Source organism: Crocodylus siamensis, chromosome 6, assembly GCF_052110815.1.
Source record: "Crocodylus siamensis isolate JL-2025a chromosome 6, ASM5211081v1, whole genome shotgun sequence".
Taxonomy (NCBI): Eukaryota; Metazoa; Chordata; order Crocodylia; family Crocodylidae; genus Crocodylus; species Crocodylus siamensis.
In genome coordinates this window covers 61315797-61459975 of record NC_143400.1, presented here as the reverse complement: position 1 = coordinate 61459975, position 144179 = coordinate 61315797, and the positions used below count along the sequence as shown (strand labels likewise).

The window sequence follows — 144179 nt, the reverse complement described above, 5'->3', positions numbered from 1 at the left end:
GCAGATGAGCTCACACATGCATTTTTCCTGGGACAAATAGCAGCAGCACATAATTTCAAACCTGGGCTTGCCCCAGCAACCTTACCAGAGGTCCTGGGGTGCTCCCAGGGCTCCAACAGTAGCAACCCCAGAGTGTGGTTCTAGCTGACCAGACTTCAGTTTCAAGCAGTGAAGCTGCCACCGTGTCTGCTGTCCCACTTTTTTCTAGTACAGGCTTTTTTTGACACTGGAATTTTCCAATGTGAGAAAAATGCCCTGTGCTGCAAATTAGCAGTGCAGGGAATGCCTGCATGTGTGACATGTGTGGTGTGCAATGCCACAGATAGGTCTGCATGTAGCAAGTGCATGCTTATCTGGATGTGCCCTTAGTGCACATCTACATGTGCCTATTAATGAACTTGAATAAACTTCAGAGCTGATCGCTATGGAGTGTATTCAAGCTGGGTGTGCATCTGTATGTGCACTCTGGATATGTGCACACTGAGGCAGAGCAGCCTCGGCTGCCAGGGAGCACCGAGGGTCAGTCTGCTGGCCTGGGGCTGCTCCCTGTGGTTCAACATTCTGTGGAGGGGCTGGCTGGAGCAAAAGGGTACTTCAGTGAAGGGCTAGCTGACAGGCAGCCTCAGCACTGAAGCACCCTCATGCCCCAGCCAGCTGGTGCAGTGTCTACATGTGCAGCGTCTGCAGTTTTTTACTCCACAGCAAGATAGTACTTGTATTTACAAGTACTTATATTTCATAGACATTATGGCTGGAAGGGACCTCATAAGATCATCAGGTCCAGCCCCCTACCCAAGTCAGATCTGGGCCTTAAAATGGCTGCCCTAATCAGGCACCTGCCCCACCCTGGCCTAGTCCTTAAAGTGGCAGGTACTACGAATGCCCTGCCACAACCTGTAGAAGAGGTGTTATTGAATCACTTGATTTTTTTATTTGGATATGTGCCTGTTCAAAGAAGTTATGAGTCTCTCTGCTTTTGTAAACTGGCTCCATATGTTTTCAAAATAATTCTTTCCATCAGTAATTATGTCAAGAGAATCATTTGGAAGCACTTATCTCTATAGGTGTACACTATTTTCTTTTCCCACAAGACTTCTCTTTGAGTTAAAGACCACAGTGTAGACTACAAAAAATAAAAACCTGCCTGCACCCCTATCTTTATTAAATGCTAAAATGATAGAAGTTAATTATATTGCTGATATCTGGAACATTTCACTTCCTACAGTATCACATCCCAAGAGCAGCCAGAGGTTCTTATTTTACAAAGTTTGGTATCTCCTCTTTCTCACATGGATCTACAGCTTGGTGGGTTAAGGGTTGAGTCTTTTCCACAGGAATGTCCACAAAGGAAAGCCATCTTTGTTGTTTCAGACACTGAAGGAGGTTTAGAGGTAGTTAGAAAACAAGTTCCTGGAAAACTGGATATACTAAGCAATAGATAGCTGAAAGAGCCTGAATGGTGGCCAGGAGCATTAGCAGAGACACTGAACTGAATACATATAAGGCTGTTATTAGAGGGTTCTCTCATTGTCCTGGTGGCTCTCCGAGTGAGGAGGGAGGGAATGTGGAACTGCAGGAGAAAACAGGGAGAACTAGATTAATTTTTCTTTCCAACCCTGGAAAGAAACAGCCTTATGCAACTCAGCAAAAGAGAACCTTAACAATTTCCCATCCCCTCCTACCCTTGTATTTTTCCCCACTGAGATCTGGCCTTAATTTCTAGGATATTTTTAACTAGATTTTGCTTAAATTGATAAATATGTTTGTTCTTTTCACTGGGAACCTGAAATGAAATACCACATTAAAACACAACATACTGGTTGAATTTTACTGTTCACAAAAATACCCTTTTGTTTTGATATTGACATTCATCTATGCTTATGATTTCTCTGATTCATGAAATCCTTTACATAGGAATACATTTATGTAGAAATCACAGACATATTTAAAAACAGAATATAAGGCAGGTTGGAACCTTATAGACTAACTCAAATAAGGTTAAAATCTGAGACTAAGTGAGTCTGAAAGGACCTTTGTACACACCACAAAATTGGTCTTTAAAGTGGCTTAAATGCCTTTTTGCACCGCTTTAATGGAGTTACCATTTACACTCTTGGCAGTGTATTATACTTTAATGGTGTTGCTGTTTACACTCTTGGCAGCATATTGCACTTTAAATGACTTTGGTACATAGTAAGATAAAACACCTCCAAGGTATTTTAATTTGCTACCCAACAAAGTGCAACAGCCATGGAGGGAAGCACTGAGCCCTGTGCAGCTCAGGGGCTGTGTGACCTGGTGGCAGCCCATGCAGGCAGGCTCCACTAGAAAAAAAAGGCAGTGAGCCTTGATCTTTTTCTTTTTCCCCGCTCTGCAGTCTGCCAACCTGCCTGAGCTGTTCAGGGGTCCGGTGCTTCCCTCTGCGGCTGCAGGGGAGCCAGTGCTTCCCTCTGTGGCTGCATTGCCCCCCCAGGACCACCTGGGCCAGGTGCCAGTGAGCGGGTACTGCCTGGGGGGCACCATTGCCACCACAAAGGGAAGCAATTCCCCCCCCACACACATAGCTCAGGGACTGCTTGGCCTGCCAGCAGCTCCCCTCCTTCATCCCCTCACTGCTGGAAAGGCAGGTAAGGATTGGGCCCCCACCCTTGCGTACACACCATGGGGATTTAGTTCAGTTTAATTCTCCCTAAACTGAAGCTGTGTTTTTAAAAACCCACCATTTCAATTTAGGGAGAACTAAACTGACTTAAACCCCCATGGTGTGTACAAGCACCCTAACGTGCCACCCTGCTCTGCTAGACGAAAACAGCTAACTATATCTCTCTACTGCTTGATAAAAACAGTTTACCTTCTTATAAAGTACCAAGGTAAATCAAAATAAAGACTTTTTTCCACCTGAAGTTAGTATAAGCTTTAAAGCATGATTTCATTCAGAGCAAATGCAGGAGAAATTATGGATTCTTTGGGCACCTACAATGCCCATGGTTTACACCATGAATTTTAGATGTATGGTTCAGGTCTTGGATGTCAATCAAATGCTTCTGACTGAGAATACTTATAAAAAAGATATTTCTTGAATCCTTCTACTACACATGAATTATTTTATTTTTCATTATGATTTAGCTGTTTGAACTAATTATTAATTTGGAATTTAATAGTATAACGTTCTGTTTTGACTTAATATATAGATAAAAAAAAAATAAAGAAAATCATAGATTCATACCCAGAGCTGGGGTAGCTGCTAACAGCCACAGATCCTGGGCTGCAAGGCAGGGGCTTTGGGTGAGAGGCAAGGGCAGCAGAGCTGGGGGGCAGGGGCTTTTGGTGGGGGGCAAGGGGCACAAGCAGGGCATCCTGCCCTCATTTTGTTTTTCTGGCATGCTGGCACTCCGGCACCTTCCAAGGTAGGCATTATGGTGTTTTTTGGCACTCTGGCCAAATATGTTCCCTACCCCTGGTATAGAGGCACTTGAGCCCTCCAAATGGTGCCTCTGGTGCACCCCCATTCTGATGCCCAAATCATGAGACCATCCTGTTTTTCAACTGACTCTAACACATTTTGAGACATGTCTAGATTGCTACTTTGATATTTATGGATGCATAGTTTTACTATTTTTCTAAAGAAAAGAAAATAGCAAAAAAATTGCAGTCTTGATACGTGGATGATTGTGCTGTTAGATATTTTTTAAAATACTAAATTTATCAATGAAAAAATTTACTCTTGTCCTCCTAGGCCACAATGGCATCTTGTTAAATAGCCTTACTGCACATTACGATAATGTGCACTAAATTTCAGTGCACCTAAATGCACATGTAGACATGCCTATAGTGGTATTTTATGGGAGAAGAATCAATACTGATATTTTAAATGCTCAGCCATGAAATAACAATGAAGTCTTGAAAAGACTGAAAACAATCTATGAGCATTTAATATATGATAACAAGGCAGAATAAAGATGAAGATTAAACTGATAGGAAAGAATATTTAAAGCATTAATTAGATACACTAGTACTTAATACCACCCAGAGCGGTTTTAAAAAAGATTTTACTCTGGAGTTTCACAATACATTGCAGAATTGCATTGATCTAATGAAAACAGAACATGATAAATGTGAAACATCAATGTAATTCACCTCAAAATAATAACAAAACTATAATTTGTGAAATTAGCTTACATACTGTTGGCCAGATTCTGCAAATATACTATTAACCAGATTCTGTTTTACTCCCATACTGAAGTAAATGTAGTACTCTTATGAGTAAAATCAATCATGTACATAAATAATTACAGGTTTGGCTTTATAAAGACATAAGTAATTTCACTAATGTAGGTTCTGTACTTATGATTCCCATAGCATAATATACCTCAGTGAGTAGATTTTCAGTATCTCTGGCTCTCTCAAAGTGGAAGGCATCCTTTGTTCTGGAGGGTGGGTATTTCTGTTCATTCAGTACATTGTGTGGTTTGGGATACCCATGAATTCCATACTTGAGGATGGACATTTACTGTTACCTCACTGATAAGGTAAGGGTGCAGACAGAAGAGCAGCTTCCCACTGTAACTCATAACACTTTGCAAGAAGCATTCTGATTTACAATGATGCCCCCAAACCAAACAAAAGTCCACTGCTGGGTCCAGGGGAGAGGGGGTTGGGAAATCCAGCTGATGGCTGCCAGCCTGCATCCAATTTCCCCTAGCAATGGCCCCTCCCCAGTCCTAGCGTGGATGCTATTTTCAGAATGGGAGTGGGGAAAGGGAGCACAGGGAGCTCATTCTAGGGCTTCCCCAGCCAGTGATGGAGAGTTGAGTGGGTGGATTGGAGCTCTCCCACCCCGGTGCGGGGAGCTCCAATCCACCCATCCCACCGTCCAGTGCTGACTGAAAAACCCCTGGACCAAACTCTCTCTGCTCCCTTCCCCTGCTCCCATTCTGAAAATAGCTCCAAGGCTGTGAGGCAGGCAAACACAAGTTATTGAAGATGCTATGTTTTGAAACGTTTTCATCTGAACCCTCATAAATTGAGGGTTCAGATTTTCACTGGATTGGGCCCTTTTAAAGTGCTCTGCAGCCATGCACTTCTGTTTGGTCATGGCTGTAAAATGCTTTCATGGGCCAGATCAGGTGAAAATTGTCAATTCTGGCTGTGGCATAAGAGCCCATGACTGTTTTTCCTCAATCCTAAACCAATTTGTATAATTGTTGTAGTGCAAGCTTCCTTTGGCTGACTCACCAGTGACTTCAGAATTACCTACAGGGAGTATTGTCTAGGCTCTTCTGTGTCTCCATGTCTCCACAGAGAGAGGCTTGGATCCACAAAGGTATTTAGGAACTGAACTCTCACTGAAATCAAATAGGAGTTTGGCAGCTAAACATCTTGGGGGACTGGGCCCAGATTCTTAATTTTCTATATCATGGGCTTAATTTTGTAATTCTTATGTTGGGAAGCACTTGAGCAGGTGAATACTCAGTAGACTATGCACATGAACAAGTAGATTTGCACCTTAGAGACTAATTAAATTAGAGATGCAGAACCTTTCATAAACAATGGCTTATTTCATCCAATGCTGTGAAGAGACTGAAGGAAGCAGAGCTTCTAAATAGAAAGCAGTGATTAAAATACAAAGGGTAGGGAAGGGGGAGGGAAAAAAGCAGGCACTGCTGGCGAGACAAGGTGGAAAAGGAAAGGTAGGACAGAGAAAAACAAAACAGTTTTAAAACCCCTATGTCGCTTAATGGGTTAACTGCTTTCCTTTTCTCCTTTTACTTTTCCTACCTACCTTGCCTCTCCCAGCAGTGTTCCCTCTGTCTCCTATTTTTTCCTCCTCTTCTCCCTTTTCCTTTTCTCCCCCTCCTCCCTTTGTGTTCTAATCATTACTTTTTATATAGCAGCTCTGCTTCCTTCAGTCCCTTCACAGCATCTGATGAAGGAAGCCACAGCTTACAGAAGTTTATGCTTCTCTGATTTAGTTAGTTTATAAGGTGAAAATCTACCCTGCCTTCTGCCTGGCTTTAAGCTGACATGGTGTTAAGCTCTTCTGAAGATCCTAACATCTAAATAAGAACTGGGTTCAAAAGAAATATAATAATCAAAATTATTTTGTGTAGGATTCCTCCCCTGGTCCCAGGATCTGTAGCCAAAAAAATTACATGACTTTAAATGAATAAATATGCATGAGGCACTTGATCAATGCCATCAATTCTTTCATTTTAAATATTTACAGGAAAATTGCAAGCCAATATGCCATTTGACATGATGTAAAGAGATGGAAAAAGTAGTTGAACAACAAGTACCTATAAAGTAGTTAAAATGTCCAACAACTGGAAAGTAGTGGTCAGGAAAAAAATTTTGGAAGCTGAGACCTCTGACATTTCACAGTTGTTCTATAATAGATGGGGGACAAGTTAATACCAAAGCCTCATTAAACCTTTGATTTCCTCTGATGATTTGAGCTGGCCAATGCAGGCCCATCTTGGTATAAATCAATCCTGTATAAACTATTTTATCTAGGGTAAACATAAGAGGGGGTTCTTCAAAGCTAATGCAGCAGTAAATGCACCATTAATTATTCTTCTCTGTTGTATTCTCTAGTGTTCTTGAGATATGATTTGAAGGATAGAGCATGAATGGTTGCGTGCCCCTGACAGCGGAAGCGCCGTGGCAGGAGCCTGGTGGAGGTGAATGGGGAGCTCCCACAGACGCTACTGAAACTGTCATTGGGGGAGGGTTGGCAAGTGCCCACCAAGGGTCAGCAACCACCCACAGGCACTGCCAGCAGTGGTGGCCAGGTGTGATTGTGGACTGCCCGCAGATGCTGCCAGCAGTGCCAGTGGCAGGGTGGCAAGCCCGCCTTTTTGCAGGGGGTGTACCGCCATGCACAGGGGGTGCACATGCACCCCCTATGTGTCACCCTGGGACAGAGGACATCTTGTTGAAAGCAAAATTCAATGTCAGCATTATTTCTGATTTCTCGTCCATATCCTAATAACACTATAACACTATGAAACCTCCCTAAGATATGCCTTGAACAAATAGAATAGATACATTAGATCTCAAACTAGTTTCCACGGGTGCATCCACACATGCAAGCACATGCACTTGCAGCAGCTCAAACAGAAGAGAGAGGAGAGATTAGAGAAACTGGACCTTTTCAGCCTCCGCAAGAGAAGGTTGAGAGGCGACCTGGTGGCTGCCTATAAGTTCGTCAGGGGGGCACAGAAGGGAATTGGTGAGTATTTATTCACCAAGGCGCCCCCGGGGGTTACAAGAAATAATGGCCACAAGCTAGAGGAGAGCAGATTTAGATTGGATATTAGGAGGAACTTCTTCACAGTTCGAGTGGCCAAGGTCTGGAACGGGCTCCCAAGGGAGGTGGTGCTCTCCCCTACCCTGGGGGTATTCAAGAGAAGGTTGGATGTGTATCTAGCTGGGGTAATGTAGGCCCAGAACTCTTTCCTGCTTATGCAGGGGGTCGGACTCGATGATCTATTGAGGTCCCTTCCGACCCTAGCATCTATGAATCTATGAATCTATGAATCTAGAAGCGGTGCAAATTTGAGCCAAGGCTTTTTGCTTCAGCCTACATGCTTGGACATGCACTTTGGTGTGGGGCAAATTGTGCCACTTGGGGCAAAATAACCCTGCCTGGATCCTCCTGGATCTGCAGCCAGGGGGAGCTAGAGCCTGGGGCCAGCACCTGTGCTGTCCCCAGCAGTATAAAAAGCTGCCCAGTCCTGGCCTCAGCAGTATAGAAAGCCGCCCTGGCAAGTAGTTCAGGGCTACCAGCTCTCAGGAACTTCTGGGGCTGAGCCAATTGGTACCTGGGGACAATACCCCTTGTGCCAGCTGGACTGCTGAAGCAGCCCTAAGAGTTCCCTGCACCCACTGCAGCAGTGTAGCAGTGGGGGCTGCTGCCTGGCTGTGACCTGCTGCCCACCTGCCAGACCCAGATGGGGACTGCAGAGCCAGTAGAGGTATCTGCCCCTCTGGACCCGCTGCCAGTGGGCTTTGGTTGCAGGGTTGGCCTCTGTGCAGCACTACTGCCATGTGTTCCCCCTGCCTGGCTATCTGGGCAGCTATCATCCAGAAGATGTTCTGGGTGTAGTGGCCTGCTTTGAACTATCAAAGCATGTCCTCCTGGCCCCATTTGGCCAGGAGGTCAGCCACAGACAGCTGGGTCCAAGGTGCCAGCTCTGAGCAGGCAGGGACCTGCTACTGGCCTCCCTAGCAGGAATTTTAGTGTTTCCTATTGGAAAACTGAAAAATCCCTGATAAAAAAAAATCCCAAAGTCACTCTGTAAAATACCCCCAAATCCATGTTCCTCCACAAGGAAAACAGAAGACCACTATAAAGCGAGAGAAAGAGTGAGACAGAGACAGGGATCTGTTGGACAATGTTTTATTGATATATGTTACAGTGATAAAGCAAGTCTCTTATCATACTAATAAACTGAACTCTAAATACATCTTTCATGAATTCATGAAGACATATTTTGCTGCCCTCCCACAGGGCGATGGCCCCCAGACAAGGGGTTCAGCCCCCCAACAGGGGATTTGGCCCCCCAAGTGCGGGTTGTCCCCCACAAAAAGGGTTTGGCTTCCCCAACAGGGGTTTCGCCCCCACACAAGGGGTTCAGCCCCCCAACAGGGGATCCAGCCCCACACAAGAGGTTCAGCCCCCCAACAGGGGTTTTGACCCCCAGACAAGGGATACAGCCCCCCAATGGGGGCCAAATGGCCCCTTCAGGGGCTACCACCCTCCACAAGGCCCACATGCCCCACCCCAGCCCCCCAATTGCTGCTGCACCTGCCCCATCCCCCACCAGCTGCTTCAGCCCCCGCAAATGCCTGCCCCTGGCTGGCCGCATGTTTCAGCACTAGGGTGAGGGGCCAACCATAGAAACACTCTGACAGCCAGAGTGTCTCCGTGGAGGACCAAGCCTGTTGTGCTTTTTTAAACTTCGAGTTTTTTAGACCCCTGGATATCCACGGGACTAATTTTCTCCCTGTGCTGCAAACTTGCAGTGTGGGGAATATTTTTTTGTTCCCACATATGCCTGTTACCGCACCTCAAAGGGGTTTGAGGAGGGGCAAGATGCATGTGTGTGCTTGTCTGGATGTGCCCCACAGGTGCATCCAGAAGAGCGTGGTCGTGCAGTACGTGGTGCTCCAAACATGTTTTGGCACTGTGCTGGCCCCAGAGCACAATTGGCATGGGCGTTCCTTAGGGATAAGAAGACACTATTGTCCCTGGGGAATAAAACATTCATGCACATCTGGATGTGCCCCACAATATTATAAGAATGCCTAACCTCCTCTTATAGGACACAGATCATAGAATCAAAGAAAATTAAGGTTTGAACGGACCTTAGGAGGTTATCTAGTCAAAGCAGGACCATCCCCAACTAGATCATTCTAGCTAAGGAATTGTCCAATCAGGTCTTAAAACTTCTCAGGATGGAAACTCCACAACTTCTCTGAGTATCTGTTCCAGTGCTTTATGACCTTCTTAGTGAGAATCATTCTTCCTAATATCTAACCTAAACTTCTCTTGCTGTAGATTGAGGCCATTGCTCCTTGTTCTATCACCTGCCACCACTAAGAATAGTCTAGCTCCATCCCTTCAGGTAGTTGAAAGCTGCTATTAAATCTCCTCTCAGTCTTGTCTTCTCTGGACTAAATGAGCCCAGTTCCCTCAGCCTCTCCTTGTAAGTCATGTTCCCCAGTCCCCTAACCATTTTGTTGCCCTCTACTGAATTCCCTTCAATTTGTCTATATCCTTTCTGTAATGGGGGGCCCAAAACTGGACACAGTATTGTAAATATATAACTACAATAAATAAAAGCCAAGCAGAAGGAAATTGAAGCACATTTTCTCAGACAGGACAATAAGGAACAGAAAAGAACTCACTTTAGAGGAAGGTAAAAAACAATATGCATAACACCAGCTTTTGAAATTTCCTGTGAAATAAGAATTCTAAGAATTGTTAATGTCTGAAGATATTAATTTAGAAATTTCAAAGTTTCAGTTAAAATATATGTTTATTTCTCAAATTGTTATATTTTACATTTTTGTATTTTATCATTTGACTTTGCCTCTTGATGTGTTAGTGTTAGTAGCAATAGTGCATAGTGGGCACATCTACACATGCATTTGCTGCAACACCAGTTTACATATAAGTAAACAGTCCTGGGCACATATCTATGTGTGCAGGGAAGTGAAAGCAGATTTGCTGTCAAGGACTGGCCTCAAGCTAGTGGCAAAGCTGACCTGGGAACAAATTTGCTCCTAGGTCATGTGTACATGTCTGTTACTGCACAATAACTACTCACAAGTAGCTGGTACCAAATTTACTTGCAATTAAGTTTATTTATTGTACATTAAGCATGCACACATGTAGACATGCATGCTTACAGTGCAATAAACTAGACTACTGTACAGTTAAGCATCTTGTGTAGATGTGCACAGTATGATCTGCTGCAACATCCTTATCAACTGATATAGATTGTAAGGCCAGAAGGGACATCTGAAGATCATTGGGTCCAGCCCCCTGCACCAAGCAGGAAAGATAACTGGGAGTCAGGTAACCCCAGCAAAGTGACTGTCTAGTCTCCTCTGGAAGATTTCCAGGGTAGTTGGTTGCACCATCTCTGGAGGGAGTTTATTCCATAGTCTGGGCACTCTGACTGTGAAGATTTTTTTCTTAATTTTGAACCTGAATCAATCTTCCAGGAGCTTGTGGCCATTACTCCTGGTTTTCCCCTTGGGTGCTCTGGTGAACAGTTGCTCACCAAGCCCTTCATGTACTTCCCTAGTGTAGTGGTAAGCTGCTACCAGCTCCCCTCTCAGCCTTCTTTTCCTCAGGCTGCAGAGTCCCAGATCCCTCAGACTTTCCTCATATGACTTCCTTTTTAAGACTCTGATCATACGGTGACTCTCCTTTGGACTCTCTCAAGCTTGTCCATATAATTGTTAAAGTGTGGTGTCCAGAACTACTCCAGCTGCAGTCTCACTACTGCTGAGTACAGCAGAAGAATTACCTCCTTGGTTCTGCTGGAAATGCATTAATTGATGTATACCAAAGTATTATTTGCCCTGCTGGCTACAGCATTGCACGGCTGGCTCATATTCATACTGTGGTCTGTTATTATCCCCAGGTCCCTTTCATTTGTGGTGCTAGTCAGTTTGGTGCTGCCAAGCCTGTAGGTGTGTTAGGGATTGCTCTTTCCGAGGTCATGCACTTTACATTTCTCAACGTTGAAATTCATCAGAGTCTGATCTGCCAAACTTGCTAGCCTGTCTAGGTCCACCTGTATCTGTAGCCTATCTTCAAGCGTGACCACGCTTCCTCATAGCTTGGTATCATCCATGAACTTGGCCAGTGAGCTCTTTACCCCTACATCCAAATCATTAATAAAGATGTTGAAAAGTCCTGGATTGAGAGCACTGACCCCTGCAGGACACTGCTGCCCACTTTTCGCCAGGATGACACAGGTCCATTTATTACAACTCTCTGGGTTCTAGCCTGCAGCCAGTTTCTCACCCACCTGACTGTCCTGGACTTAAGCCCACAATCCTTCAGTTTTCTTGTGAGGACATTGTGAGATACTAGATCTATATATATAGCTTGCTCTCATGCTTGCAAGTAGTAAAATTGACCTGGTTGGCCTAGTGGAGTCATGGTGGGATGAAACTTTTGAGTGGGCAGTAGACATAGAGGGCTATAGGTTGTTTAGAAGAAATAGGAAGAGGAAAAAATGTGTGGGGGGGTTGCACTCTATGTTAGGGAACAGTATACCAGTTCTACCTTCCAAATGGGACCAGAGGAAGGCTTAACTGAGACCCTGTGGGTCAAACTTCAAGAAGGGTGGGGGGAGAGGGATCTGGTGGTAGGGGTTTACTACAGGCCACCACATCAGGAGGAAGAGCTGGATCGGAATTCTCCAGGCAGCTGGGGGAGGCCGTGCATGCAAAGGATGTTGTGGTCACGGGGGATATGAATTACCCTGACATCAGCTGGGAGGAGCAGCCGTCCGGGTCTAGCCACTCACGAAGGTTCCTGACGTGCATCCAGGACCTACACCTCATGCAGGAGGTACTCATTCCCACTAGGGTAAACACCATACTGGATCTTGTGTTAGCCTCTGGGGACAACCTGGTGGGGGAGGTGCTAGTACAAGGGAGGCTAGGGGACAGTGATCATGAAATGAACCAGTTTGCTATTCAGAGAAAGGTGGGGAGGATAACTAGCACAGTGCAAATGCTTGACTTTAGGAAAGCCAACTTCGATGTGCTCAGGGCAGTAGTCAGGGAGGCACTCAGAGCCCAGGGGGTAGCTGGTATGGGGGTCCAGGAAAGGTGGTCTTTCCTCAAGGAGGCTATCCTTGGGGTGCAGCAGAACGCAATTCCCCTGCACAGGAAGGCAGGAAAAGGGTCCAAGAAACCTTTATGGCTGACTGTGGATATCCAGTCTGGCCTGAGGGCAAAGAAAAAAGTGTACTGATGGTGGAAGCAGGGGGCAGGGACAAAGGAGGAGTACACCACCCTGACGCGAGCTTGTAGGGATTTGGTGAGGACAGCGAAAGCAGCACTGGAGCTTAGATTAGCTTCTGGGATTAAGGATAACAAAAAGTCCTTTTTTAAGTATATAGGTAGCAAGAAGAAGTCTTAGGGTAACATTGGACCCCTACAAGGCAGGGCAGGGCAGGGCAGGGCAGTTGGTAACAGATGCATGAGAGAAGGTAGAAGCCTTCAAACAAGTTCTTTGCCTCCGTGTTCCTGTCCTCTGACAATGGGATGCTCTTGGATGATAGCGTAGAGAGACTCAGGAAAGATGTAAGTACTTCGACTGTTCGGACCTAGTTAAGGACTACCTGGAGGTCTTAGATGTGTCCAAGTTAGTGGGCCCAGATGACTTTCAACCACGGGTGCTGAGGGAATTGGCTGCTGTCATTGCGGAGCCATTGGCATGGCTGTTCGAGGACACCTGGTGCTTGGGCCAAGACCCTGAGGACTGGAAAAGGGCCAATGTGGTCCCTATTTTCAAGAATGGGAGGAAGGAAGAGCCTGGCAACTACAGGTCAGTCAGTCTCACTTCTATCCTGGGGAAGGTCTTTGAAAAAATTATCAAGGGCCACATTTGTGAGAGCCCTGCAGGGGAAGTAATGTTGAGGCGTAACCAGCATGGGTTCGTGCAAGGCCGATCCTGCCTGACTAACCTGGTCTCTTTCTATGACCAGGTAACAAACAGCTTAGATGTGAAGGAAGAAGTCGATGTCATCTCTTGGACTTCCAGAAGGCCTTCAACACAGTGTCCCACTCAATTCTGGTGGGCAAGCTGAGGGACTGTGGCATTAACGAATGCACAGTCACATGGGTGGCAAACTGGCTTCAGGGGTGAACCCAGAGGGTGGTGGTGGATGGGTCAATGTTGACCTGGGAGGTTGTGGGCAGCAGAGTCCCCCAGGGCTCAGTCCTAGGGCCAGTGCTGTTCAACATCTTCATTAGCGACCTGGATGAGGGTGTGGAGAGCACCCTGTTCAAGTTCGCTGATGACATCAAGCTGTGGGGTAAGGTGAATACACCGGCAGGCAGGGACCGTATCCAGGCAGACCTGAATAAGTTAGAGAAGTGGGCAGATCTGAACAGGATGCGGTTCAACCAGGACAAGTGCAGAGTGCTGCATCTGGGGAGAGGGAACCAGGATTATGGTTATAGGTTAGAGCTGACCCTCTTGACAGCACAGAGGCAGAGAGGGATCTTGGAGTCAGGACTGACTCCAGGACGAATATGAGTCACCAATGTGACGAAGCAATAGGCAGAGCCAACCGCACCCTGTCATACATCAACAGGGGCATCACTAACAGGTCCAGAGAGTTCTTGCTCCCCCTCTGTGCAGCGCTGGTCAAGCCGCATCTGGAGTACTGTGTCCAGTTCTGGGCACCGCACTTCAAGAGGGACGTGAAGAACCTGAAGAGGATCCAGAGGAGGCCACTTATATGGTTGAGGGCCTCCATGGCCAGCCCTATGAGGAGAGGCTGAGGGACCTGAATCTCTTCAGTCTCTGCAAGAGGAGACTGAGGGGGGATCTTGTGGCTGCCTACAACCTTATCAGGGGACAGCAGCAGGGACTCGGGGAAAGTCTGTTCACCAGGGTCCCCCTTGGAGTCACCAGGAACAATGGCCACAAGGTGAGGAAGGATAGGTTTAGGTTAGATATTAGGAAGAACTACTTCACTGTAAGGGTGGCCAGAGCCTGGAATAGGCTTCCCAGGGAGGTGGTGCTCTCACCTTCCCTGGAAATCTTCAAGAGGAGACTGGATAGGCACCTGGCTGGGGTCTTATGATCCCTTCCCACCCCCAGTGCTCATTCCTGCCCATGGCAGGGGTTCAGACTAGATGCACTGTCCAGGTCCCTTCCGACTCATTGATTCTATGATTCTATGATAACATATCATGTTATATACAACTACTTTTGGCATGGCATGTAATTTTCTGACAAAGTAATTGCAATATTATTTTATGTTTTACAAATCATTAAAGTCATCCATTATTTACTGAAACATCTAGAAAATAGAAGAGAAAAAGGTAATTTCATTACAATAGATAGTAGATGGTTTAAATAATTTTAAAAATAAAAATTAGAGCATTTCAACTACTATCTTATGTCATGTCAATATTAGTTTGTATATAATATAGCAAGCCATGTTAGTAAGAGTAGTGCAGACTACACTATATTCTGACATATCTGAACTTGTGACAAGAAAAAATGTAGAATAATAATTAAAACAAAATGGATTTCAAAATATCAAAATATTGTAAAATATCAATTAAAAAATCAATTTTTCTCAAGATTAAATGTTCCAAACTGGAAAAAGTTTTGTGGGAGATTTTATCAAAATGTACACAATGCAGTATCTTAGAAATGATATTTCCATAGGGATATATTTTTCAACTGTTTCCTTTTTTTTCTTCCCAAATCAGGTTTGTAAATAGAACCAAACTGCCTTTGGAATTGCCACAATAAACAAACAAGCAAACTTACTTTCCAGGCACTAGCTTCACCTGTTCCTAAAACAGCCTTTACTGAAGGTCAAGATCATTTCCCATTTCATTAATTATGTCCAACATACAGTATACATTAATTGTGGGAATGTACCAGTTATCCTTCAACATGATGCATATAGGGGAACCAATATGTTGCTTGAGGGGAGTGCTTCCATAGTAGTAACCAACTGTCAATTAACATTCCCTGACCTCCATATGAAAAAAGAGAGGGATGGTATCAGGGAGAACTATGGCTGTCTTTCCTCAGCTGACACCTCTATGTGATATAGGGGCTCAGAGGAGTTGTGATTTCCCTTCTATGTGCCAGCTTTAATTAATCTGAACCTGCATTTATAATATATCCTGCTCTGGATTACTGCAGTGCACTTGACACGAGCTACAGTGTCAAAACCATCAGAAATTGAATCTAATGCAGGCTGCAGCTTCCCATTTATATTGGAACTGCCTTGTATAAAGAGCACACTACTGCTCTACCATGACAAGTTCTTGGTGAAGTTCAAAGGGATGTTTCTGACTATTAATGCTCTAAGTTATTTTAAGAGACTTCCCCTCTCCTCATGTGCTGGCATGACTTATGGGGCCACCTGAAATGCTTGAGCTGATGGCCTCATCCTTGTACAGACATAAAATGATCTAAAAAAAGCAGGGGATCATTGCCATTGGAACTCACTTCCCCCATTGTTCCAGCAGCAGCAAAATGTTATGCTCTAAGCGAATCTTATCCTCCCCAGTTAAGAGTCATGACTGTGCTTTTCCATGCTTCGTATACTCTCCACTGTATTATTGTTGCCAGGTGAAAGTGCACAGAGAAGCAGCACCGCAGATTGGAGGTACTAAATTTAACATGCATTAGAAAAAGCATATTAATGCATGTGTAGACACACCCAGAGAAAACAAGGGCTTGATCCTTAAAGAACTAATCTACATTCTTGATTGTAGACATGAAATAATCTCTTGGCTAAGTACTGAAAATCAGAAAGTCTGAGACTGAATCGATTCAGTCTTCACAGGTTAGTCTAAACTATGTAGATTGAACTTATAAGCAAGTAAACAGACATTCAATTTTGATTTTGGAAATGCAGCCACATGTCTATAGTAGCCCAAGCCAGAAGCCGAGGTCTACAAGGGCATGGCTCCCTGCTTGACTGGAGCAGACAGCTTGGGTCAAGGCTAGCCTGCTCACCCTGGGGGTCATTGTCCAGGGCCTTAAGCATTAAATGAGCCTTCATCTCTGAAGATTTTTACATTTCAGTCTTTACATATAAACACACATCAGTTTAATCCAACAAATATGATGTGTTTTCAAAGGTTACAGGAGATATTGCTATTTTTAATATTTGTACATTTGCTGGGTGTACAGTTAGCCAAACATCACTGCAGTTTTGATCAAGAGAAACCGTTCCTGTGTCCTTGATTTACTGAGGTGAGGTTGGCCAATGACCCAAGCCTGCCATTAGTTCTGTCACCCCATCAGCTTTGACATCTTAGCTTTCTTATCTGATCTGTCCCCACCAGCCTCGAACTCCCATCAATTCTATCCCTGCAACATCACTTCTGTTCCTTTCAATGGTATTTACTAACCTCCTTAAGCCCCATGAAGATGTATCCCTTTTATGTTCACCATCTCTTTCTAAGCTAGGTATTGTAGGAGAAGGGAGGGAAGCTGCTGGGCCCATTCTGTTCCCTCTTCCTTCCAAACCTCCTGATACTTTGTTAAAGGACAGTGAAGAAAACTATCCTGGTTTTTGATCAAGCAGTGTTGTTTGCCTGCTTGTTTCACCAGAAGATAGACAATGGGCAAAGCAGCCTTTTCCCCATGCTTAATTAAAACTCCCAAGAGGACTGGAGCCCTTTGTGTCTTTGTGAGAGTCCAGCCTCAGCTGAAATCCCATCATCCACAAGGAATCTGCAAGAGTTGGCAACTAAGTATGAATTCCATGTTACTGATTCTGGATCCAGTCCTAGAAGTGTTTGAAAAGCTTGTCTTACCCTTATTTTTTTTTTCTTCATAAGCTGGCTCCCACTGTCTCTCATGAAGCTATATAACAAAGTCAGAGTGTTCACAGCCAGTTCATGGTTTCTGCTGCTTCTCTGTGCACTTTCATCTGGCAACAATAATACAGTGGAGAGTATATGAAGCATGGAAAAGCACAGTCATGACTCTTAACTGGGGAGGATAAGATTGGCTTAGAATTAACAGGCCTAGATCTAAACCTTCATCCAAGCAAAATTTTCAGGACACTTAAAAAAGAGAAAAAGAAAAAGAGACAAAAAAACATTTTTATATTATTTTATCTCTGAAGTTTTTGGTTCAGACTAGGACTGAAAAGAAAAATACATGATCTATGGGAGTAAAAGCAAATTCATCAGTGTCTTAAGACAAGAAATATCCTCATGAAATCTGGAGACAACTATTGAGTCAAATTTAGGGAGACGGAAATCTGAGCACCATTTCCAGCTGCAACATAGTCTTACTGAGGGCTGGGATACTCACATTTAATCAGCAAACAAAACATTATATATAGATATAATATATGAACACTATATACACCCCTACTTACATGACTCCCATTTTTTTTCTACACAGCTTCATACTGTATAGGGAAAGAGCTAGTCTGGTGGTGCCTCTACATGAGATGCTTTATTGTGCATTTGAGCAAATTACTGCATAGTAAGCATCACTGTCTATACATGCAAACCCTTACTGTACAGTAATTTGCTCTACTTGGCAGTTAATTTGCTTTGTGCATTTGCAGGTAGCAAATTAACTGCTGAGTAATTAATGTGCAGTAAGGCATGTGTAAATGGCTGACCAGGAACAAATTTGCTTCTGGTCAGCTAGGCAGCAGGAGGCAGGTGATTGCTCCCTACCCCTGGGAGCTGCCTGCTGCTGGGGTGGCCTCCACCACTGGAGCCTGGGTGAAGACAGTGTCCCCCGACCCCAGCAGCAGAGAACTCCCTACCCTAGCTCCACAACTGTAATCCCAGGGTAAGGGCTGGGAGATTGCTCCCTGTCCCTGCTCCATGATCATGATTGTGAAGCTGGGGCAGAGAGCAATCTCCCAGCCTCTACTTTGCAATTATAATCATGGAGCTGGGGCAGGGAATCTCACTGTATGGGTAGAGTTCCCGGCCCAGCCTGCATCTGACTGGGAGAAGCCCCTGACTGGGACTGTTCCCAGCCAGCCCCAGGCTGCACAGGGAAGTCTGCATATGCAGACTGGAGCTGGCTGGAGACTTCCCCATGCAGCCTGGAGCTGGTCAGGAACTGTCCCAGTCAGGGGCAGGTCCCAGCCCCACAGATTTTTTCCAGCCCCATGGCCTGATTGCATGATCAAAGCATAGGGCTTGGAAAGAGCTGCGGGGGATGGGCAGGACCCAGCCCCCTGCCCCAACCCCGATCCACTAGTAGGGCAGCTAGCAGCGAGCATCTGGCTGGGCTGGGAATCACACTGGTGGATCTGAGCAGAGGGCTGGGACCTGCTCCTCCCCTGAAGCTCTTTCCAAGCCCTCTTCCCCTAATAGAGGGGCTGAAGCAGGCTTTGTCATTGGAGCCCGCCCCTGCAGCAGGCAGCTCCTGGGGGCAGGGAGCAATCTCCCAGTCCCCACCAGAAGACAGCTGTCTCCTGGCCTCGTGCTACCTGCCAATCCCTGGGATCCCCCTGCCTGCTGCAGGGGACCAGTGCATTGCCAGAGGGGGTAGGAGCAGACTCCTGCCAGAAGCAGCAAATCTTCTTCCGAATTCCTGCATGTGTAGACATGTGCCCAGCATGGGTTTACTCCCAAGTAAATTACTTCAGTGTAAACCCATCCAGCAGCATTTGTATGTGCAGAGTCACCCTGGGAAGAGGAAAATTAAATGTAAAGCTAAAAAGGAAAAATTGAACAAGAAAGAAGACAGAGAAGAAAAAAAGGAGGAATGGAAAGAATAATTGAAAAATATTTTCCTAAAGCACATTGAAAAAGAAAGTTACAAATGAGAACATGGAAAAGTAGAGACAGAGAAAAAATATTCCACAAATGGAACAAAGAGGAAAATTCAGTTGAAATGTCAAAGAGGAAATTTGAGTTGGAGGTGGTAACCAAAGACCACCCTAGAAAAAATTATCTTTTCCATTTTAAAATTAAATGCCAGATGTTTACTATTGTGCAGTAGCATTGCATCATGTGCATCATGGTTAGTGCTTGCCAATACTAGTGTGTAGTAGTAGCTCATTGATACAGTGCAATGGCGTCTCATTCAGCATTTCCTTTAAATGATTCTTTTCAGTTGTCTTTAGCATTTGTAAATGTTATGTGGATTCATTGTATGCCATTGCTTACCTTGCTCAGCTCTTGCCATAGCTTTCAGTAATGTTAGCCCATCATTTCTTTAATGTGTTTCAAATGTTTGTCTTTTGGGGCCCAGATATTTCTTACTAAGACAGGCTACAGTATACTTTAATTGCTGTGCAACCATTTTGCTATCAGGCTATGATCACTCAGAGTGAATGCAACAGAGATAGCAGTTATTCTAACTAGTGTTTTTAAAATACAAAAGGAATGTAGCCCAGAAAGGCAGTACCAAAGAACATCTTGTAGAACTTAACAAACCTAAAGTTCTGTGTAGAGAACCACTACTTTTATGGTCTAGTTTCCTTATAATTTAAACCTCATTTGGTGGAAACAAAGCAATAACAAAACAATATAAAAAACACTTCAGCGAAATAGGAAAAGGAAAAATATTATGAATAAAATAATGTGCAGGTGACTAAAATTAATGTAGCTTTCTGCATCTAGGTGTAAATATAGCTCTTTCCATTTCTTCCTTACTGGTGCTGAGGGCCTCAGATCAGATTTGGAGGACAATAACATGAAGGCTGAGGCAAGACATGAGAATTTCTATTCTTTTATGGAAATAGTCATTTAAAACTAAATAGCAGATAGATTTTTCTCTCTGTAGGAAGAAAAAACTGATAGTGGGCACATATACACAAGATGCTTACTACACAGTCGCTTATTACTACTGCTCAGTAGCTCTGTTGCTGGTGAGGGAGAGGGATGGAGGCCAGGAGATTGCTCCCTGCCCCGGGGAGCTGCCTGCTGGTGGGGCAGGCTCCAATGGTGGATCCTGAGCACGTACAATGTCCCTGAGCCCTGGCATCAGGGAGCTCCTGGCCCTGGCTCCCCGATTGGGGCAGAGGGCATGGAAAGAACTGCAGGGGAGGGGCAGGTCCCAGCCCTCTGCCTTGATCTGCTCGAGGGGCAGCAAGCAGTGAGCCCCCAATTGGGCCCCTCTCCACAGCTCTTTCCAAGCCCCATGCCTTGATCACCTGGGGCTCTGCCCACTAGGTGACACCACCCCACACCAACCCACCCCTGGAGGGTACCCACACAAACCACCACATCATAAATAGCTTGCACAGGGCAGAGTTTGTTTTATTGTTAGTGGGTGAGGTGGGTTGTTGAGGGGATCTATTGTTGGGAGGGGAGGGTCTGTTTTTTGGGGATGGAGGGGGGTGGGGAATGGGGGCTTCACTTGTTGGGGGGTTCTGTTTGATGTGAGGGGAATAAAAACTGTTGTTCTTCTGAGATGTGTCTGCAGTGAGCATGGTGCTGGGGGGTTGACAGGGGGTCTGGGGTGTCCATGGGTGGCTGTCCAAGTGGGCTACAGTGGGGAATGCAGGAGGAGCTGGTTGATCAGTGCTTCTTGCATCTGGTGCCTTGTCCCCTGGGGGCAGGTGTGCAGCTGGCCCAAGGCCTTGGCCAGGGCCTTGACTGGTGGGTAGGGCATCGCTTTCACTTCTATTGGAGCTGGTGCTCCTGTTGCCAGCTAGCGCTCCTTCTGCCTGCTGTACCTCCTCCACACAAGCCTCATGAAACAGCTGCCCCTAGGATTCACAGATGTTATGCAGCACACAATGTTATGCAGCACACAGTGAAATGCCTGCATACTGGAAGCTGGTGGGCATGGCCAGCTTGAGCAGGGTGAAGGCCAGCCAAGTGTCTGCAGGGATGGGCAGTTGCATGGTGGTGTCCTGCCACTCCAGGTGCAGCTGGAGCTGCTCTAGGAGGTCCTGGAAGGTAGTTCAGGTCATTCAGAACATCTTCAGCTACTGCTTGTTATCCCAGGTCTTCTGGACAATGTGCAGCCACCAGTGCTGGCTGGCCCAGTGGGCCCAGAGGCGGTGAGGCTGGAGGTCCAGGAGGGTAAGAGCATCTCTGGTGGGATCCAGTCAGCTAAATGGGATCCAGATGGCAGGTGCGCAGCAGCAGCAGCCCGGGGATGGCATGGTGCAGCTGGGGAGATTGTTGCTATGTGTGGGGGAGCCAGAAGGGCCCAGATGGCTGTAGGCCAGCTGGCAGTCAGTGCAGCAGGCCCACAGGTGACCGGCAGAAGCCCAGGGCACTGCTTGCCAGTGCCAGGGGCAGGGGCTGGAGCAGCCATGGGGTGGGGAGGCAAAGGCAGTTAGGAGAGATCTGCTGTGTGCTGCCCTTGCACTGTGCATGCTGTCCCTAGACAGGAAGGTGGCTGGCCTGGGAGCAGACCATAGGTCTGGCTTTCAAAGATGGCTGCTGGCAACTGCAGCCAGAGTTTTGAGCTCCCTCTGGTGGTGGCTGAGGTCCATTGCAGGGCTCTAGGCAGTGGCAGCAGTTTGCTGCTATGAGCAGCAAAGCAGCTGCCACATCCCTGCATGTGTAAACGCCTGCTTGGGAGTGTTTACTCATTAGTAGTTTACTTGCAAGTAAACTGATCAAGGATGAAATGCATGTATAAATGTGCCCATTAAATATCATTGCAGAGATGGCAGGGTAGTGGGCGAGGTGGATATCAACTGTAATGTACTCTAATTCCATGTCGAACAGGCAGGAAAAGGGAGAGCAGGCAGCTATGATTGTATCCTGGGAGGGAAAAGAGCCTTTAACCTGGAAGTTAGCATATAGCATTTGGAATAGAAAATTTTGCCTTCAGCTCTTCTTCACTCTGGGCCTGATCCAGGTCCTGTACAAGATAAGTGAAAGAAAGCCAATGGATTATGCATGAACATTGAAATGACAAACATGGATGCTAATGTTCTCCTTCATGCTGCTGTACACATCTTGAAACTTAATTTTTAAAATATTTTCTGTTTAAATTGACCACTACTTTACCTGTTGTCTCTTTTTTGCCAATCCCTGATCAGAGAGGAGAAATGGACTTAGAACCTCTAATTTTGCGTACTTGAAAGTAAACATTTTGTTCTGCCAAACCAAATTATCTTGGCATTCTCAACTGGTTTTGGTGTTGGCATGGGATGGTGAGATTTTCCCCCTCACAGAATTTTGCAAGGAAAAGAAGATCCTGTCTACTTCTTACCCCAACCACAAAAAAATCAGAAGTCCCACCAAAATCCTGAATCCAAAATACAACAAAAAACCCATATTGTGTTTATCTGCTTCCAGAATTCATGATATCTTTTAGTAACCAAGAGAACTATAACTTCCCACCCAAACAAAAACAATAATATAGTCGATTCTCTCAATCGCAAGACTCCAAGATCTGGTACTTTAAGAAAAATACAAAATACAGTATTTTGGCAACACAGGAAAGCCAGGATAGCTTATACAGTCTCTGGAACATGCAGGACCCTCTGTCTCTATCTTCATGGTAAATATTATATCAGGATACAGTCTTTCACTTTTGCTCTATATAATACCTACCAAACAATGCAGCTTTAACTTTTACATAATGAAACAAAAACTAAAAAGCTAGATATTTTAAACTATTGCTTTTATTATAATTACACTGGAGCACAAATAAATAAGCACTAAATTATTGTAAAGTATTGTCAATGCACTAAATAAAGCAGGATTGATATCCAAACAACATCTTATTACTTCAGAAGTATCAAAGTACATATAATTACAGCTTACCTAAAAAAATCAAGTACAAAAATGAACAGAAAATTAATATGTATTTATACTGTGTATATAGAAATGGCTAGTAATATATGATTACAGTTATGCTCTAGCTACGCCTTACTCCTACACAACTTCAGGCACATACCTGACATTTCTAATGAAACATGAATAAAAAGCAAGATGACATTCAGTTTTAAGATATTGGTAAACATTACATTGGAATGGACACAGAATGATTTCTTCTCATTTAAAAACCCTGTCATTTAAAAACATAGTGCCATTGTCCACTAGAAAAAAAACATACTATTTTATACATTTGCTTTAAATTTGTGAAAAAGAGCAATAAAATAAACATACATTTGCTAATATACGTAAACACATTTTTAGTGCAAGAATAACAAGACCTGTGACTTTACTGTGCTTTCTGGAAATCACAGTGCACTTTACACAAATTGCTACACTATAATGTTTAACTTTTAGGAGTTTAAAGCAAAGTAAGTGCATACCAAACAATTTCAAGACTATATACAGCCTTCACATGTGTGTGTGTATATGTGACCTGTATGTACATACAGATTGCATATTTATATAAACTACAATTTTAAGGACCATGTGTTGTCATTCACCCTGTGATACATAGAAACTGTTGAGATAACAGGTGATATAGAAAATGTTTAGACAGCATTATGATGGCACAGTCTCTGCAGTGGCAAAGTACCTTTTACTCAAATGATGGTGCAACCAACTGGTCAGAGTACAGGACCGGGGCCTACTCCTAACTCCAGTTTTGAGTGACTTCTTAAGAAGTCACTCAAGCTCTCTGCTTCAGTTTCATCCTCTATACAACAGAATCTGTCCTTCCTCACACAGGTGTGAGGTTTCATTTATGTTTCTAAAGTGCTTTGAAGATAAGTGCTAAGTCATATTTTAATTTTAAATGTTGTGGCAGCAATAATAATTATAAGCCATTGTTTCCATAGGATACAATAGTGGTTTGGAAGCACATGGGCTATTTTTGGGACAATGTGCCTGGTGCTGAACTATAGAAGCAAACTAGTAAGTGGTTTTTATGATAGTTTAAATGTCAAACAAATCTGTTCACAACTAGAATGTTTCAATTCCCTGATATTATTCCTATCATGTATCATACAAAAAGGATACAGTACTCAATGGTTCAAGCAGTTTTCTATAAATCAGTTTGTACCCTGCCTCAAATTTGAAATTGCCATGTCTCTTATTGAGGTTTTTCATGATCTTCCCAGTCAAGAAATTCACGTGTACATTAAAAAACTGTTCTTGGGGAAAGTTTACAATGTGAATACTTAGGTTAGGTTTTCAAATGAACTAATTGCTTCAGAAAGTGGCCAACATATAAAAAGAGTGTCATAACTGACAGAACAGTGTTCTGTCACTAGCAAGATTCGGGGCAGTTTCTGAAAGGACCAAGTTATTTCATACAGGAATTTTTTTCTTTTGTCATATAATTACCTGTAATAAGGAAGATAATGCATTTCACTAGTATAAACTCTTTCTGAATTATGAACCTGTTATCTTAATATATTTTTTATTAGTACGTCATGTCATTTCCAGCACATTCTGGAATTTGGCAAGATCTCTTGAGATTTCCTTCTAGCATTTTTTTCTTTAAAAAAAATAAAAATAAACAGAATATATAGTTGGTGCATTTAGGACTCAAGATTCCCTTAAAGATTCCACCACAACTTGTGGGCTTTATTTCTTCTGCCATTGGGGTTGTGAAGGTTTCTTTAAGTTTCTGTTTAAATTGTGCACACATTTCAGTCACTGTACACCCAGCACAAACATACATTTTACATATATGCCTATAGATGTATGCACACATATATGCATGTGTATTTGTGTGTGTGTGAGTGTGTGTATAGATATATATCTATCTATATCTATAGATAGATAGATCTATATATATATATGTACATATACATATACACACATATAGTAATGCTAATATACATACACCCATATAAACACACACATTTTATCTTATACAGAAATCCTCAATTTGGACATCAAAATATACATTAGTTAATTATTCATAAAATATTTAAAAACTTTATTATTATTATTTCAGAGGTTGGAAAGAAACTACTACTGATAAAGCATTACTCAAACTCTAACAATATAGATTACAAAAAAAACCTAGTAAAGTTTGTTATTTTTGGTTTTTTGATCAGCAGCTAAGCCTGTGGCACTGCTGTCAATATGATTTCAAAGAAAAGCCAATATGACAATAAGTTTCAAACAATACATCTTTTCTTTTCAGAGAATATATTTAAATGATTGTTAAAGAGGAATTTTCATGCTGCCAAATTTCAGAAGCATAGATAAAATTTAAATATACAAAATATATGTCATAGTATTTTTCTCACTTCATGATGATACAGATTTTCCTTATTCTAAACAGTCCCTTTTGAAAGATATTTGAATACATAGGTCTCACCCTTATAAGCAGTATAAGCCATCTCTTTCTCCTGTTAAAACCAAGAGGTCATAAATCTTTGGTCATGATGTAATATCCTGCTGGGTGGGTGTGATGCCACACAGGACACTGAGCCAATTTTATGATCATCTAGGAGTTGGAAATAGTTTACTTTCAATAGGGGCCTGATTCAAAGCCATGCAAAAATCTTTCCATGGGATTCGAGTCAGGCCTTTATTAAGAATAAACAGACTAAATTAAGGTTGTATTGAAAATGAAGAATTATGAAACCAGTTTTGTCTTTTTTTTTTTTTGTCTAGACCAAAGACAAGTGTGGACAGGACTAATAGCTGAAATGCCACTTTTTAACCTGCTAACCAATTGTGTATTTCTTTATCATGACTTGTATAATGCTTAATCACAGTGAACCATGGTCTCCTCTAGTCACCTAAATAAAAGAAAGAAGAATGTTGGTTGTAGACATTTCTGCAGTAATTTTTTTTCCTTGGTTAGCCAAATAGAACCTAATAATTATAACTGAATATTTTAATTGCCAATTAACATAAAAATGAGGGCAATTTATAAGAGTAAACTTACCAAAATCTGATACAGAACAACTCTTTTTAATGTGATTCAGACATCCACATTAAGCACTTTTATTCGTATTGTTTATGGTTTTACCACTGCCTGCCAAAGCCTTCATCCTCACTCCAAAAAAAAAAAGTGACATGTTTCTAGTGAATATGAGTCTAGTTAATGTCTACAGCCCTAGCACCAGGTTGATTTGTACATTGTACTGTTAAGCAAAAATGTATAACCACATGCTTTTGTACAGAGGCCAAATCTAGGCAAGTAAGATAATTAAAATGGGAGGAAAAAGAACACATAGAATATCACATAGAAAATAGTTAATAAAACAGTGTAACAGTAATTATATTATATAGTAAAATTTTTCATAAATTTTTCATTTATATATATTTAAACAGTGTATTCGTTTGGGTGTATTCAATATACTGGCAAATATTTACATTTCAATATCTTCTGGATTCAAAAAAATCCTTGATAAATATGCATGCCTTAATCCAGTCAGAAACCAAGATTTCTTTTTTATTGACAGGTGAGCACCATACTAGTGTGCTTTTTCATAGGTGGTTCATAACCTGCAGGTAAGTCATTGTCTTATGAAAAAAGCAGACTATTTGTTCAGGTTGCAACACTGTGGAGATGGTATGCTCTATGACCCTGTCATATTGCAGTGTCCCAGAAAACTGTTTGTTGTTTGGAATAAGGAGGGGGGCTGTATTTCTTGGTCCCAGTGTTCTTCTTCCAACTTGGCAAAATAGGCATGCTGTCCTGTTTGCAAAGTCCTTTCTCTGACTTCTGTCGAGCCTTTATTTCTTTGCACAGGCAACGCTTTTTCTCAATCATATCCAGCATTGTATGGTCTCCTTGCAACCACTGCATACATGTCACCTATCAAACAAAAATGCATACACATAATTGGTTAATAACAGGTTATTTTGGCTGTTTCTGAGAGTTGGCTCCTTGTAATTATCATGATAATAGTGGAACAGCATTGGTGTTTTAATGAATACAGTATCTTTTGCCACTAGAAGGGATATACACAAAATCTAATTTTAGATACTATGCAAAGACAAAAAAAGAATAAATAGAATCTTTTTTTTAAGCTTGCAAATGTAATTCAGGCAAACCACTTCTATTTATTTCTGGTTAGATTTTAACTGATACAGTAGATCTTAAAAAGGTGCATAGATCAATTGTGAAGGTAAAAACTCTATCTGCTCAAAACTGTTCTGCTTGCCAAATCCAATATGTCACATTAAAACTATGGCTTCACAAGTTCCAAACATAAAGCTAAATGAGCTTTTTCTTTTTAATTTTTTGTATGATTTAATGAACCCAGTCCCAGTTACATGATTTAACCTATCCTGTTCTAAAACACTATTTCATTAATTCAACAGCATGGTCCACATTCATGCAGTATGTTGCAAACAATGGCCCTGATCCAGCAAAGCTGTTAATCATGCACTTAGTTTTAAGCATGTGTGAGTTCCACTGAAATCAAGAAAAGCGGTTTTATTTGAGTTCAGTGGGATACCAACTTGATTAATGCTTAGCATGTTGTTAAGTGCTTTGGTGGATTGGGACCTAAACTGCTAATTTTCAAATGTGCCAAAAAATGATCAATGGATTTTGAACATGTGCTGTACATCTGCTTATGTGCGCAAATCAGGTAACTATATCTAGCAAAGCTGATTTGCATGTACAAAGTGTGTGCGCGCGTGTGTGTGTCCAGATGTTTATTATGCCTATTCCTTCAGCTGTAGTTAATCTTGCATAAGTGTGGGGGGTTTTAATGTGTAAATATGTTGGCACAGCATTAACAGATCTTTTAACCTTAAAATGAAAGTATAGTGATACAGTATACAGTAATACAGAGGGTGTACTTTTAATTTCATGAATAAAATTATTGTTTTTATTAACTTTATGCAAGTGAACAGAAAATATTGCAATCTATAGACATTCTTAATGTCTTTAGAACTGGAGCTAGCAGTTTAAAGAAATATGAGAAGGCTTAATCCCTACTGAAATCAATGAAGCTTTCCATTGACTTCAGTAGGCTTTGGAAGGTCTGCTGTCAATTAGAAAAATACTCAGGATAAATATAGAGAGCATGAAAAATAACTTTCACGTACTGCCCCTCCCCTGAATTCCCATACCAGGGGAAACAGAGAAAAAGCAGTAACAAACCAGAAATAATAATCATATACAAAGTGCTTTCAAACATACCGAGCAAATTGAACAAGGCAAAGAATCGTATCTTTTTTATCTTCATGTCTCTTCCCACTAGGGTATTTTTAAGTATTGCTGTAACAGTGGCTACAACATTTCTGAAAAAAATATGTTCTTGGATAATGACACAAATGTTCTTCACACTCTCTAATGTATAGGAGAGCACTTTGTGCAGCACTGACTTTGGAAGAGATGATGATAATGATATATTAGACATGAAATCTGTTATTTAACATCCTTATAAAGCTAGAATTAAGCACCTACCATATGTACAACTGACTAAAATGACAAGTCTACTATGAGCGTACTTTGCCTTCTAACTTTCATTTGAATACTTGGCTCTAACTTGCATCATTTGCTGCTTGTTGCTTTCATGAGGCAATTAAGTCATTAAAGAGTCTATTTCTGTCCATCTCCTTGATCCTGATCCCAAACTCATCAAATTCAATGGAGGGACATCCACTGACTTTACTGGACTTGGATCAAAGCTCTTATAAGGAAGAGGTTTATCTGCCATTATAGCCAATGACAATATTTTATTACCTATGGAGCAGTGTCTTCCTTTTGCTGGATCCCTCTTTGTGGCAGGGTAGGCATGCAGTCTGCATACAATTCATTGAAAAGAACATCCAAAATATGTGGCCACATACCAGTTTTAGGGCAGTTCAGCTACAGATTTCATTGATGGGCATGGGGAAATCATCTTTCTTTTTATCCACCCAGTTAGGGAAGAGTTCAAGCTCTAATAAAAAATCTGTACATTATGCTGTATTCATTAGTCATCAAGCACTGTGAACTGCCATCATCAGCATATATTGTAATTGTCAAGAATGTATTACTGTATTCACATGCTCTCCCTATTGTGCTGTATTAGACTTTGCCAGGGTCAATATCGTATAATACATACACTATTTCTCATGCTTCAAAGGGACTGAAGCTGAATCTTTACACTGTAGGTAGTAAAACACTCTCAAAGCTGGAAGAAATGTTGCAGAATCTGTCTGCATATTAGCAGCTACACAACAGGTCTGTAATTCCTTGCAGCACTGGAGCTAAAATAATTCAAGCATAGAAAGCTCAAGATTCTTTCTGAATTTACCCCTGTATACCTTAGAGTTGGGTGAATAATTTATAACGAGGAACTTTTTTGTTTACATTTTCCCATGAACTAATTGTGATTTCCTTCACTTTACTGATCATCTGCTGAGTAATTCTTGAAACATAGCTTCTTCACAAGAAGTTTTTAAAGAGTATTTAAAATTAGAGATTTGCTTGGATATGTTGTTCACCCAGTACACTCCTCTTCTCTAATTAGATGCATGGAATCATGTATACAGTGTAAAGGCTCAGTATTACTAATGTAATATTTACTTGCTAGATTATGTAAAGGAAACATACCAGATGAAGAAACAGAACTGTAACATTTTAGAAATTAGAAAAAACCATTAATGGATTTTATTTGCTCTACTTACCTAGCTCTAATACACCTTTTGGGGCAAACTATTAAGTGCACTGAACAAGGAAACACATCTTCAAGTTACAAGTGAAAGAGAAGGTGCATCTTCACTATTGCAGAGAGGATGATCAGTTGAAGATTGCATCATAATGTTGCCAATACGCCCACTTAAAGAACAAGCTAACTGAATCTTCAGTTTGTTCCAGACAAATTTTATACAAAAAAATCCTGATCTAGCAAAATATTTCAACAGCTGTTTAACTATCTGTGTAGCCCCACTGAACTTAACAGGGCTACTAAACTGTTTAAAACGTATGTCTGCAACGTCACTGATTTAGGCCTAAACCTATCTGTCATTGTCAAATGGCAGTGATCATAGCTGGTTCTGCTCCTGCTTCTCTTCTGACATTCTCCCCCTTTTCAGTTTCAGCCTCCCTCCCTCCCTCCCCTCCATTCTATCAGGTAGCAACTTGCTAACACCATTCCTGAATCACTGATAGTCAAAATGAGGATTTTGTTTGGTGTTATATATATAAAAATTAAAGTTCATGAAGGCACATAACTGATTGATTGGTAGTGAGAACAGCTACATGACATACTCAAGCCAAAAATATTCAACATTACTTCAGAAACAAGACAGACAACACACCATTCCCAAAGCAGGCTCTAGAATGAGACTGGCAGCACACAAAGCACCAGTCCTGGCATGGAGAATGGCCACCAACTGGCTCACAATGTGAAACATAACAAGGAGCAAAGATGATTCTAGCCAAAGCCATGGGGGTAAATTCCTACCCCTGTGAAAAAGAAAGCCAGAGCCAGGATCCCCGTTATGTTCATGAACATCAGAATGGTCCATCTGAAAGATAAATAAGTGTGTGCAAACAAACACACAAATAGTCATGTAGCACTAAATGTATCTATTTAAGATGAATGACTAAATTGATTCTAGAGGGATTTGAAACTTTGCTTCCAAGTGGTTCTATTATATTTGATTTAGAGCTGGGTCTATGATGTGGTTGAGTTCATTAACACCCTAACCAGAGAGATTCAGCTCCTTTGATGTTTAGCATATTGCATTTGCTTTTCTAGGATAAATGATAAATGAATGTGGGAGCCAAGAAAGAAAAGCTGGGGTGTTTTGCAATAAGTTTTAAATCATGACTTGACAAACCCAAAGATCCTGCCTGAACATAAAGTATATAGAAAAGGAAAGCAAAGCAAAACACAGGACCTTTTACCAAAATTCAGAGCCTTCCTTAACCAAAATATGCATGCATCCACAGTGTCTCAAAGGAAACAAATTGCACAATTTGCTTTATGCAAACATAATATTTTTATTACTGCTATAAAAATAAGCTTATTTTATTTATATAGATACATGCACATATGTGTGTATATATGCACATTTTATTTTGAAACATTGCTTTAATTAAAGTAAATGACAGAAATCTGAAACAGCTGGGTGAGAAAGAAGAAGAAGAGGAGATATTTGGTGCTTTAGTTTTGCTTGATTTAGGGCACACTTCAAAATGAGAATTCTAATGTTGTACACATAATCATTTTGACATGAGTGGCTCCATTCACAGTAATTTGCATGTGCACAAGATTTGCATACATACCACGCATATAAATACTTCTTGAGTATGTAAATGATTTGATTCATGGAAGGAACGGTGCAGAAATTATTGTCTGAGCAAAAATGCCAGAGCAAAATTTGAAATGCAGAAGAGTTCTCGTTGAAAAGTGGCCTTACATGTCACTGTTGACATCAATGGGAATTTTGTGACTGCTGTACACAAGGACAAGTCTGGATCCTTATTATAATTGCAGCTGTTCTAAATACCCAGAAATGGCCAACAAGTGAAACAACTGAAACGAAATACATTTGGCATGCTGTTCAAAACTCTGAAAAGTAAAACTGATAGATAAACATTCAAATAGGTATCTTGTGTGAAAAACTTGAGAGAGAAACCGTTCTCTGCCTATAGACGTATGAAGGAAGAGGATATTTAAAGCCATATATGGATGATTACTAGTGAACTCTCCCTCTCTCTGAGAACAAGGAACAAGAAACTTAACAATAACTCTCCCCACCAAAATAGTCCACGATTTGATAAAAATTTTTATTTAAATCTTACATGCAAATGGTAGGCAAATGGGTAGAGATGAATGAACTGAATGGAACTACTTGTCTTTTAAATAGGTATCTGTTCTATCTATAGATAGATGGATATAAATTATAATTAATTAATTTTGCTTTCAAAAATTGGTAGTAACATGGTCTAACAGATAGCCACAATTCTGCCTCTAGTTCTACCATTGCTTTGCAGTGGACAAGTCAGTTAACTAGGTTGTGCTTCTTTGTAAAAATAGAGGATAACTTTTGAAAAATGCTCTTAGTTGTCTGGATAAAAAACTTTTTTTTATCAGCTTAAAACTGGGTTCTTGGACACCCTGACTACATCTACATGAGACACTGACTATGCAATCATTACTGCACGGTCATTTAGTACTTGTATATATACACTTACTGAGCCAGTGTGGAGACTGTGGTCTGATGTATTTGTGTTCAGTGAGAGAGACTGGAACAATTCAAAGAGGAAAGTGTGAAAAAAGACTAATTTTGAGGCCTTGCATTCACTAGGAAAGATTCAGGTTCAAGCCCTTTAGTTTCCTGGGGGCCTGCAATGGGCTTCTGCTGCCACCAGGGCTAGGCTCCCCCTGTGTGCTAGCCCAGGGACTGGCAGAGAGCACTCGGCCAAGAGACACCTGTCTCTTGGCCAGGACTGGGACATTGGTCCCTGTTCCCAAGGGGCTGCCTGCTGTCAGGGGCAGGGACAATGTCTCTTCCTGAGATTTCTCTGCAGTCATGGAGCTGGGTAGGAAACAAACTTACCAGCCCCACCAGCAGGGAGGTCCAAGCACCAGCTCCATGATTGTGGGGCTGGTGCTGGGAGATAAGGATCTCCCAGAGCTGGCCCCGCAGTCGCAGAGCTGGTACTGGGAGATAAAGATCTCCCAGCGCCCTGCTCCCCAATCATGAGGACAGAGCAGGAGCTGGGAGATAAGGCTCTGCCTAGGCTCTGGTGACAGAGCCCACCCTGGCAGCAGACAGCTCCTAGGGTCAGGAAGCAATCTCGCACACCCTGCTGGCTGGCTGACTGGGATCAGATTAACTCTTGGTCAAGTGCCTACACGAGTGCTACTGTGCAGTAACTAATTACAAGTAAATTTCCTACTTGCATTTACAGGTAGCAAATTTTCTCATGATTAGCAAAGTTTACTGCACAGTGTGTGCACATGTAGATGTGCATGCTTACCACTCAGTAAACTATCCTACTGCACACTAAAGCATCTTGTGTGGATGCACCCACAGAGCAAGACTTTTAAACTGGATCCTTCTTCTTCCTCTCCCCAGGTGAGTGCCCTCATCCCTGGATTATCAGCTACTCTGGGGTTGGCCTCCCTGACTGGTTTTTCATGGAACTATTTTAATAGCTGTAGAAACTCCAATTTTGATAGAAACAAAAGTCTTATTTTCCAGATAGCCCAAACCACCAATTTGTGGAAGAACTTGGGAAAATAAGTAAATTATAATGCTTCAATTTTCCTATAGAAAAAAACAACGCTGTGACTGTTTATGTCACAGGAGTGCTGAGGCAACATTTATTAATGTTTAACCATATTTGAACCGAGAAAAGCCACTCTCTTGCTTCCAAATTTTAAACTCACATCATTATTTTAAATTAATGTATAAAACTAAGGAGTCTTTATTAATAGAAAACAAATTATTATTCAGTGAAGCAGCTTGTTTTCTAGAAACATTTTCCTGTTTTTTCTTCCTTAATCAACTCTCTTCATGATATAAATGAAAAAATTCTCTCATAGATATGGGATGCAAAAGAGATGATAATTCAGCAGTCTTCTATGTCACAGCTGCAGCAAACTCTCATGAAGTCTGGAAACCAGACTCTTCAAAATGTAAAGGTTCAATTCTTGCACTGTTTTACAATAACAGCAAAACTCCCATGGACTTCCATGAAGCCAGGATTTCCTCTTTTGTCATTATAAATCTGAATGCATCTGTTAAGTGCACTAATTTAAAGCCCTTTGAAGTCAGTAGGAGTCCTTCCTTTGACTTTATCTGGCTTTGGATCATGTCCTTTAAGAACTATTGGATCCCTCTTAATATAGAAAATACTTCCAGGAAAGCCAAACATATCACTGAAACAATAACTGATTTTTAGGGATCTCCAGAATCTTTTTATGAAAGAGGACTTGGTTGTCATTTTTATTAGGTGTGTGTGAGTTAGTCCAAATCCAGGCAGGTGTTTTCATCAATGAGACTGAATAGGCGGAGAGGAAGCAGGCCAGTGAGAAATGTGGCTGCATAAAAACAACAGTTTTAAATGCATTTTTATTACAAAAAAGGGTCAGCTAGTTTTAATGCCAAAACCCAAATGATCATGCCATATCCACCTCCCAAGCTGGAGACAGGACACAGAGCCATAGCACATGACTCTGTAGTTGTTATACTGGCTTACAGACTGGAACAGCAACCACACCCTCTTCGTATCTCCATTTCCTTCCCAGGAATTCCTGTCAACTGGGTCCATGAAATAACTACAGTGCTTTCATTCAAAATTTGGAACCCTTGAACAGGAACACCCTCCCCAAAAACAGAATGCCAAATGTTTTCCTTAAAAGAGCTGCCAACAAAAGGATGAAGAAGTTCTGAGGAGCATTTTGGAATATTTTGACATTCTATCAGTATCTAAGAGACAATTTTTGCTTGGAGAACTACACCAGAACATTGTAATACTTCCATCTATGGAAACAGCTCAATTAGGATTGGGTCCTTCATACTTTCAGTTTACCTTACTGGTCTCAAAATTTAAATTATTCTAGAAAATATATATAACAGAGCTGTTGACTCAAACATTGATTACATGAGATTTTTATTCTTGTCAGTCTAACCTCTAAAGCTGGTCACTGTGCAGAACTGGGTAATAGTAGAATTTAATTTTCACAATCTAACCAATGTCTTAGTTGGCTGATTAATTGAAGTTGTGGTCAGATCCTTCTCCAACTCTATACAATGTCAGAGATCATCCACAACATTGCATGGGCCCAACAGAGAAAAAAACTTGACTGGGGACAATAGTCTGTGAGCTATTATGACCATGTGCCAGGCACAGACAGGATGAATGGGTGGAAACAAATATCAGTAGAAGAAGATGACACACAAAAAGGCTAAATGTCTTCCTAAGCTTCAAAAAACCTTTCTTGCAAGGAACAGACTTTGCCAAGTAGCTACATAGTACAAATCTCCCTTCCCTCAGCAAGGTTGTTGAGAAGCTAGCAAAGAGCTGCCGCTAAACTGATTCTGCCCCACGTAAACTTCAGGGCAAGTCCTAGAACAGAAATAGCACTGGTTAGGTTTAAGAATAAGATCTTGCTCTCCCTGGATAAAGGATGGTCTCAGATTTCTCTGCACCCTGTCAGAATTCTTCTCTGCAACCTGAGAAAGATGGCAGGGGACTAGGGAACACTGTAAAATAGGCTGCACTCACACATTAGTGGTGGGGAAATGCACCTCTGCTGTTAGATCCCTTCTTCCTTTGTGGAGCATCTTTCTATTCCGTACCCTACAGCTGTTAGGACAAATGGCAAGATTTACTGGACCAATATGTCAGTGTGTGGTGCTAAGCAAATATATTTCCATTACCATCTGGTACCATCACAACACAATTTATTAGGCATGAAACCATCAGCCAAGAAAAAGTGAAGAATATACTGAGAGCATATTTCCCCTTGATACTACATTTCCCTTCAGACATAAGGTCTCAGTCCTTATTTTAAAGGTTTTAAACAGTCTGCTCTAGATACCTAAAGGATCACTTTAGTAGCCTACTTTCCAACCACTGTCAACATAGCTACTTCTCAGATTAAAACTCTTTAACTCAAAAGTGAAAGAGCTTTCTTTGAGATGGGCAAACGCTCTGGAATTCACACATGCTGGAACTAGGAATGACAATAGATATCCCCACTTTCCATTACAAAGGCAAAACTCACTGTTTACTCTTGCTCTCTTGCAAAATTACATGCAACTTGAAAAAGAATGCTTTACATTCAAAAGCTTAGCTAACTATCCCAACTATAGAGTTGGTCCGATAAAGGATGTCACCCCCCCCAAAAAAAAACAAAAAACAAAACCTAGACTTTCACATAATTCCTGAGCCATCATGGCTACAATGTCTACCATAAAATTACATGTCACATACACCATTTTTTATGGCAGGAATGACATAAAAATACATTCATGAAACTATTCTGTGGAAGATGGAAAGTAGAGGGACCTCAGACAACAGATATTCTTCAGTTATTCTTAGCATTACAAGTGCTCAGTTACCTCAGTAAAGAGCATGGTTCACACAGAATACAACTGTAAAGTAAAACATGGAAAGTGTTAATCTATAAAATACTACTTCAGCAGACAGAAATGTGTGACAGTAAGTTTTCGAAGTGGGGTAGTTCATATTAGCTCATGAGAATAACCTCCAAGATACAGAAAGAATCACCATGGCACAACAGATGTACTTAAAAACCCTGAATTGCCTAACAACTGACTACTGCTTATGGGTGTAGCTCTATGGATACCAAAGGAGTTACTCACACCTATATCAGCTGAGGATCTGGCCCCTACATTTCAATGTGATAGGTATCTAAGATGGACAAATTAGAGAGAAAGAGACCGAGTGAGACAAGTAAGGGCAGATGTGGCATTTGTTAATATTAAAATGTATTTTGAAAGCAAAACAAACAAAAAAAGAATGTGATGATTCTTTTCCAGTCATTGAGAAAATTGTTTTTGCAGATAATTTTTATGGATAAAAAACACAGAATAAAATATTTTTATATCCCTCTTAGTAGCATTAAGCACTTAATGCTAGATACAGTCCTCACCATCTATAAGCTATATCTATTAGAAAAAAGGAACCCACATCATTAATTGGTAAATGACACAAAGTCTTATATTTTAATATGCCTTTAGGGTCTTTCAAGAATCTGGACACCCAACACATATCACACCACAAAAATTGCATTAATACATTGTACAAGCACTTTGTTAGTGGTTAGTAAATATACAGAGAGAAGACTGAAAAAAGATATGGAAACACCTTCAGATTTCATACCTATCAGACTATATTTGAAATCAGGGTCTTTGCAAAACCAAAAATATGAGAGAAAAAAAAAGCAGTAAAAATGTAGATGGGACCAAACACAAAATTAACAATATTGGAGCTGTGATACTGTTTCTCAATTAAACTATCTAACTTTGTCCATACATGTACAATAACAGTATGATATAACATTCTCCATTGATAACTTTCCCTTATATAAAAAATAACTACATAAATACCTTATAGGTTCTCTGTAAGTCCTATTTTGATGAATTAATTATGTGTACAGGCATGTAATAGTCCTTGCACAGAGGTGAGCTGATTGAAATACACTACGTTTCCAGAGCTGTGATAAAAACAGGATACAACTTGGACAAAAAGTATTCATGAAAATTAGTAGTTGTTGAAATATCTGAATTTCAAAAGTTTCCAATCAGGTCTACAACTGTTTTCAAAAACGGGAGGATAATGTTGACCCATTTTCATACCGTGTCAACTCTCCCATGATTGAAGTTGAGCATTCTTTCTAACTACTCTTCTGGCTATGCTACAAAACACAGTATAATAGATCATGTCCCACTCCATTGTTTTCCTCGGTATAGATACCTTTTCTGGTGAACTGTCTGCCTGTTTTTAATAGGGTTGGGTTATTAAAGTGGCACTTGAAGCTTTAGTTAACAGGAATGCTCATGTTTCTGCATGTGTTTCCATATTTTTTCCCATTATCGTACATTCAACTTACTTTGCTGTAATTGTACAGGCTATTGGGTTGAGGAGGAGGTTGTCCTCTGCTGATCCTTGTGCTTTTCTTTCCACTTCTATTGGATAGGCAGGGGGGCTGATTCATCATTTACGGGACGTATGGGGAAAACCAAATAATGCTTATATGATCATGAATGTTATGTACAAATGCCCTTTTCTTTATGATTACCATACACTATCACAGAAATGACAGTAAAAAATTTGGTGTAAGGATATAGAAAGTGACCTTACAATGATTCAAAGTAAAAAAAATAACATTTTTTGAAATGATTAGAAATGGCTCCTGTACCTGAAAACAAACCAACATATATATGCTCTATGAACAGTTCTCCCAATGATTTCAATAGGTCAAACATGCTAGTCATTTCCATCAGGCTAATAAGTGAAAAAGAAAGGTTTTTGAAAGCCACTTACCATCCTCTATGGGAAAGGAATACCAAAATCAGTACTGGTCCCTCTCATTTGCCTGTTCTGACACAGAAATATCCACAGGCTCCTTCCCAATGACACTCATGGTGGCACTTTTTCTGAAGCAACTATTTTCCAGAAGTGTGGTGGACTTATGTATTTGCACTTAGGAAGGCAGAGAATCACATTACTCACATGCCACTGGTGCATGACATATGGCTTGTACTGCGATATAGCTAAGTTGCTAAGTAACAGTAGTGGCTTCACCTTCTATTTCCTCCCATTCCTGGTGATCCTACCACCATACATTTACAAGGGGAACTCATCTGTTGCAGTATATCAATAGGAATCATCTTTCAAAAAGATGCAGGGTGAAATCTGTATACAGTTAAAGGCAAGAGGACTTTGAGCATTGACATCACTACAGCTAGGGTTTTACTTAAATAATAATGCCAAGATCATTTTTAACATCTATGCTATGTTATATAGATTCTGGTTCATAAAACTTCTAAAATCATTGCACTGTGCCTGGGTTCTATTACTTCTAGGAATTGTAAAGCCAAAAGAGTGAAGGTTACATTCTACTCCTATTAAGCAGGATTAATCTGCAGTAGTTCTCTTGACTTTGAGTTTCTTTGGATTTAGATCAGCATCAATTACAGTATAATTTGGGCAGGAGTACATAGTTATCGAAATAGCTATGAATTTGCTTATCAGTTATTTCATTGTTATGTTTAAAAGCAAACTACTTATTAATAAAAAGTAATCCAGTATTAAGAATACATTCAGGAATGCACTGAGTACGTAACGTAAATAGGAAAGATTCATGAACAGCTGATATCACAATAACTGTAGACACTGTACAGACTAACTGATCAGCTCTAGAACGTGTCCTGAGTGAGCCCCTGAGTATAACAAAGCTCATAGTAGCATTGTCTTACATTCATATACTTACATAGTATTCACAAGCATAAAAGATGCATTAAGCACAACCAGAAGATAAGCTGTAGGATCCAATATTCCCTTTCAAATACATTGGTCCCAATGTTTCTTTTAAATTAACACATTGAGTAACCTCTCAACTTCTCCTTGTGTTTGGCAGTTCAAATATAGAGGGAAGTGGGGGCACAATAGCTGAAAAGAGATATTCCTTGTTAAACACAATCAAACAAAGCTAAGAGATTGTATTAAACCTATTTCTAGAGATTTTTAGTGTAGTATATTGCTGATCAACATATGAATAATAGTGCACTGGAAGTGTAAAAAGAGCATTTACTATCCTTGCCTTAATGTTTTCTCCTTTGGAGTCTCTGTTTCCTAGGGAGTATAAGACAATGTTTTTTGGTTTTGTTTATACAACACTATTTCTCATGTTGCTGACATGTATCTGATTTAAAAATTGACTAGTTAACCTTTGTGGCTTCTGCTGGGGAAAAAGAAGTGTAAGTCATGTAGGTGCCAGAACAGTGGCTATTTGTTTACTAAGAACCTATATTTTAATTTACAGAGGAATTTTACAAGAAAATATACTTCACAGCTCATGTTGATCCTAACATGACTCCTGACACATATTGCCTTGCACAACTAGTTATACGTTCTGCTTTTCTGGGGTCTTGTCGGGGACTGAGGTAATGTGGGCACTAGCGTGCTAAGCCCAGAGGTCACAAGTTTGAGGCCGCAGCAGACGAATTCATGGCACAATCCTGTCAGATTCCAGTGAATCTGTGAATTCTGCTAAATACCTTGTCACAACAAGGACAAGAGAAAGGAAAAGGAAAGGCCTGATCACACCATAGCAGGGCACTGGGATGTGCCTGCTCCTTTATGGGACCAAGCAGCCTGAGAGACTGCTTGCAGGTGGCAGAGGAGAGCTAATAGGAGCCTCACCTGAATGGAAGAAGGCTCAGGCTGGAGTTATATAAGCCCAGAGCCTGCAGTGGTCAGATAACCTCTCCCCAGCCACCATGCAGGGAAGAACTCTTGGTTGTAAGGCAGCCATGCTCCTGCAGGAATCTGGTTTATATTGAATGACTCTGCAGACCAGTGGTTTGGGCTGGGACTGTAAGGGGTGGGTTTCAAGGTCTCATGAGTGCCTGTGAGGCACGTGATTGCATTGAGCCCCATGAAGGGCAGGCTCAAGGCCTGAGCTATTGGCAAGCCTAGTGAGGGGACAGTGCAAGGCTGCAAAACAGATGGGGGACAGGGGCCTGCTGCCTGGGAGGGGCACAGTGAGATAGGGGTCATGGTCCTGGCACCAGAGGAGCACAACCATAGTGGGTCAAGGGCTTGACAAACAGAGGCCAGTGACCTCAAAAAAGATAGGAGACTGAAAGAAGATAGGAACCACGGGCCTGGCACCAGAGGAGCACAGCCATAGTGGGTCAGGAACCTGGCAGACAGAGGCTAGGGGCCTGGAGACTGAACGTGGTAGATGGAAGCTAGTGCCATGGGTCTAGGCTAAAAAAACAGTCTAGCAAGAGTAAAGGGGCAGAGGCCAAGGAGGCTGAAGCCCCAACAGGAGAAAACTACATTATGATAACATCGGTGAGGCTTGGGGGATGTTGTAGGGGAGGAAAAGGAGCCACACAATTTGCCCTAAGGCTACAGATGTCTTACAGAGGCCTAGTCAAGTTAAGAAGTAACTATCTGCATTGAAGCTCGCTCTGAGGCCTGTTGGCAGCCTCCCTTAATCACTCTTGAATAGTAAGATCAAATCATTGGAATGTAGTAACCTATTAAAGTTAGTACATGTTAGGAGGTAGCCCTCGACTGAAACAAAACAAATTTGCAACATAGGCACTTACAAAGTGCTAAACTTCTTGAGCATTCATCTACTTGCATTTTCATAGCAAGCTGAACACATGACACCACCCTTATGTCTTCCTCGGAAGTATAAGGTTCTGGTCACTGCTAGAAGCAAGAACTAGATGGACCTGTTCTGGTCTGTTATAGTAAATCATATGCTCCTAAACTTCTAAAGATGGGCTTTTAATGTAAAACACACTACTACCATAAAAAGCAAACAAAATCCCTGTAACAACATTTGATGTAAATCCTGTGTTGTTTTTGGATGAACATGCTTTTTGTAATACAAGAAGGAGCCTCTTTATGCATTATATCAACATACATGACAGGTCTTACCAGATATAGAAAGCCTTATGTCTTACATACTCAGCATTTAAGAACAAGAGAAGACAAGAAATCCTTGGAACTCCAGGAATTCCTGCAGATTAATTGCCATATTCAATTATTCCTTACCCTAAATTAAATTAATAAATGATTAGTAAACCATTTAGTATAGTTGATTTCAGTCTTCCATTTCCGTAATTCATTGTTGTGAATTACCAAATGTCACAAATACTACACACTGAACTGATATGGCCCATAAAGCAGTACTTCCCTAGTCTCTGGAGTCAATCTAACTAGTTCCCCTAAGACCATTTCAAAAGCCCTCAGTAAAAAAGGAATGATAAATTAACATTTCTGCATTTCCTTTTATATTAACAGTTAGACTAATCTTCTTGACCTGGTCTCATTAACATATTTATAAGCATGCATTTTCCCTTTCAAAGCTAAGTTTTCATATCAATAATTGGCTTGAAAATTTCTACTTGACCCACCAACATAGTCTGTATAAATGGCATATTTGTAAGACTCAGTAGAGTAGCAACTATTAAGGTAATTGTGTAACATTATCTCAAATCCATCTCATTCATGTGGCAGAGAAACACTGAGGGCATTCATGAAAATCAAAGCTTAAATTAGGCCTTTTCTATAGAATCAAGAAACAAGCATGGAACTCAACCCACGTACCCTGATACATCTTCATGGTCACTGTAAAGGCAAAGGAAATTAAATACTGTGTTAGGATAACCACAGGCAGTGGATGACGGCAACCTAGTCTGACTATGTTAAATTTAAATGATATGGACAGTCTCTGCCAAAGCTAAAAAGCTTTTCATGACCATGAAGCACTTAGAAACAAAACCACCACAAATTTTCAGCTGTTAGCAGAACAGAAGCACAGTATAAAGCAGGCACACATTTTTTTTTCCAAATTTGATTAATCTGTTCTATAGTAGTGAAGGAAAGCAAGCACCTGATCCTTCAGTCTTTGCTTATATGAGCAAGCCTCACCCATGCACATTTTCTGTTTCAAATTAATAGATTGAATGTATCAGTAAGAATTACTGAAAGCAGATTCCTTACCTTCTAAGGATTCACTCTCTCTGTATTTAGGGAAGAGTCTAACATAGCAATGAATCATTACGCAAGAAGGCAGCATGACACATATTCTAGCTGATTGCTGCCAGTCACACAGAGGCAGTCAATGTGGGGCACAAATCCAATCCTGCTGCATTGAAGTTAGCCAATGGAAACTGTGGTATTGCTTCCAGTTGGGAAAAGATCAAATCAGTGGCAGAAGTACTAAGGGCATGGTATTTCAGTCGTTCAGGTCATATTACAATATGAATGAAGAAAAGGGGCAAATCTGGTAGCACATGAAAGTTACAGAACTCTGACACAGAGGGAACAGTTTTTTCCAGAAAACCTCCCAATGTTTTAAATGTGGTGGTAGTGCGAGTGCGGGGTTACTTTTTGGTAGAGGTAAATCCAGTCCTACTCATAAAAACACTTGTTGTATTCCTTTTCATGTCCATGGCAAAACTTCCATTCATTTCTTTGTAACAAAATTCATTTCAATTCTTCTCCCTCAAGTACCAGATTTATGATGCTGGCCTGGCATACTCAAGCATGCTGCTGATAAAGACTGATTAATAGGGATTAATTCATACTTATAATGCTGCTTCTTTAGCACTTGTTTTTATTAAAATGATGCACAATAACCATTTATGATTTATTCTGTAGATGTGGATTTAGCTAACCTTTATTAATGTTTCAGCTCAGAAAAGGCCAGTGCCACAGATTTACAGTAAAAGATTACATTTTCTCTTCAAATCTTTATGGTATATAAAGTTCCCTCAGCAAATGGACCCAAATGGTATGTGGCTCAGACATAACAGTAACATTTGCTCTCCCAGGAGAAACTCTCTGGGGAGCTATTTAACCCTCATTGTTCCTAGTTTATTTTTCTTCTGGATCAGCCATTTTTTGCTCCAGGAGAAAAAGCCTGAACATCTATACATTCATGATTTCTCCAAGAACAGTGACTCTCCCAAGAGAAAATGAATGTCAGTATAAGGCCAATGAAGCTTCTTCCTTGTCAAAAAATGAATCTTTTAAAGATTGGAGATAAAAATGATAGAATTAGAACATTAAGGTCTTTGAGAAAGTGCCTTCACTTGTAAAGGCCTGCTCATGAGAAGTTATAAAGAATTTGCTCAGTAAGATAACAACCTTAATAGGATAACATATTCACATAAATATGGACATCAGCCCTTCATTTCTAATTCATATTTAGAAGAATCACCAGTAGTATAGTGTACCCTGATAAAATGCCACAGATTCTGCATTAATTAATTGGGAAGATGGCTACATATTGAATTAAAACTATCACCACAGGCACTCGGATTTACCTTGGAAGATCCCCATACAAGCACTGATAAAACATAACCCGGCTTAGTCCATGAATGCACCTTAGTTTCAAGATGCGTGCATTTAAGTTTCAAAATAATGGGCCACAGAATTCAGACATGTGTGTTCCATTAAAAACATATGGTGAAATACCATGTGCTACTAATGAAAATTTGAACCACATATTGATACTTTGAGGGTATATTTTACTAGAAGTGAATAAATATCTATGGAGTCAGGAGGTGAAATGTCTCTCAGATCATCTATCTTCAGAAGTTTTTTGTAGAAACTAAGACGTAATGACATCAAATAAAATATAGCCTATTAATTACAAAACTTAGACACAGGCATTGTTTTTAATGGTCTTTTCAATTTGGGTCTATTGTGCATTATGAAGTTATGATTATTGCCCTGTTCACCAATACTTTTCTCTCTCAGAAGGCAAAAAAGGATATAGGCATCTTAGGCATGATCCAAAACCCATTCAAATCAACTCCCATCAACCTGAAAGTGATTAAAAGCACTCCCCCACCCATAAAAACCAAACACAATTCATAGGATGTGTCCTTTCCATATTATTATATATTTTGCTAAGAAAAGTATTTATGGACTTTCTCCTGGGAGCCTATGGGTAAACAGAAGTTTTGTCGCTGACTTGAGTGGGATTAGGATTTAACCCTATGACTTTAAAAAATGAAAATATTCTATTATGTGATTTTATTTGAGTGAAAGCATCTTACTATAGAGCCCGTGCTACTTTCAATCAAGCAAGATTAAAAAACCTTAGTGTTTCCTGTGTAAAGATTTGCCTTCTAATAGCTTCCTAAGTAGTTAATATCACTATGCTGCAATAAGTTATTAGGCACTATGATCATTCCTGCTAAGCAAAATTTCTAAAGATAAATAATAAAACTAACATACATCAATATGGTAAAGTGATAAACATGGTAAAACAGTAGAGGTTCCCAAAGACCCCAAACCAGTAAACAAACTCATCCTCAACTTAAAGCATGCCAGTGGCACCATCTACTTTTATAGAGCTACTTACAACATTCAAGTTTAGCCTCCATGTGGCTGAATCAAGGCTAGATTGCTGAACCTACATACAGGGTGCATCTACACATTCATTAATGTGCCATCATTACTGCGCATTAAGTTTAGTACTTGGGTAACCAAATACTAAATCAATGCGTAGTAACTTGCACTGCTGTGCAGTAGTGCCAGCACACAGGTTTTAAGTGATGCTTACTGTGCAGTAGCCTAATACTACTGCACAGTAGCTTATTAGCACAGTTTTCCCCCAGCAGTGTTATTAATACTACTTCACAGTGTTATTAGGTTACTGCACAATTAGTGTCTCGTGTAGACACACCCACAGATTCCTAGTTCAAACTTTATATTTTAAGGGTACATTTATAAAGAGATAAATACATTGATAACTTTTGCAATAAATGTTTAATCATTTGTTATGGAGTAGCATTCAACAGATTGCTTGAAACTATGGCTTATGTTATAACACACTATTACACTCTAATGTCTCTAACACTATTTGAACATCTGCCTAATGCTCAGGAACCTATAGAAGTTTTTTAAAATGTGTTCTTTATATAAAAGTCTGGCATTTTCACCTGTTCCTTTAGCTCAGCTGTATGAAATGGTTTTCTTTCAATAAAGAATAGAAAATATTACTAAAGATAACACCTCTTGTCACTTAATAAAACCCCAGGCTGATCAAGGGGCTGAATCTAACAAACACCTGACAGACTTGATACACAAGCCACTCTTTGATACCAGTGCAACTCCCCCCTTGATTAAAAGTTAGTGCTTCTAGGATCAACGCTCAACTGTCTGAGCGGAAACTCTTGACCAATAAGATGAAACAACAAAATGCAGAATGGGTCAAACATATTTCAATCATGGGAAACCACAGAAAACATGAAACAGTCATCAATGCAACCTTAAGTTCCATAAACTAAAGAAAATAAGAGTAAGAAAAGTAAGTTTGGAGTATAAAAATAGTCATTTCTGAAGTTTTCATTTAAAATACATGACATTTTTATTTTCATAATTCAACAAGACAAAATGAGGGTAAAAGTAGGTTATCAAAAGTGGGTGCTGGCATTCATACTTCCTTGCAATTGGTGTACACATAATGTATATGAATAGCCACACATTTCTAGTGAAAGACTATGAACAAACACACATACATATACATAGATGTATAAACATACTATACATACATACATGGGTGAATATACATATTTATGTGCATACAGTATACAGACAATATACTATACAGATACAGTAAGTGCAATATACTGTATTAGGCTATACAAACATTGGGGGATTCTGATGAAATAATGATAACCATGAGAACAAAGCCTGGGTGATTTGTGACGTAATTCAGATGGTAGAAAAATCTTGCTGTTCTGTGTCATGTTTTATGCATCAGGCAAACACAATTTGAACAGAAATCATGGTACAATACTTCTGATTCATATACAAAGAAGCAAGACAACTAAGTGCATGGGGACAGTGGAAATGGGTATGAGCAGACAAGTAAGTTTGTTCTAATCTAGAGTACAGGATCTTCATGTTCTTTATATAGGGTGCCTATATATAAACTCATGCTTTCATGAATTCATGCCATTTTTGTTATGTCTATTTTTTTTATGAATACTACAAAATTCTTGCCCTGAGTTGAACATAAATACATACAGAAAGGAAAAAAGGAAGTTACATGCTTTTGTTTTTTCTTTTTTCTTTTAAACCAAGGCACAAATGTCTTCAATAGTAATTGCAGCACCATCCAGAACTAACTCTGCAATGATTATTGTTCTGGTGTTGCTACTTTTGTTAATGTGATTAAAACTAATTGTTTGCACTCAAAAGTCTCAGAACAAGTTTTGAAGTTAATTTACAGGTTTTAAAAGAGAACAAGTACATTATATTAGGAATGCTTAAAAAGATATTCCCTGAAGGAGTAAGTAGTGTTACAAGATAAAATTAAATTATAGCCGACTTCTTGATGTTTAGGCTTTAAATATTATTTTAATATCTCTCATTAGCATAAATTACATTCCATGTTTCATTTCATTATATTGTAAGTTACTTCCATTTTTAATACAGCCATGTACAAAGCTCTAAGAACAGTTAAAAATTAGATGAAGCACTTCCAGTTAATTTTTAGTTTCTCTTTATAGGCAGAATAGGAAAGTGATCTCATAAATACAATGCTTCACAAGCCTCAAGAGATTTAACTTAACAAAATTAGCCCAATAAAACAATAAGAATTTCAAGGCTGGTTACCATTAATAATCCTATTTCTGTCAATTTTGTCTGGCAATCTAAATAAGTCTTCACCTGGTGATGTTTTATTCTCACAAATTAGTTTTGATGGACATTACCTTAAATCAGTAAAAAAAAGAAAATATACTAAATAATAAGAGACACAGTTCTGAAAGACATGAAACAACTCACAGATCCATGTAACACCAAGGACGTGTAGTGGATCTGAAAAGATAAGGTTGATATTATGCTGAAAAACACTTGGTGCATTAAACCACCTGTGTTTTTTTCCCTAATCCTGGGGATGCTGGGCACTGGGCAATTTACTCAGGTTGCTCCAACCTGTGTAGATTTCCACTGGTCTCAACAGTGGAAACTTTTACAGAAGCCCCAAAGGGATATCTTGACCATGCCCCCTTCTCCTCCTATATGCTGTGCTTCTACTTGTCCATAACAGGTGACAGTGAGGTCATATGGACAGTTCTCACTAGTCAAAGGATCGTTTGTGACTTCTTTGGCTGTATCCACCGTTAGGAGATTGATTTCCACATCTGGAGCAACACCAGTGTGCCAGAGAGCAGAGACCTTGACCAGTTAAGGTGCTCAGGGAGCAGGCCAACCTTACATGGGCTTCTTTGTCCTACAGGAATTTCCCCATGCAAAACATTCTCAATAGGCTACAACTTATCCCTGTGCAAAATCTCCTATTAGTCTTATGCTAAACTATCTGAAGTACTTATAAGGTCTTGACTGATAATATCTGAGGACCTCACAAGTGTAATTGTTTTTATTCCCCCTGTAGCCTGGTTTGGGGTACCATGTAAACCAGTACAGCCTGTTCCATGGTTAGGTTGTTGGTGACTAAACTGGCACCCCCACCTAGGCTAGCCTGGGTGAGGAGGATAGGTGGACACCCAGCAGGACTTAAAACAAGACCTGTCAAAGGGTGGATGAGCTTCCTGTGAGCTAACAGCCATCCATACCTGGAGAGGAGATGTGTGCCACCACGTCACTTTGCCTGAAGAATCACCAATCATGCACAGCATCTAAGGTGCCCCAATGGTTGCAGCAGCCTTAGGAGTGATTGCATTGTGCTGCACTGTGACATTTTGTATTGAACAGGTCTGATTTTTGCAATTAACTGATATTAAAAAAAAAGCTTCTGGTATTCCATACCACTGTACACAAGGGCACTTTTATATATAGAATTCACCAGAAACAACAAAAATAGTAGGAGTAACTCTGCATCATCTTCCTGTTACACTTCGCTAATGTCACACACCACCAAGAGGCATCCCTGCTCACCATTCCCTGGAACACCAGATTCCAAATCATAGAAACATAGAAAATTAGGGGTGGAAGGGACCTCTGGAGGTCATGTAGTCCAACCCCCTACTCAAAGCAGGACTAGGCCCAACTAGATTATTCCAGCCAAAGCTTTGTCTAGTTGGGTTTTGAACACCTCCAAGGATGGAGATTCCACAACTTCTCCACAATGCTATCTTAATGAGTGGATCCATGAGTTTTTCAGAAATTCAGGTAGAGGTGTTGTGCTCACACCAAAAGTGGAATTGCGAGCCTGGAAGCATGGTTGTCACCGGCAAATATTGGGACCACTGTCTTAGACTCTAGTATATATTGTTTTATCTTCTACTCAGCTGTTTCTTGAGGACAAAAAGGCTATCACATATGTGCCTACAACAGGAAAGGCTGGTTTGCTTTTCACATATTTTTGATGCCATCCTCATTCTTTTTCAGGACACCATGCTATTTGCCACAATCCCTTGACATGCATTAGGATTTGCCTGCTTTCCAGAGAGAAATGCACTTAACTGAGAGATATTTCAGTTTGTTTTTTGTTTTACTGTCATTGTTTCAGAGTAGCTATGCATGCTGGTGTGCCCAGGTTCAGAGGAGTGGTATTTCTCAGATAACCTGAAAGTAAACTAAGACACCCACATATCATTCCCTCGCTGCCAAATTCAGGCTATTTTAACCTTGTTCTTCCAATGTGTTGCAAAACATTTCCTGGTTCTTAGCAAAAGAAAGAACTGCATGACAACTGCATTGGAAAAAAACTGCCCAGATCCTCATATTTTTGTGATAAGATAATGAAATTCAAGATGGGCAATGGCAACAACCACATTAGTTTAATCATTGTAAACATTGTCCTTTCCCTTTGGATTATTCCCAGGCTTTGTTACCTGACTAGGTCAGGATGGTCACAAAAGGGACGCTTTTAATGAAAAATCATCACATAAAATGTTCCTCATTCTTTAAAAAATATGATTTGGGTTTTTAAAAAAACAACTCTATTTCTATGGAACAACCAGTATACAAGTCCTTGCTTTCAAAACTCCAAGGAAAAACACAAGTGACCAGCTGAAAAGTACCCTATCCATATTTCTTCATCTTAATTCCCTGGATATATTTAACCACTAGACATTAGTCAGGTTGACCCATTAAGGGTTGGCAGTGCTATCTCATATAGTCACTGAAGGAAGTTGGGATAAAAAACTGAGGAACACAAAGTTTCATCTTTCTGTTCCCTCAGAGCTAGGTACAGGCTTTCAAAAGTTCACACAAATAATAAATTGAGCAAGGGGAAATCACGCATTTAATGTGCACACACTCTCTTTCTGCATGGAAGCGTGAAGTCACATTTGAAACATGTCCATTTTGGCTACATTCAGTAGTCTCTTTCTCAGCTATGCCCACAAAATCCATAGGTAATTATCTGGAATAGGCCTAACGTTCCACTCCGTTATCCCAGATCTATGTCATTGACTGAGAATCAGACTCATAAACTATAAAATTTGTAGTCATTGTTTTGAAGTCTACTGGCACAACAGGATGCACCCAGTTTTCCCACTGGCTAAATTCTGCTTTCAGTGGATGCATCTACATGAGATACTTTAACTGAGAAGTCGTGTAGTTTACTGCACAGTAAGTGTCTACATCTACACATGCACACGCTTACTGCACAGTAAAGTTTGCTAACCACCAGTAAACTTGATCCCTGAAAATGCCAGTCACAAATTTACTTGTGATTACTAACTTCACGATAGTGCTTGTGTAGATGTCTGACCAGGAGCAATTCTGCTCCCAGTCAGCCAGCCACAAGGGGATAGGATATTGCTCCCTGCCCCTGGGAGCTGCCTGCTCCTGGGGGGCTGCACCACCAGAGCCCAGGCAGGGACTATGTCCACCCTGTCCCAGCAGCAGGGAGCTCCAAGTCCCCTACTCTGAGATTGAGATCAGGGACTGGGGGGCTAAGAGATCCTTATCTCCCAGCACCAGCTCTGTGACAGGTCTGCAACAGCTCTCCGGCCTGTTTCCCATCCAGCTCCACACTCATGGAGCTGAGTGGGGAACAGGGTCTCAAGCCTCCACCCTGCAATCACAGGCTGGGAACTGTCCTGTTCAGGGACAGGTCCCAGCCCCATGCCCAGATCAGGTGATCAAGGCATGGGGATTGGAAAGAGCTGCAGGGGTGCGGTAGGTCCCAGCCCCCTGCTCCAATCTTCCAGTGGGGCAGCTAGCAGAAAGACCTGCCTGTCCCTGGCGGCTCTTGACTCTGACAGTTTGACTGCCTGATATGCTGCTGGTGCCACTTACTAAGGTATTACTTGTTGTCACTTAAAGTGGTGGACTGAACTGAGGCTGTAGGGGAGGAGGAAACCTCACTGGGCACACCGCTGTGTCATATAGAGGCCCCAGCACCAGTGAGGGTGCACCTTAATACACACACAGAGTCACACATGTCAGATTTTTGCTTGTCAGCAGCTTGAGGTGCAATTTTCCAGAAACCCCTGTACCTATCTCCTTGAAACCTAGAAGTCTTCATAGCCTCAGCAGGGGCTACCATGCCTGCAGTTTTCACCCTGCTGTGCCTTAGCACACACACGTGACATGAGTTTTGCTTCTCAGCAGCTTGAGGTGCAGTTTCCCAGAAACCCCTGCACCTATCTTCTTGAAGCTTGACAAGCTTCATGCTCTTAGAAGGAGCTACCATGCCTGCAGTTTTCACCCTGCTGTGCTTTCACACTTACAAGTGACAAGTTTTGCTTTCAAGACTCTGAGGTACAGTTTCCCAGAAACCCCTATACCTATTTCATTGAAACTCAGCAGGCTTCAGGCCCTCAGAAGGGCATATTATCCACGCTGTTTTCATCCAAATCTGCCAAAAAATGACAAAGTTATAGGCAGTTTTGTCCTTCCCCATTATCACCTATGAGTGAAATGTCGAAACAGTGAAACAGTTTCAACTAAACAAAACGGAACAGTGCTTTTGAAATGAAATGAAAATGAAAATGAAATATGTGCCAGGAAAACGGAAGTCAAAATGAAATGGTGCTGTTTTGCACAAGCCTATCAGGCATGCCTGGGAACTGTAGGATGCTGGTATGTAAAGGGATTCCACCCATTTCAGTGTAAAAAAAATACCTCTATATTTACAGTTCTTAAAAAGTAATTTGTTTTATTTTGGACTAATTCTCTCTGATTATGTAAGGACAGATTTCAAGCTGAAACTGACCATAATGCAATGTGGTGCCTTTCCTAAGGCAGTAAAATTCTTGTCATTGTGCTCTTCCAAAATGTTGACAGCATATTTAGCTGGACTGCTGACAGTAGACTTTTTCCTTAGTGTGTGCACAATGTTTGTCCTTGGGGAAAAAAGAAATAAGATTTTTAAAAATAGTACAACTCCTCCCTCGTGTGGCTATAGGAAAGAAGAGCAAGTCAGACTCAGCTTCACTGCCCATACCTAAAAGAGAGCAAATCAAACACCATCAATTCCAAAATCTTGTGGAATTCACCACAGGTTTTCATTACCTCCTTCTAGACTGGTGATGCTTGTGAGCCATGAGGAAGGGCCCAAGCCACAGCCCCACCCTGCGCACAGCAGTATTTGATGTGTAGACCTATGTCTAAATGTGTTGTGATCAGGATTGGTCTACACCAGGTTAACTGTAAAGTCAAATCCAAACACTCCAGACTTTAAGGAGGGATTTTAAAATTTGAACCCAAAGCAAAATTCACATTCTGTGACCCTTTCTGACACTGACTTTAGGGCATATCCAGGCTCCTTGTCCCATACAAAGGCATATTCATCCCTCTCCTGCACAGTCCTTCCAACACTTCGTCTTTCCCCTATATAGTTTTCCCTCTTCTAGATCAGTGATTCTCTTCTGGCCCCTCCTTGTCACAGAACTCCAGAAGTTCTACAAAGCAATCCAGGAGGTCCCAATCCCCGCTTACCATGAGCCAAGGAAAACAGCAGCAACAAGATTCTGCAAGAGCAGTCTACACTCCTTTATCTGAGAACACGCCAGAAGAAAACAAGTTTGAGGTGCTTCCTTAGCCCAACAGAAAAAGGATGCGAGACAGGCAAGAGCAGCAGTAAGTGCCTCAGGGGCAGAGGTAGTAAGGAGCTGCAAACATTCAGAGATGTAGTTAACCAAGCGAGTCTGAAGTCAACTAGAATGCAGCGGGGGGACAGAGAAGAAAACAAATTTTGAGCCCGTTTTTGCTCGCAGCCTATGCTACTGGCCTGTGACTTTACCCAGAGGTGCTGAACTGCGTACTCGTTTTTGCTGGCTGGATGAGTGGTGTTGGGTCAGTTTGTGGCCCTTATCCAGGTGCAATCTGGCATGCTGTCCCAGCTGCGCATGCCAGATCAGGCCACGGCATGACCCCTCCCCCAACACTACTTCAACCTAGCATTCAGGGTCATGTCATCTGGTCAACTGGGCTCCCCATGGGTCTGGACATTTGCAGGGCACCTGCAATTACTGATGGCATCACACCCCCAGGGGGAGACACATAGGCTAGATGACCTGGCTTCATGGGCCAAATCTGGTCTACCAGCCAGAGCTTGAACACCACTGACTTAAGTAACCTGTTTCTGATTTCTCTTCTCTCCTGACAGCTCAGATAGCCTTGAGGTTTCTAAGATCTTCAGGGTTTCCCCCTTTACAGCCATTGTTTAGAAACAAATGCCCTACTGTCCAAGGGAATAAGAATAGTTCTTCTCTCTTGGAACATTTTCCTAGTCATTTTACATACCTTGAAACAAAAAGAATGGGAAAATATGAAGTTTGGTTTTATGATAATTCCTCTGAAATACTCTCCCCTCCCTTAGTGGTATCAGAGCCACACAGCTGTTTAAAATCTGAAACTGGGTTTTAGCTCCATCTGGTGGCAATTGAGATGTTTTAGGGACTGTAACCTCTATCAGCTTAAAAACTTAGAGAATCTATTCTGAATTATGTCATCACTAGTCCAGACCATTCCAAAACCACTGGTACCAAATAAAACCAGTTTTCACTGGTCAAATCTTGTATGTAAAAATCAGATACTACACCTATTTGCCATGACACACTTAGGCCTGGCTGCTTTAAAGATGTGCTGGCCCCCAAGATTCTCACTGACACAATTTGATTCCAGAATAATTCCACTAACGTGTGTGGTATTGTTTCTAAACTATTACACTGTAGGAGAGGAGAGGAGAGGAGAGAGAATCAGAAGGGCTCCTAAGGGCAACTGCAGTACAAACATATAACAAGATATCCCTGCTCCCTCCCTTCTCCAAATATTATGGTAAAATGGCCTGTTGCATTTACTTAGCTAATTTAGTTGAGCTGAAAGTGAGATCATCATCAGTAGTCTGCCAGAGGAAGAAAGAAGGGATCAGGAACTGCACCAGGCAAGCTATTATAACATACTAGTTAATCTACCCACTGAGTGTTTCAAATGACTCCTGAGGTTAGAGACAAGAATTCTCATGGATGATATTTTCTATTGGATCAACTGCATGGTTGAGATAGACATAGACAAGCTTTCAGGTATCACAGTACATTCCTTCTTGGAGAAAAGCAGACACAACAGAGCTAAGCAAGTGATGGAACAAAAGCTTATGTAAAACTCCATATGTAAATAAAAACAGGATATAAGAGAAATTATCAGAAGGCCAACAGGCAGGAGAGATACAGTAAAAACATGATAAAGGAGGAACAAGATTGTTCAGGGGAGTTGTTATCAGGCAGTAGCAACAACTGAGAAAACCACAGTCGCTAGACTCAAACACTAGTCAGCAGCAGTTTTGACACTAGGTTAAGCCAACATTTGCTGGAAATATTGGAAAGAGGTTCATCAAACCTCACCTATGTTCAGGTTCCTTTGGGACTTCATTTGTCTAGGACTACAAGGATCTGTCTATTTACGGGGCCCTGCCACTAGAACTTACCCCACCACTCACGTCTGCTCTGCAGGAATGCGGGACATGCCAATGAACTCATTTAAATTCCAAGAGAGTGTTGGAGGAGTGTGTGTGTGTGTTGGGGGGGAAGAGTTTATACCAAACAGAAGCTATATTACATTTTTTCAGGATTTGGTATGAACAGAGAATAAGTGGGACATTTTTTCCTGATGGCACCCTCTAGCATGACCAAGGGAAGTATAGATGCACTCCTGTAGCACTTTAAGAGCTATATCACATGTGCTAGAAACCCACCTTCATTCTGAAGTACAGACATGTTATTACGGTACCTGAACTTCTTGCAGTCTTTAGTCTATTAATCCCTGGAAGGTTTGGAAGTGCTGGTATTCTCCATTTTACAGATGGGGAGCTAAGGCACAAGAAAGCCAAGTGATCTGTCCAAAGTTGCATGCAAAAAATTTGTAGTAAATTAGGGACATGAAGACATTCTTCCCCAAATGCTAAGCTAGTGCACACCCTTCCTTTCTCTACTCATTGTATTCCTTTCTGTGGGATGGCTGGCTGGATAGGGAGTGGGTCAGGAAGGCTCTGTTCCCATCAAATCACCAGCTAGTATGTAGAAACCAGCACGGGATGTAGACCAGCAGCAAACTACCCTCATGACCTAGAGAAGTCTTCTAGGGGAGAATGAAGAAGAACAATTTTTTCCCTAAACCATGGCAGAGAGGGCTTCTTGTGAAGCCAAAGGCTATTCCTCAGTACACATTCCAAAGAATTCCTGACTAGCAGTCTCTCATGACTGCACGATCAGCCTTACTAGTCTTTACAACTGCATGGAAAAAAGATCTCTCTGCTAAACCAAAGAAGCTCAATTTCAGCTAATTCAACCATCTAGAGAGATATTGAAGAATCTCTGAACACTGGTCACTAGTTGTTTGGTGTACTACATTTTTGTAATGAAAAGTGAAATCAAACTGCAAAAGAAGATGTCATAAACATGGCCTTGACACAGAGCAAAGAAACAGAGTCCAGACAGAACTGACTAGATGGACAGGCTCAGAAACTTGGAGTAGAGGTACATGGAGCTACATTCTCCCATCCCACGAATAATTGAGATTTCAAAAGTTATCTTCCTGACGTGGAAGGTGATTTTCAAGATTGTTCTGCAAGACAGAGAGCCATGTCAGAAAAGCAAGTAGCTCAACGACTGAGGAATTCAATAGGGAAACCAAAGGAACTGAATATTTATTTATGGGACAACTCTCCCTGCCCATATTGTATAAGTGGCCTACACACCAAGCTATAGAAACAATCTTTATTTTATTCTAGGTCAAGTAACTAAGGATGGCCAAATCTGGCCCTTTTATTGTAACACATTCAAGCCTGGTGGAAGCCTGATAACATCAACAACATGCTGGTGCCAGTTTCTTTCTGGCATCTTTTTATTAACCAGCTCCAGCTTATAGTAATAATACTGAGGGATCAAACTGGCTTTTGTTATGAAGTAGATAGTAATTTTACCAGCACACAGAGATGTTTTTTCTGTTACCATTTCCCTAGTATTTAAGCACGATGACTGAATACTTCAGTTCAGAGCTCACCGTCTACCTGTAACTACTGTAATTTTTTTTAACATAATGGAAGTTGAATAGGGCTGCTGTGATCAGATATGGAACCTTGTGGTTCTTGATTTATTTGTGCACATTTTTCAGTGGCAGACTTCATTAAATGTAGCAGTCAGGAAACCAGCCCTGCTAATAAGATTGACAACTGCAGGTTATTTACTAGCTCCCTTGGAACTTTTGTACAGCTTTGCTGTGGGAAAATACAAGGTTTGAAATGAGATTAATGAAAAAAAAAGCACAGCTGCATTGTTTATGTTCTTGGGGGAATTTGTGCATATTGTGATTCTGAAGCATGTTCCCAGATAAAGTGGAATGATGTCAATTCATTGGGGAAATATTTGTCTGGCGATTTTAACAAGAATTAAAGCAATAATAAATAATTTGCCCTTTCTGGAAAAGCATGTTGCAAACATTCATTATAATAAGAGCAGAATACTCTGATGAAGTACATAAATATTGTGGAACCTTTTATGTTGCATGATGATACTACAGTGTGAAGATACTGTAAGCTTGACTTGTGATCCTCAGGTAGGACATTCTGGGATTATTCACATGCTTAAATAGTTTGCAGCACTGGAATCAAAGCACTCAGAACCTTGCAGGATTGGACACCAAGTCATTTCTATTAGGCTTCTTATATTTCTTACATTATAAAGCTTCTATCTCGGCTTAATCCACTGCATATTTTTTGATTATGCATACACAAATGTGCTGAAAAAAGGATATGAAATGTCATATTTTTCAGTACATTTTCCTAGAATTACAGAAAAAGAATAGGATTAATGAGGCCATATGATAAATTTTAAGTATGTCATTTAAAGGTGATAACAGTAATTTTTTGTAGCTGTCAAGATATGTACAGGTCTTATTATTCCTTATTTAAAACTGGATTAAAAAAACAAACAGGTTTTATTTGTAATTAGGGAGAAATGAAATATTATTTGCTCCCATGTTAAGACCACACATGTCAATTTTGGTGCACCATTATTTTTTTTTTTAATTCTAAAAGTTCAGGATCAGTTCTATTTAGACGAGGACGAAAAGCTTGGGTGCTCAGTCAAAGCTCATATAATTTACCTACAATTTTTGGGAGCCAAATTCTGCCCCATCGTGTATTTTGTCTTTGATTAGAATCTGGAAAATGCCTTCTTCACAACAATCTGTAACTCTACTTTTTGATCCCAGCTAGCACTGGGAACAGAAAAATCACATGGAAATAAATTAATTTCGTCAAAAATGATAACTAAATATTTTCAAAAAGTTTCCTAAAGGGTTATGAACAAAAATTCATATCTGGTTCATACATTGTCTACAAATAGATTGACCCTCTTTAATGTACAGTTACCTCTGTATTACACCTTTTTAAAAATGGTGTTTATAATAATATTATTTTTGCTGGAGCTGGGTGAATGTGGAACAAAATATAGTCTGAAATGCAATGCGCACTGTTTGGGGCATGGATCTCCTGTTTATGCGCATTGAACAAAGTGATCTTTGTGTCTCAGTGGCAGCTTTCAGCTGTTACTTCAATATAAATATTTCATAAATGTGAGTTATAGCTAACCATACTTATAATAGGAGTACCCTTTCTTAACAAGCTTAGATCAGTAACTGATTTAAGTGGGATCTTTGCTTGTATTGTTCAGGGAAGAATGTGATCTCATACAGCCTGTGCAGAATTCAGAGATGCATACGATCTATCTGGTATATACTCCTGTAAAGTGTAACCGCCTTTATTATAAAGAAGAAAGAGATAGCAAACTGACACTAGATGGAGCCATCAGCTTACCAATTATTTTAAATGCTCCTAAATGTCTTTATTAGGTATTAATATTTTCTCTCTGGGTGCATCTCATTATTTAAGTTGTTAATTCTGCCTCTTTGTTTAGTAGTGTTTCCAAGAGAAGCATAAAAGGGGAGATGATAAGAAGACCACATAATTAGCCCTTAAAGGCATGAGTAGGGATACCTGTACTCATGAGCATGAGATCTGGCTTGGAGAACCCTGGGGCAGCCTCCCTTTTCAGAAGGTATAATTCCAACAAAGTGTGGCAGGTAAATTGAAGGGGGGGATGGCCCTCAAAAAATCAGAGGTGACAAGGGCTAAGGGTGTGTTGCTCACAAAAGACCAAGGTGTTAAGCTATAGAACAATAAAGCGTATTTATTCAGACAACAGTACATTGCCTACAGTTCTGCTGTTCCCTCCTAAAATCCCCTTGCAAATACAAGAACTTCTCCATAACACTCTTTAAGGTATCCACACAAAGGGGGCTCCAGGGACTTTGTGGCAACCCCTGGGGAAGATCCTGTTATATAACCAGGTTCAACTTAGCTGGATTTTTTTGCATTATTCATTCTTGACCCAAAGTTCTTGTCCTCTAAGGCTTAACTTTCCTTGCCAATCAGTCCTACTGTCTGCTCTCTTCTGCTTACTTACTCCTGAATATCCCCTTTGAAGTGATTATTTATTAAGGTGTGCAAAGCTTCAGTCCCTGATTCGCTTTGGCGGAGATTTGATCCGATTTGGAATCCGAATCAAATCAGAGGACCCCCTAATCTCTCCAAATCGAATTGGAACCCTCCAAACTGATTCAGAAAGATTCGACAATTTGGACGTAGACACAGCTTTAAATATTTTTTCTACATACCTCCACGTAGCAGGCAGCTCATGAATGCTACAATACTGAGACACGTGGAGCATCCCACAGGAGTGCAGGGGGCTCCCCAGCATGCTCCACAGCATCCCCTGAAGTGGGCCAGAAGCACTTCTGGTCCACTTCTGGGTCTGCCAGGAAGCGCATGGGGGGGCCTGTGGCTAGGAGACTGGTGCCTCCTGGGTCTGGGGGGGGGGGGGGCACCCAGGGTCTCCCCATGGCCGATCACAAAGCTGAAGGGGTGGGGGGGGCTTCCAGCATGCTCCCCAGCAGACCTGGAAATGGACCAGAAGTACTTCCAGTCTACTTCTGGGTTTGCCACTGAGCACGCAGAGGCCCGCCCCCGCCCCCCACACACACTCCTGTGGGATGTTCCATCTGCCCCAGCATCGCAGCGTTCACAAGCCACACTGGTATTTCAAGGTACGTAGAAAAATCTTTTAAAGCTGTGTCTATGTCTGAATCACTGATTCTCCGAATCAGCATCAAATCTTCAGATTCAGATTTGGCCAAATCGAATCGAGGACAGTGATCTGAATCAACTAATTGAATCACTGTCCCTGATTCGGGCTGAATCTGAATCGAATAGGGCCCACTTTGCACACCCCTATTATTTATCTAGTTAAGATGTGAGCCCTTTCATCTGAGTCTTTTCCCCCTTGTTTGTGGAACAAATTCAAAATAGTTTTTGCAGGAAACAAAATCCTTGCAGGCCTCTTCCACTTTCAAATCCCTGAGCTCTTCAATCCAACAGATTTCATATCTAGTTGCCTTATTTTCTGAAAACTTACCTTTTTGAAATGAAGAATCTTAGTTGCAGATTTTATCTCGCTCCCCACTCAAACTGAATTAACCCATGATTGCTTGATCCAAAGATTACTTTCTATATCCAGCTCTTTTATAATGTCCTCAGCACTCATGAAGGTCAAATTAAATACCACTGATTATTGGTTAAGCCCTTCTTAATTCTGACCCCTCATAATTACATAATTTAGTAGTAGTTTAGAGTCCATGAGTTCATCTCTGCTTGCAGAAATATTTTCTATTTTATTTATAGAGTGATTGAAATAATGCTTAGCACTTAAACAGCACTTTCAAGCTCCAAAATGCTTTAGAAACATTAACTAGTAAATCCTTACATTTTTCCTGCAAAGGCATTATCAGCACTAATATACTGATGAGGAGAGACAAAGAGGTTAAATTCCAATAGTCACACAAATAGTCAATATATGAGCTGAACTAGATTTAAGAGTCCCAAGGTCACAGTCCTGATGACATAGTATTAGGTAAGGCTGCCAGTTTATATGGAGGCAGTTATAAGCCTGGGCATTTGTAAACTGTAACTTCTACAGCTACCTTGCCAATACAATTACTCCTCCCCAACTCCTGCCATTTTTATTGTACTCAGAGGTCTCTAAGTAATTGGATCTATGGCTGATCATTCTTCTATGTTGGATTAATATTTAGCAGTTTTGAGTTTATTTCCTGTGTGGTCAGGGCATTCCTTTACAGCGTGGTTATACCCCCTTCTAAAATTGCGAGCTTGATAACAATCCTGCCTTCTCAGCACCCCAATGTGTAAGTTAGTGATATATTAGTTAACACCAGTTAGTATTTGCTTACATCCCCCTACTGCAGTAGAACTGAACAAAGTTTCTAACATAACAGAGTTATCAATAGGGCGCAGGGCACTGCAAAGAGAAAGTGCATCAGGCCTTATACAAATTCCTGTATACTGCTAAGTACAGACAATCAAAAAGTCTGAGGCTGAATTGATTCAGTCTTTGCAGGTTAGTCTAAAACTGCAAAGACTGAATAAGCAAATGAACAAGACATTCACTTTTGATTCAGGAAATGCAGCCACATGCCTGCAGTGGCTGAAGCCAGAAACTGGGGGGTACTAGAGCATGGCTCTCTGGCACAGCCAGCATAGGCTGTGTGTTCACCTTCTCTTCCGGCTGCCCTCAAGGTCTCTGGGCTTTGCAGTTCACAATCATATCAGCAAGACTCTGCAGGGTTGCTCATCACTTCCTCTTCCTGCTTTCAGGTGCTTCTGGGATTTGTCATAACCAGCGCTAAGTAATCCAGCAGGGCAGGGCAGCTCTGTACTCAGGGGAAGATAAGTTTAACCCCCGTTTCTGGCCCCAGACTCCAGACAGGTTTTGCTGGGGGTGGGGGAGGAGGGGAGTAACTGTGAGGCAGCCCTCACTGCTCTATCTAGGGAGCAGAAAGGTGGGGCTAGCCCTGCTCTTTAAGAACACATAACATCTGTGCAGGCTGTAAAGTTCATTTTCCCACTAACAAATAGAAGTATAATATACAATAAACGGCTCTTAGGAACTCTAAGCCTGATTCCATCAACTTGAAGTAAGATGGAGTAGCCATTGTATTTGGGATTAGGATCAGATTAACGTGTCAAAATGGTAAGTTATTTCTGTAAATTGCCAGTTGCAGAGTAAGATTTAAACGATGGAAAGCTAATACCGTGTTTTCTTTTTTTTTCCTGAAACCCAGATATACATTATATATTACGCTATTAACAGGCCCATCTTCTATCAGTTATTTGAAATGTTCTCTCATCATCTGTATTCCTTTCTTCTACCTAGAGTAAATGGGATTCTTTTCTCCACAATTCTAATGAACCCTGTCTGCTGCAGTTTCGAGAAAGCTCATTATCTCTGCTATCATATCAAGTTCTGCTTTCAGGGTTTAATGCAAACCAAGATACAAAAAAACATTCATAACATTCAAGGTGCATCTGCCAGAAGTAACTGGCAATGTGTTTTGCCAGCTATGAGCTATTTAATCATAAATCACGTATCACAGGTACACTGGGTCACTCAAAAAAACTCAGAAGTGCAGTTATCCTAGAAGAAGAAATTATTCACAGGCCTTTTTAAATGGCCTGACATTTTAAGTCATCATTAAGGGTTTAATTTTATCATCTAAAATATCTTTAATTAATATTCAAGATTATTTTAGGCATCATAACTAGCAGGACACAAAAGTAATGGATTAGCACTTACTTCAATTTAACGAGTTAAAGTAGTTCAGCCTATTTGGATGTAGTTATCTATTATGTTCATAACAAAGAGTTAATTCCCAGGTTGAGTAAACTGACAATGCTTCATGTGCTATGCCAGTTTACAGTAGCAGGGGTTTTGGCTCAGAATTCCTTGCAAACTCACCAAGCTAAAAATGATTAAATCTTGAATTAGTAGAGTTCCCAAAGGAGTCTTGCCCCTCAGATCTCATTGAAATGTAATGGGATTTAGAGGCCTAATTCCCTTAGTGCTATTTGAGAATTACAGCCTAAATAGACATGCAGAAAATGCATATAAACAAGTAAAATAAAATCAGAAAACACTGGAATGCTTCACGTTTCAAGGAAGGCATCAATTAATCTTTTAAACAGGGTAATTTCCCCAGTTACTAATTTTTGCAGTTAGCTGAGCTAAACTAGTAAGATGAAACTCATCTTTGCATCAAAATGAATGGAGCCTAAATATTATATGTAAAACACAGTTAAATGTCATTTTATTTGTCTTTTCGTTCCTTCAGGTGATAACATAGGTATAACTTGCCAAGCATAAGCATTTCATTATTTCATTATTAAGGGTCAGCCTGGCATTGTTGTTATTGTTAAGAAAAGTAGTTCTGATTTAAATATGAAAGTTTTTTCCCCCTCTATTTTGTTTTGTTTGTTTTTAGTTTGTTTTACCAATTTGCAATGAACGTAACTACAGTGACTATTTAATAGCCCTATTAGAACTCTATGACCTATAGTTGAAGAGAATTTAGCTGCCATATATAAACAAAATAATCTGATATGTGGGCGATCTTAAGGACAATGATAATTCACAGTGTAATACATTCATGCACTGAGCTCAAAAAACAAATATGACTGACACAAATAGTACAGTATAACAGGGCAGAAGTCAAAAGGTGTATACAAGTCATTGACAAACATTGGTGCAAGTGCTTTAGACAAGACATTTAAAAGAAATATACACTAAAACATAGATTAAATTTATCAAAGTTTGATAAATTTTAAAGACAGTAAAAAAGTTCACAAAACATGAAAAAATAAAAAACTGGGTCAATACATATAATACAGGTTTGCTACATTTATATTACAGAATGAAGGAAGTAAGAGACATAAAAAAAAAAGATTTAAGAATTAATAGCAAAGAAAATTCTACCAGCCTTGGAAGATAGAATTCCATTGCCAATGGCGCGCGCGCACACACACACACACACACGCACACACACACACGCGCACACACAGACTTACATACAACATGCTCACGCAAGAAGAAAGACAAACAACAAAAACATCATTTACTGTAACAAATGACAGACACGAAGGTGAGAGATATTTGGCATGTCGGAGCACATGAAGTCATTCGCGATTGGGTAACGATGGTACCTGGCTTGGCTGAAGGTCACTGGCTTGCCTGAGAGGAGTAACTGATGGAGGAGGCACACCTGACGTGGATGCAGATCGACCTAATCTGCAGCTTGCTTTAGGCTCTACAGAAGGCAGGGAAAGAAAACAAACAAAATATTCCAATGAACAAGGTGACATAGCTTACTGCTGGTCAAGCAAATAACAGGAGTAGATTTAACAACCATCCCATTTCAGTTCGTACTCTCCTAGGGATGGATTTCCAGTCCAGATTGCTAGACAAATTCTTAGACAGTTGGCTAAGTCATAAATAAAAGTTGTCTTCCAGGCACTAGCAGCCGCTGTAGTTAAAGAATGGAGTAAGGCCGACTAAATTCCACATGCTAAAGGCTATAAAGGATTTCCCAGAATAAAAGTAATGATTTGGAATGATCAGTACCATAGGAAGGAAATTTGGTGCCCGGGTCAAGCCCAAAGCAGCAGCCTGCCAACGGCCCGCACATAGATCCGGGAGGCACACGCATCCCCATGCTTACCCAAGAGTGCTCACAGTGGTGGGAGCAACCCCCCCTCCAAAATGAGCCACTTATGACTCAGTCCTGAGCTTTGCCCTGGCTGGGCAGCACCTCTTGGTGCCACTTCACTTTGATGCCTGGGGTGCTTGCCCCGCTCCCCCCTCCCCGCTCTCCCCCTTGCTATGTTACTGCACACAGAAATCTGGAAGTAACTGATAATCAAGGTCAGTAAGGTCAGAACATGGAGGATAAGGAAGCTGGAACTTTAATCATACTGCATGGATTTTAGACCTGCCTGTTTCTGATGGTACGAAATGTGTCTCCATATGCCAGGCTAAAAACATTTACTACTTTGACCACATACACTTGCATCATAGATCTACTTTTGGCTAGGCCATATCTGCCACTCCAACTCCTCATGTAGCCACTCCATATCCTCTGAAATTTTCAGGAGAACTGGCAGGCTGTACTGTGCTCTAGCAGTAGGACCAGAACAACTCCTTTCAAATTCAAAGCTTTTATATATACACACACACACACACACACACATACACACACATGCACACACACACATACACACACACACACACACAGAGCACTACTTTAATTCTTGCATAGTCTAAAAAGATGAGGGTCCTTATGCCAGTGATTACATCAGTGAGAATTTTGAGATGCACAAATAAGCACTAGCCAAATATGAAGCTGGTTAATTTTCAGCTATCTGAACATCAAATATATTTGTGCTGTTTGGTGTTTGGCTAAGTCAGTCATCAAGTCACTTGTCCCTAGTAAGGGTATAACATGGGCCAACAGGCATGTATAAAGTGGAGTGATACAATAATCTGTCATTTTGAGCATAATCTGTTGTTTTGCCTTTTTGGATCAAGGCAGTATTCTATACATTGTATTAAATCTCTTTGGAAATGGTTTTTATTCTACTTCTGATTTTTTAATTTTTTTATTTCTTCATTCTGTGTCCATGTAAAGCACTGCTGAAATTTTTTTGTGATTTCAAGGAGACCAACACTGGGCCTAATAATGGGGGGTTTTTTCCGCTGTTAACCAGAAACACTAATCTGTCTCCATGATAAGCAAAAACAGATTTTCAACCAGTATTATCTCAGTTAACATTACTGATGACAAAAACTCCAAGATATTGTCTGCCATTGCTTCCAAGTTGTTTTCATTGCTTTGAGGAAACAGAAAACTGTCATCATTTCCAATTTGGATATACACGCAGCACTGGGAGAGTATCGTCTCCTTGCCAAAATGAGTCCTTTCATCTGGCATCAAAGAAATTAAAATGCATCCCACTCAGATGAGGTATTAGTTTCTTTTCTTTTCTTTTTTAAATCTCTCATGCAATATATTTTACAGTGTTAGAATGGTTGTAAATTTCACAGCAGTCCTTAGTAAAGGAAGTTTCAAAAGGAAGCTCTATCTATCTCTGGATGCATATCCAGAAGAGCAGACTGCACAGTGAATGAGATTCTGACATTGATATTGGTGGAAATACTTTTACTCCCACTGAATGGAAACAATTTAAGAGTAATTTCTGCTGTGAACTGAGTAACATCTTCATAGTGTGCATTAGAGTGGATTTTTTTTCCTCGTAAATGGTCTGTCAAACACGGGCTGCGCAGCTGACTACCCCGTATCCTGTATATCCAACATTACATTGTTTCTTTGCAGAGCACTATCTTTTTGCTATACTCAAGCTAACAGGACTTGGAACATAATAGCACTGTATTTAAATAACAAATACTAACAAATCATTTTAAAGGCATCTCTATACTGATTTCCCAGCATGCCTGGGAAACAACACCCTGTAGCATGATGCATATACCCACTCCTGCTTGCACATGCCAAAGCTGGAGGTGTGACAGTAAAACCATTTTGGGGGCATCTTTGTGCCTGCTTGTGAAATATCTGGAAGGTTTGAGAACATCTGTGGGGAAGTCTCCAGAGTGGCTTCAATGCTGCATTTGTAGTTTCAGAACAAGTGAGCAGCATGCTCAAGACAGAGCCATACCAACATAGCCAGGGGCAGTAATGCCCGCAAGGCAGCTCTGAATTCTGCTGCACTGTGCAATCACTATCATGATTGCACAGCTGCACCAGCAGCCTTTTTTATGTTCTCCACTAACCTGGAAGTTGGTACCTGAGGTGACTGCCCAAGTCACCCTGTCCTAGTTACACCACTGGGTCAAGAGTACCCCTTCCCAGGCACGCCAAGGCGTCAGTGTAGATGCACACCTAACTTGATGGGGTTGAACTTCTATCATCACATGCATTACTCTTTTATCTTTGGTAACTTCAGCTTTTGGTTTGAATTGTTCAAATGCAGGTATCTGGACCTGTCTGCAGGGTCTCTTTACTGTACTGATTCTGGGCCTTCCTGGCTTCTCTCCAAAGAGAGGGTCCCAGAGTATAGCCAACAAAGCAAAAGCTTTCAGTGAAAGCATGTGGTGAATCTGAGGTAGAGCCAAGCCAGTGCTGAGAACTAAACAGAACATTACTGAGTGCTCTGTTCATCCCTAACACACTATGTAGAGCAGGAGCCAGATGAACTCATAGCCCTAGGACCACAGGCCCTAACATGCCTCAATAAAGTGGTAAGCACTAGGGGAACTCTCAGGATCGAAATGAACCTGCCTCAAAGGTTGTCCTCTGCTATAAATACAAAACTCTAGTCTGAATGCAGAAGCAGGAGTCTTTTGATATTGCTGCTAGCCACTCCATTGCTGACAAGAGCTACTACTGTTACATAGGGAACTCACAAGCATGTAAAGCTAAGTGCTTTGTTAGACTGGGGCCAATGCAGGCAATGCACTTGACTAGCAAGGAGCAATGCCCATTACAATCAATGAGCATCATGAGACTTGAACACAAAGGTCCATTTAGACATACGGGTTCGTTTTAGAAATGGAGAGGGGCTGTTCTGTAGAATTTATGTATAACAAACAAATATTGATGGGCAGTTGCTGTGTTTGCTAATTCAACTTTGTGGCAATATTTTTTCCACAGATGCATAATCCTCCACATTGTGCTGTAAAAGGTAAAAATCAACATTTTCAGGAAGCATTAATGAGAAATGAGGCCCTGAACCCAATACAGAACCACTGTGTATGAGGATACCACTGGATCTCCACATAGACAAAGGCCAGGGACAGAAATTACACAAGCCGGTATAAGTGATCAAAAACTGGTTAAGATTTATAACACGACAGAATTTCAATGCATGTTAACTGCTTTCAAAATGGCTGAAACTGGTTTAAGATGGATGTGATAACTGTCTTTACTTGGCCAAAGGGACTGCTCTTTGTGGTACCATGTTGTAAAATCGTACTGGAAGAAATGTTGATTCACCATAAAAATATAGAGTATAGATATAGGAATGTGGTTGCCTGAAATCAGGCGTATAAATATACGCCTACCTACCAAAGTGACCTGATTTGTAAAGGAATTGGATACCTGCACAATCACCGTATAACCCACTGTCTTCAGGTATGAATGGAAGGTTTGTTTGCTTGTTTTATGTTTCTTTCTTTTTTTACTAACAAAGCAGATACCTGTATCCTGCTTCAAGAATTTTCTGAATTCTTTTGCTTTATTTTATAGAAGTGTGATGGGTTTCCCACAGTCTTCAGCTACACAACTGTTCTAAAGAAATTTAATTTCTGGATCTTACCAGAAGAATTTTTATATTCATCCAAGGGAGCCTTCATTTGGCCTATCCTAATCTTAATTCAAAAAAATATTCTGGCTGTCACTTGCATTGGAGAAGCTTCTTATCCTGTCACAGTCTCTCCTTTGCACATGAAAATAGAAATATTGCTAATGTGCTAGGGCTGCCAAGAAGAACATCTTGAATTAAATAAGAAAACATGACAGGTTGTATAGTAATCATATGCAAAATAGTGAAACATTCAAATTTTGAGGACTGAAACACTCTTATCATCATCATATTGGCTTAACCATATTAGTATACTTAAAGCATGAGTAACTGGCTATATATGAGCAAAAAATCAAATACCACGGGAACAAATCATAAAATATTTTTCTGTTACACACAAATATTTTCAGGATTGTCTATGCAGCTGCTAGTCAGGGTTGGAAAAAGCAGCAGTGTACTTAAAATATTTTACTAAGTGCCTAATAATTCTGTGGAATTCATTATTAATAGCTATAATTGATATCAAACTTTAATGGGATGTGAGAAAGGATTACACATTTATCATATAGACAGATGAATAAATTATGCTGACTTAAAGGGTGGGGAGCTCACTAGCTACTACTTTATCACTCACTAGCTACTCCACAGTGTATCCATTCCTTCCCTCTGGTAAGTAGAATTACATGTCAGTATTTACCCATTTCATTGAGAAGTAGACTATTCCAAGTTTAGCTTTTACTTTTCAGAAGAAAGGCATAGACCCATGAAATAATTACTGAGGAACAGCTGATGTGCACTACATCTTCTTTCCTACTTCCTACCTACTATTGGGAGGTCCTGGATGATAGGAGAAAGGCAAATATAGCGACCATCTTTAAGAAAGGGAAGAAGAAAGATCCAGGGAACTACAGACTAGTCAGCCTGCAACACGTCAGGGTGCCAGGGGTGGCTGTGACACCTGTGGTAGCCCCGTGACTGTGCTCCACTCCACCCCTAGGGCACTTTTACATCACACCTGCCACACCTTGATGGAATAATGATAAATAGGGAGGATGCCCATGGAACTTCACATATCCCTGTTTCCACTGAACCCCAACTAGGGTCTCTGGCACCCTACTGGTCATCACTAGTCCCGGATTTATGACCCAGATAACTTGTTCTGGGTGGTCCCAAACCCTCAAATTGACCACAACCTTTCCTCTTCAATAATAGACAAATTTTACTGATACACAGTAATAGCAGATAATAATAATGCAAACAGTTCTATATATCTACCAGCCCTAGGGCTGTCATCAGGGTCAAGGTTCATCTGGCCAGGACGCAAGCTTCACTCTGAGGTTTTCTCTTGAATGTCAGATGTCAGCAGCTTGGAAGATGGAAGCTGAGGCCCATCTCCACCAAGTGAGGTGAGGTGAATGAGACAGGCTGGCGGTATGCCCTCTGTCCATGGTGCCTTGGGTTCTCCTCTTGGGGACCCTGCTCTAAAGTCCTTTCTTTTGTATTCTTTTCCCCTGCTCATGACTCTTCATCCATGGCTATCCCCGATTAGTCTTTCTGTGGTCATCATACTGTTCACATTCTGTCCTGTTAGCATATTCCTTTGTTTCACAAGCCCATCCTTATTGCACACATCCTAATTTGGGCTTTCCTGGTATTTTCCTGATATGGTCTGTTCCCCCAAAATCTGAATTCTCAGGCTCCCCACTCTTGGGCCTTGTGAGCTCGTGCCACCTTATCTTATGTTATGAAGCAGTGTGATACATGCCCACAATTTCCCAGGTTATGTCTTTATCCATTGCCCTTGTTGCTTGCCTGGTTTAGACACCCTGTCTGCTTTGAAGGCTATTAATTTGTGTGGGAACCAGTCCTTTAGGGATCAATTAACCCTTGCCACTGCCCTAAGCCATTATTCTAATGAATATATATTTACCTACGACTCAATTTTCAAAAGCAAATCTCTAAATACCTTATCTCCAAATCTCTAAATACCTTACCTAAATACTCTAAATATCAGTTCCCAGGCCTCTGCCTGAGCCTCTATAGTTCCAGGTCCTTGGTGGGCCTCCTCAGTCACCTCCGCCTAGCTCGGCATGCAATGCCTTAAGGGCTAATTGCATGACTCTAAATCCTTCCCTTTACTGTGCCTCATGCCTCACAGGATGTTGTTTCCTCTGTTGGGGCTTTGGTCTTCTCACCTTTAATCTAACTAGGCCTTCTAGCCTGGGGCACTGAATCAGGTCTGGCTTTGAGGTGCTAGATCTCATCTGTCCCTTCTGCCACCAGGCCCTGGACCCCATTGCGGCTGCACCTGTCACTAGGAGAAGAAGGCAATTAGGAACAGTCAGCATGGATTCACCAAGGGCAAGTCGTGCCTGGCCAACCTGATTGCCTTCTGTGATGAGAAAACTGGCTTTGTGGATGTGGGGAAAGCAGTGGACATAATATACTTTGACTTCAGCAAATGTTTTGATATGGTCTCCCACAGCATTCTTGCAAGCAAACTGAGGAAGTATCAATTGGATGACTGGACGGTAACATGGATAGAAAGGTGGCTGGGTTGATGGGCTCAACAGGCATTAATCAATAGCTCAATGTTTAGCTGGCAGCTGGTATCAAGTGGAGTGCCCCAGGGGGTGGTTCTGGGGCCAGTTTTGTTCATTAACAATTTGGAGGATGGGATGGATTGCACCCTCATCAAGCTTGTGGATGACATCAAGCTGGGGGATGTAGTGGATACACTGGAGAGTAGGGCTAGGATTCAGAGTGACCTCAACAAATTGGAGGACTGAGCAAAAAGAAGTCTCATGAGGTTCAACAAGGACAAGTGCAAAGTCCTGTGCCTAGGAGGGAAGAATCTCATGTACCAGTACAGCCTGGGGACTGACTGGCTAAGCAACAACTCTGCAGAAAATGATCTGGGGGTTACAGTGGGTAGTAAGCTGGGTATGAGTCAGCAGTGTGCCCTTGTTGCCAAGAAAACTAAGAGCATATTTGGCTGCATTAGTAGAAACATTGCCAACAGATCGAGGGAAGTCTATTCCAGTCTATTCTGCACTGGTGAGTCCATTTCTGAAGTACTGTGTCTAGATTTGGGTGTCCACTATAAAAAGGATGTAGACAAGTTGAAGCGAGTCCAGCAGAGAGAAAAGAAAACAGTTCAGGGGCTTGGGCACACGACAAATGAAGAGAGGCTGAGGGAACTGGGTTTATTTAGTCTGCACAGGAGACGACTGAGAGGGCATTTGAGGCAGGTTTTAACTACCTGAAGGGTGGTTCTAAAGAAGATGAGAACACTGAGAATGGGGTTCAGTGGAAACTGAGAACAGTCTACTGTTCTCAGTGGTGACAGATGACAGAACAAACAGCAATGGTCTCAATTAGCAGCAAGGGAGGTTTAAGTTGGATATTAGGAAAAACTTTTTCACTAGGAGGGTGGTGAAGCACTGGAACAGGTTACCTAGGGAGGTGGTGGAACCTCCATGCCTGGAGGTTTTTAAGCCCTGGCTGGGATGATCTAGTTGGAGATAGTCCTGGTTTGACCACGGGTTGACTAGATGACCTCCTGAGGTCCCTTCCAACCCTGATTTTCTATGTTTCTCTGACTTATTTGTTGGCCTGTCCATGCCAAGAATAACAGTTAAATTAGATACAACAAACACTCATATCTCATGGCACATGCCAACTACTGACTGTTGCAAATTAGAAACATATCCTACTGGCAGGTTATTCTCTAACTGTCCACTGTGGACCCCTAACAGCTTTGATGGAAGCATCTGACACTAGTCCGTGTTAGACTCCAGACACTGGGCTAGGTGGATGCTTTGTCTTCTGTTACAGCAATTATGAACTAGGATCTGGGTTTCCATTTCCCATGGAAAAATGGAAGAAAAACCACAGATTTTTCCTTTTAACAAAGATAAAAAGGAGTTTTTCATTTTAATGGAGAAACACGGATTTTCCACTTTTGCAAAGAGCTCTTTGCAGACTGGCAAAGTTCCAGTTTCAAACAGGCTGGGGAGAGTGGGAGAAGGGTGGTCAGGCAGGGGTGCCATATACATGTGCATGCTTGCAGATGCACTTGGCCACCAGGCAGCCTGGAGAGCAGCTTTCCACAGGTAAAATGGGTGTGGGGAGGAAAGATTGAGGCCCCCATAAGGAAGGAAGAAATTGGGCAGGGCTGGGGCTGCTGCCCAGCTGAGGTGAAGCATGGGGCTGGAATGCATGACTGCAAGGCCACAGGCAGGTAGTCCAGGGGGCAGGGATGGATGGCTGTGTGCACTCCTGGGGGGCAGGGGAAACTCAAGGTGGGGGTGGCTATAGGTGCGGGCTGCCCGCTGCAAGATCAGGTTCCCCACCCTGCAGCTTTCCTTCCAGGGTTTACACAGCCCAGCACACAGGACCTGGTACAGCAGGGCAGAGCAGGTCCAGGAAGGGAAGCTTCTTGCTGCCATGAGCCCTGCACTGCCCTGGTGAAGCACACTCAGCAGCAGTGGATGTGATGGCACAGAATTGTGCCCCTTATTGTTGCTAGGCAGATGGGATGCTGCGCCACAGCAGCGTGGTGCTCCCAGCAGTGATAATAAGCTTCCCATCCATCCCCACTCTGCCCTGGCTTGCTGGGTCCCACCTGCTGGGCTGTGGAGGCCCCAGGGGGAGGGCAGCAGGATGGACAACCCCGAGCCTGCAGTGGGCAGCCCACGTCCACACCCCCAAAGGGCTCCATTCAGGCTGTGCCACCCATGGGGGAGGGGGAGCCAGGCTCTGTGCTCTGCTCTGCTGCAGCACCTGCCACCTTCCTCAGGTGGCAGCCAGGGTTTGAACACTGCTGGGGGCAGAGGGCTGCAGACCCAGGTCCATGGCCCCATAGCCCTAGCAGCTGGGGCCCCTGTAATGGGCACCAGCAGTTCTGGGGGATATTGGTGGGGAGTGAGGGACACCAGCAGGGCTGTGAGAGATTGGGGGTGGGAGTGCTGTGACTTGGGAGTGAGAGGCCTGGAGCTGTGTCCTAGTAGCAGGGGGAGCTCTGATTTTCTATGATAAAAAAACCCAAAATCAAAAGCCAAAATTTGTAGGTATACAGAATTTATTTTATTATAGTGATTGAGGCACTGGTAGGTTTCCAAATTGCTTTAAAAATGTAACAATAGATAGATAGATAGACAGATAGATAGATAGAGGCATTTCATTTTAACCGCGGATTTTGGGGGTTTTAAATCAGAGAATCTGTGATTTTTAAACAGAAAAAAACAGGATCCCTTATTATGCACATGCATAAAATTCCATCAAATGGAAAACTGCATATGTATTAAAGAATATAAATCTAAAGTTTTTTTTCACACTCACACTTATTCTACCCAGAACACTGGATACATTCTCTCCTCAGTAATCTTTCCAAGAATACCCTATTTTTTAAATGTCCAATCAGGCATGTATATACTGTTATCTAGAAAGAAACTGCTGTGTTACTGAAACCAGATTACACATCTGCAAGAGCAAACCTTTAGTTGCAGCTATATAAGCATCTTCACCTTCCTGAAGAGCCCTTTTCAGTAACCAGCCTATACCCCAATTGGAAGCTGCCCTCACTTGTATGATCTCTGGGGCTGCATTGCCGTTTCTGTAGGGCAATTCTCCTTAATTCAGCTGGTACAGCACGATGCAGTTTACCACCCACTTCAGAGTAGCAGGGGTTAAATCAAGTCCAACATATCTTCTCAGTGTTTGTTCCACAGCAGCTGAAGTTATTGATGTATTATTACCTTTGGAATCCTAACCACAATCCCTGATTAAGTATGGTGTACTTACTTCCTGCCTGATCATTTTCAACACTTCTAGTTTGAGACCTAAACTTGTTGGCTGAGCATTGATGGTGATTAAAAAAAAAACAAAAACAAAAAAACAAATGCTGCACCAAAATCAATTCCATAAAATATCTAAAATGAAATGCAGTGCCTGTATCAGGCAGCAGGTGTCAATACAAAATGCTTAGTGCCACCAAGAAAAAGAGCAACATTCCAGAAAATGCTCTTTAGAGCTCCTAGAGTTAAATCATATGTAGCCTCCCAGTTAGTAGACCTCCTGTGGCTTTTCACTGAAATAGCAAATGTCATGTTTTGAATGCTGGCATGGTTAAAGTCACTGAAATTGCTTTCCAAAGGAGCTCTCCGATGGAAAGCATATGTGGCCAATGGGGAGCCAGTGTCCTTGACAAATTGTGTGACAGACCAGAGAATGATCTTTTGCTTTGAAAAATGGTGCTGCAATGAAATCAGAATTGTGGGATCATTTGAGCTTTGGCTGACATTATATTCTTTCGAGGTCATCTAAGTAGCCATTTTTATATGTCTATAAGGCAATTTTGGCACTTGGTCTATTCCTTGATGCACAGCCCTGTGCTTATGGGTGACCATTTCTGACCACATAGTCATGCAAACTAAGCATGAGCAGTGCCAGGCATCACATGTGTGCACACCTCCTGTGGACACATAGCAAACCTAGATGTCTGAAAATGGAGTTGGCCAAAATCTGCGTCTACAGGACTTCGACTTAGGAACAGGAAAAGTGTCAATCTTGTTACTCTGATCCTATAACTCAGTGACTACAGCGCCCTCCCCTTCCCTCCTTTCCCTTTCCTCCCCCTCCCCACCTCCCAGTAAGCCAGCAGTCCTGAATTCTTGGCCCACCTTACCCACAGGGAGTTTGAATCAGGCCTCTCTCACTTCCTGGCAAAACACTCTAACCACCATCGCAGGTCATCCATTATTTAGTCTCTTCTTCAGTGCTGTTTCTGAAACTGAGCCAAAACCTAGTCAATGGAAAAAAATGGATGGAGGACAGTGCAGGGGGAAGCTTCTGCCCCACTGGGGACATATGTTCATGCTAGAACCCAGGCCCTGCTCCCTCCAGACAAGCAGCTACCTCACTCAGCCACAAACTGCTTGCTTTTACATACCACCTGGCCTCATTTTCATGGAATCCAGCTTCAAAAAGGGCCACAGAAAATTGGCTGACTGACCTGTGGTATGGTGTTGTACTGGGAAGTCAGAGAAACTAAGGTTTGGATGCTCCCTAGATAAAGGGGGCCTCGAACCCACCTCCCAGATGAGTGCCCTAGCCACTCATCTATATAGTATAAAGATGAGAGGTCATTCTGTTGCCCAGTCTGTGCATGTACATAGTTGTCAATATGAGCAGAGCTACATATCCAGGAATAGAATTCCTTTGGTTGTGTAAGTACCAAATATGCCCTATAGGCAACCAGGAAAAAATAGAATGCCACCCACAGGCGACCAAATTTGGATAATTATACAATTAGGAAGGGAAGAAAATGCCACCCTTTCTGTGGATACCAGTATCCTGTTTGGAGGGAGGTTCCTATTTTACTTGTATAGACATGGATGAGTAGTAAACTCACTGAAGTCAACAGTATCAGACAGGTGTAAAACTGAAATTACTAACACTGGAATCACATCCAAAAGCTTAATTAATCTTCACATAGTTCCAATAGGACTTAACATGCATCTCACTGATATCAGTTTGAACTCTTTATTTCATCATTTATTGTAAGCCACTTTGAGCTATTCTAATAGGCAAGATATAAATTTAAATAAAAATGAATTATAACTGACTTAATAAAGCACCTGTACACTTTTTACAGAGATGTACTTAGTGAGGCTAGTCTGAAGTCAGCAGAAGGCAGTGTAGGGCTGAAATGTATAGACTAAATTAGATTTAGTCTATAAGGTGCATCTCTACCCTGCCTTGTATTCATTTTGATACATTTACACCTCGATCTTTTAAATTTCTTTATTCCAGTATAATACTAATTAGTTTTCTAAAGGCACCTGAACAGTTACAATCCACAAGCACATTAAACAGCACTCTGAATGAAACGTCACACTGGAAAAAGCAGTCACAGACCTATGTGGGAAAATACATATGATACATTAGTGTGTGCTATTTTTTAAATGAAATGTAGTAGTTAATAAATTAAAATCAGCTGCAGATATTCTGTGGGGAAATAAATCAGCCAATAAATATTTCTGTAATAATAATTATAGTGTTTTCATTCTTCAGTTTTGAAAGTCTTCGCCACAAAAATCAAGACAAACTCACAAATAATTAAAGCGTGGTGTAAAACTCATTAAAATCAATGGAATTGTGTCAATTTAAACCATCTGAGGACCAAGGACAAATATGTTTTTCTGATTTTATTGGGAGATGAATCACATCTTTAAAAAACAACCTGTCCATAAAGTTGGATGGAATTGAAATATTTTGATTTATTTAAATGAGGGGATGGACTTGGACTGACTGACTCTGTTTAATCCTGTCTTCCCTTTTGTTCCAGCCAATGTCACTGACTGGGTGAACTCAACAGTTTGGTTTGTAACTTGGACCTGATTCTCTACTGAGAAATGATATCAGTGTCACCAGTGTGAATGTGACATGGTCTGCATTTCAAAATATTGTAATCAGGAGAGATCTCTATACTATTCAAACAGTGTGGAGACCCTCCCATGTGCAACTGATCACTCTTCTGCAGAAATGGCTTCCTGTTTATCAATTTTAGTATGTGACTTCATCCACACTCTTTACTTTTGTAAAAGACATTTACCAGGATTAATACAGTATACATAACAATTTTTTCCAAGTAGACATGTTAAGCAAATGAACTACTGTATGTACTCAATTAGAAGATAAGGGCTTTTTGCCTTTTTAACATGGGGGGTGGAAACAGCCCCTCACCATACAATTGAGCAAGAGGCAGCAGGGGAGTGGAGGCTGGCAGCTCCAGGGTTGGAGCCGGAATCAGTTGTACACAATGTTTTATTGATATATTTACAATTTTAGAGCAATTTGGAAACCTACTAGGGCCTCAATCACTGTAACAAATTCTAAATAGCTATAAATTTTGGCATTTGATTTTGGGTTTTTATCATGGAAAATCAAAGCTTCTCTTCCCCCTTCGCTCACCAGGTTGCAGCTCCAGGCCCCTCAGTCCAAAGCCACAACCCCCCCCCTCCCCTTCTGGTGCCCCTCACCCCCTACTCACAGCGGCCCCAGCCCTGCTGCTCCTCCTCACTCCCCACCCATAGCCCCTGAGCCCTGCTGGTGCCCCTAACCCCACACACACAGCCCTCTGCCCCCCAGCCCTGCCAGAGGGGGCCCCCAGTTGCCAACTCTGCCCTGCCACATCTGGTGGGCTGTGGAGGACCTGGGGGCAGGGAGCCCCAAGCAAGCCCACAGTGGGCAGCCCACATCTGCCCCAACACAGGCTCTGCTCTGGCAATACTGCCCACGGGGGAGGGGGAGCCATGCTCCATGCTCCCCACTGGGGCCACAGCAGCTGCTGCCTCCCATATGCCGCAGCTAGGACTTAGCCACTGCTGCAGGTGGCAGGGAGCTGTGGACCCAGGACCCTGGCCCTCTAGCCCTGGCAGCTGGGGGCCTCCTCTGGCAGGACTGGGGGGGCAGTGGGCTGTAGTTGTGGGGGCAAGGGGCACCAGCAGGGCCAGGGGCTTTGGGTGGCAAATGAGAGACACCAGCAGGGCTCGGGCAGGTGTTGTAGGTGGGGAGTGAGCAGGGTTTGGGACTGAGAGGCCTGGAGCTGCATCCTGATGAGTGAAAGGGGCAGGAGGAACTCTAATTTTCCATGATAAAAAACCCAAAACCAATGCAAAATGTATAGGTATTTGGAATTTATTTTTAATAGTGATTGAGGCACTAGTAGGCTTCCATGGTGCTTTAAAACTGTAAATGTAGCAAGAAAACATTGTGTTCAACTGATACCTATATACATAGTGGAATTTCATTTTAATTATAGATTCTGGGGTTTTTATCAGATAATTTGTGGTGTTTTAAATCAGAAAATTTCTGATTTTTTTTATCAGAGAAAACCAGGATTCCTGATGAAGGCACTGATAGACTCTGATTTTAGAGAATTGAAATCTGTAGAGTCACTTTTGCATTGGTTTGCATGTAAGCATGAAGCGCGTAACTCTTCTGTATTCACCTGCTGCATATATTCATATGACAGCTTTTTAGTTTTTTTGCTTCAATATGTTCATTGCCTTATATAGTATTTAAATTGATGATATAAACATGGAAGTATAATCATGATGGTTCTTTGCCAATACCCTTTGCCTCAATGTAATATGTAATTTACTGTTTCTGTGCAAATATTTTCACAGTAGAAATTTATTCTCAAACATTAGCTACTAATGATCCAATTCTTATTAAATGAAGAATACAGCTGTCAGGATTAAGGTGCTTAGGAAGGTGTTAAGGACAAATTTTGAAAGTCATTTATGTGCCTAATTTTAGAAGCGTATAGAGTTTTTCAGAAGTGTACCAACTATCTGTACCATTAATCACATTAATATCTTTAAAAACTGACATTAAGTGCCACTCAGATCCCACTGACTCAGCTTCTTGCTGGATAAACTCCTGTATTTATATTGGTACCAGGGGATCCCATTCTTTGTTGTGTTTGTGAAACTCCCACATACCTGAACTGTTGCTTCCTGCCAACATGGTTGGACTGACAGAGGATCTTCCCAGTCTACTGGATGCAACTGGCAGTCCTGGAGTTCCATCCCATTCCTGAGCTTTTATTGGCTCCCTAGAGGAAGCTGTCCCATGATGACCTCCTCTCTCTTTATTTTCCAACTTTGGTAGTGGTTCAGTGCTGTGGCTCCTGATCTTCAGCTCATCTAATGGTTCTACAAAACACACAAGGTCACCAGTCCATTACAGAGTGCATTTAATTAAATCCATATAACAGCTCGCTCCCTCCCCCGCAAGGTTGCATTTTCACTAACTTTACATGTTTATTAAATAGTAAATGTAAACCAAGATTTTACCTAAAAATGTATAATTCTCCTTTATTTTCCCTCTTTGATGAGACACTAAGAATAATCAGAATATATGAGATGGATAAAAATGGCAAGTTTGCTTTTTGTAGAAATGGTATTTTATGAGAATATTTATGATGCAAAACAATACACACAAACTGAGCTTTCTTAGTTACATTACTGAAGTCAACATTTAGGAAATTACATTAACTGTTTTCAGCTCTCTATGTCTTGGGAAGAAGTCCCAACAGAAATACCTTCTTTTTCTAGATAAGTTACATCCTTCAGATGTGCTTGTGCTTCCTCACAGTCTAATGTGAATATTTCTAATGTTTCAAGCAGTATAGATCATGGACTGCATTCTGCTCACATTACTTTAAGTAAATCCCACTGAAGTCAATGACTGCCTGCCTGTTTGTAAGTTTCGGAATTAGTGGAAGGTAGGAAAGGCAGGCACATTAATAAATAGGGCACATCCCCATGAACAGAAGTGCACATTCCCCAGGGGCAAATAGGGGGATAGTTGTTTCCCATGGACAAATTTAGGGAACAACTATGGGGAACAACTATGAAACTAAAAACACCCCCCTGCACACACATGTGTGTGACAAGTTGCCCCAGATGGGGCAGACTTACCTGGGGTTCTGGGGCCTCCAGGGCCTCTAGCAGCAGTGTGATTCAGGTACTCAGACCCTGGCTGGCAGCCAGAGTGTAGTTCTGGCTGCCCAGGCTCCAGTTTTGGGCGGTGCATGCTGCAGCCACATGTGCCACCCCGTTTTTTTCCGTCACTTTTTTTTTACACTAGGATCTCCTGGTGTCAAAAAACCCACTGTGTTGCAAATTAGCAGCGCAGCAAATGCCTGCATGTGCAGCATGTACAGTTGGCTGTGCTGCAGATGGGTCTGCAGCATTGCAAACTGCACATGCATGCCTGTCTTGATGTTCCCATAGATTTCTTACAGTGATGCCAGTTTTCTCCATCCCTGCTGATTTTATGTTCCCTTCACAGCTTCTTTCACACCTCTTTTCTGACAAGCCCATCAATATGGTGGGGAATAGTGTTTCAAATCTAACTTATGTCTAATAAATTTCACAGCTCTTTTCTACTTCTATTTTTATTGATCAGTGAAAAATTTGCATGGAAAAACATTCACAGAGAGAAAACTAAAAATCACAAGAATTAGTTAATATTCTGTTAATTTCTATAAAGCTGAAAAAGTTTTGCTTCCAACCTGATGAAATTTTTTCTCTGTGTTTGAAATTTTTATGTTTCAAATGTAAGCCCAAAGGTATTCTTACATGGTATCCTAATTTCCAAAGGTATTGTAATATTGTAAAAGCCTATGTCTGTCTGTCTGTAATTCTTTATTTGCACTCTGATTAGCTGATGGAAACAGCCAATCAGAGTGCTCCAAGAGTGGGGGAGCTCCATCATGTTTCCAAAGCCACACCAAGCACTGGACAGGGGTGGGGGAGCCGAGGCCAGCACTGCTGGCCTCAGATCCCCCACCCCACTGCCTGCAAGAGGCAGAATGGCGGCAACATGAGGGGGTGGAGGGGAGCATTGTGGGACTCCATCCCAGCCCCCTCCCACCCCTGGCCCCCATCATTCTTGACAGGCAATTGGCTAGTGTGTTTATATTGAAAATATTGCTCCACCTTAATTTCAGCATAGCTGTGTATAACTCTTATAATTTAAATAAAGATAGTAACTATATAGATAGCATGAGCTACTATACAGTATGGAAGGAGACAACCTGAAAACTATGTTCGCATACAAGCACACACACATACGTTCGTTGCATCTCAACAAAAGATTTCTAGCTTGATTGTGGGTTCCTTTAACATCCTGGTCCAGGGGTTGTCAGCCAGGGGTACGGGTACCCCTGGATGTACTTGAGAAGGCCATAGGGGGTACACACAGATGGGCAGGTGGGGATGGAGCGCTGCTGCGCACCATCCCATGCTGACACGCAGGTGGATAGGGGGGGAGGAGGGGGAGAGCAAGGGAAGCCTGTATACAGCAGCTGCCACTGCTCCACATTCAGCTGCAAGTCCCCCCTGCTCCTCCACACTGTATCTGGCTACCGGGGGTACACTGATCCAAAAAAGGTTGAAAACCCCTGTCCTAGTCTGTTGATGAACTTGTTTATGAGAAAAAAATAAACAACATTTTCTCTGGAATTCCCTAAAGAAAGCATTAATAAGATGACAAATTTATCATTTCTAATGCTCATGTATTCACTATGTTATGCAAACACTAGGGTGCTGTATGAATTACTGTCAGTTAACAAGCATGGTACTGAAAATAGAAGTTAATGCATGAAAATAAGCTTATAGAGAGAGAGAAAAAAAGAGTATAAAGGTTTTAATGATGCCTCTGATGGAAACATGTTTTCTTCCCCAAACTTTAAGATTTTCTTAGTTTAGCATAACAATATACAAAAAAAGCCTCATTAAACAAATACAAGCCATCAGGTCACAACAGGAATATCTAGATATACTTCAGAAAGTAACAGACTTAAAATCTAATCTCTGGTTTCTGCCCTCTGAAACTTTGGACCATCTACTTATATAGAGGATGACAATGATAGCATAAGGAAGAAACCAATGATTTTGCTTTCCCTGTTTTGTAATCCAAACCACTACAAAGGCAAATTGTTGCACAATAGTTTGCATCCATATAACATGACACATGCTATCCAGGGCCTTCAGCATGAAATGTCTACAAGAGAGTGTCTTTTCTGAATTCTTGAAGAGGCATGGAAATGCAAGGAGCCATATAAAGAAATGTAGGCCACAAATTAGAGCTGGATCTGAGCAACTTGATATTTCAAAAGATAAACAAATATGCTCTATCATATGTTCATCTGGAGCTTGGATTAGGTTATTCATCAATGAAGAATGACACAGGACTTTATTCATTTAACATTTGCATGCAAATATAGCAGAAATGTTTTTATAAAGTGATAATATGTGCATCCTGTAAATACTATTACAGACAAAATGAAAGCACAGGCCTCAGTAATTCTTTACAATATAAATAAGGGCCTTGTTACACAGCAGCTCATAGAGCTCTTAACCCATGGACTATTCACACATTAACACCTGAAATTAGTATTAAGCAAGTTTTACATGGCTTAAAGTTAGGCCACTCCAGGGCAGGTTTCTCTATGATCTGTGTTACCCAACTTTTGTTCCGTTCATGCATGGCCAGTTCCCATAGATGCACTGCTCAAGTTGCAATCCTTCAGTATCCCAGCATGCAGTGTCCTGTCCCCACTCCCCTGTTCAGTGTGGATAAACTTTCAAATCGCTGAACTCTACTGCCCAGAGGTAGTTCTGGCACCAACCCAACTTCCCCTCCTGCTCCTGGGGGGTGTGCCCTTCCCAACAGCAGGGGTGCATCCCTGTTCAAACTTCCTGTAAAGCACTTGCTAGCTACCCAGGTGGCAGGGCACAGATGGGTCCAGAAGTGGGATCTAGCAAGGTAGAGGGGAACAAGGAAGGGCTGAGATTGGGCCCCCTATGAGCTGGGGCTTCCTTCTCCAGGCAGGGGCAGTAGCTCCCCTAAAAGAGCCTTCCCTCACCACTACCACCTCCCAGCCAACCCAGGAAGCACAACTAGCACCTCCAACACTGCAATCCTAAATCCCAGTTTATTAAAACATGAGACCTTCTTCAATTTACGTCCTCTTTGTTTCTTTTTTACAATTCTTATTTTTTACTTTTTTTTTTTTTACTCCTTCAGGGGCTGACTTCTTCTTTTCACTACCTTTCCCCCACCCCCATTTTCTTTCTACCTCCAATTTCATTACCCACGCCCATCTTGACTTCCCAGCTTCATGTTCCTACCCCCACCCTCCAACCCATCTGTCATACACCACCACCTAGAGCAGTGAGAGAAGCCTGTCTTGGGTCACCAACTGTCTAGTGGCAACTCACAGCTACAGCTCCTAGTCCAGTCTCTGGTCTCCAGCCCTCTAGTGGCAAGTCTAATCTGGGCAAGCTGGGGACAGTCAGAGGTTTTTAGCCTTAAGGTGTGACTGCTCCAAACTTGAGCTAGCACTGACGCCAATCAACATTTGAGCAACTCAAAGTGCAATGTGTAATAAGGCCCTAAAAGACACTAAAAGGGGCCCAATCCTGGTTACTCTCAGATTTCACTGAAATCAACAGAAACTGAGAGAGGCATGTGAGCTAACCATAAATGACAGAATATAATATGCAATTTAAAGCAGATCTATTAAGCAACAAGACATAAAAGGCAATCAGCTCTGGATGATGTTAAGGAGCAACATGACAAAAGATTTTTAAAGGTGCAGTGTGGTGGTCTGATTCTGCATGTGTATAACAATCATTACCATGAATAGCCCCTTTGAAATAATTTACATTAATGGCTTCACTCATGGTCATAAGCACTATTTATGGTTGATGTGCTTCCAAGACGAGGACCTCCTATTTAATTTGGAGGTGCAGGTTTTCAACCAGAGAAAACTACTGTATCTCTGCTGTCTATATTGTAACAATGAAATTTTACATTGGATGGATGCCCCAAAATGTCTTAGGGTCTGATTCACTTGAAGGTTGGTTTCAGTTAGTTTTTATTGATCAACGCTAAGAAATAGTGTTTTAAGTATAGAATACTGCAATTAGGAAAATAAGGCCAGATTCTCAATCATTAATGAATCAGTAAAGTGTCAGTGGAGGCAATGGAATAGTGCCAATTTACACTAGCTCAAGATGTGGTTTAGGATTTGCTACTTAACATGATGTAGAAAATTAGTCTTCACTTGTCAGTTTAGATTTTATATATTTACTTTCCCCTATTCTTTCCTGAGAAGTTTTTTTCTGCTCTGAGGTTATCTAAAAACTAATAAATTCTAAAAATGAAAAGCAGATTGGATCAGACTATAATCTCACATGGCAAGGGACAAATCATTGTTATTGGACGATATTTATCAGTTACACTGACGCATGCCACTGATGCACAGCAATGCTTTGATATTTTCCACAGTCTTCTGGAATATTTTATTTCTAGCTGTCCTTGGGATGTGTCAGGAAAAATGAAAGGCAAAATTTCTTTTCAAACATCTCATCCTGACAATGTTCCCCTTTACTTGAAAAACAAGTGGGAAACTTTGGGATAAATTCAACTTCGCTAATAATTATTAAAAAGAACTATCTTTGTCCCCAAGATAACATGTTGTTGTGCTGCTTATTGTACAGTAAATTTTCTAGAAGAAAAATGTGTTTACGTTGGCCCCATGTATGAGATACAATACCCCCATCCTAGGCTATGGAACATTTTGTTGTCACTGCTACAACATTAGGGTTATAGTAGTCTGGGACAGCTGAGCTCTTATGCCATCTATTTGTCTATACTACCATAGCTGGAACACCATAGAACACTGCTCAGCAGCCCATACATTGATCGTTCTTGTTGCATTAGAGCCTGAAGCACTGAATCTGCGACAAACTGTATGTACAAAGCCCCAGTGAAATGTGTATATTGAGGCAATGGGTAAGTACAAATGTTCACCCCGTCTGATCTACAATCACACAGTTTACTTTAAACCACATGATCATAAACTGGGAGTGACACTTGCAGCTGTTCCACTCTGAGAACCTGGTGTAAGTAGGATGGGGAATGGGGCAGGTGGGACGGGGGGGCTCGCAGGTTTGGTGGGTCTGGGAAGGGATGTCTGTCTGAGAAGAGGCTGGAGAAGGAGAGGCAGTTAAAAATAGCTTGATCAGAGTAGAGAGGGTAAGAAGAGTGTAGCCCTGGGACTATGGTCTGAATATGTGCAGATTTTGATGGACTGGGCTAACCCATTTCTGATTTAAGTTAGTTCAGATGAACTTAGACTGGCCCCACCACTTTCGCCAAATTTCAACCACTGAATGTCTGTTTAGATGGGCATTTATATCAACCTAACCATAGTTTGGTTGATCTAAATGTAATGTCTGCACATACCCAGGATTAAATTGATATGCATTTAAGGTAAAGTTGGATAAGACAAAAATAAAAGATACATTGTACAATCTGACACCAAAGCCATGGCAGGACTTGCATGCCCAATTGAGCCATACTAACCCTTTACTGTACCTATAGTCTATACTGGCTTACAGGTCATATAGACTCTCATATAAAGAGGAGCAAAGCCAGTTTTGCTCTGCAACATTTATTTAAAAAGTATAACAATGTTGATTGGTTTGAAGATATATTATGCTGCTGTTATCTTAGTCAGATAACTGGTGTTATAAAAAGACATCAAAGCTCTGTGTTACACAAGAAGTTCATTGAATCATAAAGCCTGAAGGTAGTAAATCTTTTCAAAGTCAATCCCTGAATTTTGAAAACTGAACATAATTATGGCAAATAGCTTTATTGTTCAAAAATTCTTGAGCAAAACTAGTGCATAAAAATGTAAATTTCAAGAAATAACTCATTTCTTTAAATATTTATGGATAAACTTCAGTCAGATTCCCATAAAGGCATTTGAATGTGCAAAGCACTTGCACATGTCATTGTACTTCAATATGCAAAATTATGCATTTTCCATATTTATTTCTGCTAAACCCCAAGTCTTCTCATTTGAGGAGGGAGATGGAAACTAAAAATCTCACAGCATGAACATATTTTTTAAATAATTGACATACATGATTTGAATATGATGAAAGATCTCTTAATGGGTGCATGGAACACACAACATTTTGATACTGGGAGACCCCTAAGCTTTAAAGAAACTGAGAAACTCAGCTAATCAGCTGCAGTTTAGACCAAAGTCAGCTGACAAACAGAGCTAGGGAAAACGTTTTGTCCAAAAAGCTATCATTCAGATGAATACACTCTGTGGCCAGCCTGCCACAACCTGCTTAAGCACATATTCATTCCAGGTCTTGATGGCTTCTTATTGTAATGCTAACTGACAAACAGCGGAGCAATTTTTTAGAAGAAAAAACAATTGATAGTCTGCAGGAACTGCAAATGAGGGCAGCTCTCTGCCAACCTTCCCTGTAAAGCCAGAAAAGTATAAGCTAATAAACCATACATTATTCATTCACTCTTTTGTTGTTGTAAATCTAAATACATAATAAATCATTTTAGAGAGAATTCTGTTGCTTTAGGGAGTAAATGATATTACTCACAGTATCTAAAGATAACGTGTGCTTAAGTCTTGCAGGATTTGGCCCTTTATGTAGGGGCCAAGGTAAGTCACTTGGGGGCAGATTTCAGAAGCACTCAACATCAACTGTCTTCTACTGAAGTCAGTGGGAGCAGAGTAAGGCCAATACTGAGCCCTTAAGAAAATCTTACCCAGCTTCTTCATCTGCAAATGGGGGATATATTTTATTCAACATTGTAAGACACTTGACAGGCTTGGAATGAAGCTGCTTTGTAATGGTATTAAGTTAAAATCTTGACATGTAGTTGTTTGTCTGCTCGTTATCTATAAACAATAGGCCTCAAAACCCAAAGAAAAACAAGCAAGCTATTAATACTGCAAACAGGAAATGTGGTTTTAGAAACAATGTGCTCTCAGAAATTTTATTTATAACAAACAATTAGGAGTATATTACAATGTCAATGAAAGTCTTTTCCTCATCTTTATTAACATGGTGGCTTTTCTAGTCTATCTTTATTGGGTTGCTAATTGAACAGAAGTTTGCATTTCATATCAATTTTTAATACTCATTTCTTAGAGGGAAGTCAGCTGCAGTAACCAGCATGCTCAATTAAAAGCAGTTCTGACCTAGTTCCATGAAAATCAATAGAACACCTGAAAAAAAGGCTAACAAACTGTCTAACATTCCAGAAGACAAGGCTGCAAGGCATCTAACTGTTCATTCTGCACATGTTTCCATGGGTAGTTTTTACTGTCATCTAAATACAAGGGAGATGAGCTCTGGCTGACACGGTCAATGGAGTTGCACTTTATGTAACAGAGCCATATGATTGATCAGAACTCCAGTATGAAGCTGGAGATAGGCCCATTGAGAGTCTCTGGGTTAGTGTGAGAGGGAACAGCAACAAGGGTGATGTTGTGGTGGGGATCTGCCATAGACCACCAAACCAGGAGGAAGCGGTAAATGAGGCTTTCTTCAAACAGCTAGCAGAAGTGTCCTCATCACAGGCCCTGGTTCTCATTGGGGACTTCAGTCACCCTGACATCTGCTTGAAGGGCAATACAGTAAGCAAGTTTTTGTGGAAAGACTGCAGGTAGGTCAAATTATGTCAAGAAAAAAATTACATACACAAGCTATTCCTCCACACGCTTTTTATCAGTTGCTTCAGTCGGGACATAAAAATTTCCTCACATATAGAGAATTTATAGACAAAGAGTAAAGCCCTTTTTCTCCATTACCAGAATTTAGAGTAGGATCCACTAAAGTAAATTTTACCATGGACTTCAAGGACCTTTGGATCAGATCTTTTATGATGGGCCTTAGGGGCTGAGGTTATGTTTCTAGGAATTAAATCGGCATTCCAGAAAATCTTGGTATTTAAAAACTGCAGTATAAAATGCTTAATCAGCTGAAGAAACTGTTGTTTTTATTGTGTATATCACCATAGGAAAGACATTTTAAGAAATACTAAGAAAGGTAATGTTGCAAGAATTTAACAACTTGGGACTGTAAATCCTTTCCTTGCTGCATCCCATGTTTTCTTAGAACCACATAGAATCTAAGCTAATTTTACTGTAAGAAGTGTGGGCAAGACATTTGTCAGGCTTCTGTATCTTGAAAAGAAGCAGTGGCAGAGCTCAGGATATCAGGAAAATAGCATTCTGATTGGGAGAAGGGTTGCAAAGATCTTATTCGCTTAGTTTAGCAATGACCTGCAGCACCTCCTCCAGCTGTGATATATTAATTCTAATTTTAGAAATGAAAATTGGACCTTTACTAGAAAATCTAATTTGGTTAGCTTTGGCTTGTAGTAAAATAAGGAACATTAGTTCCCTTTCCTTGCCTTTGCAAATGCAAACACGGTAGTTCTGTTCTGGGCAATGTATATTTTAGGTATATGTGGCATACATCCATCAGAGCCCAAAATATGTGGTATGGAATCTGTTAAAATGTGTATACTAAACATTCTGTATCTATATATATTTGTTCCTGTTAGTAGACTATATCTGGACTTTTAGGGGGCTTTGTGAGTCAAGGAAGACTTTAATTCTCACTCATCTTAGTTCTCACTCATCTTACAAGCATGTTATTCAAGGTACACACAGCTTGGGCAGAGTGACAAATTCTCAAAGAAACATTAACATTATCTAAGGAGAAATTTTGCTGCTTAGTTCATGCTTGTGCAGAAACCTGTTCTGCCATAGCCAAAGGGAGGCACAAAGGAAGCTCAGATGCTAAAGCAGATACACTTCAGCCATACAGCCAAACCAGCTTACACTACTAGATTCATTATGCTTGACACCCAGTTCCTTGTTCAGATGCCTTTTACTTGTACCTATATTGATAACCTTGCTTACAGTCGCTAACTTGCAGCTTGCCATAATGTATGATACACTTCAACTAAAATAGCTGGGACTTGTGAATATATCACCAAAACCGAGATTTCTCCTCTCACACCATGTGTTGTAGCTTAATTTATGTCAACAGAATTGCTTCTGATTTTATACCAGTATATGCATAATCAGACTATGAATATAGCATAATATTTTGTATTAAATGGGGGAGTTAAAATATTTACAAATTCATTGAGAACACTCACTGATATAATAGGATAAAATATATTCAAGTATACAAATTCACATGCTTTGAGATAAAAACTAAACAGTCACTGATGGGGGTTAAAATCAAACAAACCCTCTGACCAGAGTGTGCCATTAATGTCCACTATTAAGAATGTGGCTTACAGGACAGAATGCAATATCTTGTAGAGACACTGGACGTAGGTCTGTGTGAGGTAGCTTACTCCCTAGATACAGAACACATATACACTGCTTTATGTACATGTGCTATACATACCAATTTAAGGTACAGAAGGACCTGGAGCAGACAAACAAGCTACTATTTCAGTGTAACTATAAACTGTAGATTGCCTTGTTGCGTCTTACCACTGGGTGGCAGAGCAGCAGGTTCACCTTCAAGTAACCTGTTCACCTTCAAATAGTTAGGACAGAATTAGCTCCAGACATATTGAACAAGCAATAATGTATACCAGCATGGTTTTACCCCTGATTTTTCTTGAAATAATTTTACAAAAGAGTTAAGTAGATGACACTGTGGAGGACTGTTCAGCATGTGCTCACTACTATTTTACAGTGATATAAAAGCTCAAATATGTTGTGCTGCATCCAAGCCTTTTAGTCTCAAAAGCAATTTAATATGCCTATACTGTGTAGTACGTCACCTCTGGTATCTATAGGTATTGCAGCATTGTTCAGTGTACACACAGCCTGAGTTTACTTTATCTTTGCCAGTATCAGATCCTCCAGGTGATATCAGAGACAAGGGCCTAGACTATGTGGACTGCTAGTATGATTCAAAACCAATGCTCTTATGTTTGTTTAGTATGTGCTTCACAAAAAAAATTGAAAACCTCTCTGATTTTAAAAGGTCAAATCCATATCCTAAAATGTTAGCTATTGTTGTTTTCATATTACTCTCCCAAAAGATCACTCTTCTCTAAAGCAGGTATAGAGCAATTTCAACATATTATATTTATGCAATTTAATGGCAAGTAATGTGTGTTTGGATTTCTGGACAATGGCACAAGATTAAATGTTTTTTACTGCTATTTTTTATTATTTCTGGAGAGACAAATCTTTGGGTCATTTTGTAGTTTATAAAATGGACCAATATACTTTCTGTTTACAGTTTTGCTAGATGAATGCACAATTTTCAATGTAGAGTTGTAAAATCATAAAGGACAGATTTATATTCCAAGAACCTGTAACACAGTTGGTGTAAATCAACCTACCTCCAGTGACTTTAATGGAGTTATGCTGATTTACAACAACTGAAGATTTGGCCCTAAAGGTCTAATTTTTACAGACTTTTTTGTGCCCTAGAAATCAAAACTCAGAGCCTATTATCATCATCCAGGTCATTAAATACAGCAAGTGTTGCTTTGCTTATAAGTGGAAGTTATTAAATACAGGTCACAGTAAATGCTAATACATTCATTTTTTTTAGATATTTTCTTTTTTTAACAGGGCTCAGAAAACTCATATCTAGGGTCATGTATTTAAAACAATAGAAAGTCAATGGCTATTTTATCCATGTGAAGTCCATGTAAAAAACAAATCAGAGTATAATGTTATTTTCCAAGATTTTTTTTAACCCTGCAGATTTTTAAGCATTGATTTTCTTATTCATAAAAAGAAATGTTGATTAAGTTACTAACCAGAAATTATACTTTGAGATCAAACAGTTGTGGAATATAAACACAAGGAATAAATAAATGCATACACATCAATCAGAAGCAGCATCTGTCTACAGAAAAACCTGAGCAATTATTTATGAAATTATGTCTTCTTCAATGATTCTGTATACCATGGTAGTCCCAAGGGAACCTGATTTTTTGATGAGCCTAAATTGCTGAATTAGAAGCGGAGACAATGTCATGGTCCCAATTAGCGAAACAAACGCATGTCATTTCAAAATACGTGTTTTCTATTTTGATATCTGTATGGAACAAAGACATTCTTGCATTTGAAAGAGGAGACATTCCACCTTTAAGTGACCCAAATGACCACAAGCCCTTAAAACAGATGTATTAATATTTGTATAAAAGGAGATTACAGAAACACAATAAAGCACTAGTATGCATTACAAATTACAAGGATATGACTGCAGAAATGTGTGGGGTGCAATTTCACAATCAGTACAGGTTCTTCAGCTGTACTGTAAATTTTCTTTGATATTAAATATGAAGAAACATCTTTACATTTAGTGCTAAAAAGACAATATGGTCTAGTGCTTATGGCACTGGAATCATGCTCAAGGGGCCACTGATCTGTTGGGTAACCCCAGGGAAGTCACTTTACCTGCCAATATCTTTCTTTCTTTCTTTTTGTCTATTTAGAATATACCTACCTGAAACTCAAGATTTCTGGTTTGTGGGAAATTTCGCTATTTTGAGATGAAATTTCATTCTGAATCAGAAATAAACACTGATTTTTTCTTTTCCCATAAATAAGAAATTAAATATATATATTACAAACAACAACATACAATTCTGACATGAAATGTGTTGTTTTCCTTAGTCCCCAACACCTACCAACTGAAACTAACACTTTTGTTAGTTTCATGCAGTGTCAGTTTTGGTTCGCCCAGGGTACATGACTATGGAGATGTGCCATGCAAAATTCTTTGGGTCCCTGACTGCCAGGATATCTAGATCCTTGGTTAGCCATCCTAATGCTAAAGGACAATGAACTGTAGAATGAACCCTGCTCAATTAAAGCTCAACAATGGTTTCTGAAATGCTACTGAACCGAATTTGATCAAGCAAGCTAAAAGTTACTTAAAATAGTGGTAAATCCAGGCTACAATGACTCAGCCTGGTATTTTCATACCTTCTATTACTATTTGTTACATTTCCTTTCCTTTCATATTTCCAAAAACCTTTCTCTTGCACATTTATTTCATTTACAAGGTGAGGAGGCACTACTGGGAGTCTGACCTCCTGCATAATGCAGGCCATAGGTCTAGAAAGCAGAGGGGAAAAAAATCAAGTTTTGATTTAGAAAGAGCCTCTGATGTAGAATCTGCCACAACCCTTGATAAACTGTTTTGATCATTAAGCACTTTGCCTCCTAGTTCTAGCATGAAATTGAATTTTTAAAGGAAAAAACAGCTGCCGTACAATATTTCCTTGAATTTTTATTTCCTATTCCTCCCTTTTGTTCTCTTCCTCCTCCAATAGTTCTTTCTGTAGAAGTCAGTGGAACTAAATTAGTGCAAAGGTGGCTAGGAGATCATCAGCACAGAAGCAGATTTTTCAAAGTAGTGAACCTTTATCTTGACCCCAAAACAATTTTTGAGAGAGCTGAGCTCCCATCACCACCTTTTGTGAAACTTACTACCAACATTTTAAACGCACTACATACCTAGTGCTCTGGGCTTAGAAAACCTGGTGATGTGATTTTGGTGCCTATGGACACATACATGAGATGTTTTACTGTGTAGTAGAACAAATTACTGCATAGTAAGCATCACCGTCTATATGTTTAGACCCTTACTGCACAGTAATTTGCTCTACTTAGCAGTTAATTTGCTACTTGCAAATTCAAGTAGCAACTTAGCGCCGAGTAACTACTGCACAGTAAGGCATGTGTAGACAACCGGTCAAACCAAGAAGAAGGGGCAGGAAATTGCTTCTAGAGTGGGCTCCATCATCAGAGCCCAGGTGGAGATAAAGTCTCCCTGCCCTGCAAGCAGGGAGCTCTCAGAGGCAGGAAGCAATGTCCTAGGCCCCTGTCCCAATTTGTCAGCAGAGCAGCTAGCAGTGAGCCCCTGGCTGGGGGGGAAATCCCTGCCCATCCGAGTCTCACTGCTATCTATCCCACTGGTGGATTGGGACAGGGGGTCCCCTCCCCAGCAGGTCTTTCCAAACCCTCTGCCCCTGAATGGGAGGCTGGGGCCAGGAGCTCCACACTGCCAGGGCAGAGGGATATTGTCCAGGAGCAGCTCCCGGGGCAGGGAGCAATCTCCCAGGCCTGACCAGGAGACATCCATCTCCTGGCCCTGCCAGTGCCTGGGCTAGTACCCAGAGGGAGCCTAGAACTCCCCCTGGATGCTGCAGGAGGGAAGAGCAGGGTGGGAGTAAATCTGCTCCTGAATGTGCACATGTGTAGGCTGCCCAGGGTGAGTGTACGCCAGAGCAAATTAGTCTGGAGTAAACTCACCCAGCAGCATTTGCACATGCAGATGCACCCTAAGTGCTATGACACATCTGTGTGTTGAATTTGAGATGAAGTGATAAAAGCAAATGTAAATAAACAGAAAGGTCAAAGAAAAATGGACGAATAATTGTAAACCTGTCACAAAAATAATAAAAAGGTGAGTGGGGAGAAAATTATAGAAAAGTTAAGAAACTGTCAAGTAAAGAAAGTGTGAAATGAGGGATGGGAAGAGGCAAGAAATGTTCATGTACACTATGTGAAGTACACCTACAGCCTTTCTAGTTTTCCATAAGCTAACATATTGCAACTATCAGGATGTAGAGGGAAATAAGGCAAAGAGAAGCAACATTATTGGATTATCCTGTTTTATTCAGTTTAGTTATATAATGTAATTGGTAAGTGTTTAGGTATGACCAAATTGTCCAGTTATGCTGGATGAATCACTCAGTGTGCCTTAAGCATTTACATTATCTGTCTTATCCATACACTTTATTCAGGTGGAATTACAGAAAAAAAAAATTCAGCCTTCAAATTTTCTTGTACTTTCTTTTCTGACCATCTGTCTTTGCACTATAGAGCTGTGCTAGCATGGTTGGCTACGCAGGATTTAAATCAATATGCATACAGGCACACAGTAATAGAATTAAAACCTAAAATACAGGATTTTTTAACCATTTATTTCAGCCTATTTGATTTTTTGGGAGAGAGAATTTCTTCTTTAAACCACATTCAGGACTTGCAATGTTTATTTGCCTATTATTTTTTCCTATGTATTATGTTTCTATTGTAACATCATAATAGCTTAATGCCTTTTAGACATGTTCATGCTAATGGGAAATTTGCAGTAGCAGTTACAAAAGGGTCTAGTGTGCTCTGCATGTTCCTCAAGATTTTTGTATACAGTGAACAATAATTTATTCCTACTTTTCTTAGTTCTCCACAGGGTCTTGAGAGTCTGTAGTTTTGCCCTTTGGAGAATTTCACTTTTCAGCTCCTAGTGACAGATATGGAAGACGTTTGTAATGTGCTCTTCTCCAAAGCTTTGGAGGTTCTTTTAAAACATTTCAAGATTTACATAATTATTTAAATTTTCTGATCCCTCTTGGAACTTCCTGAATTGAGGCTTTAGAAAATGTTATTATAATCTGTCAAATAACAGTTAAGGAAGGGGGAAATGGCTAAATACCTTGAAAATGTACTTACTTATAATTCAGGCTACTGACATCTACCCATGGAGACTTCAAATCTGCTCTTACCTATGGCATTAGTTCATGAGGTGATAGAGAAAAAGCTGACATTTTTTATCCAAGTGCTTTTCCAAGGACATAGCATCTGGATTTGTCATGGGCAGTTCCCCATATTTAGAAAAGACAGCATATCAGAGTTCACAGCCTTGTAGAACTTAATAGGATAATTTTGTCCGAATGAAGATATGGTACTTCAGTCAAATCTGGAGAGACTGCTCACTCTCCCAAGGCATCATTAAGTCCTAATTCACTGGTGTTCTAACGAGTGTCAGGCTGTGGCTTGGAATCTGGGGCCTCACCCTGCCTGGCACAGCTGCTTAAATTGGCCTGCCACATCCTCAGCAAAGCATGGGGCAGACACACCTGGCCATAACCCACCTTCTAGACCTAGCCACCTGTCCACTCCCTGTCATCAGAGTGGCCTGCTAGGGTCAGCTGACTCCTCACTCCTTCCAGTATAAAGAGGAAGTATCTAGACAACAAGGCTCAGCTTTGTATCTAAGAAGCTGTATCTTTGGTCTGTGCTGCTTCTGACTGATGGATTCATTGGATACCTGACCTGGCTCGCCTCCTGCCCTCACTCTCTGCCTGACCCTCTGGATAGCTGACCCAGCTGTGGCCTTATTTCCCAGATACCTGACTTGGCTTAGCCCTCTGACCTCACATTCTGCCTGACCCTCAGGATCCCTAACTCAGTTCCCTGGTCAGATCTTCTAGATCCTGACTTCCCGGCTTCCCCTGATCCTGAGGTGACCCCCAGACCTGGCTGCCCATGGCCCGGCATGACAATGAGGGAGTTCTGGCCTAGGGGGTGAGTTTTAATACAAGTCATACCAGGCCTTTTCCTTCTATTGGCAGACTAAATAACTTGGAGTCAGTTTCAGAGGCAGAAATTTGGGAGTATTAATTACTTATAACCTTAAATTAATATAAATTCTGCACTTTCCTTATTGTAGCTGCCAATCTGATTCTGTCAACCTTACTTATCCTAGATTGTATGGAGTTACTCATACAATGTGACTGTAGAATTCAGTTTGCAGTGATATCTGGATGCTCCATGCTGGTCAAAATGTTCAGTCCTAAGTGCCTACACCAGTGGTTCTCAACCATTTTAGAGTCAAGGCACCCCTGGGTAGACTTGCAACACCACTTAGAAAACGCCAGCTCTTAGTTTTCTTTTTCTTTTTTTTGGACTACAGAAAAATAATAGAGAAGTTTGGAGGGTTTTTTTGTTGTGAAGAACTCAGAAATACCAGGATTATGGATTTCTAGTTGAAATTCTTGGGTTTAACTTGTAAATCGTGTTTCCAAACCTAATAGTGCCAACATTGTGTGGTACCCTAGGTGAGAATCACTGGCCTAGACTTAAGAGGCATCTAATTTTTAGCGTAATTTTTAAAGATGCTAAGCAACTTCTCTTTGAGAGGGGCTTCAGTGGATTTATGGGTAATCAACACCCTGAATAATTAAGCCACTTGTAATTAGGTGCTTAGAGATCTAAAGTTGAAAATATTGGCTGTAATGTAGCTGCTTGAAATAATGCTTGAAATCTATTAGTGAATTTGACTTTTTCATTATAAAATTAGTTTTACTATTATTTGGAATGAATTGCTTTGGAATGCATTGCTATATTTTTCCTCACTCCTTTAATGGATTTCTTCCTTTTAATTTTAAAGTGTATATACATATCTACACTTACATGTTCACACACAAACAGTTGACACATGGGGATTTTAAAGGATGTAAGCGGGTTGATGTGATAGTTCTGAACTAAACTGAACCGATTAGTAAAGGGACTGAACTATTTCACCAAGGACTTTGAGAAATACCTACCTATACCTTATATTTATGGGAGTTAATAGGAGTAAGACATATAGGACCAGAAAAGTATACTTTCAAGGAGCACTTCTATTTTAACAAAAAGAAAATAAACCCTAGCAATTCTTCAAGATGGCTTTTCCACCTTCCCAATGCACAGACAATGTTCCCATGACCGACAATTTTCTCCCACTGGCTGAGCACCTCTGTGGAGCTTCTTGGAAGTCATATACCTCCTAAGGGTATGTTCCATTGAGGAGTGCGGCCACAAGGGACAACAGTGATATTAAACATTTAATCTACAGCTCCTGTGAACTACTGCAGCATTTCAGTGAGGATTAGTTTAATGTTGAACACACTTCAAATAAATATTTTTGTTCTCCAATTACATCTGTTGCCATGAAAAATTTTAGTACCTTGATATTTTATCCTAATTTAGGATTAAAAAAGTTGAAATATCAGAATTTGCCATGAGATACTACTGAAATTTTCTGTCAACTCTAGCCATTATCTGACCTAGAAAAATCATTAGTACCTCTATCAAATTTATCTCAAATTGACATATGCAGGTGCAATTGCTTCCATTCTTATTCTTCCATGATCCTATACGGTTTCTGGCTTACCAGGAGTTTTAAAGATAAAATGGTTGAATTGGTCTCATTTTAACAAAGAAGAATAATAGTAGGTAACTTAAGTACTGCTGTACCCATTCATCACTTTTGCGTTCAAGCCAGAGATGCACTGAACAACCAAAAAGCAGACAGAGGATAAGGGTCAAAGAAAAGTTCTGCTTTTAAAACTATGACCACAATCCCCACAGAAGTCAGCGACAGTAGTCACCCTATAGCTGAGAGATTAATTTTCTCCATACTTGTCACAGTACATTGCAAGTACACTCAGGCTGAATCCTAGATACTATATCATACTCTTTCTTTTTTAATTTGTACGTGGTAGTGAATAATTCAAACAGGTCATAAACAGGTCTTTCAGGCTTCAAGAAAATCTTGCCTGAACTGTGCCCAGAATAATTTTGAAGTTCCATATTTCCTACCTCTAATGAAATAAGAGGGACATAACTCTCCTTTTGTCTTTTTGTTCATCAGGGCCATTCCTAGGGTACAGCAAATCAAGGCAACTGCCCTGGGCCCCACATTTTAGGGGGCCCCATACTTCAAAGTCAGAAAGCTGGAGCCAGAGCCCAAGCCAGCTGTTGGGGCTGGACCCATGCAGTGCCCCGCAAACCTTCTGTTCTAGAGCCAGAAAATGCCAATCCAGCCCCTGGCAGGAGCTAGCAGCACCCCACGGGAAGGGTCAGTGGCCTGGCTCTGAGGGCTGCAGCAGAGGTGCTACCTAGCACCCACCCTGTGCTACAGCCTGGCCCAGAGCCCCTGCAAGGCTACTAGGCACTGGGCACTGTGGCTTGGCTTGGCTTGGCTTGACTCAGGGCCCCCCCACTGCAAGGGTGTCCCTGACCCAGCCTGGCCTACCTGGTGCGGTTCTCACCTCAGCTGCCCCACACTGCAGGCGGCCCCCTGGGGCAGGCTGTGCCAGTGGCAGCACCCTCAGCACCAGGGCAAGGGCTGCTGCCTCCATCCCACTCTGCAGCCTGTGCCACCTGGCTCTCCTGGCCCTGGCCCTACAACCAGTGAGTACTGAGTCAGGAACTGCAGCCCTGCCCTCGCCCTTCCAGCGGATATCAGAATGTAGGTAACAACACTGATTGTGATCGGTGAGTTCTTTTTAGTTATATAAACTTTTTTAATTATATAAAAATGTAAAGGGGGCCCTGCACAGGCTGATTTGCCCTGAGCTCCACACCCCTCTAGGGTCAGCCCTGTTGCTCATTGCTATCTGGTTTCCACACGTTTTGTTTTATGCTCAGACTAAAGGACACTAAACTGAGAATGCTTGGTCTGGTTTGTCATACTGCATTTGCTCTCCTCCCATTCCAAAAAAACATAGACTATTAGATTCTGATTCAAAACTGTGCAACACCCACTGGCTTCCTGCATGACTTGTATGAATAAGGCTTAAGTACATCTCATGATTAGTCTAGTCTACACGGGCTCCCACTGTGTGTTATTACACACCACAGAATGTAGAAGCTTGGTCAGATTATTCTTTTATACCCCACAATTTACTATAAATGTGTTATCATGGATCTTTTTTGTGCAATTACAGAAGAGAGAATGCTGATCCTGTACTTGTTTTCAAGTCATCCTACAGTAACTTCTGTCACTATAGTATTTGAGTACAAGCCCAATTCTTGCCTACTGTGGTAATCCAAAAAGATTAAACTACACTATAAATACCAGACAAACTAAAGTAAAATCGGATTGACAATCTGTTTACTTCTCCTGCACAGCTGCACTGAAAGTTTTTGCTATTAGCTTCTTTAGATAAAATGACTGATTAGGCCATAAAATAACTGAATTTGGTTTCTGTTTTACCCATCTTCCCCAGCACTAATGGCCAAGAACAAGCATCTTTTTTTTTTTCTACCTAGAAGAACAAACCAAATGATCTTTCAACTGCCAATTAGAAAAGCTGTTTTGTAAAGATTTGGAACACAAGATTTACTTTACATTTTGAAATGCCTCTTGATAGTCTGCAGTCAAATTTGTTCAAGTGGAATATAAACAATTTATTTTGGGGGTCACCTTTGAAGAGGCAGCATAAAAGTACCCTGGGATTTCATAGACTCAAACTAATGTCATGTTCATTCTGGGATTTTCTAAAAGTTCCTAAGGGTTTTTTCATGTACAGCAATGGAACCTTACAATTTTATTAAATGCCTTGGATGATGTTGGCACAGCACATAATTGGAAGGAGAGTTCTATTTGCTTATCGGCAAGTAGTGTGTTTAATAATGTTTATTGCCATCTGTACTTTACCATTACTCTACCACTTCAATTATTCCCAAATGTCACATAACATACTTCACAATTGTCCCTTATTAGAAAAATTCTCTCTCATTTTAGACCTGTTTGCTTCCATCCCACACCCAAATCTGGTGTTGTTGCATTTTTATTACTGTAATTATTTATGTCAAAACTAGTGAATCATGGAACTAAGCTTTTATATAATAGTATTAGGTCTTCAGGCTGCCAAATGATTAAAGATAAATTTGACCAAAGGCTTCATTGACTTGCAGAGGATGAACAGAGTGCATGTACATGATGAGTCTAATTCTTTCTTCCCTGCATTGGTTTATGTCCATGCCAATGGAGTTACTGCCAAGTTGCACTAACATGTATCAGTGGAGAAGCAAGCCCAAAGACAGGTGAAAAATAATTGTTAGGGAGTGTAAAACTATGGTAAGTAAGAGGAGGATCAGTCCCTTTACTTGAGTGAATACAGTGAGTATGAATCAGTACTGAACCTGACCTCCTCTCTCTATAACAATTTGGTAGCCTGGAGACAGAAATACCATCCTTTATCAGTGCAGCATAAATTTGTGCAGAATTTGGCACATGATGGCTTTTTATGTTATATCTCTGCCAAAAAGTTATAATATATTGCTAGTACAAGCATAAAATACAGTGCTAGAAAAATCAAGTATTCTCAAATAAAGAGCATTTGAGGTATGCAGGCTCCAAAACCTCAAAGACAAACTGACTTTTTATTAGACCTACAGAAAAAAGCATATCATGTTTACTTACTTTTCTCAGCTATAAAGGCTTACAGGCAAATTCCATGCTAAGACACACTCTAATAGCTTCACTGAATTTGAAAGATAGTTGGAGATATTAATATCAATGCCACACTTCACTTTTACTCACAGCTGTGAATCTATTGTTGAGTACAGTAAACGTTACAGGTTGCTACTACAAGTGGCTGAAAGCATTCAGTGCCCACTGAAGCTAATGGGAACTCTGTGGTACAGGGCTTTCAGTCAGGAAACAGTGTGCCACAAGATTATTTTGGATGTTTACCAGTCCTAACAGTATTTAAGTATTGTCATGTCCAATTTTATGGGCTATTGTTTCCAACTCACAGGACCCAATGGCAGTAGACAGTACTTACCACCACAATGGAGGCTTTATAGCACTGGGCCTTAAATAACTTACATCTCTGTTTGGAAGCCTCATAATTCAGTTTCAGGAGTTTTGGAACCTTAAAATATAGCATAAAAGGATGACATTTAAAGGCATTTTTCAACAGTAATCAACTTCCCTCTGACTGCAGGATTAAGGCATATATCATTATATTGCTGAATTATGTGATAATTGACATGCTATTTAATAAAATACGACATGAACTATAAATATGTAGAGAAAACAGACAGATATTGTACTGAAAACTTACTCTCTGCAGGTTCTTTAGATCTTCTGCCACTGGAGGACTTCCTCAGTAAACTTCGTCCTGAGGTAAAGAGACTGGTTAATTCCTCTAGAGGACTGGTGGGTGTTCTAGAACGTGAACCACTCTGTGAGGATGACCCGTAGGTATTAACCGAGGCATTTACCATCTTTCCCCCTTCTTGCAATGTGTTTCTGGCTGTAGAATGAGGCACTGATGGAGAGCTTCTTGAGAGACTTCCTGAATGTACAGAGTCATAAGGTGGAGGTCTTTTGAGGCTTAACGGGGTAAGTGACCTTCCCATACTGACGGGAGAGGGTGAGGCAGAGTGACTTTTAGGGTAGCCATGTGGAGACTGTGTTCTGTACAGGGTAGAAGGATGTGGAGGTGAAGAAGAGTGCCCAGGAGTGGTAATTCCATGAGATACTGTCTGGTCTTTTTCCGGTTTTTGATGACCCGGTGTATGGGGTGGCAGTGAAGATGGAGATGCTCCAGCTTGTTGTTTTATGTAAGACACATTTTCTAACACAGGAAGCTTTGTGACCTCTAGAGGAGTTAGAGGAGACTCATCAGAATTTGGGGAACACTGAACTGGTGCTGGTGGGAACACCAGCAGTGGAGGTCTGTGAGAAAGCAGATTTGGAAATGGTGGGGGGATATCACAAAGCAAGCCCTTGGGAGTAGATGGCACTGAGGACTTGGTGAAATCTAGGTCAGGCACTGTGGGAGTAGCACACTGAGAAGAACAAGTGTGATGGTCATATTCACATTGACACTTTGAATCTTGGCCTACATCATCAAATATAGGATATTTCATCTCCTCGTAGACTGCTTCACTTTGGTCATCCTCATCTTTTTTAAAGTCCCTTAGTATGTTCCCAACCATTTCAATATAAACAGGCTCTTCTTCCTCTGTGTCTGGGGCAGGACTGCTGACCTGCGATAAGGAGGCATCCCTAGTGAGTGTTGTCTTCATTGGGCCATGCTTTTTAATGTAAGTTTCATCAAAAGATGTGCTTAGTTGAGTGTTTGGATTTCGTTTCGGCTTAGGAGGTGGAATCTTCTTTGTATATTCATCACTATGAGGCCTTGGTTTGGCTGACACTGTAAACAGAATACAAATACAAGTTACCAGAAATATTCTTAACAAGCCACTGAGTTTCTATTACAAAGCTGTAATTCTGGAATGTTTTTTCCCCTCATTCACTGCTGGCATAAATATACTGTTACTCTAGTGCAATCCTACTAAGAATTCTATATTTTATGACATATAACACATACATTTTTGTTTTTTAAAGACAGCTGCTGGAAGATGGAGTGTGCATTATATGTGAGGAAATGTGGTAAGGATCAATATCTGCTGCTTACTGGGTTAAAGCGAAAGTACAGTCTGAACACAATTCACAAGAAGCAGAACGATGAGCAGGTTTGTCTCCCCAGATGCTGCTATGTAATTACTTGAGAAAGATCTTTTTCCCTTCATTCTGCCTTTCTAAAACAACATACGTTATCTTACTCTGGGCTGTGACGTGCAAGAAAATCTGGTAATGGCCCACTCAAAACACACTCAGTCCTTCCCCAAAACTGGTAATATGCTCCACAAACACACATGTAGGGAATGTCTAAAACGTACTGTGCAGAAATACCCAAACTAATCCTGTATATGCTGGTGCCAGAACTGACAGCAACTTAAATGTATTAGTGTGGTGGTGCAATAAGGCCAATAAACTCTGCTTCTAATGCAGCTATGCTACTTCTAGTTCCAGACAAGCACACAGAACTAGAATATGGCATCTCCATTTGAATGGATTGACTTGTACCCTACAGACTGCCTGAGTGTGAAATCCTCCTTTTGGGAGGGCTGTCCTCTCTCATGCCTTGTGGACTTGAGACTTCCCACATTTAAATGCTGTTCTGCTACAATATCACTATGGATTTTAAAAACCTTAGAAATAAGTACACCTACCTGAACTCTGCAGTGAACTTCCTATGGGCACAAAAGAGTCGTTAAGAGCCCAGAGAATCACACATACTAGTGTCACTCTAGAGTAACATAATGATGAATCAAAATGCTTGTATTTATAGTATCAGCAAGAAAGGTGGCAAGAATTAGCTGTTTACCCCTACAGAGCAGACTTGTGTCTACCATTATACAAATACTGTAAAAATTATTTTCAAATTAATCTTAATAAACCATTTGGACTCCATCCTCTGAGATGGCAAAACTTTGATGGAAATGGAGGGGAGACTCTCTCAGAACCTGGCCCTTTTAAAACAGTTTAAGTCTAGAAACAAGTGGGCATATATACATGTGCTCCAGGAGGTCCTCAGAGAGCCACTCTAATTAAAGTGCCCAGAGAAACAAGCCTTGGTTAAGGCGCCCCCGTCATCATTTTTCAGCGTGGGGATGATGATACACATGACACTGGAATCTACTGTAGTGCAGTAATTACCACACTCCAGCAGACTCTATTAATTGAGTCTGCTCCAACATGCTGTAATTACAGTGCATACCTTAATGTATAGGTATATAGGTGCTCAATTTTCTAGTCTGCCTTTAAAATTACAAATTGAAACACTATGATGAAATTCATTTGAAATGGAAGGTCAAGTATTTCATAGAAATTATCCTCCACTGACTAAACAAGAAACTCATGAAAACTGCATGTGGTTCTCTCTGTATAGTTAATAAAATATCTCATTAAATGTTGGGGTTAAGTCAGTTTTTCTCCTAAATGGACACAGCCAACTCACTTGCAAGAAAAATTATGCAAGAATGCCAGACTTAATCTGTATTCCTACAGAGCCCTGGTACCTTACTGATATGTTCCACAGCACAACAAATGCTTACATCACAGTTCAGTTTGACATGCCAGTCTTCCAGTCTTTCTCACTGTAACCCAGATGGTAAGTGGGAGGTAACTTCTCTTCAAATGGAAGGGATGTTAGCAGGAGTGTGTATGCTGTAGGGAGCATGGCTGCCTAGCTGTAGGCCAGCTCACCTCTTTCCCTACTGAGCAGAGCAGACCAGGAGAAACAGTGCTTCTCAACTATGTACAGGCTTAATATTACAAAATAATACACAACTTATAACCCCAAACCTTCATACATACATACATATACACACACATACATACATATATACATATATTGATCATTCTATGCACATGCACACACAGGCTATTTACAGATATGAATTTACCCAAATAAAAGCTGTAATTAACCCTGAGACTCAAGCCTCGGCCTCATTCCCAGTGGCCTTCAAGTTAGTCTGCAGCCCCTGCCCTTATTTAGGGCCCTCCAGGCCACAGGGGAAGGAGGGCACTCAAAGGTAAACAGAGGTTACTCAGCAGAACAATAGCAAGAATAACAGGCAGTGTAGTGTCAATAATTAAACATATGCAATAAGGTTACATCAAATAAAAATAACCACTACAAACCAATGACAAAAATATCTGACAAAGATAGGACAATATATAAACATATACAATACGGTTACACCAAACAGAACACACTTGCATAAAATAATCAATGCCATAAATATCAACACAGAGCAGCTTATATTCCTCTTCCAATACAATAATAAAGGTGCAGGATTACCTGTATTTAATTATTTGCTGTAGATCTCTGTGACACTGTAAACACTCCCTGACAGAATGTTCCAAGTACCTTCTGCTGACCCATCAGAAAACAGCTAGTAGGATTCTAATGCTAAGCCAATCAGGCAGCACTCATAGACTTACAAGACCTCTTTTGGAAGCTCTGCCTCAAATGCACTTCTAATGCCAGCAGCAGTGAATTGTTCTGCCAGCTGGAAGACCATATTTTGACAGTCTATTTATGATCCTGGGCTCAGAGGTGGTAGAGGCTGGCATTCTGGCATGCGATTGGACTGATTTGTTCAGCAGGATTATAGCAAAAGGTTTTAGTGAAGTGTTGCTATTTTGTCACATTTCTTTCTGATCCATTAGAATCTATGAATTAGATATCCTTTCTTCTTACTTCTAACATACATTCCATATAAACAACATGCAAAGTAGTATTAAGGATTAGTGTAAAGCAAGATTCAAGTCCTGGCTTAGAATAAGTAGGCTTGGGTTCAGACCAAGTGTTAAGACCATGTTTATATCAATAGTACCTGCATAAGCCTAATATGTTTTTTAAAAAAAGAGAGTGTTTCCAAAGAAATGGGGACTTAGCTATAATTTTAAAAATGTAAAAGTTGTGGGTATGTCTGTACAGAACAAAGCAGTGCCATGCATAAATAACCAGGTCTCTTACACTGAATGGCTGCTGACAGCAGTATTGTCATATTCATTTGGCAGCCTACCTGGGCTAATATGCCCTGAGGAAGTGCTATTGTTATACTAGGAAGTGCGGCTGATATCAACTGATTGCAAACCATGTAGAACGGACTCCATACAATCCTATTTGACTCTTCTGGTTTGTGTTCCACCAAAACCCAGAGGTCTTTGCCAAATGATGGCTAGAATCTTTCCTGAAATTTTGGAGGTATTCAGACATCACATTTTAGTTATTTCAGAAAGACAGAAATGCCACTGAGTTATAAATAACAGAAAAAGAATTACAGCAGACTGTGTACTCAAGAGAAACCAGTTCCTGTGTGGCATGCAGTAAGTTCTCACGTGGTACATTGTGACCTAGAAATCTTGGATGCCATTGTCAAAAGAGAGCTCAACTGACCCAACCCTGCCACAGAGTGTAAAGTGAAATGGTTTTTGTTTTCCTTTCTCTATTCAAGGGATTCTGTTCCTTCTCCACCATTGTTTAAACAGGTATGTGTAATAGCAGAAAGGCAACACATAAATTAGGCTGCTTTTCTTCATCACAATTTGTAGGGCTTCAGGTGTTTTATATACAGACTTACAAGAGAAACTACTCAAATGAACTCGGGGGGAAGGGTAAGGTGAAGCAGGAGAAGAAACAGACTTCTGTGCATGAAGGATAGCAAAGGAACTGCTACACACCTAAGGGGGATGTAAATTAATTCTCCTATCAACTGCAATAGTGTTTCTCAGGTATTAGCCTGAATTAACACCAATGGAAGCTGTGATGCATCAGGCCTATTATATTTATTTAACAAAAACATATACTCTAGAACACAGTTTTGCTGCAAGGAATCCATTCTGTGGTACAATGTCTATGGAATTATGAAATTTCTTGTTATAGAGTCCTGCTCTTATGCAGGGTATTAGGCAGAACGGAGGAATACTATGACTAATCAGAGCTGTGGAAATCTAATAAAAAGAGCAGGCAATGTTTTTGCAGGTTCATGTGTAGCCACCATTTGGCAAGGGTAGCTGTACTTGTACGTAGCAGCTCTGGCATGGTCTCTCAGCCAATGAAAGGAGATTATTTGGCAATCCCTGGGAGAGGAACAGGCAGGATTGCTTTATGTACTTGACATTTATCAGGCAGGGAAAGCATTCATTGCCTGCTGGGAGCATAAACTCTTATGAAAAGCAAACCAATGCTGACACAGTGGTTATATACACACACTGCAGTGTTGCCTGTTATAAACATGGAGTAATTAAATGCTTTTCAACAGGGATTACTATGTGATTGGTCAGTGTGTCCTTAGTAATCTGCCTGAGAACTGGTTACTGCTACTTCTAAGAAAAGTGTCTGATCTAAGCAAAATGAAAGCAATGAAGATTTCTACAGACTTCAATGGGATGTGGATCAGATCCTTATATCAGTATTACTGGCCTGAATCAGATAGATGCTAAGCACTCAACAATCTCACGGAAGTCGGTGGGAATCGTACATGCTCAGTAGGGCTGCACAAAGCTTCAGTCCCCGATTCAATTCGGCAGAGATTCAGCGGCCAAATCTCCGAATCCAAATTGAATCGGGAGACCCTTTAACCTCTCCAAATCAAATTGGAATCCTCCAAATCAATTTGGAAAGATTCTGTGATTTGGACCTAGACATAGCTTTAAATGTTTTTTCTACATACCTCAAGGTACCATGAATGCTGAGATGGTGGGGCAGATGGAGCATCCCATAGGAGCATGGGGGGCTCCACAGCATGCTTGGCAGCAGATCCGGAAGTGGACCAGAAGCACTTCCAGTCCATTTCTGGGTCTGCTGGGGATTGCGCGGGAGAGCCCTGTGCTCCCCAGTTCAGCGACTTGTGCCTCCTGGGTCTTGAGGGGAACCTGGGGTCCCTCCCATGGCTGATTGCCAAGCCTGGAAGGCATTGGGGGGGGGGCCTGTGTGCTCCCCGGCAGACCCAGAAGTCAACCAGAATTACCTCCAGTCCACTTCCGGGTTCACCACCGAGCATGCAGGGCCCCCCCATCGTGCTCCTGTGGGATGCCCCATTTGCCCCAGCACTGCAGCATTCATGAGCCGTGCCTGGTCCTTGAGGTATGTAGAAAAAACTTTTAAAGCTGTGTCTATGGCCAGATCGCTGATTCTCTGAATCAGCATTGAATCTTCACATTTGGATTCGGCTGAATTGAATTGGGAACTGTGATCCGAATCAAGAGATTGAATCACTGTCCCCAATTTGGGCCAAATCCAAATTCAAATTGAATACTGCCTGTTTTGCACACTCCAAATTGCTGAGCACTTCAGCCCATAAAGATTTTCTTTTTCACATGCCTGTTTTTCTTCATCTTCCTAGGCATCATTCTATGTTCTTCTAATTTAAGATTTAGGAAAAAATGATGCATTAGAACTGTGCCAAGAATAGAAATTCTGTCTGTAAAGGATTTTGAGATCTTAGAATTTGTTCTTATTCTGAAAAACTGGAAATTTTGAGATTTGACCAGAAAATGTTTCACTAACAAAAATCAAAATGTGTCGAGTCTGATGTTTTATATTTATAACAAAAAATGGAAGAAATCCTTGCTTTGAAAGGAAAAAAACAAAATTTTATTTAAAAATGATCAAAGCAAGATATTTTGATTTTGCCAGAACCTTTTCCTTTAAAACAAAATTGTGCACTGTTTTGATTTTGAAGGAATTGTACTCGTTGGCAAAAGAAAGTCCCATGAAAATAATTGTTCTAACCAGACTTATTGTTCCCATTTAAAATATGACAAAAATATTGCAAAAAGAGAATAAAATTATGTATAGTTGTTGCTCCCAGTGGATTATGAATGACACAATTTTGAATATTGTCTGTTGTGTCTGAAAAACCTATTGTCCTTGCCTGTTAAAATACGTGTGCAACAGCATCATACAAATCTTTGCATAATAAAGTGAAAAAAAAATACATCTCTGGTACATTTCTGCCCAACCACATTTCTTACATAAAATGTTTCCCCAAGCCCAGCTATAAAAGGACATCAAATAAAACAACATCATCATGATCTTACTTTGCATAGAGAAGAACAAACACTCTGGAGAAAATTAAGGGAATTTTGAAGTCCTCTGTCTGTCAGAGATTCAATTTCTATAGTAGGTCACACCAAAGAAGACCACAGTCACTGAGTCTGAATTGCACTGGCCCACTAAACCCACAAGGGGAAAACTGTTCTATAGTTACTGTGCTTATTAATTAAAACTGGTTGAGATGTTTCCAGAGGAATGATTTCCCAATGGAAAGTGCTTTTTCTCAAATGTCCTTATTTAAAAAAAAAATTCTAATCTGTAAAAATATTTAGGTACTCATAAAGAAATAGAAATGGTGCCCCATCTGACCATCTGGATCATTCTGGTCAAGTTCACTTTCTGCCTGTATGGAGAAAAGAAAATGGAGAAGAGCCTTCCAGGTAGGTATTGCAAAGTGGGACTCCCTGCCTAGACACAGTGCTAGGTTCCCCACTTGCCTCCCACCTGACTCATCTGCCACGCCTTGTTCTTTATTAAGACAGGAGGCTGCCCATTCATGCCCCGATGCCAGGGGGCGCTATCTGCGGCTCCATACCTCCCCTACACCACTGCCCATGCCTTGCAGATGGCATCCAGAAGTTACAGTGCTCCTGGCCTACCACTGGAGCAAGCTTAGGCCACGCCATCAGGCCTCAGTCACATGCACATCCATACTGCCTGCCTCTCACTCAGGCCTCACACACTCCACCTTCTCTCATAGGGTCTCTTTCATGCATCGCCAACTTATGCTGCCTTGCTCCCACTTGGAGCAGGTCCCCTTTGGCTATAGGCTTAGCTAGTCCATTCCTTGGACCGTCTGTTGGGCCTCTCCTGTGACCCTCACCAGGGTAGTGGCCAGTGAATTACCCAACTGGGTCTAAGCTCACTCTGGCCCCTTCCAGGGGCAACACTATGTATATATAAATGTACTGGGCCATCAGCCCTCTGGTTCTTCTCCATCTTCACTAAGGGTCCTCATCTCTGCCTCCCTCTCTGGAGTTCCACATCGCCCCCTTCACTCGGGACTCCACACTGCCCCCTCACTTGGGGCCATGGGGGCTTCCCATCCCAGTGGACTCAGATGGCCGAAGCCATGCCTGGCCCCAACTATGTTTTCTCAGGGTCTTGCACCCCACTGGGCCACACCGCCCCTTTCACTGGGGCTACTCATCTCTGCCTCCTTCACTCGGGGCTCCACACCGACCCCTCACTTGAGGCCACGGGGCTTCACTCCCCAGTGGGCTCAGGTGGCTGTAGCCATGCCTGGCCCCAACTTTCCCTTTCAGGGTCTTGCACCCCCACAGGGCTCAGGTGGCCACAGCCGTGTCTGGTTCCTACTCTTCTCCTCAGGGCTTGCACCCCCCCACAGGGCTCAGGTGACCATAACCATGCCTGGCCCCAACTCTCCGGTGTTATGCAAACCCACCTGAAGGTGAGGGCTAGGGTTAAAGCACCCCTACCTGCCTTTCACCAGGGTGATCACCAGCCTGGCAGTTCCTGGGGGCTCCTGCACCACTGAGAGACCCACTAGGCCACCCACTCCCAACAGGGTGCAGTGTTAGGTCATTCCCAGGACCAGGAGCATCTTAACCATCCCCTACAGCTCCTGCCCTTACCTCCAGGATATTATGGAGCCTCACAGTCAGGTGATATTGCTGCCTGGGGTGCCAGCAGCAAACTGCCCTGTTTATATGGGTGGCCAGAGCTCTAAAATGGCCACCGCAATTAAGCACCTGCTGGCTGACTGGCCCCAGTCTTAAAGTGGCAGGCAACAACAGTGTCCTGCTGCACACCATCCCCCTTTAAATAGTACATGGGGGATGTTTCCCCTGCTGCTTCTCCAAGCAGGCTCCCCTCAGAGCCTGTAAGAGACCTCAAGTGGCGAGCACCCCAAAGGTGCTCCGCCACAGTATGCAACTGGAGATCCAGGAGGAGTAGTAAACAGAGGCTGCTTACAGCCATTCAGGGAAGTTAGATCAAGTTAAAAACAGTCATCTAATCTAAGGTAAATTGGGATGGAGGGAGCTACCAGATGTTGGGTTGCGAGGACTGGGGGGGGACAAGTAGACTCTGAGGGGGGTGGGTGATTCCACAAGGAAGATTGTGGGGGCAGGCAGAATCTATAAGGGATATCAGAGGAATCTAGGGGCCATGAGGAGGATTGGAGGGCTAGGTTGGGTCTACAGGAGGGACTGGGGGAGTTTGGGAGGGTTTGGCAGGATTGCAGGGCTGTCAGCTCTGTGGGGGGCGGCTTTTGGAGGATGGAGGGCTCCCATCCCCCCTCTGGGATAAGAGGGGGGGTTTTTGGCTTCCTGACCATCAAACAAACACCCTCCCCTTCCCCCCAGAAAACCAACCCCCCATTCCTGCTTTCCCCTACTGCCACCCAACTTATTTGCTTGGCTCCTACCACTGGTGAACACTGGTAAAACTGGCACTGGGAGTAGCTTGTAGGATGGGGGTTTGTTGGGGGTGGGGGAAGATTACTCATATGGGAGTGGGGGAGAGGGCTGGTGCCAGGGAGGGAGTAGGAAAAGTGGCTGGGCTTTCCCAGCCTTGGGGCTGCACTAGGAACTGTACAAAAGTTCAGGACAATTAGATTGGTCTAAAAGTGGTCACCCAATCTAAGTTAGGTGTACCTCAGAGGTAGGATTAAGTTAGATTGGGTTAGCCATTTTAGGCTGATCTAACTGTCCTGAACTTCTGTAGTTTGCACTTGGATCCAGCCAACTAGTGTAAGATCTGCACCTGGGCAAACTAAGTTAGATTGGGTGGCCATTTTAACCCAATCTAACCTTCTCATTGCCTCCTCGAATGTCTGTATGCAGCTAGAGAAAAGTGTTGGAAATGCATGGAGTCAGAGTGCACAGACTGTAGCTGACCTCCAGGAAGGCACTTGTCGGTTTCACTTTCAGTCTTTTTGGAGAAAATCCAATTAATAAAATCCTTCTAGGCAGGCAGCTGGAGGCTGCCACAAAATTCCAGGTATTCTTCCCCAAATAGAATTTTTCAGTATTTGCTTTCCTTGTTAAATGTTGAAGCTTTTACTTTTCATCCCAAATTAAGATAATTTTCCCCAAACCACAACATTTTCCACAGGATGGAAGTTTTTTTCCTGGCCAACTCAGGTAGAAGACAAGGGCCACCATGTCTACATGAGACGCTGACTGTACAGTCATTACTATGCAGTTACTTAGTACTTGTATAAACAAGCACTGGGATATGAAACAAGTACTAAATGACTACACAGTAACCCAAGTTACTGCATGGTAGTGCCGACAAATTTTTTTTTGTGGCGTTACTGCTCAATATCCCAAGACTACTATGCAGTAGTGTCATGTCATGGTTTTTGCCACATGATGCTACCAAGCAGTATTCTTGGGATACCGAGCAGTAAGTATCTCGTGTAGACATGGCCAAGGAGCAGTTTCACTTCATCTGGAGTCAGGTGAAATGGAGGATTTTCTTTCTTCGAACAAGATGGCTGACCCCTTAACAAGCAATGAAACATTCAACCTCAATCTACTGTAATGGGTTACCATTTTAATGTTACCTTTATAAAGAGAAATGAAGCAAAACTGAAGTATATCAGTGTGAAAAGAAAACTGTGGTTCTCCTCATTCAGGGCTACTTTGTGCCTGTAACTTGCAGTTGTATACTGGCATAATGGCTTTGATACAATTCCAGAGGAAGCTGGGCAGGAATTGTGCCTTCAGGGTCCACGTAGCTAAAAGTAACATGGTGTTTTCATGAAGAAGAGATTATACCATAGACTTGATGGTGATCTGAATTTAGTTGCGAGGGGAATGGTTTAGAAGCTACTACTTTGATTCTGCACTATCTGAGGAATCAGTCCCCACTACAGACATGTCCTTCCAGAGCTGAATCTCATCTAGATGGCTGCTTTTTGTAATTAGAACTGCCTTACCTGACCATTATCGAAGGATTTGAGTCACTTTGCATGTTGAAAGCAAGTGAATCTAAAATGATTTTGATAACAGATTACCAGCTTTAATACAATTCTATCACTAAAAAAATAATTACAATATTGCTAATAAAGCAAAATATATAGACAGTAATAACTTCAGTTCTGTTCTAGAAATAAGAAGCACAGTGCCTAAAATAGCCTCACAGCAGATCTACTGAATAAGCAGAATATGACATTTTTGAAATGAGATATTTGTAGCACAAAGGTTATGTATAGCTTTCAGACATGCCTAGATGATCTGCCTTTCACAGTTAATTTTGGAAATTCAGCATGCTTCTTGTCATCCAATTTTGCTGAAGACTTTTTTCCTCTTTAGGGAGAGGGCAAAATATTAAATTATGTTGTGCCATTTCTTCTCGTTATTTGCTCAGCATGTGAAAAAAAAAAGAGTTTGTCATTTTCTTTTGTGTTTTAGCTGTTTACCAGCTTCTGAGTCACTCAGTCCATTTACTAAGCTATTTGGCTCACTAAAAAGAACAAAATTAGGTGCACATAACAATTAAACTCCTACATTACAATTTTTAGGAGGTGCCACATCAAGGATAAATTTAAATTAATTTCTTTGTAAACCAAATATTTATGTGTGTGTGAAACAATTAAAAATCTTTAAAGATTTTATTTGCGGAACAGTATACGAACAAATCCAGCTATAATGTAATATGTGTCCTTCACAGAAAGGACCTAGGGAAGTGAAAGACAACTTTATTTCTTTAATTAAAATGCTGAACTTATTGGGACATGAGGCTGAAGATGCACAGAGTTGTTATTTCTGATATAATTAATATAATGTAACAGAGAAAGTAGAATCCCAAGACAATGGAGCACCAATGCACCTTTAAGTTTAAGCAAATTTGTAACACTCCTTGGTGTCTACTGGGTGACTTGGCTCATGAAAGTTCTATATCTTTAAGAGTTATCCTGGGTAATTACTAAGAGTGATACCTATATACCTCTATATCACTGCCATCCACATGGATTTTTAGTGAGACGATACCAAGAAACCTGAATAGTCCAGTAGCTCGTGTAGTAGACTGGGACTTCTATCTGTGTTCTACCACCAACTCTGCTACTGATCTTTTGTGTGGCAAGTCATTTAATCTCTTTTTCCTGTTTCTCCTCTACCCTTTATGTGCCCTGTTTTCAACTGGGGCAGAGTGGTTTCCCTAATACGGTGCTTATACCATACTTAGCACTGGTTTTGATGCCATTTGGACCTATTATATGTAACTGCAATGCATATTAAAAAGCAGGAGGACTAGGAGATATTTATGGAACTCTTGCTTTATTGAACATGCCTCTACCTCTCTGAGGAACTTGCTGTGGCAAATGTTCTTGATCCACAAACGTCAATAAAACATACACCCAATGCTGAATCTTGGCACATGACCACATAAACATCATCTCTGGGCTAGCTGTAAGACTAGACGGCATATCCTTGTCATGAACAAAAGCTAGCTCTCAAAGTATAGGACAGAAATTCCTTTTACGTAGACTAGATTTCTGAACACAAAAAAAGAAAAAGGAAAAGAAGAAAGATGAAAAAGCAATCTGATTAACTCTAAAGGTTTTCAAGCCTTAAATAGGTTCAGCAAAGATTTAATGCTGTTCTTTATATTATTTCCAAAAATTTAGATCCTCTCCGTTTCTTTGAACTTCTGTGGGTGGTAAGAGAATAACTAAAACAGTCGAGCGAGGGGACTCAATGACTGCTTCATTAAAAAAACCCCACAACACTGATGCCATTCCCAGGCATGAAGGCCACATTAAAGGAAACTTGGTTCTACATTTTTGGTAATAATTCCAGCTAGCTCTCAAACAGAAGTCCAGATTCTGCTCTCACTTAAATTTGTACAAGTTCACATATTCTAATGGAGATATTTCAGAATGAACACTAGTGTTAAAGAGAACACAATTTGGCTCTCACTACCATGGGCAGATCTAGGTTTTTGAAGAAGAGGGGTGCAAACAGTGTGGCACAGCATCAGATATAACAATGCATTTTTGTCTGATTTAAGAGAAATTAGAAGCTTTCCTAATATGGTACAGGGCTAGTACTACATTATTTAGTTTAAAGTCAAGGCAAAAACCAAATGCTACTATTGAAACATGCACTCATTTGCTCAAGTATATATAAAGTTTTAAAAAACTCAACAAACTAGGGAAAATAGTCAAAGGGCATTTATCATTAGTTCTATAGTCATTATAGTTAAAAGTAAAGCTCTTATTCAGGCTTATAAAACAAAATGTAGCCACCATAAGCATCTTGACAGAGCAATGCTTCACTGTTAGTCATTTCTACACATCGATTAATATTACCACGCCAGACTTAAGGTTTTTAGCTACAGCTAAAAATAGTTTGCAGGGCTATAGAATAAGAGAGAGACATTACTAGGAACGACAAACATACAACAAAATTGCAGAAGAAAGGATTGCTTGAATAAGTAAATATCAAAACTATTAAAAAGGACATAGTCATTAACACCTGTAGAGTAGAGAGAGATTAAAAGGAATTAGGAAGATGATACTCAACCATTAAGTCAATTGAGTCTCTCAGGACTATCTGAATAGAAATGCCACAGCTCTCCCAGGCAGTTAGTTTTAAAGTTTGGGTACAGCAAGAATCCAAGGGGGGTGCAGTTGCACCACTGCAATCCCCCTAAGTTTTGCTCCTGTTTACTACTACTTTGAGCCTGTATTTTGTCTAGCAGTATTTTGTCATGACACATACTAAAAATCTGATACATACTATGTCCCAAATATACACGGCTGTCAGTTTATGCCTAGGATCCATTTTTTCTGGCTCCTGTTGCACAATCCACAAGCCTAAACTAGGCACCTAGGGCTGCTCCGGGAGTGGGGGGGGCAGAGGGTCTGCTCCAACACACTGTAAGTATACGTTGGAGCAGCCTCACTGCACATGTATAGGCACCCCTAGGCTCCCTGCATAATGCCTGGGTTGGGTTTGACACCCAAGAATAGGATGCTCAAATATCAGCATCTAAGGAACAGGCATCTAGTAAGCAGCACTGTACACAGAGGTCTTAATGTGTCTAAGCCTCAAACACCACTTTTCATTTGAGATTTACAGCCCTAAACTCCCCCCTTCACTATGGTGCCTGAGCCCTTCTTTCCATACTGGAGTAAGGGGTAGTTCTTTCTTTTAGAGTAAGGCTGAAAGAGGCAGCATTTGCTTTCTATCCAATAGGCCAGTGAATAAAGCACTGAGGCACAGTGGTTAGAGAATACAGTAGGGCTGTGTTTTGTGTGGAGTTTGGGTTGCTATGTAATGCTTTATAATTCCAACTGTATTAGGTGGTCATGAGACTGGCAACACCTAGTTTGAGGATCATGATGAAGCCTAGATATAAGACAGGCTCCAAGTTGGTCAGCACAATCAAGACTAGTTTTTTTGGCTATGCCCCAACAAAAAAACCCCAAACTGTAGGCAACTGGGGAACTCTAATTCCTACCAACTCTAACTGTTAGGTGCCTAAGGAATTTAGGTAACTTAAGGGCAGTGGTTTTAGAGGTAAAAGTTATACTGCTTGAGTTTGGATCTTTTTTAGTCCTTGAGGGGATTGTGTCTTCTGTGGTTTGTTTTCTTCCTTTTTCACTGCCAGGGCTCTTTCAGGTCAGGCCACATGGAATCATATAGCTGAACTTGTGGTGGGTCCCAGACAGATAGTGAGAGTCAGGGCTGGAAGACTAAACTTCCAAAATGGGCCACCAAAAAGGATATGGAAAATCCCCTAGACGTCTGTGTTTCCTGATTTTGAGGGAAAGAATTATGATAGAGGCATCTCCTTACTTTGAGGTATCACAAATCCAAAAATTTATTTATTTCTGAATTGCCAGAGCTCAGCTCTGTCCTATATTTCAGGGAGGGAATCACACCCAAGCAAGCTCCTGGATTAGATGGCAGGGGTGCATGGGTTTTGAGGACTATGATTATGGACTTTAGTGACTGAAGTAGGAAATACGGGGGAGGGGACTTAGGTACTTTATTCCTTTTCTGCATCTAGCTTTTGTACTGTTAGACAGGCTACTCCCAATACCCAAGCCCAAGAAGCCTCAGCCTTCCAGGCTCTTTCCCTTCAACTACATATGCCCTCTGCTTCTCTACACATTGGTCTGACACACTAAGCTGCATTAATTAGCCTTTACCACAATGAAATATCTACAAAATACTCTTACAACATTATAAAATGATGGATTCCCCTCTCCACTTCTGACTTGTTGGCTTTGGGTGTTTTAAATTCCTCATCCTAGTTCCCTTCAAGAATAAACAATTGACCAACCTCAGTTTTCCCTAGAAAACTAAGATGATGCTGAATAGCCAAATGAAAAAGGAAAAGACAGTATCTGAGGCATAAATGTGTATGCAGTCAAGCATTTCTATGCTACTTAGTGGTATTGGAAATACCAATTTTTTGTAGATATAAGGATGGAAAAGGCAGAAAAAGTAAGATTTTATGGTAATAAAATAATTGCTTATTTGAACGCATCTCTTCTTCCAAAGTAAATGATAGACCAGGCTCAAATGGAAGCAAATGAAAAGGTGCATGTTTAAGATCTCCTTTACCAGCAGCCATTATCAATTACCATTTTAAAAAACACCCTTGAATTTTGCTACTATAAACAGACCCACCTTGCTAATATGATGGCCCGATCATGGTTGGAGCTGGCATTTTCATGCCTAGATCATAAAGCCCCTTCAAGCCTCCCTAATTGGCTGAGGGGGCAGATTTAGGGCCAGATTTAAGTGCAGCAACAAAATGGCTCCTGCAGGCTGGGTAAAGCATTCCCCAATAAGCAGTCAATGCCCATGGGAGGGTGGAAGGGATTGCAAAAAGGGCAGGGGGACCAACACTTAGAGCAGTTCAATTAGAACTGCTGGAGGCTTACATAAAAGAATATAATCTGGCTCATGGGTAGGGCCTGGCTTAAATCATGATTTTGTGTTTTTGTGTGAAAATCGTGAAATTCAGTGATTGCAACAAAAATGCAATTTGCAACAAATTGCTATGATACGGCCACTTGCTGAGGAGTTCCCCAGACCCTCCCCAGGGCCATCTGCCAAGGAAGCACCCAAGTACCCCCAGCCCCTCGCACCCAAGTTTTCCACCTGGGTTGAGTCTACATGTGCCACTACAGTGGCATTATTCCTGCACTGTCATTTAATATTTCCATTAATTTAATGATTTTCACAAAAAAATCCAAAATCATGATTTAAACCAGGCCCTACCCAAGAGCCAGATTATAGTCTTTTATGCAAGTCTCCAGCAGTTCTAGTCAAACTGCTGTAAGTGTTGGTCAGTATAGTTAAAAGCATAATCCAATCCAATGACCTCAGAATATGTTATATACATAAATTATACCATTCTGCATAATATACATTAACTTCACCAAGGCTGAAGTGGAAGCACATAAACATATTTTAACTAAATTGTAATCTGAAGGACCTCTATCTATATGGATAATGCAACCTACATAAGAAGTACTCAATAGCAGGTGTCATTGAATGAATTACATGAAGGGTGTGCAAATAAAACTACTGAACCATGCTCACAAAGAAATAAATTTACAAAACATACATGCTTGTTTGTTGCTGATTCTAATGATTCATCTACTACTGAGTTTTAGAAATATCTATTATGGCAGTACAGTAACTTAACTAGATGAAGCTCTGTAACTAATTTGTTCCAGGCACATCCATAACAGGGTGTGGAAATAGGCTTTTCTATGATTATTAATGTGTGGCTCTCAACTGTACCATCATTCAGGCTGTGTAAGAGACAAAAACAATAGGTAGTGTTAATCTCTTAAAAATCTATAGTTCTAGATATGAAATGCAGTCACTTTGTTGATAACGCTGAGAATATAATTAAATCAGTTCATTTGCAGTAGAGTAGTGAATGCACTTAAAGTTTTACCTCCAAGGTGATAACAAAGTTACGTACTGATTTCAGATTTAACTGCTTTACACTTCACAGGCAAGGTCAGCTCCCAGATTACTGGACCTGGCAGCACAGTTTGGGGAAAAGGTGAGCAGCAGCCAAGAGTAGTGAAAGAACATTTAGGGACTATTTAGAAAAGTTGGACATGTGCAAGTCCATGGTGATACACCCAAGGGTGCTGAGGGAGTTGGTCAATATGATTCCAGAGCTGCCGGCCATTCTCTCAGAAAACTTGTGGCAATTGGGAGAAGTGTAAGATGATTGGAATAGGGAAAATATAGTGTTCATCTTTAAGAAAGGGAAGAAGAAGGATCTGGGGAACTATAAACCAGTTGGCTTCCCCTCAGTCACTGGAAAAACCATTATGCAGGTCTTCAAGGAATCCACTTCTAAGCATCTGGAGGAGAAAAATGTGCTTAGGAACAGTCAACATGGATTCACCAAGGGCAAGTCATGCCTAGCTAACCTGATTTCTTCTATGATGAGATCACTGGCTCTGTGGATGCTGAAAGAGTAGTGGATGCGATATACCTTGACTTTAGCAAGACTTTTGATACAATCTCCCACAACATTCTTGCAAGCAAGCTAAGGAAATCTGGTTGAATGAATGTACTGTAAGGTGGATAGAAAACTGGCTAGATGGTCAGGCTCAAGGTATAATAATAAGTGGCTCAATGTCTAGTTGGCAGCTGGTATCAAGTGGAGTGCCCCAGGGGTTGGTTCTGCGGCCAGTTTTGTTCAATATCTCTGTCAACAACCTGAAAGATGAGGTGGAGTGCACCCTCAGCAAGTCTGAGGATGACACAAAGCTGAGGGGAATAGATAAGATGGAGGGTCAGCTAGGATTCAGAGACGCCTAGAGAAATTGGAGGATTGAACCAAAAGAACTCTCATGAAGTTCAAATTCCTGCACTTAGGATGGAATAATCCAATGCACTGGTACAGACTGGGGACCAGCTGCCTAAGCAGCAGCTCTGCAGAAAAGGACCTGGGGATTACAGTGGACAATAAGGTGAATATGAGCCAACAGTGTGTCCTTGCTGTGAAGAAACCTAACAGTATATTGGGCTGCATTAGCATGAGCACTGGTGAAGCTACATTTGGGCCCAATCCTACTTTCGGCAGAGCTTCCCCACCTGCCCCACAGCCGGGGGAGCAAGTTGCTGCTGGGTTGGGTAGCCCCTGAGCTATGGGACAGCCTGGTCTTTCCCTTGATTGTAACAGCACCCTCCAGGGTGGATTGGGTGGGCTGCCAGCAGGCCATGTGCTGTTGGTGCTTTTGGAGGCCCAATCCAACTTCCCAGGAGCTTGCCAGTGTGCCACCTGTTCCACGAGCCCACCCAGGCTTCCAGCACCTTGCACACTGAGGTCAGGTTGACTTATACACCAGACACACAGAAATCTTAGCCTTTTTTTTTTTTTACAGAAGTATGGGGTTGACTTATACAATGTGCTGACCTATACATTGTAAAATATGGTACCCAAAGGCTGGTTATAAAGAGGATGAAGCTAGACTGTTCTCAGTAGTGGCAGATGACAAAACAAGAGCAATGGTCTCAAGTTGCAGCAAGGGAGGTTTAAGTTAGACATCAGAAAAAAAAGTCTCACCAGGAGGGTAGTAAAGCACTGGAACAGGTTACTCAGAGAGGTTGCAGAATCTCCATCCTTGGAGGTTTTTAAGACCTGGGTAGACAAAGCCTTGACTGGGATTATATAGCTGGATAAGTTTCTGCTTTGAGCAGGGGTTTTGAATAGGTGACCTCCTGAGATCCTTTCCAACCTATTCTATGACTAATGCATTTGAAATATTGCCTTTTTCTCAGTTTTAGGCACCAACCTACAGCCTGAGTTAGGCATCTATGAGAGTGGGATTCATGGGCTTTTACCTTTTCTGGATGTAGGTGCCTAAGGTGTTCTTTCTTTTATTAAAAGGCTTGGGGGAGGAGGGAACGCCCATGTTTTGTTAATGGTTAGAACACCTGTCCATGAGTGGAAGATCCAATTCTGTGTTCTCTTCAGCCTGTGGGGTTTAAAATCATACCTCTCACCTCCCAGGAAACTAGCAACCCATATCATGTAATCTCCAGGGCAGAAGCATCCTTCACCATTCCAGTTGATATTCCATCATTATGTGGCCATGAATGCAAGGGAACAAGAAGCAGCAAGAAGAACCACTGGATAAAATTCACAAGCAGGTCATCATTGGGTTCTGGGACAAAACAGAGAGACAGAAACTTCTGGGAAACCCCAGAATCAACAAATCATAGAATTTGCCAAGTAAAGAAAGTCAGCCACGTCAGAATGTAGCTCATGCAGGGTGGGCATTATTCTCACTGTGGAATTACAGAGAATCCGGAAATAAGAGACGGGAGGCAGAAAGGCATGGGGAGATCAAAGTTAGAGTCCACAAAAATAAACAATGGGGTAAAGAAGCATGAGCCAAAACAATGCTGGTATTTAGAGAAAGATACAATCAACTGCGGCATATGTTTATCTCTGAGAAAAAGTTTACAAGCTCCAGCAGAATGAGCACAAGGTGGACTTGAGGATGACACATCAGAGAAGTTCCTCCTGGGAGCTATTGACAACACTACAACAGATTATTGGGTCAACAGCCTGAAAGCAAATGAGATATTCATTCACTTAATGAACAGAAGTGCACAAGTCAGTGAACGGAAAGCCTCAGACAATAAGAGGTAAATGGATAAACCTCAAAATTGATGTGGGTTATAACAGAGATGCCAAGTAAGTGGGGGGGCCTGAGGGCACTGCCCCACCTCAGGAAGAGGGATGTTACCTGAAATGAGTAAAACTTTCCACATGTCCATCACCTTAGGCCCCTCTGACAAAAATAAAAGTCAGCGCCTATGGGATATAATTTCATGAAAGGAGTGTGCAATCTAAATTGAAAAAGGTTTAAATTGTAATAGCAGAGGAGGGGACCAAAATATTCAAGAAAGAGTAAGGATATCTCTGAAGGGAGAAGGAAGATCATAGCATTGAACAGAACTGGTAGATCTTCACCATTCTACAGCTGCCCCTAGGAAAGTTCTTCTTGTCCAAAGCTGAGACTGAGAAAGGATGGAGTCAGACTGAAATGCATCTAGTACCATTTAAGTTATAGTGTAGCAACAATGCATGTGTTCATCCCCTGCTGACATTTTATTCAACAGAAAAATCAGAACAATAAATCATGCACCATTAAAACCTGATGCCAGAGTCAGAGACATAAGGCAAAGTTCATGAGAACATCTATGAAGAGAAATAATTCCTGCAAACAGTAGGTGAACCACAAAATAGCCCTATGGTTGTACAAGGTAATCAACATACTGTGATGAAATAGCCAACATCTCCAAATTCCAGGAAGTGAGGGAGATAAATGGCACCAAACAGGCTGTTTTGCCTGGGAAGGTCTCAGACCGGTAAAAATCACTGTAGGTTGAGATAATTGAGCTTTATAATATGACACTGGCAGCCAACAACACTGGTGCCACTTCTCTCCAGGTCCGTAGGAGTGCTCAGGCCCCCCTCAGAGATTAAGTCTTGCTGTGTGGGAGGTTGCACCCATGTATTTGAACTTTTGTATTATGTTAGTGTTGATTATTGCAATTGTTATGTTTGGCTAAGGAAAGAAGTGATGGAGAACTGTCCCTAAAGATGTTCTGGCAGGTGCCAGCTGGAACCAGAGTTTATGCGGTACAGAGTTCAGCTCAGGCTGCACAACGATGATCAGACTAAACTTGAATACTGAATGAAGCCAGACATATGATCTGCATCACACTGCAAGGCTGTGAGTGATTTCTGATCAACACAATACCTACACACAGCTCCTCCCAGGAGTGGGGAAAGTATTTAACTCCTTCAGGGGCACTGGGCTGAGCACTATTACATTTCTGACCAGAAAAAAAGTTTCCTATTAGCTTATCTCGTAGATCATTTGCCTTAGACCAGGGGTTTAAAAAATACAGCTTGTGGGCCAGATCTGTCCCATGGAGCCATGTCATCTGGCCCATGGTCCTCCTGGAAGAGCCAGGAATTTAGGGGCATGCCCAACAAAATCCAGAGTACAGAGCTTCACTGAGGATATGTATTGGTGGGGACAGGTGAGCAACAGATGCAGTAGCCCCTGCACCTCTGCCACTCACCCCACCACTGGATGTGGTGAGAGGTCCCACAGTTAAAAGTTGCATGATCCAGATTCAGCCTGGGAGCTGGGTGAATTTTATAGGTCTTACACAGTAAATTCCCTGGCCAAGAGCCCAGTAGTGAATGTGTGTGAAAGGATGAAGGCATAGAGATTTTATCAGTCAGAAGTGGGGCTCCACTGTTTAGCTTTTTTACCTCTACTGTAATGCCAGTTTTCCATTTGCTGATAATAGAACTATGTCAAATCTACAATTAGTTTATCCAATTCATAATGCAGTAGCTAAGCTTGCAAAACAACTGTAGCCCACTAAATGAGATCTGTTTAGAAGATACCTTGCTTAAAATTGGAAGACTATATACTCCAAGGATGCAATAACCTGCTTCTGCCTATTGCATGAGCAGGCCAGTCATTAGAAATATTTCAGTGCTTCTTAAATGCTTTCAACTGATGTCAAACAAGTAGCAGCTTCCAGTAACCCAGGGACAGAAGTTTTTGTGGCCTTTGTGCAATCTTTTCCCTTAAGACCTTTGTTAAAAAACATCTTGCTGATGATGAATGACACATTTGGCAGGGTCTTCTGTGCTGACACTCAGAATGCCAAGATTACAATCAAGAAAGCACAATGCCAATCAAAAAGGTCAAATGAGTCACCCTAGCAGGAGCATCAAGAAAGAGAATTATACCCACTGACTGAGGGTTCATTTAAAGGAACTATCCTGTCTCCATCTAAAAGATACAAGGTGACCCTGCAGGTTGTCACTGAGCATCTTCTGGGGTGATAATGGTAGCAGAAGTGAACAAAGCATTGTTAGAGCAGTTCAGCAGCACTTCACAAAGAAACAGAGCTTGCAAATATAACACCTCTGTTGTCAGAAGCTGAGCTATTTTGAAATGCTCCATGTTATCAGTTTTAAGAAAAGAGCCTCCAGCAATTTCAGATTTCAACCCCATCGCTATAGCTGTGGCTCCACCCTCCTCTTCCTTATGTCAAAAGGAATCATTGCCCTAAATTAGCAACAAGCCAAATGTAAAATTAAATTAACTGAAGGGAAAAAAGGTTGTAAATAACAACTTTAGTTTATTTGAAGGGAGTTATACTGAAGGTCTTAGATTTCTATAATGGCACCAGTTTCTTTACATCATAGGGTCAAACCTTGTCAAGGAAAGATTCACTAGAATCAATGTAAAATACAATTCCTGTGCTTCTATACTAGGTGCCAGGTATATTTCTCAAACCGTTGTTCTTATTTGATCTGCTGAAGGTCTCTCCTCCCTGGCCTGTAATGACCAGGGATCCAGGTTTTCCATTTCCCATGGAAACACAAAGAAAACACTGTTTCTCCTTTTAGCAGAGAAACCCACAGATTCCCTGCTTTTGAAAACAGCTCTGCAGGCTGGCTGAGCTCCAGCCTGCAAAAGCTGTTTGCAAACAGGCAGGAAACCCCAGCCCCTGGTCAGAGGGGAAGGGGGAGGGGAAGGGCGGGGCCTGAGACTCAGCCATGGCTCTGCTGGGCTCAGCTCAGCCTCACTCTTCTCCAGGAGCCTGAGGTAAGTGGGGCTTGCAGGGGGCTGGGGGGAGCCAGGAGTCAGCCCCACCCCCACCTGAGCAGGCAGCAGCAGTGGGGAAGCCAGCTCCATGTTGCTTCTGCTGCCTGCTGCTGGGGCCTGGGAACTGCAGACTTGAGGCCTAGGCCCCATAGCCCTGGCAACTGGGGGCCCCTCCAGCAGAGCTGGGGGGCAAGGGCTGTAGGTGGAGGGCAAGAGGCCTGAGTAGGGTGGGGGGCTGTTGTGGGGGCAGTGAGGGGTACCTGAATTATTGAGGGGGCTTTAGAGGCAGTGAGAGGCACCAGTAGGGTTGGGTGGGGCTTTGGGGACTGTCTGGGTCACCAGCAGTATAGGGGGTGGGGCTTTAGGGGCAGTGAGAGGCAGCAGCAGGGTTGGGAGTGCTGTCTTTGCAACACAGCAGTCAACTACTTATAGCAAATCATTTGCTCCAATTACCTGTAACTGGGTTTATTGTTTTTATCAGTTTGTTGTCTATTCTAAATTATTCAATGTTTTAAATGTATTTAAAACTTTTGGCTACTCACAAACTATTCCTTGGGTGCATCTATATGTGCAGATAATGCGCCTGAATTTTCTGCACAGAAAATTCAGGCACATCAAACTGTAGCCCTGCTCACATCTGAATGTAGAACTTAGCTTGCAGATTTTTTAAAGCTAGTCACTTATAACCTACAAAAAAACTGCCTTGAATTCTAATCAGATCTGATTTCTATACATCTATTTGTGATTATTTCTATGCTGGCACCATTATCTTTTCTTCTGTACGTGCTTTATTTAACTTGACTGCATTTACTTATTTTATTTTTCTCTTTAAATTCTCACAATGTTAAGCACTTTAGAATAAATAATACACAAGGCAAATGCACAAGGCCTTTTACACTGCTCAGGTCATGTAAAGATACTGTAAAGAACATAAATTACATTCACACTCATTTTATTAAAGGATACCATACATGGTCAAAGTGTGAAAAGGGGCCTTAGTGTAGATAAGAATCAGAAGCATAGTATCCTTGTTAAAGCTATTTTTGTACCAAAACCAAACAAACTTGGAATGTGGGTTTTAGTACATGTAGGTCTTATTCAGACAAATAATTCAAGATATAAAGGGAGCAGTGTTAAAAGAAAAAATCAGAACACTGTAAGTTGAATTCTCCATTAAATTTACAGGCAGGTGGGTCCATTGATTTCATTTTATTTGACTGAAGTCAGTGGGGTAACATAGGCACAACTGACAGGATAATTTGGCCCCAAGTGCTCATTACAGAAACAAAGTTTTACTTTATTTCTCCCTCATCGTTGAGCTATCACTGCTGTAAACACATCCTCTTTAAAATTGGTCACACAGCACAAGTGCATTTAGAATAGTTAGATAATTTTCTTCCCAACCTACATAAAACGTATTAAAAATTCAAATGTCAAATGCTAACATTATTCATTTAGAACAAACATGAAGGAAGCTATGTAGGGGAAAGAGGAAAACAGATAGAACTGGTGCGGATTCATAAAACTACTCACAATGTAACCCATGGCAAGGGACCCAATGACTTACACAACAATGACTTGGAGTGGAGAGATCATCTGCTAGCATATGCTGCCATGGTACTACTGCAGTGAATTGAGCTATAAAAATTCACAGCAGCTGAGGATAATCATCCTCCATCCTCTGTACTGAAGGTCAAGATCATTTGACAATCCCAAGCATTTTTGCCACACCAGTGAACATAGTAGGATTCCACTGATGCAATTCTTGCTATTAAGTCTTGTGCTACCTCCTGTATGATGTGTTCTATTCATACTCACACAACTCAGTAGAATATAGAAATGCTACAGTGCTTCACCCATTAGAGGTGCAGTAGGAAAGAGAAAACTGATGCTGTTACATAATGTTTACGGCCCGGCTGTAGCTTCTATTCAAAGTGAAGATCCAATTTAACAGAAGCACTAGGCCAGTTAGCTTCTGGATAGGCTAACTGGACTAGCTGAGCTCTAGGCTAGTTAGACATAGTCTTCAGTAGCTATTGGTACAAAGCACCACCAGTCTTATGAAAAGTCATTCAATCATTCTATGACAGACTGCAATGTAAATTGGCGGTGTTCTGCACCTTGCATGAGATGTTAAATATTAGGCAGAATTAGGCACACATCACACTTTGCCCCTTCATTTACATTGTGTTGAATTTTATCTTAGAGGTAGCATCACTGAAATCAACAGAAACATTGGGAAGGAGATTTGCAGCAGTTTTTATAAAGATCTATTTTGGATAAGTTACTACAGCCTTCTGTTTCCATAGTAATTGCATTGAGAGAGTTAGTAGATAAGATCTTCCTTACAGTATGTTATTACCAACAGTGCGGAGTTTCAAATATTAAGCAAAGCCAGCAATGTTAGGGTTTATTTCATATTCTAGTCACAGTATCTCTGCATCTATTTCTAGTAGCACTTCCAGGAATTACTACAGTGATATGCTCCCTATATAACACATTGGGAAAGCGAGGTCACCACTGTGTTAGCCAGCCTCTAGTACTGCACACCTTTCATGTTCTGAACACTCCTAACTCACCTGAACATCAATATTTCACACTGATCTGGCATTCCTCAGAAGTCTCAAAGCACTTTACAAAACAAAGGCATTGCTATCCCCATTGTGCAGATGGGAAAACTGAAGCACAGACTGTTAAAGTGATCTACCTCAGGTCACCCAAGAAGCCAGTGGCAGATCTGGGAATAAAGTCCCAGCCTTATGCTCACACTGCTCTGCCATACTGTATCCCATTACATACACTTGGACCAATTATGCATAGCACCGATTTGAGTGTAAGATAAAGTTTTCAGAACTGGGGCCTCTGTGAAATCAGTCAGTGTAAATCTTCTAAAATGGGTGTCAAGATTATGTGTGTCAGCAGTGGTGACAAAATAATAAATATTTCAGAACAATGGAATATTGTCCATGTGTGTGTTTTTACATGCTCATATTTAAGGAAATAATCTGGTTCAGGAGTGGTACTTAGGCAAGGGGATTAGTAGTAGCTGTTTTAGAGCGATTTTCAGTGTAGTCTTGGTTCTTGGTGAACATAATTGACTGAAGAAAGTTTGCTTTTTATTTGTAGTCTTACTTAGCAAAAGTAATAAAACCTGAACATTTTTTTAAACTTCCATTGTTATAAACAAAAATCTAATTTCATTAAAACTGTCCCTGCTGAGGAGGCAATTAAATTAGATGCAGACTTTCTGCAGTTAGAACATAATGAAGTTGAGCAGGAGTCAGGATTTATAGACATGCCGGCTACTACATTTTATGCAAAGCAAATGCTCCCAATGAGCCAGTTCTTTCTGTGGGCACACAGGGAAGGAAGACATTACCAGACAAGCTCATCCTGTGAGGCACAGTTAGCATCAGCAGAGGGGACGCTTTGTAGTTTGCATTTTGGACTGGGTTCTATTTCAAACTCTACCTCAGACTTTCAGCTTGGACTTGAACAAGTTACTTAGACATAGATTCAGACAAAGGTCTTACATGATGGTACCCATAACTTTGAGGTCTCGGTCCCCTGCAATGGAACCCAGTACCCTAAATTAGGCATCTAGGTTCCATATACAATGAACTGGAAGAGAGGATCCTGAGGATGGGATCAATGAGAGCATGATAAGTGAGGAGTCTCAAGCACTGACCCACAGAAACCAGTGAAAATAGTCTCAAGTCCTGCCCTTTCCCCAGGGTTTACTCACTCTACTCAAGTGTGGAGGTACTTAATGGAAGGTAGTTCCTTCCTCTTGGACTTCACAGCCTAGACCCTCTCATGAAGATATGTACCTGCTGTCCCTCTTTCAATAGCACATTTCTGATTTAAAACACAGTCAAAGAGGTCACAGCGATACCCCACCTCTTAATCAATAGCTCAGTGGTTGGAACACAGAACCAGATAGCATGAGCCCAGGTTCAATTCCTTTCTTTATGTGAAGGAATTCCAATGCACACTTATCCGATAGCCTGGTGGTTAAAGCACTATCGGTTATTCTAGGCCAGGAGCATTCTCCACTTCTCCCTTTGAAGCTATTTTACTGTACATAAAAGAACTTAAGATTCATTTGATCAAATGGAGGAGGAGGCAGCCTGACCCTCCAATATAACAATGAGGACATTTACCAGAGGACTCCTGCATCCATCTCCTGTTACCATGATGCATTTTATCCATTAACTGTTTCAAATAAGAGGAATAACTAGTCCTTAGAGCAGGGGTCGGAACACAGAATCCCCCTCTTTTCAGCCAGTCAGTCTCCTAACAACTGTGTGACAGTGTCTTGATAACTTCTCTCTCAGGCCCAATGAATGCTGACTTCTTTTCTACAAAGTGGAACAGGTTTTAAAGTAAGGTTGGGAAGTACCCTGGAAAAGTAGGCACTTTGCAGGGACATAAAAGATTTGAATTCTCTCAGAAGAAGGCAATGAATCAGTCTGAGATCTTGGGTGAAGGCTCTAACCTCCAGGATACTATGTAGAAGGGAGAGGATGCTGGCTGTACTACAGAAAAAGAAAAAAAGTGGCTACCATTGAATCTTATGCAGGGTATGGTAAGTATTGTTCAAATATACTTACCACTTAGGCTCCACAGATAGTGGCCTGGTGGATAGTGGCCTTTTATTGCTAAAGTTTAGTCAAGAGTTAGACACCAAGCTGCTCAACTTTAAGACAGAGATGCTTCTGGATAGGCCTAAAGTTGTACCTCTGGGTTACCTGGGGAACTTTAATGAGGACAGGTGAAGTGCCTATGCACTCCAGAATTAGGTAACAGCTGAACAGGGATTTTCAGAATTGCAATTTGGGACATAAGCCTTAAATTTCACATAAATTCCACATTATGGGACTATGTCCAATTTTAGATTCGGCCTTTAGTCCATCTCTGTGCCTCATCCTGATCTCTGAAACAGGAATAGTAATTAGGGCTGTACGAAGCTCTGGTCCCTGATTCAATTCAGCGGAGATTCGGCCCAATTTGGTGGCCAAATCTCTGAATCCGAATCGATAAGAGGACCCTTTAATCTCTCTGAATTGAATTGGAACCCTCCAAATAAAGTTGGAGAGATTTGGAAAGATTTGGAGATTTGGCAGCTTTAAATGTTTTTTCTACATACCTCTAGGTAGGCAGGGCTTCTGACTGCTATGATCCTGGGGCACATGAAGCATCCCACAGAAGCACAGTGGGATCCCCAGCATGGTCAGCAGCAGACCCACAAGTGGACTGGAAGCACTTCCGATTTACTTCTAGGTCCACCAGGGAGCATGCGGGGGGGCCCCCCAGAACCCCTCCAGCTCAGGGATTGGTGCCTCTCAGGTCTGAGGAGCCACCTGGGATCCCCCCACAGCCAATCAGCGAACCAGGGGGCATGGCAGGGCCCACCGGAAGATCCCAGGCAGACCCAGAAGTGGACCGGAAGTACTTCTGGTCCACTTCAGGAGTCACTGCTGAGCACGTGGAGGCCCCCCCAACACCTGCAGTCCTGCTACCTCAAGGTATGTAGAAAATTTTTTTAAAGCTGTGTCTGTGTCCGAATCACCGATTTTCCAAATCTGAAGATTTAATGCTTCGGCTGAATCGAATCAGGGACACTGATCTGAATCAATGAATCAAATCACTGTCCCTGACTTGGGCCGAAACTGAATAGAATAGGGCCCGCTTCACAGAGCCCTAATAATAATAATGCTTACTATCTCTCACAGTGTGCCTGTCTTATCCGCTGAGACTGCAATCTCTGGGACAGTGACTGTCTATTCTATATGTCTACACAGTGACAGGCACAATGAGTCCTGAATCTTGACGAGGGCCTCTAAGTGTTACAAGAAAAAAAATCATAACTGCAACTGCAATCCTACATTCAAACAATTACAGGAACCAATCTCCCTCCTCCCCCATGATTCTCTTGCAGGGGATAAGATTTGAAAGTAGATAGACTGTGTCCTTGTGTCCCATTCAGTGTTAGTCCAGAGAACAGCAGTGGCTTGCGGAGAGGCAATGTTGTAGGAGCTTGCATTCAGGGACCACAGCCAGAATTCCTCTGAGCTCCACTAGTTGTACTCCGCCTCACACTGAGGGCCTGGCTTCAGTGGCACATTTGTGCCCAGAGTATTATACACATATAATCTTGCCTTTGTTTTCCCATTAATAATACCCAAATTTAATTTATATGCTCACATGCTTAGTAAAATTTACTGGATAATATTTACTCTTGATCATCTAAAAAGGTGACAGAAATCATGACAAAGATGTTGACATTCATCATGCAATGAAAACAAAATATGACTTCATTGTAGTCAAAAGATTTAAACATATTTGGTCCAGATTTCACCCTCTTGCAATCCTGCTCAAGCCCACTGAAATGAACAAGCCTACACAGACTGACAATCAGGCTAGAATTTGGAGTTTGTATTCAGGTAAAGACATCTACAGTTCAAAGGACTGACCACTAAGAAGCAGTGCCCATTAGTCCTGTACTTTCATTTGTCTCTTGTAAAAGCCCATGCTGGCACACTGCAACCTCAAGAAGCGTTCATGGTTTAGCTGTCACTGTTGTATTTTATCCCACTGTTTGCATACACAGAAACTGAAAAACAAAGTGCCAAGCAGAGTTGCAGCATGTCGGGCATATGTTGCTTGATGTCACCCAGAATTAAGCCATGTGGATGTGATGAAAGTGGCAGACTGGTGCACCATCCAAGGGAATTTTAGTCAAACCATCATTAGAAAGAAATTTCCCATGAAACAGAGACCAGTCATGACCAGGTTCATTAGGATTCAGCTTCTCAAGTCTGCTGAGTACTGTGAATGCCCATGATAGTCAGCGTGAGTTTGGGGTTCTCATCATTCTGTACAATCCATCTTGAGGAAGAAGATATTTTTACATGCTTAAAGCTGCTCCAGTCATTAAGAATTCTGCCATTGATTTGCAAATGAAAAAAACTAAGGCCTAACCACAGCAACAGGAAAAGGTAGGAGGGTAGAAACCTTGCTTATTGTCTACGGACAACATAATGATAGCAGCTATGTTGTGTTTTCTTGGTTGTAAGCCCATGAAAGTTTCTTAGGACATTGCTATTACAAGGATTAAGTGTAAGGATATACAAGGACTTCTGCAGATTCTTACTCTTCACCAACCTTCCCTTATATGTGAAGTCCTATTGCATTAATGGGACAAACAGAAGCAGCTGAAAAGCAGGTGATGTGGTGAGTACACAAGCAGACACCAGATAAAAACTTAACATTCTTCTGATTTTTCTTACACTTTCTTTTCAGTTAAATTTTTTTGAACAGCCATGAAATTAAGGCAGAGGAAATACCTGAATTATGCTTTTCCAAGAGCTTTTTATAATGCTGTAGAATGAATTCAGTGAAATAAAACAACGAAAGAACTAGTCTTCTTATAGTAAAACAACACCTGGAGAAAGAGGTTTATTGTAGCTCCTGAGGTGACAAAAAACAACAAATAGAAGATTTACAAATTCTATGATATTCAGCTTTTCATATTTGTATGCCAGATTAAACATGCTATAGTTTGACAATGGTCATGGACAAACTAACATGCATTCTGGTGTAGTTGACATTGATTTTTACACTGGTGTAAATTACACTGAGATCAGGAATGGACAGACATAGAGTTACCTCAGGGTAGCTTAACAGTGTGTGGGTAACTGGTGGGGAGAGGGGATGAGTGGACATGTAACAGCCTTTAGTAGTTGGCTACTAGGGCTGTGCAAAGCTTCAGTAGCTGATTTGATTCAAGGAGATACGGTTCAATTTGGGGACCGAATCTCCAAATCCAAATCAAATCCGATTAAAAGCTCTGAATCAATTTGAAGCATTCAAATTGATTTGGAAAAGCTTTGGAAAAGATTCGTCCACTTCGGGGATTCAGCCATAAACTAAACAGGCAGCTGACACAGCTGCCTTTGGCTGGTAAGTCTGTTGGGGTTGGGGGAGAGGGAAGGGAAGGGGTGTGGGGGAGGGAGGGATTGGGGCTGGGTTGGGACTGGGACAAGCTGCCCAGCTGTGGCAGGGGGGGGCATGTTACCCAGGGAGGGGGTGGGGGATGCAGAGTGCGGGCACGTCAGCACTCGGAGTGAGGGCTCTGTCCTGCTGCCGCTTGCCCAGCTGGGGTGAGGGGCGGGATGTGGGCATAACTCGCTCCAGGTGAAAGGGGGCAAGCAGCAGTAGGGCAGAGCCCCCTGCTCCTAGTGCTGCCGTGCCCGTATCCCATGCCTTCCATGCTGGCTGGCAAGCAGCAGCAGGACAGAGCCCCCACTCCCAGTGCTGATGCAGGCAAGGCAGCACTGGGAGCAGGGGCTAAACCTTGCTGCCACCCAGAGTGAGCTGGACCTACATCATACCTCCCCCTCCTCCCCCCTGTGCTGGCTAGGAAAATGGCAGCAGGGCATAGCTCCCCCCGCTGGGGCAGAGGCGGGCACAGCCGGAGGAGCCATGGGAGTAGGTGCCCTGCCCTGCCCCATCTCCCACCTGGCCCCAGCCTAATCCTGGCACATAAAGAAAAAGAAAAAGAAAGCCCCACACTCACCGGCTCTGACAGTGGTGATTGGGGCCTCTGGGCACTCACGGGCTCTGGGCAGTGCAGGGCAGTAGGGGATAGTGGGGATCACCTCCCACTTCTTTCCCACACGACAGATACCCCATGGTGCAGATGCAGCATGGCTCGGCAGGGCACTACATGCTGTCTGTGAGCTAGGACAGCTCCATCTGTCAGCTGGGGCCCGGCACTGCTCAGCCCCAGTGGCCCCAGGTCCCAGACAGTGTGCAGCACCCTGCTGAGACACACTGAACCTACACCATGGGGCAGCTGCTCCCACACTGCATGGGACCCTATGGGCCTATGTACACAGGCCTATCAGCTACCCAAGAATGGATGGGTAGCCAGACAGTATCTAAACCAGGGTATCTTATACTTGTAGATTTCTCCTTGATCATGGCAGATGTAATTCTCTACCTGATGAGACAAAATTACCGTAGATTAGGGGTTTGCCTCATCTGTATGTTTACACACACACACACACACACACACACACACACACACACACACACATGCCCTACTACTATCTCTGCTCTGTACATATATACATATATACATGCACACACAGTACTGTAATTCTGCATTTACATTCACATACCTAAACATTTAATCCATCCAGGGCCTATGATAGATGCACATACTCATATTGCAGGGGGCTTGCATTTTTGAGTGCATGTTCTATTTAATTGTGGAATGATACTCTAAGCAAATCAACATGTGCACACATACAAGAGAGAACTGTGAAATACTACTTCATTAAACCAAGAAAAAGGCCCATTAAACACATGAGTCCTAGGGTAGACTACTAGGTCATCGTTACAGTACTAATGGCACAGAATAATTCCCAGGCTAGTAACTAGATTGTCATGTGTTTTAACAGCGCATGGTCTATTCTCCATTCAGTGCTTAGAACTTCTATTAACGTTAATGAATATGCATATGTGCCTCGAGGGGAAGAACATACTCCCCCATGGCTTCTGAACTTGTTTACAAATTCCTCTGAAAATCACATTGTGCTTATTGTTCTGCACAGAAAGCTATTATGGCTGCCATAAGAACTTCCTTTTTTTTTCCTATCTGAAGAACAAGAGAATACACCAGAGCAGATGAAGGGTGGCAAGAGGCTGTGGACCAAGAAAAATAATTTAGCTCTGGGAGTCTGTAATCAGAAAGTTTGCAGCAAAAATGGTTACTAAAACTGCAGAATCTAAACCTTCAGTGCCCACCTCAAGAAACCAGATAGCTGCAGATGTACTGCAAATCTCAGCAGGGGCTATCAGAAGCTAACTTGAACTCTTTCGTGTTCCGTCCTGTTGAATCCACAGGCTGAAGAGAATGAAAAACCCGTGTAGTTTCGGGGCCATCTGCAACTGCCTGTGCATGGGCAGTGAGTGCACTGAGCAGTGGAGAAGAATTCTCTGTGATCCCAACAGCAAAATCATTCCAGTAGCTCCTCTCTTCTTGCTGTCTGCAGCCCCATGAATGTGACTTCTGGGTTGGATGACTAAAACTGAGGAAAAGCAAATGTGAATTTTTTCTAATTTACTAGCATCTCTGCTCTACTTCAGGGGAGGGAGTTTTTTCTGTCATACAGTATTTTCAGCTATATCAGACTGATTTTCATAGGGATTTGAGGACCTAACTACTACTCATCTCTTAAGAAATCTTTTCTATTGTCTCCACTGACACCTAATTAGGGCATTTGTAGATGATACAGGGGTTTAATTCTCCCTAAATTGAAGCGGTTGATTGTTAAAAACACCGCTTCAATTTACAGTGAAGTAAACCTCTGTGTTATGTACACCTGTGTTGGAGCCCAATCCTTACCTGCCTCTCCATCAGCCAGGGGAGAGCGAACTGCTGGTGGGCAGAGCAGTCCCTCAGCTGCTGGGAGGTGCTTCCCTCTGTGGCAGCAGCAGTCTGTTGCCCCCACCCCTGATGGCACCTGCCCATGGGCACACACCTCGGCTGGTCCCAGGCAGTACCGAGGCTGTTGAGGGAAGCATCAGGCCCCCCTGCAGCTCAGGCAAGCCGGGGGAGGAGATCAGGCTCATGGCTTTTTTTTTTCCCTTTCTGTGGAGCCTGCCTTCCCGGGCAGCTGCCAGGCTGTCTGGACAGTCTGCCTGCACAGCTCCTGGGCTGCATGGAGCCCGGTGCTTCCCTCCGTGGCTGTAGGGTAGAAAACTAAAATTCCTTGGAGACATTTTACTTTTCAGCACCCCAAAGTCATTTGCTGTGTCCCAAAGCCATTTAAAGCACATTATGCTGCTGAATATACTACAGCAGCTGGAATTAACATGCAATACGCCACCAAATGTTGAAACAGCAGTGCCATTAAAGTCGTGCAAATGGCATTTAATCCACTTTAAACCAGATAAAAAGAGTCATCTACAGACAGCCTTAGGTGTTAAGCCTTCTTAACCCCTGCGACATAGCTACTGCCAGTAAGGGCTCTAACCTAGCTTTACACAGTAAAGATAGTTCAGCCTCAGGGTTAAGTTATGAGTGAAACAGCTACTGATGACCAAATGCTGTCCTGATTTACATCCTATACAATGTCTATAGACATGTCACAGGGACTAAATTAGGGAAGAATGCTGTGCTTCAAATCCAGAAGGTCAGGAACAAACATATGGGTTAAAAGAAAAAAAATCATTCTGTATAAGGCTCTTATGAAATATTCCTTCCATCAGTGAATGCTACTTAGAGGCAAGAAAGTAAGATGGCTGCTATACTGTACATTTTTTCAAACATTATTCTTTTAAATAAATTACCAGTCAATGGAGGATGCAAAAGATATTAAACTGAAAGCTCTAATCCATTTCAGTCCATCTCCTGTTTATACAGATTGGCAAAGCTCACAGCATTGTGTTAGCAGCCGAGCTTGCAAGGTAACTGGGAATTTTATGAAATAGTGCCATCTGAAAAACTCTAATTACAATTATAGTCATTGCTTTTTCTCAAAAGGGAAATATGCTCCCTTCTAGAGATTACTGAACAGGAAAGATACTTCTATTAGACAAAATTGCGAGTAGCAAGATAGATGTCTCTTTCACAGGGAATGTTCAAGTGGAGAACGCATAAAACAATTAAACAACTACAAAAACAAGGGGCCAGAATTCTTGTGGGTGATATCTTTTATTGGACCAATTGTATGCTGCGGCTTCTGAAAAAGCTCTCAGCATGATCCTATCTCTGCATCCCACACAAAGTAATGATCCTATTGACTTCACTGGGACTAGAATACGTGAACGCTTAGCTTTTTTGAAAATCCTACTTTGAGATTTAAAAAAAAATAAAATAAAAAAATCTCTTGTGTATTCTTCATTCATGTTGCCAACAGCATTTTAGATAATCCTCATGGAAAGAAAATCAGGTTCTAAAATCTAATTAGGTTTCACAATTTATCATCATCAACATAGTACTATGTGCCACTGTCACCAAGCAGGATTCCATTATTTAAAAAAAGAACAAAAAGAGAGTCACTGCCCCAAATTCTTTACAATCAATGCTTGTGCCAGTTGTTTACTTCCTTTATATCTTTTAGTTTGGAAAGAGAAAACCCATTAGTTTAACTCCTATTTATGTACCATTCAAGATGAAGAACAAGCCTGAAAACCTTAGCTTCTAAACATTTCATTTATAAGTTATTGTATAACACCACAAATATAATATTTTTAATATTTACAAAAATTGTAATTAGTGTAATATTGGGACTGCAAATTATGCATAGGACTATTAGATTCTTCAAATGATCTGTTTCTGTTGGAACACTAGACCTCTATGGAAAGACAGCGTTACATTCTATAAAAACTTGTTTTTACAAATCTGAAGTGCGTGCTTGACCTAATTCAGTCAATATGACCCGATCCAGGTCCTTCAATTACAGTATGAATAATGGACCATGACAGAGAGCACAGACATTCAGAAATATGCCAACAATATTAAAGAGGATCTACAAGGTAGACCCTTTTCTTGGAAACTACTACTTAAAATATAGACAGTTTGGGTATACTGTAATGCAACACAAACTGGAATATTATTATTATACTAGGACAGATCCAGGGGGGAGCAGCTGCACTCCTTTTGCATTCCAGGTCAATCCAAACTCTAAAGCCAGCTACCTGGGAGAAGCATTGGCTTTTCTATTCATGCAGCCCTGAGGTAGTCAATTGACTTCATGGCTCATTATAATCTATCTGATTCCTGCTAGTCTCCTTTCACTCCACAGGTGTTAAAGACCCTCTCTTCTTTATAATGGTCTCGATGTTCCACTATTCAGATTGTCCATTTTTTTGCAATATTGTGGTCTGATAGCCATTCCTGGTAATGCCTCTCTCCTGCCTCACACACCTTCTGCAGACTGTTCTTAACTCTAACTGAAAACCTTAACTCAAGTGTAGTAATACTAAATCAGGTGTAGAAATGACTGACACTGAAGTATTGGAGGCACTGTCAAGCTATTCAAAAAGACTAGATTTTCTTTTATGGCTCTGAATAACAGCTATATATTTAATTATAATGACTACAGGACTAATGAAACTATATGTTTGGACTATTTTTGCTTAGTTTGTGTTTTAAACTTAGTATATAATCTAAAAAAATAGCACACATTCTGATAAAGTTATATTCATTTTTGCTTTGATCTTCAACTGACTAATATAACTTCTAGTCTACCTGGAGAAGAATACTTGTTGAGTTATATGGGCTGATGCGACTCACCATGTGCTCTCCTCTTCTCCAAATCCTAGATCTGCCCATGAACTGCTATGTAATGAGTTTGGGCTAATATGTGTTATTGCAAGTTTGAAGGAGATTTTCACACTGTTTCAAGTTTAGAAGCAAATACTTATCCAACAAACAGTGTGCGTAGGCATTATGTTTCTGTTTCTATTTCTGTTACTAATGCTATTTTTGTTTTTAGGAAAAGAAAGACTTCCCATTTTACAGCCAAGTTTCTCCTACCACGTGATCCTGTAGTACAGTCAGAGTCATATTTAACATCATGATCTATTTCTAGGGAAATCGTTACTATGTGACAAATCCAAAATCTGACTTTTGCAAGGAAAAGGAAGAGAATATAGGTTGAAAACAGAAGTTCTTTATTTGATAACAATCCAGGATTTAAACAGGCAACCCTCTCCCCTACAAAAACAAAACAAAAGAAAAAAATGCAAACAAAGTTGTACAATATTTATCAAAGCTATCTCCTTGCTGCCTAGGATATGTATTTAATTTCATATTTAATTTCATTTTAAATTAGTGGGTGAGACAATAAATACTGTAGGTCAGATTATTGGGCTTTGCTGTCAAAAGCATGCCTATGTTTTCATGTCAATTTATTTGTACTAATCCCACATTTGCTTATGGAAATCTATAGCTTTGTTCCATAATAGTTCTTTGTGGTTAATAGAAACAGCACAACAAGGGCTTATCTGCATATATCATTGCTCATATTTTGTCTATTTGTACATGAAAATGCAGAATTGGAAATGCATGCCACAATATATGCAACACTGTTTGAAAATACAGGCTTGGATGATCATGGATAATCTGAGTAGGGATGTATCCCTGTCTCTAAATAACATCTATGAATATGCATTTTCATGGTTCCCTAAATTCAATGGAGGTTCATAGCCAACACAAGACAATATTGCAGAGAAATTTTAGTAGGTACAGCAGTTAAACAAGGCCTACAGACTCTGAATCTCCTAGACACCTTGCCAGCCAGATACAATAATGCATTTCTTAGGAGGCAAATTATGGAGCAACAACGATCATTTCTTGCCTAGAAAATCAATTCATTGAAATGAGCTTCTTCACCATTATCTGAAGGGTTTCAGGTCTCCTCTTGTACGTATGCTCATGGATTATTTACAAACATATTCCTATTCTAGGTAGACTGTGACCATGAAAATTCTTGTTCTCATTGAAGCAAGACACCTGACCATAGAGTATAAAAGAGATTATACCGTTTCTCTTCTTCAGTGAGAAGTAAAACATTTTGAAGCTTCAGTATCTATATCTAAACAACATGTTGTGACATTCCTGAATAGTTATCAAACACTATGATACAACAATTTTCTCCACAGACTCTAACAACTCTGATTATGCACTCTGTATGTTATTCTTTAGTGAAATCCCTGAAGAGTTTGGCACCTCTTAATGGCCCTCCCTTATATGGACCCAGTTTGTTTTGATTCTGAGTATGTTAGGGTTACAAAGTCCCCTCAGTGGGAAAGCTTCAGGTGCTTCCTCCCATTAAATGAAGGGTATTCATCACTGTGGCTGCTTACAGATGTGAAAAAACAAACAAACAAACAAACAGCACTTTACTTTAAGATCAGCATACCCCCATGCTGAGCAGAGCACATGCCCGGAAGAGGCATCATGTTAGTTTGACCCAGCCCACCCAACATCTGCATAGATCGGGCACTTTGGTGCGGCTTTTTGGTTCTTAAATCAGCTATTAGATAAATACACCAAAAAGCCCCACTGAAGCACCTGATCTATACAGATGCTAGGGAGTTGGGTCGAACTAATGCGTTTCTTCTTCCAGTAAAGTGCTGGGTTTGTTTTGTTTCCTTGTTTGTTTGGGTTCATATCTGTCAGCAGTGTGTATTACATTTGCAACTGGCAAAGACAGAACTGCCACTGAATGGTCACTCTATGAAGAATCAAAACATTTCTACTTTATGGAGGTAGTTTATTACACTATGCAATAAAATTCATAGATTATCTTTATGATAGTGATGGAATATTCATTCGTTTTCTTCTGTGTTCCTGGGTATACTAATAATCTGGATTGACCTGGTATGCTGCAAAAGTTTCCTGGAAAGAGTTTGAAATAGTATAAATATCATGCAGGGTATCTGGTACAAATATGGCAGTGACACCCAACTTACACATACATATATAATCATCATGTATTGGGGTATGCAAAGCCTAACCTAAGCTAGAAAGGATGGAATTAGTAGTTGGCCTAGGAAACAGAAATGCCAGTCAACTCCATCTTTCAAAATCTGCTAAAGATGTCACAATCAGAGGGCACATCCTTCTGGTTTAGGTAACAATCAGGAGTTAAAAGGAGATAAAGCGGGGAAGACAAAGAACACAGGGGTTGCCCAGAAAAAATAAATAAATTTAGGGCTACTGGGAGTTACTTTTCTAGTCAAAGGCCCCTGTTAAATTCCCGCTTAGCTTTCTTGGGGCAAGGGATAAGAATGTAGACTTTTTTTCTTTCAGACAGTCAGATTCTTTTGCTACTTGGGAAAAGAGGAAAAGGGAAACATGGATGTAAACATATTAGGTTCCCTGATCATCCCTGACAGCACTATAATCCACAACTCCATACAGCATTCTGTGTTGACTCTTGTGCACACTCACACATTTAATGGGAAATTTTATGTCCATCTTCCTCTAAGCACAGTCAGTGAAAAATCCCAAGTCTGAATCATTTCAATTTTAGCAGGCTAGTCTAAGCTGCTTAGACTGAACCGGTAAGCAAGTGAACATTCGCTTTTGATTCTGGAAATACAGCCATGTGCCTGCAGTGGCCCAGACCAGAAGCCAGGAGGTGCTAGAGCATGCCTTCCTGCTCTGCAGGAGCAGACAGCTTGGGTCAAGGCTAGCCTGCAAGTGAAATGCAAAGCATCCTGGGATGCAGGCTGGCTGTGAGTTAACTTGAATCTGGAGGGGATCTGGGACAGAAGTTCAATTAAATCAGTTCAATTAAAACCTAAATCAGTTAAGTCTGATACTACATCCATCCAGGTTTATCTTACACCAATTTCAACCATTTTGAAAGTGGTCTATGTACACTGAACTTCTGTTGCATTACAGATTTGAACCCATTGCCAATCACTTATACTGGTTTGTGTGTAATTTCTGTCCCTAGCTATTGAGCCTGGCTGTACAGATAGATGTAAGAGAAAGAAAAAATTGTCTAAAGGACACTTTTTTTATATATATAAATATGTCTTTTCTTTAATCTGAGAGATCTCTCGACCTCCCAGGGCTAGATGAAAGTGCTGTGCATCCTACTGGCAAGGTGAGACCTTTTCAATAATACAAAGATCCAAAAGGTCACACAATATTGGACCTTAAGCCTGTCAGTGGTACAAGACAGAATATTGCCTGTCCTGGGCTTTAAGCCAGTGAAATATTGTAGGGATAAATTCTGGAGGAAAATTATGGCAAATGGCTTGGTCTTCTAAATTGCTACTAATTAAAGCCTGGGTTTGGAATGTTAGATGTAGTCCCAGTGGAACAAGGTTACTAGGCACAGCACAGGAGAGGTATTGAAAAGTGCATGATAAATGCCACATATAAGATACCTGCCAGCAGAAGTGGGGTAAGATTGATTCAGTCTAAGTCTATATATAGCCTGTTGATAAAAGGAATGGTTTGGGGATATTTTATAGCCTTTAAAACAATTGATTGGTTAAGAAAAGGTATAAAATATGTAAAGCCAATGAGCATTTCCAGCAACTGTCAAAAACAAAGGGATGCACACAAGGAGCACAGTATATCACACTGGGTGTTATAAATGACATATAACACAGGTAGAGGGAATAGTTCAACACTGCTTTAAAAAATGTTTAGAGTCATTGTGTTTGAAGAGGAATTCCAAAACAGAAAAGAGGAAGCAAAAGGTATCTTGTTCCCTCCCATGTAGTTCCTTTCCCTTTTAATGCTGCATCATCTAGGGGAATGAGGAAGAGTCAAGGAGGAGAGGACAGAGGGAGGGGGTTAAGAGGCAGAGAGAATGCAGGATTTGTCCAAAAATGAAAGATGAATAAAGAAGGAAACCCTTCAGAATTAACAAATCCAATATTAGTTGTCTTAGTATTCCTCTTCAAACCAGCTATTGCCTTTGGGCTATATGCCATGCCATCCCTTGTACCACATGACCATTTTACCTCATAAGCAATATTGTAGTTGCTATAATTGTTAAGAGCCAGACAACACTTTTGTAAATACTCTTATAACTTAATATGCTGTCTAGGCAAATAGTGCTGACATTTTAAAATAAATCACAGGGAACATATATGCACTCTTTGAAGGAGGGCCACCTTAATATTTTTCAAATAATTCTAGTTCTTACCTTCAGTTCTATCTGGTAATTTCCCACTCTTAGCTGTTGTTCCAGAGTTAACAGTTTCAGATGAGGTGCTCAATTTGGTGCTGGGGTCTCGCTTAGGTTTTGGTGGTGGTTGTTTTCGAGAGCAGCTACTGCTTTCATCATCAGTACCTCCAACTGAATGAAGAGATTGGGATCTCACAGTAAAACCACTTGAGCAAGGATGTGGCAGTCTGTCCTGAGGAGCAGGCATTGTCATAAATCCCATTCGGAAATGTTTGCCAACATAACTTGCATCATTTCCTCTCACCACTTCTCCACCTATGCTGTAAAGAGAAAATATATGTCCAGGTAAAGGATCTACTTCTGTTTTTATAACACCTGGAAACATTTACAAATTTTCAAAAATTTTAATTCAAAACATTATCTACAGTCAGAAACTTATTTCAACCAGTTCTAACAGAGATGGGCCCAAACTGATAATTCTGTCTTGGAAAAGGCATGTTCTTAATATACAAAGCCTCCTTTGGCAGTATATCTTCCTTCAGTTTCCTGATTTTTTTGCTTCCTCCTTGAGATGTATTATGGCTCACTGAAGCAAGAACTTTTCCCCCTCCCCTCCCTTCTTTGGAGTCCTCTCACACCACTGAGAAGAAGAATAATCTTCCTTTAATAAGCCCATTTTAACTCCTTCGTCAGCTTGCGGTATCTTGAACTATTTTTTTATTTCTGTATATTTTCTATTTTCCATGTAGCCCTACAATATATTAGGAGTTTTCCTTTGCAGAGCAACCAAAATCAAACCACACTAAGCCATTTTGTAGCTATGATCCAGTTAGATAAGTTTCCAAAAGTGAACATCAGGTACAGTCTTCAAAATATCATAGTATTATGCCCCTTCCTTTGATTTTAACCAAATTTGGCAGAAAACCTCTACCCTTAGAATGAGATGCAGTAGCCAAACCTTCACAAAGACTTTCTTGGAAGAAGTTAGAGGTAAGGTGGAAAACAGTCATATAATATGAATGCAATTTCATCTTTGGGCCTTGTTGAATATTACTTTTAGGTAGCTCCTGGAGCTCTAAACCCCTGGATTGTCCTAAAACTAACTCCTGAAACTAGTCTCAAGCACATTTTAGGCAGCTTAAAGTGATGCCACTCCAGGGCAGGTTTCTCTCCCACCCGTTACCCAGCTCATGTCCCATTCATGTGGTGGCCACTCTACACAGCTGAGCTCCCCATGTCGCAGACTTCAGTAGCTCAGGATGCAGTGTCTCCTCCCTCACCCTCCTGTTTTGTGTGGACAAATTTGCCACTCTATGAACTCTATGCCCCAGGGGGCAGTTCTGGCACCAAGCCAACTTCCCCTCCCACTCCTGTGCAGAAGACCCTGCAGAGCACATATCAGCAAGCCAGGCTGCAGGGTATGGATGGGTCTGGGAGCAGGATCAAAGGGGGTGGGGAGGTAAGGGGAAGACAACACAGGGGGCCATACTGAGTCACCATGAGCTCAGGGTACCTTCCCAGGACAGGGGCAGTAGCTCCCAAAAGTCTTCCCTCACCTTCTAAACACCCCGGGAAGCACAACCAGCACCCCCTCCCCCAACTCCAATCCCAATCTCAATTTATTAAGGCATGAGACCTCCTTTAATGCAGTTCTTCTATTTCATATATATATATATATATATATATATATATATAAAAATAAAACTTTATTTTATCCTTCAGTGGCAGACTTCCTTCATTTCACAACCCTTCCCACAGCGCCATTCCTTTCCATCTCTCACTTCATTACCCAACCCATCCCATTAACTCTCTGCCTCCAAGTTTCATGTTCCTGCCTTCCCCCCTCTAACCCATCTCTCTCACATCCCCACTTACAGCAGAGATAGAAGCCCATCCTGGGTCACCAACTCTCTACTGGCAACTCACTTCTTTAGCTACTAGTCTGGCTGCTCCTTGCCAGCCTGCTAGTAGCAAGTCACAGCTGTGCAGGTGGGGGACAGAGGAGGTTTTTAGTTTTAAGGTCTGACTGCTCCAAAGTCGAGCTAGCAGTAACACTGATCAACGTCTGAGCTGCTCAAAGTGCAATATGTAACAAGGCCCTGTAACTGTAGAATAGCTGTTGCAGTACAATTTTTATCTATTTATACTTTTATCTGTTAAAATTTGTGAAACTCTATTCAACACACTAAGTAATTAATTTGACTTCATATTACTGATTTTTAAACCCTTTTTAAAATGTTTTCAGTGATATTTTTAAAATAAAGAAGTGGTTTTCTAAATGTTTTCTCTTATTCTTTTCTCTGATTCAGAAAATTTCATATGGAAGATCACTGGAATCATTATGAATCATACAGTAAAACTACAGTGTAAACTATTATATTATTGCCATATGCCAGGTACTTTCTACTATGATCCCACATGAAAGTCTGAAGACTACACAAAAACAGAAGCTCTCTGAGCAGGGAGCAACAGCACCTAACAGAGCCCTTACAACCAGGACCTGATTTTGAAACACTAATGTAGTACAATTAATTTAAAAAGAATAAACCTTAGCAGTAGAAAGTAGTTCACTTCTAAGCCCTGGAAGTTGGGAACAACATTTGGAGAGACATAATCAGTGCATCAGTCAGTGTGCCCATAGTTAATATTTGGTATATTACTGTATACCTGAAAATTTACAAGTATAAATTGAGGAAAAACATATCATCTGTCAGTGTGATTAGAGCAAATCTCCAGAACCACAAGTTATGGCTGAATCTTTAGGAAGGAGCGTATGGATGTTCTGAGGTAAGGGAAAGAATGTGGCATTACACATTGATCTATACTTCCCTTTGCTCATCTATTACTGTGGACATATATGAATCTTGGGAAATAAGACTGATGGGGTCTAATCCGTTATGCCAGTTCAGAGTAAAAAATAAAAAAAACCCCAACACAATGGAAAAATATTCTGAAAATTACTCAAAAATGGAAAAGTTTAAACTGTAATTCAATATCCTATCCTGAATCTACAACATGAGCAGCAACTGGAAAATGACATAAAAGTGAAAAAGATGAGTAGATAATTAGAATGCAAGCACAGAATCTCAGGGAAAAAACCCATGACCAAGTAGAAATCTTTGGTATCCATAGGCATCCAAGAAGGAAAGATCAACTAATTTGGATGCAAACATGTTAAGGCAGACTATCCACTGTACATATACAGTCTGATTTCTACAATTCTTGTGCATGTTAGGCATTGATGCTCATGGCTGGAATGTATATGCACAGGACATTTCATATAAAAAAAACATCATCAACACAGTAAAATCAATAGGGATCTCTTTGTATGAGATACCACCATCATTCACGTATATCTACCTCTACATTCAATTATACGCTTAGAATCTAAACAGCCCACATCCCAATACAAGCAAGTTCCACTTATTATGTATGATCAGCAGGTAACACATTGTTAAGCAAGGAAGTCAGTCTTTCAAAGTTAATGGAACTTGGGTTTCTAAGTGATTTGTAAGTGAAGACTCTTGAAAATTTTACTCTGTTTGATGCCTATAACAGAGGGCCTTCTTGGGGCCAATTTACCTTTGGCCCACCCACCTGCTCGGGCAACCACCTGCCTTCTCGCCCACCATGCCTTGATGTTAATTAATTAATTATGGATCTTAATAAGTGGGAGGCTGCCCATTTCTTGCCCCGATGCCAGGGGGCACTATCTGCAGCTCCGTACCTCCCCTACTGCAGCCCATGCCTCGCAGACAGCATCCTCTGTAGTCAACATCCCTGACCCCACTCTGGGTCCCAGAATCCTACTATTTGAACCCCACCTGGATCCCTCCACTCAGGCAGCCTAATCCACCTTCATTCCAGGCTGCATAGCTCCCTGAGCTACTCTCCCTTATGGGTGTGGTCCTTCTGGGACCTTTGGCTACACTGGCCCTGGCCCCACCTCCAGGCCAGTTGGAACCCCAGACCCTCAGCTCTGGGTGTCCCTCACAGTGGGCCCCTGGCCTTCTGACCCTTCCGGTCCTGGCCCCAGCACTGACAGTCAGGGAATGTCAAGACAGGTTTCTGAGTCTATGGCCCCACTCTCTCGCTGGGGTCCACCTTCCAGACTCTACAAGAGGGTAACCTCTACAAGAGGCTGTGGGAGCTGGGGTTAAGGCACCCTGACCCGCCTTTCACTGGGGTGGTAACTGACCTGGCATTTCCTGGGGGTTCTCGCACCACTGAGAGCCCCACCAGGCCACCCATTCCTGGCAGGTGTAGTTTTAGGTCATGCCCAGGACCAGGAGCCTCCTGACCATCCCCTACAGCTCCTCCCTTACCTCCACAGTGTTCTATGAAGCATCTCAGTCAGGTGATGTTGCTGTGCCTCCAGCCAGCAGCAAAATGCCCTGTTTATATGGGCGGCCAGAGTTCTAAAATGGCCACCAGAATTAAGCACCTGCTGGCTGCTTGGCCCCAGGT

At 41.3% G+C, this 144179-nt stretch overlaps 1 protein-coding gene across 1 annotated transcript; it reads right to left on the bottom strand.

Moving 5' to 3' along the window:
• Positions 1-22802: 22802 nt before the first annotated feature.
• On the bottom strand, positions 22803-140388 carry NYAP2 (neuronal tyrosine-phosphorylated phosphoinositide-3-kinase adaptor 2). The gene is made up of 6 exons (XM_090054122.1): positions 140349-140388; positions 139731-140087; positions 99057-100154; positions 77468-77680; positions 62787-62890; positions 22803-26878 (listed from the first exon to the last, which is right to left on the bottom strand). The coding sequence occupies exons 1-6, from the start codon at positions 140386-140388 to the stop codon at positions 26651-26653; spliced, it is 2040 nt and encodes a 679-aa protein (XP_089910248.1). The 3' UTR covers positions 22803-26650.
• Positions 140389-144179: the final 3791 nt, after the last annotated feature.

Bases quoted from the DNA above. Each gene is read 5' to 3' on its own strand.
- NYAP2 (XM_090054122.1), bottom strand. From the start codon at position 140,388: ATGGGCTTATTAAAGGAAGATTATTCTTCTTCTCAGTGGT. The intron at 100,155-139,730 runs GTAAGAACTAGA...TTCTGTTTACAG, and splicing joins ATTACCAGATAGAACTGAAG to TGTCAGCCAAACCAAGGCCT. The intron at 26,879-62,786 runs GTACCATCGTTA...TTTGTTTGATAG, and splicing joins GTGACCTTCAGCCAAGCCAG to GTGACATGTATGCAGTGGTT.